Source organism: Ylistrum balloti, unplaced genomic scaffold (assembly GCF_031769215.1).
Source record: "Ylistrum balloti isolate Yb309-2 unplaced genomic scaffold, AGI_CSIRO_Ybal_v1 Utg369876, whole genome shotgun sequence".
Lineage (NCBI taxonomy): Eukaryota > Metazoa > Mollusca > Bivalvia > Pectinida > Pectinidae > Ylistrum > Ylistrum balloti.
This window is the reverse complement of record NW_026782016.1, coordinates 231,094-375,272: the sequence shown is the minus strand read 5'-3', so window position 1 is coordinate 375,272 and position 144,179 is coordinate 231,094. Positions and strand designations below refer to the sequence as shown.

The following is a 144,179-nucleotide window of genomic DNA, read 5'->3' as shown; positions in this document are numbered from 1 at the left end:
TATATATTAAACATCTATTTATATCACATGGTAACACATCAATTTACTGGTTAAGAAAACATAATGTGGGAAATTAAAAGAAAAACTAATATTCTGACTTTGATACGCTTTGTTTGTAATGAAAAGTTTCGGTACCTGTAGGTAAACAAGGAGTCCTCCGCTTACATCCGGACCTTGCCGGAAACGTTGCAGGGGGCCTGACTTTGGAGTCGCATAGTGAGCAAAAGTCTGCTGGAATTGATAGCCTTACTCTAGATGAAAAAGGGAAAATTCAGGAGAGGAATAAAAACTACCGTGACAAATTTAATTTCCCCTTTGTCATCTGTGCTCGGAAAAACAAAAAGGAAGCCATTTTGGAAGGATTGGAGCTTCGATTACAAAACAGTAATGAAGAAGAAGTAACAAATGGTATTGAGCAAGTAAAACTGATAGCGTTATTGCGAATGCTTAGTATTGTAGAAGAATGACATCTTTACTGATTAAACAATTCTGACACCCAGTTATTGTCTTACTATTTTCATCAAGCTTCATTAAAACGCTTGTCCTTCAGAATGAAATTAATAAGTATGACGTTGCAATTGTATATGTGTTTTATTCATGTCATTCAGTGTTTTTTGTATTGTTTATATAATTCTATTCAAAACAGTTTGTAGTCATCTGTTCTTAACTATGATGTTCCGGCATATTCTAACTATGGCGGAAATATTTTGAATACTAAAGCAAATCAGGAAACATACGAGAGAAGACAATATGATATGACGCTTGACTTTAACTAGATAATGAATGAAGAAACAAATGTGGAGTGAAATGCAACTTACGTAATGCTATTAAGACACCAATGATAGAATTTAATTGGTGACAGGGTTAAAACTGATGTAAAAAATTAAAAAAAAAAATGTTACTGACATCAACGATATTATGGTTAATTTAACGACAATATAATTAGTGACAGGACTACAACTGTCATTAAATTGTAAGTATTTTCAGTTGAACGACAATTTAATATTTAATTAGTTACAGGGTTTTAACTGGAACAAGTATTGTTAGTATCGTAAATTAAAAGACAATGTAATTAGTGACAAGTTTATATCTGACACCAACAATGTCAGTATAGTTAGTTAAACGATATCGTATTTAGTGATAGGTTTATATCTGACACCAATATAGTATGGTTAATTTACGACAATGTTATTAGATGCTATTTTATGATTAACTTCAACAAAGTGGAATTTACGACATCAAATTATTAGATATAAGTTCTTGATACAGATTATCTACCATTCAATGCACAGAAGGAACATTTGTTTGTTATCAATTGTTGTAGTGTGATGTAACGGTCAGTCTACATACAAATTAGCACTGTACTGCGTATGTTACGAATATCGTGTTATACAGCAACGTAAATATTTATTTTAAAGAAATGTATGTAAATAAAATTATGCATTTTAATCAGATCTGTGTTAAAGATCCCCAATGTCGTTCGTTTTAACTATGTCAGGTCTTGACCCATTATTAATTATGGAATGACGTTTCTTTTACAAAAAAAGCAAGGATAAATTTACTATTAGGCGATGATGACAATACAGCATAGACAAGGTAATCAAAAAGATAAATACGATATTTTTTCGCAATGCAAAAGGTGTAACATGATTAAACTGATTTTACTACTTAATTTCTTAGTGCTTTTATAAATAATTCTTGTATTGTTTGTACGTAGATGGGGGTAGATAAGTATGATAGGGTAACATATATATGTTTGATTATGTTATGAATTAAAACATAATCAAATATCAAATTCAATAAAACTAGGGCAAAATGTGGACAAAAAAGATTTATACGAAGAATCCTGGAAAAGTACAAGGATAATAAGGTCAAGTGTTCAAAAGGAATAAGAGTGTTCGTGCTTTGTAGATGATAAGAAAGTTGTCCCTTCACTACACTACTTATACATACCAAAACAAATTATTACTTCCGCAATGTATATAAAATCATACCCGTTCTCACTCCCTCTTTAGCACTTGTTATGGTGCGGTGTTCATCACGTCATCAATGAACAAACAACGTCACGATTCATGAATAATATCGTCCACAAAACATGTCGATAAAAGATATTTTGTCATTCTATTGATGACAATGATTGGTAGTATATGAGTTCCCATGGCGTTGTCCTAGGTTTTAAATGTTTAACAATAATTTGTTACGAGTCAGTCAGTAAACGACTTCCTGCACGAAAATCTTGATAATGGGAAATTCACAATAGGGAAATTGAAATCATCACGTTTTTCATACAGCTTGATGGAAATCTGTCCATGTTGATTCCGTTGCCAATGTAAAAGAGTCGGTCGTATCTTTGTTTTCCAGTTCTGGTAAAAATATAGGATGGACGTAGCCAATACATTTCATGTTATTTAAAGACAAGACGTCATCAAAATATCTGAAGGTAAAATTAAACGGCTTTGCAAGGATCAGACCCTTCAATAAATTCAACCTCGTATGCAAGTCAGTCAAAAGAGGGGCGCAGTTGTATATCAATAATTGAACTGTGATCAGGGGAACTTTACCTCGATTTTATCTATTGGTAATAGGTATGTATCATGTTTTAACATTATTCAACAAAGGTAGACAAATATAGTAAATATGACCCAGGTTAGTATCACAACTCGGTACGGTGACCCTATTGTTAATGACGGTGTCGTTGGATATGAGCAGCATTCCTTTTCCATAATTCATCAAAGTCACGATATGTCGAGGTGACCCGTTGCCCGAATTTTTGTGATTTTAGATTACAAAAAGCCTGTCTGGGTGAGTATAGCGCTTTTTTAGTATTTACTGAACAACACTTGTCATTGAGATCAGGACGGAAAGCGATGTGAATATTATGTTCAAAAGCCAATAAAGATAGCATATGTATGTCGTTAAAGCGCGTTAGTTATCTCGCTTGAAGGCGATACATAGGTCTAGCTTTAACGCATTAGTTATATCAAAATTACATCTAAATTAGAGGATTTGAATGTGACGTTTTGATTACTACAATAGTCACCAGAGCGAAGCATACTAGCATTGACGTATGTAGTTCACAACATGGTGAGAAATCGACCTTTTGTGCGACTGTACTATAATCCCATGTACACTATAATGGAAAATAGTCTGACGAGATGGTAAAATAATATATAAAGTACGAAAGATGATAAAAAGCTACTACAGGTGATTAGGCTACGCATTGCTTGCCCGCTTGGCGTATCCAGATGGCCTCCTTGAGCAGACATCTGAAAATGTTGATTTCCCTGTCGACTGCTTTTAGAATGTTCCCAGTCAATGATATGTTTTTGCTTTGTGAAATGATTTTTCAGCGCCAACTTTTTAGCCAGAGACTGAAAATGCTCTTTTTCTGATATAGTGATTTCCTTGCCTTCTTGAGTTCCTGTATCGTAAACGCATTCTGCGACGTTCTCTTTTGGTGTTTTCAATATCTTCTATTGTTTTGATTTGTTGTCTCAAGATGCCTATGTGCTTTCGTAAATCTATGAGAATGAACTAAATAGAAAAGTTAAAAAGTTTTGAGCATCCTGCAAAGTGATATTTCCTATTGACGATTGGATGGACATACGTCCCGGATTTTCGTATTAATATACTTTATGAGATATGGTGCACTTCACATGGACAAAATGCTTATCAGTGTGTGTCCTTCTGTAAATCGACATTGATCTATTATCCTCATAACAAAACTTGTTGATATATTTGTTGTCTCTATAACAATACTTGTCGTACATTTCGGTTTTTTTCGTTCCTATTAAACCTATATGGAGACTTTCTCCGTCTCCACACTTCCTTTCGTAACTTCATGCGTTGAGTTTATCGCTTGTTGAATATGTAGTGTTATATTGTAGGTGAAGTCTCATTGAAGTAGCTGGTAGCTACCTCACTACATAACATACATTCAAGTGCCATAAATGTGAAATTTATTGGCGATGGACAGAACTGCGTCACAAGTCCAGTCCAGTCCTCGATTTCCTGAAATGCAAAATCCACCATAGCTAGGAAATCATTCAGCTCACGGAGGCCGTTTATGTACTACTAATCGGCAATATGCAATATACTAAAAGTTTCTGATTTACATAACTATGTTGTATTTCGGGAGAGTTGTCTAAAAGTCCTGTGTATGTCAATCAAATAGCCATTATTCCTCATTGTTCAGTCTTACAGTATTGCTTTAGTGGGAAAATGTATATTGCGATGAACCACAAAACTAAATGGCAATACAGACACTAACAGGTGTGACACACAGCGTTGTGAACTTGATATTCAATTCTATAAAATAGCCATCACAGGAATGTGCTCTTTTACAAATTTTGTATGGTATGTTGGTTAATACGTATGAAATATTTTATACACTTGATACGAGACAATGAAAAAGCCGTTAAAGTGTCATTTCAGACGGTTTAGAGTTTCAAGGAGTAGGGGAAAAGGTACTACCAGTATTTCAGTTCAACAGGCTGTTAAAAGATACATATCTATATTGTTATGTCACTCGATGTGTTTTCTCGAATTTGGCAGTAACGACATTTTAAACTCGTAATGCTTGGGATAAAGGACGATTGCTGAAAGAAAACTCATTAGCGGTATTCATTCGCATGCGACGTCCTGGTTCTTACTTCTTGTTTTCTTTTATCTAATCCTTTCTCTGACAATTGAAATTTCACACATGTAAAAAAAAGTTAGTAATATTAAGTTAATGTTAATTTCATTTCAAAACATTTTATTAATACAAAGTATTAATAGGATTAGACAGCAGGCTAGTGCCTATATAAGTCTTCTCCTGGGACAACACAGGTGGTCAATTACAGTTACACTGATCAGATTCAAACACACATACATACTCCCTCTCTTTCACACTCACAAACCTACATACTTACATGTAGACGTATAGCATACAGTAACTTACAGTGGATACATACATACAAACACACATATAGACATACATATATACACACACCCTCACACGCACATACACACCCTCTCTCCCATACACACCCTCACACACACATACAGATAAATACACAGAGAAACCTTAGAAGGGAGATAACTCTTACTTAATTTGGTATATAATTCAAAATACAAAATAATCTGATCTGTAAAATTTAGAAATATTTTAACTGAATTAATACACTTACGGTACACTTGCTCCTCCATACTGACAGGAATATTGGGCCATGATTGTCCATAGTAATAAAGTTGACCCTCATCCTATCTAATGGAGAAGCAAGTATACCTGAACGTGCATTACTGTAGAATAGAATTATTTTTTCCAAAATATAGAGGATTTTCTGCTTTAACATTAGAGAGTTACATCCCTATTTTAGGAATAAATGATAACTAGAATATCAGAATTCTTCAATATCTAACCAAGTATACAAATTCATATTCATAATTTATAATTTTAAAAACTTTTATAATTTGCAAAATCTTTGTGTGCCAATGATATAGCTAATTACAGAGGCTAATATTGATTTATTAACATTAATATCACAATCTTGGCAGCCGTTAACAATAAAATCTAATTCATAATGAGGATGATCATGTTGATATAGAAAATGATACAAATCTTGACGGTAAGTTACATATCTTGGACATTTAAAGAAATAATGTTGTACAGTTTCAAGTGGTGCACCACAAGCACATGAGGGGTATTCTATCAAGTGATTATTATGTAAATCAAAGTTGAGAGAGCTAGCTGAGTTCCTTAGCTGACAGGGGATAATATTGTATTTTCTTTGTCCATATTCTTTAAAAACAACTTTAACATTAGCATTATTATTTACATATAGATTTCTATCAAGTAATTTCTTAAACTGGCCAATGGAGTGAATGTCAATCAAGGAGTCACCGATTTTATTGAATTCACAGATCATATCTGGGAAAAAACTATTGCAATAACTAACAGTGCGACAATATGGTTCATAAAAAATTCTATTATTTCTAAGTTGGTATCTTGATTCATTAGGATTGTTTAAATATGGTTGTATGATATTATATAAATAATCTGGTGATTCTTTGTTTAAAATCTTGTACATTAAAGTCATTTTATGTTTTTTCCTTCTGTCACCTAAAGAAACCCAGCCCAGTTCTGAATACAGTTTTTCACTGGATGTACCTCTGCGTAACCCAGTTATAATCCTTGCTGCCTCAAGATTAATTGATTCTAATAGGTTCTTAGCATATTCTGGACAGTTGTCCCACACGGTATCAGCATATTCAAGAATTGGTCTAATATGGGATATATAAAGTATGGAAAGAGATTTTCTGTCAATTTTATTTTTTTAAGAGTCTTAAAATATTCATTTTTTGGTTTGCCTTCTTGTATATGTAATCAATATGTTTATTCCACTTGCCATCACTACTAAAGAAGAGACCAAGATGTTTATGAGAAGTTGATGTTAAGACAAGCTCATTGTTAAAAAAGATGTCTGGATGATCTGGTTCTGATTTTCTAGAAAATATTACGGATTCTGTTTTAGCTGGATTAAAGTTTATATCCCATTGTTTAGACCAGTTATTGATATGATTAAGATCATTACTCAGTACTTCAGCTTCTTCTATGGGGTTAGTATTAATTATTCTAAAAAGTGATGTATCATCAGCAAATAATTTTATACAGCTTGTTACACAATTAGTTATATCATTTATGTATAGAAGAAAAAGAAAAGGCCCTAGGACTGATCCCTGAGGAACCCCTGCATGGACATATTTAAAAGTAGAAGCAAAACCATCAATTACCACCCTTTGTTTTCTATTAGAAAGATAATTTTTAAACCAGTTCAGGACATTTCCTTTTTATCCATATGATTCAAGTTTATGTAACAGACCCTCATGCCAGACCCTATCAAATGCCTTACTTATATCACAAAAAATAAATCTTAATTCTTTGTTATTATCTAAGTTACTTATTATTGTGTGATATATGGATAGCAGTTGATTAACAGTTGAGTCATTAGGCATAAAACCAGATTGGTGTTTTGATATAATTTCTGATTCATAAAGATGATTAAACAGATACTTAAAAATAATTTTTTCTATAATTTTACTAAAACATGAGGTTACAGAGATAGGTCTATAGTTAGAAACATTATTTTCAGTACCTTTTCCTTTGTAGATAGCACTAACATTAGCAGATTTCCAAAGAGAGGGGATAGTACCAGTCTCAAGAGTTTTGTTACATAGTATAGTAAATGTTAAAAGTTAAAAGTTAATGTTAATGCTGATGGAAAAATTATTTTCTGCGAAGTATTTTTTGAAACTACTGTAGTGAGTATTTTGGTCATTTCCGGGACAACAAAAATTCAGATGAAGGAATCGATCAGCTAAACCAATCACTATATGTGCAATGCTGCTTAGTGTGTTGGGAGAATCAGGAACAGGCTGCAAGTGATCAATGTTATTAGAAGGTACGGTTGACAAATGATCAACATGACATTCAGATTGATCATATGGATGAAAGAGAGTAGTGTTATTATAGTTTAAATTGTGGAACATTAGTTGATTGATTAACAGTTTTAAGACTTGATTTTGTAGTTATCAAACTTATGATGTTGCAAGGCTTGTTTAGTGTATAGAGACACCTGTTTTCCATTTCGTATTTTATTGTAGTTTTTCCTGTGATTAGAATGAAGAGCTTTTTATGGATTGCATCCCGTTGACATATCTTGAACTTGATCTCGTTTGATAGCCTTGGCTTATCATTTTGACGGATAAATGTTTTCGTTTCTCTCATACACCCATCTTCCTTAAGCAATGGTATCAAAAAGACGAGAATTAAAACCATTGACATCCTGCTGGTCGCTTATACGTAACTTGCTATCTAATAAAATTACCAAATTATCAGTTAATTGGTTTACTTTAATGGCGTCAGTATTATCATATCCTTGCATAAACATACTGTTTAGATATAGATTAAGAACACCGAAGTTGATGACAACATGATCACTTCATATTTGAAAAATGAAACTTGCGTTTTTCACATTGTTGTCATGGTTCGAGAAGATAATATTGAGCTATTTTGATTTTGCGCTGATTTGAAAAATAAATTCTTTGATAAGCAATTACATTGAATTTTCACAGATAAAAGTCATCAGAAAAAAAAGGAAAGAAGAAAAGGGTACGAAATGGAAGAATGAAGGGAAAAGAATAAATACATATCAAACCATGGTGAGCTCCATGGTTCTGGGATGTAATGTATATTGATTAACGTCCTTTTAACAACTATGGTCGTTTAAGGACAGCGACAAACATGAGAAACATGCTACGATCATGTGACTTAACAAGGAAGCCATAATCGGTGTCTTCCATGGACCAGGATCTAAAAATGGATAGGAAAACAACATTTATGCTGATATTTTATCTAAATCTAACGAGGAAAAAATCGCTATTCACATCTTGAAAGAGTCAGCCTTGTTCGATTTTTAACATTTATCAAACGCTAAGTGAGGAAAAACAGAGATCAAAGAACACAATTTCGTATAACACAACGACTTCTTCCCCTATCTTCCTGTTTGATATGCGTATTTACACTTAAAGACAGATTAAAAAAATCACGAAAGAAATTTTCATGTGGATAAAGCATCTCTTGATATACAAATAACAATATATACTGTCTATACATAAAATGAATTAAAACTACCTGATAAAATTGTACCTGCTTCTTTGAATCTAGGGTTAAAGCATTGACAGCAGACAGCATGAATAAAACATAAGATAAATATGGGGATGCTAAGACCTTTAAATATGATTACTGAACGAGCTGAAACAAAAAAGTCATTAACTTAGAAAACAAGGCTGGACTCTAAATGTTAATTTAAAGTTGTATATATGAGAGTTTCGCCTGCATTACTCTTGTTATCTGACGACGATAAACATTGCTTTGTATATAATTATACATTCTGTTAGTGTTGCCTCCCTTATATAACACAAACTTTGCTGTGATGAGAACTGTAACCCACTTTCAATGATACAAGAACGTTTGGACAAACTAAACTTTGCAAGGTGTTTGCTGATATGGATTTTAGTATGCTTGTTTGGCTTTGGTTTACAATTTACTTTTCTCACCTTCGGGAGATTAGCCAAAATATAAAGTTCTGTATCTTTTGTAACTTGCTGCCTTTCCTTATAACAAGATGCAATTGAAAACTAAGATTCTAATTTCAGATAGGTTTATACAAAACCTACGATTTGACGCGGTTTCTCCGCTTGTCTTATGATTATTTCTCTATGGAGAAACTGCTTCTGGTTTTCGAGCCATCAACAATAAATCAAACAAGAGTAATGGTAGTCGTGATTGACGTAATCCGCGATCTGAATAGTGTCAGAAACACCTAGCCTGTCACTTTCAGTAAGTTTTTGTTATAAGATGTTTGCTTATATCACTACGACGGTATGCATCCATAACACATAAATGATAAAGCCATGGAAGATGGCGGTATTATGTATAGCACAACTGCCGCTAGAGGCCGCGGTTATCTCGTTAGATAATTAGAACAAATCAGAAAGTTAATATTAGTAACAATAGGCTGAAATCTGTGTTGCGTTTAGCTTAAAAATAAAGGTAACACATATTGCAAGGGAGATAACTCTGCCAAGTCTCTGATCTTACTTCCTACTTTAGCCATGAAAACGCAACGCTCTTATAACACGAAGCAAACCGATAGAATTTTGCATTTTGTCTTTCCAACAAACATTGTCAAATATAATAATAGTCTTTGATATAATGGCCATAACAAGATCTACATGTACAATCCATCTGTGTGTACAAACAACAACCCATGAACAGGTTGTGTTAAATAAAAGATGTATATGATGCGCAAGGGATATTCGGGTGTAAATTTCTTAAACCTTAACCACCGTGAAACTAATTTCATATCCAGAAGACAATTTTTCTTCCAATTTTATTAAAACTATGATAACCAAGGTTAAATTCTAATTCAATCAGACATTTTATTTTTATTATAGTGTATTTCATTTGATAATAAAATGTAAATTAGATTTAAAATCTGTCTGCATCAAATGTTTTTTCAAGATAGTCAAACATTTACTTACACACTTCTGACCAGAGGAATGTAATGCTATTTCATCGGTTGCCAGTATTATATTCTTATCAATTAGAACGCTGTCATGTATGCTGTCCAGTGGGAGACATTGCAAGATGGCGGCGTGTTAACAACTGCAGCACATATATGTGTTGCATTTCATCGCATTTCTCTGATGTTTTTTCAAACAATCTTCACACACTTTTTCATAAGTTTTGATCGATATAAGTACATAGGTATAGGTAAGTATTCGAACTGAAAAGCGAATTATTATTCATCTGAAACAGATCTTAATGGAAAATATATCTACATAGCGGTGACTTTCCATAAATATTCAAATGTGTGTTTTATGAAGAAACTTGTGAAAGTTGCGTGCTTCGTGCTGTGCACATGATTTATGCTATAGTATCCATTAAATCCCTTTTTAATCAATATGTATATGATCACTTGTGAAAAGAAAATGTCATATCAGTGGAGGGAACATTAACACTGTCTCAACATTTGAAAGGTCCCTCCTTTAAATCTCGATTCTAGTTGTGAAACAATATTTCGAAAATTACTGTAAAAATGTGAAATAAAAAGAAATGTTTTATAATGTTAAAATGTAACCATCATTATTAATGTGTAACAAAGTTAGGAACAGAACTTTGTTTGGTAGTAATTGCTTCATCCAATGAAAACGTTTACATTGATTTACTCCTTAGGTCTCTCCATTTTGCCCCAAGAGAGTCGGTAAAACTATCTATACAAACGTTTCATTCACCCAATGGTTCTTCAGATCAAATTGAAACAGAATCTTGATATATCCACTAAAGAAGAAGGATTTCAATGAAATGTTTGGCCTTGCAATACCCACACAGTGGAAGACAGGATCAATCGCTTCCACGCAACTGATCCCCCTTTACCAAGGAACATTCAAGACCAACTTTGGGCAAAACCAAATCATTCCTGCAGCAAGAGGAGTATAGATCTCAAAAGAATTCGCTGTTTTTCACCTGTTGGGCCTCGCACCTCCCTCCTAGTGGGCCAAGACCCAAAAGTTGATTCCCCTTCCAAGTAAGTAATGTCATATTCTCAAATGGTAGCAAGATACAAACAGATCATTCGAACTCGAAGTTGTTACAAATGGTGATATTATTCAAGACGAGTTTATCATCTTATTCATTTTTCATCCAGAAAAAATATTAACTTCCTTAACTGCCAACTACACATTTCGGTGTTGGGAAAACCATCACCTCTCCCTTAAGTTTGGAGGTATTGATCTACTGATTATATCTCATGAAATTGTAATAGGAAGGAGTTATGAAAACCAACCTGCCACCGCTGGGTTTCGAACTAGCGACCATTCGAGGAATGGTCTCTAGCCGGACACTCTATTGCTCGACTAAAGGAAAATTCGTACTAGCCAATGCTAGTAAGGCGACCTATACTGTCAACTTCAAGAAACATAAAGGAAATGCTTAACAACTTTTGTTCTTGGTAAATTTTATTTTGAAAAATATTTCCTGCGTTTTTTATCGAGGTGAAAATAAAGTGGCATTTTTTTCAAACATTTTGGATTGATGACGTCGTGTACACAGTGTACGTAAATGTCTATTCGCGGGTCCAGTTGGTATTCAACATGTATCTTCATAAAGAACAAGAGATTTCACTCGAATTTCAATACATATATACTTGATGTCCAAAAGTTTATGCATGTTCCATCAGTTTCACATAATTCGCTGCAAATACTTTGATTTGACCAATAAAATGCATCTGATACTATTCAAACAGCCTCGTGTCAGCCTATACTACACGCCTTCGGCTGATTCGAATGATATTGCATAAAAAACACTCACTGAATTCTATTGTCACTTGAAGACAGGATGAAAATCCATCATTTTCCATTTAGAATATGCCAAACGGTCGTTGTACCAGAAATATATAATTTTATTCGCTTGAGATAGATAACGGTAATAAAAGAGATTATTAAAATTTCGATAGACGAAAAAAAAATAAAAAAAGAAACCTAATCAACGACGGTAAATGCTATTTATAGTCTTCGGGTATTTCCAAAGTGATCACTTCCGAGTTAGAGGAGCGAGCGTATGTTTCACAGGACCAAACTTATGTCTTTTGTCGAGATAATTCGTCACTACAGTAAGATATGCTACCAACTGTGTGAACATGAACTAAAGGTCAAAACTGCAACCTGTCAATATTTGCAAATGAGAAAGTGATTAGGTAAACTTGTCCATCGTACAGAAATTAAGTAGGCGTTCATCTTGCCAAACAAATCATAGCATAGGTAGGTATTCTATTAAAACCAAAATGTATTTATTTTATGCAATATATGATGATGTAGGTATTCATGTACATTGATCTTTAGATGTATGAGGCACATAAAGTTTATTTATACATGTATATACTGAACTACTGAATGGAATATATAAATCACAGAAAACAAATCTGTAAACTCAAGTACGCATGTGCAGGGTCAGTTTTTGGTGAGGGAGTGGTGGCTTGGGGGAAAATAACAATAGTAGGCATAATGTTTATATGTTAACATGTACTCCACACAATAACTGTTCATTTCGTCGATATTTCTAAACTACCAGCTTATTTGAGCACAATACAATACAAATTTTGAAATAAAAAGATGAATCTCAATTGTGTATATGTATTCCTTTCATCCTTTACATGATAAACTTTATTCCTGGTTTTCAAAGTGTCCAAAACAAGTTTATATCTGTAAAACTTTTTGTATTTATTTACAATATTTATCAACAATGCAGGCTGATATTGCGTTTACATAGTTCAGTTTTCCAGCTACAGAAAATAATATCTAATAGAACTTAATATGACAAACAAAACTGTGCCATGTAAAAATAATAAGAATTTCCATTTGATCAAGTTTCTTTGTTTATGATATCTCAATTGCTTGAAGCCCAGTGTTGGTACATGTAGCTATATACAAGCATATATATATCTGTGTTGTTTGAATCTAAAGACATGTGTCATAGATCCCTAACATTACATGTTGGACATATATTATATGGATAAGTTCTCTATTTTTTTTCTCTGAACTAGCCTCTTTTTCTCATTTTTTTTCGGCAAGGTACTCAATACGTTCTAAATAATTTATCAGCTACTGTAAGAGATATTGTTTCAAAGTTAGATAAGCATATGATGAATTCACAAAATACACATTATTGTATGGAAAGGACAAAATTACCGGGATCAGTTCCTACCGGCCTTTATAAGAAAAAGAGTAGGGGTGATATCATGATACCTTTACACAATAAAGGGAGTGGGGACATATGAATGCAAGGTGATCAGAGGTGTACAGTATAACCTAAACAAAATGACGTCTGTCTTATTCAGATCTCTGGTGATACTGTTCTTGGTGTTTGGTCCTTGAATTATGTTTTTACTTACATCCTTGCAAATCTTATCTACCAAATGTTTGTTTTAGTTGTCAATTCATTTATAAAATGATAGCTGAAATAGCCAAGATAGTTCATAAAATTTATGAATTCTGGTCAAGTTGAATTAGATTATGAGGAGCCATATAATTAATTAAGCTGTGATTTTAAACGTCAGCCTCTGATGGTCGAACGACATTTATTAGACCATAAATATGTCATTGTACACGTACTCATTCTGAACAGATTTTGTAACAATTAAAAAAAGAAAAGAAAAATCACACACGCAATAAAGAAAACATTTGAAGTAGCATGTGTATTGTGTTTGGGTGTTTTCACTGTTTGAGTTTTGAGTCTGTGAGACTTACATATTGTATTGTGAATGTTAAGATCCACCTAACCTTATAATCTGGAAACCTCTATCATTAGGAAAGTAGTTTGATAAATGTAGCCCTACAAAAATAGTGATAGTCTAAATCCTTACTTGCTTAAACTTGTGCAATATTTTGTTTTGTATAATGTCTACTTGTAAAATTTGAATTGTCTGAATTGCTATCCATATAGGAACTGACTTCATTTGCTCATATTATTTGATGACTTTGATATCTTTATTCCTAAATAAAATCTGTCAATAGATTTGTTAGTACATGTATTACTGATGTCAGCAGCTTGTGACATGGACATTACATTTTTATTTTTTTCAAACCTTCAGCTATTTTGTGGTGAAGTATTAAATGAAATGTTCATAAGAGTAAAAAAAAGATGCTTATATTAACAATGTTTTTCTAATTGCTAACGTCAGGTATCAATGTAGCATGGACAAAGTTTGGTGATACACCAAGTACGATATACCTATTGACGAACTTCTCTATTAGAGTTTCTGTTGGGATGTAGAACTGACTTCATGACAATCATACTGTCAATCAACGAACCAAACACACTACATTGATTGAAAAGGTGATGAATATGATAATGATATGTCAATTATGAACGTTATGTAAAACAGACGATATCTTAAAGTTCACCTCTTTATGCAATAAAGTTCGACAACTGGTAGAGACAGTACTGGTAAACCACCTGATTACGGTGTCAGTTTACTTCGAACAGATTGAAAAAGTGATACCAGGAAGTCTGTTACTTTCCCTGCCCTAGGTGGTTTGTAAGTCAATCCATCCCGGTTCATTTCGGATTTATACACAAGAGTGCATAAACCAGGACCTTGGGATCCAGAAAACATGTGTAGGTGAGTATAACGTTTTATTGGTAAATGTACACATTATCGAGATAAAACTGAAACCTACTGTTCCTTTCGCAAAAAAAACCCTCTGAATTTCAAAGTATTACGTATACATTGCTAGAGCAGAACATGTTACGTTTGAAAGAAGAATTACCAAACGTTAAATTGAACAGATTGTATACCAATATAACAGTTTTACTTTGATTCAGGTAACACGATATCATATTCGTTACCGAAAATGGAACACTTCTTTAAGAATTTGATGTATAATTTATGTTTTGCAACACAAGTGAATATTAACTAAACAAAAAGTAAGGTATTCATAAATTATTCTGACTTTTTATCTTCCCATGTCTTCTATGCTTCTTTTTAAAAAAACAAATCCCGAGGAATGATGCCAATTTGCGTAGCCTGACGTTATACATTAATGGTTTGAATTCAGATTGATCGGAATATTAGCTTATCTTAGTTGCATATTGATATACGAGATTAAACTGACACTGAACATGTTAAAAAAAACGCATTGAGTATTCCTGAGAGACTTATTTTATCCATAGATGATAATTGTACTCACCACTCCCGTTTTTCATGTTTAATGTCCTTCCGTTCGATATGCTGCATTCCATATAGATACTATCGAACGGAATGAGGTCAGCAGTGCTTGTTCTCCTGTAAACTGCATTCTATCTATTGTCCCCATAGCAACATTTGTTGTCTATATTTTAGTTTCTTTTTATCGTCGTTTCCTAACTAACCCAAAAAACCTATATAACGGATTTCCTCGATCGCTTTTTATTTGTTTGCTTAATGGATATATCTGCAATGAACAGTCAGTGTTAAACAACACACTCCTACCACATGACATTCAGAGCCATACACGTAAAATGGCTTTCTTAAAGGCACAACGACGTCAACAGTCCAGTCTGTTTCTTACCTTATTTCCTCAACCTTCTTTTATACAAAACGACAACATAAACTAGGTACAATAGAAAGAAGTTTATTTACACCAATTATTTCTTATAAAACTTATGAATTATGGCAATCTCAGGGGCTACTCTGAATGACTGCTTCTGGCAGTACATAGTTCAGCTTGCTACTTGAATGTCATAATGCATCCTGATCATGACATGAGCCTGTGGTCCAGGTTGAAGTTGGGGATGACCCGGCAACGACAACCCACTGCTAATAGTCTAACAGGATACAATCAACCAGCAGTGAAATATTTTAAGTGTTGTAATTAATAAGGTCCAGTGCTGCACTTGGGGAGTGTCCGGCAAGAACAGTCATATCCGTGTGTGAACACAGTGTACAGAGCATTATTAATTACTGTAAATGTAGTAAGAATCTGCACTGAGTGTAATTTGTGTAATAAGTAAAGGTATATCTGTATTGGATCCTGTAGATAGATATTAAATGTGTTTAGTCTACATGCCCAGGTTGAAATTGGGGAGGCCCTGGCAAAGACAACCGTGTGCCAGGTATCATGGATACACACATAATTAATTACCTTTAAACAAAAAACCTGTAAAATTATATACAGTGTCTGAATTGGGGGAAAATTCAGCATTGAATTTAAGGCCAAATCGAATGAAAACGTGAAGTTGTGACCGCAGATTACAAGTTATAGTTTGAGAGAGAGCCCCCAAGAACATTATACCCAATTACGTTATATTTCTGGACAGCGTCACAAAAAGACGTGGTATGTCAACCAATCATCTAAGCTATGACTTTATACTTGACAAATATACCTTGTTTCCGAGTACTGTTATCTTGTCATTCTAGATAAGTCGACCATGTCACGAGATTTGGCCACTCCCTTTTTTCAGCATCGATGGTTTTTCTTTTTTAATATCACAATACTTGTGATAATGGCTGCTGATAGAAAACGTACATTGCAGGATCATAAGAGAATCAGGTTAATACATCCCGTAGGGAAATCTTACACTTGGCATCAATATCTCATTGTATCCTACTTCTTCGATGTCCGTTCGCGAGTCTGGTGTTTTTGATTGTCATTAAAGCAGTTTTTAGTTTGAGAATGAGACATTGCTATATCATCCAGTCCAGTCTCTAGCTAAGGCTATTTATAGTTATTAGTGGCAACAGCAATCTGTTATCCTAAGCCTTCGGCTACAGCGTCTAGCCTATGGACACAATCAGGACCGCTCTTAGCTTTCAGTGGAACAAACTCCGGTCCAACCCCTGCCTAGAAATGTTCACTGAGGTTCTTTTCTCTAGTGTAAAATCGTAGCGTAAGTATCGGCCAATGGGAGTTTCCCATGTTCTATTCCGAACGTGAGAAGGACTTTTTGTTTTTTATATTTGTGTCTGCATACTAGACATTCTGTGATTTCTACCTTCAGAAAGACGTTATTAGCCATAGCAGATATCAACGAAATGACGTCCGAAGAATTCATTGATGTGTTTGGTAATGTTGTGGAGCAAAGTTCCTTTTTTGCCGCCGCTGTTTGGCACCACCGTCCGTTCCAAGATGTTCATCACATACACCAAGTTGTGTGTGAATTCCTCACCAATTTACCCTGTCACGGTAAGGCAGTGTATATATTTGGGAAAAACTGTTTTATATCAAAAAATGAATGCTTAATCGATTTTTCACAAAAAAAACAATGTAGGGACAGAATGTATGATAATGAGGTTTCGGTACTTCCAGGTAAACAAGGACTGCTCCGCTCTTTTCAGGACCTATCAGATTCGGTAGGCCTGTCCTCGGAGTCAAAGGGTGAGCGAAGAGCTGCCGGAATTGATAGTCTTTCTCACGATGAAACAGAGAAAATTCAGGAGAGGAATGAAATGTACCGTGACAAGTTTAACTTTCCTTTTGTCATCTGTGCCCGGAAAAACAAAAAAGAGGCAATTTTGGAAGGTTTGGAGATTCGATTGCGCAATAGTTTTGACGAAGAATTGACAAATGGTGTAGAAGAAGTAAAACAGATAGCGTTATTTCGACTGCTTGATATTGTGGAAAACTGACATCTTCACTGATATTTTATTCAACTTTTTCTCTGAAAAATCGAGGTTATCTTTTAAATGATTTCTGTCGCTCAACATTTCTGTCACACTGTCTTCGTACTTTTCCTAGGTCTTTAGCATCTAGCCTGTCCTTTAAAAGAAAATGAATATGCATGTGCTTTAAGGCATAATGTACGTTTAATGTGATACATATGTAAATAAATATTAACACTCTGGTTTTGATTTTGAAGATTCTTTTTTCTTTGTCAGCGAGTTCATAAAATAAACTTCATACAATGGATACTGGTGTCGTTTCATTTACGAACCAGTGACAGAATGAGGTTTTTTGTTATGTTGTTTAACGTCCTATCAACAGCTTTAGTAATTAAAGTAGGGAAACAATTAGCAATTCCTTCCTTCTATTTATATGTTCCTATTAAGCAAAAGAGTGATGGAAAGCTGATACCGTTATTTTCTTATTTTTTTTTGTCTGATAAAATCGCTATTTAGACGTTGAAAGGGTCGGTCTTGTATGATGTTCATAAGCGCATTCTGCTTAGTCGCATGGACAGATGAAAGAGACAAAAAAATCTATCACAGAGCGACTCTTTTCCTATCTTTATGTTTCATTTGAGACAAGAAATACAGGAGAATGTATTACAAAACTTCTCAGACATGTGGCTATCATATGTTAATATACAAATAGCAAACGATACAGTCTATTTGGCATTACGAATAGAACTTCATTGTAGATTGCATACTCATCCTTTTGTGAATCTTTCTCGGTGACACTCACGGAAACAGTAGAAACAGTTAAAAGAAAACGATGCGAGTATTTAGCATTTTGTTCGCTAAAATCACAGAATAACTCTTTCCAAAACTTTTTGCTTTCTGATTCTCTGTCAAATTTACAAACTAAGGACTGCTTTCTCCCTACAACTCAAAAAATATTATGTAAAAAATGTAGCGAATATTGGTAACGTGAACAAAAGTACATAATTATCGTAACAAAATTGGACAATGTTTATTTTCTCAGTTCCACCAAACCTATAATAATAAACGTTATGGAATCAGACAAGAGTGTGCTACTACCTGATAATATCATTCTGAACCGATTAGATTTAACAAACCTTAATTTTATTTCTTTCACTTTGGATTTTTCTCATTAACCTACTCGGCTTCAAAATGTATGTTTATAGCGAGTCACACAGAGACGAGGTTGGTCGGATGAAAGTGAACTGAAGTTATTGCAGATACTTTTCAATTTGAAGAAACAGTGACCTTGATCTTCGGAACTGAAAAACAAACTTCAGCAAGCACTTTTGGTAAGGAAGCACTGTAGGAAGTTTGACGTAGATCGGCCAAAGTATACTCAAGTTATCGTGAAACAAAATCACAGCATGCACTTTTGGTAAAGAAGCACAGGGTGAGTTTGAGGTCTGTCGGACAAAAGTTATTGCGAAAAAGATGGGGTTTTTTTATTTATAGTAACAGTGACCTTGACGTTCGAAACTGAAAAGCATTCCAAAGCAAGCCCTTGTGGTAAGGAAGCTCTGTGTGAAGTTTGAGGTTGATCGGCCAAAGTGTACTAAAGTTTTCGCGAAAAAACATTTGTGTGGACGACGGCGACGACATTGTAATACTATGTCGCCTTTGGCAGGCAGGCGACATTAAAGAGGTGCTACCTGCAACACCATCATTTTATATATCTAAGTTGGAAATACCTTATAATGGTGTTGTTATCACGTGTGTATTCTGTGATTGTAATTATAACTTGATATGAATAGTACATAAAGATCTTGACAGATCTACTGACGAACCTTTTCTCCAGTAAACATTCTGTTACAGTTTCTGTATGGACGTAGAACTGACTTCATGACAATCATACTGTCAGTCAACGAACCAGACACGCTACAGTGATGGAAACGGTGATGAGTATGATAATGCTATATTAATCATCAATGTAATGTAAAACAGACGATATTTTAGGAGACAACTTGATACACGGTAAAGTTCGACAACTGTTAAAGACAATACATGTAAACTTTTGCGAGATTACGATACCGTGAGGCGAGGCACTAAAGCTAACCTTTCTCGCTTCGTGGTATCGCAGTCTCGCTTCGTGGTATCGCAGTCTCGCTTCGCGGTATCGTGGTCACGCAGTATCATATTCCATTAAACAAAGCGATATTACGTTTTCTCACACCTCTGCCCATGTAGGATACATATGTCCAATGTGGAACACCCATGGAGGATTATAAGACTCTTTTCTATATGGGTATGTAGGATAGGGATATTCCACCCGAGGGGTCACAAAATGTGGTAAAACCCGAGGCTTGCCGAGGGTTTTTACCATAACACACGGCCATGTCCACCCCAAAATGTGGTAAAACCCGAGGCTTGCCGAGGGTTTTTACCATATTTTGTGATCCCGAGGGTGGAATATCCCTATCCTACACACCCATATAGAAAAGAGTTTTTTTCTCTCATTTCTAATCTCATATTATCAAATATTTGCACTCACCTCGCGGTAGCCATCACTGGACGCCGCCATTTTTCAGATTTCTATTTTTTTCCTTGGGCCATATACATAAAAAATATGCTGAAATAGATTCTCCATCCCCGAATTTTGCAAACTATGTTTGCGGTCGAAAACATAATTTGGACTTTGAATGTAAACATCCAACGTCAGTGTTTAACTGTTTTTTCTTCAAGCGGGCTGGGTCAAATACCCTGTCAAATACATCACCCAGAGACATGCGTACGCGTTCAAATATAGTGCCTTAAAACACGCAATAAAACAACACTTTTCTTTTTAATATTTACTATTGCTCAATGTATAATATATCATTACCACTTTTTACATCTTTGAACATGTTGGTCAAGTTATTAATACTACTTCACTGTCAATAGTAATCTTACAAATCTTACACATTTATGAATGGAATTCTTGGTTTGCTTGTGAGATGACGTCACTTACGTCACACATTTCGCGCCACACCGACAGGAGGAAAGTTAGTCATTGTCACTTTCAATCACACGTGGACGACGGCGGAAAGGCCGAGTCCAGGGTTGGTGATGTTGATATTTATAAAACAGTTTTGTTAATACGAGCCTGCAAACAATGACTCCAATCGACTATGCGTGTTTGTGGATGAAGCGGATGACGAGGACAACGATGAGTGCGCGGAAAAAACTATGAATTACTCCGCGCGCGAGGCTTTATTACACAGGCGCCTGTGTAATAAACGTCTATCATGACCATGTTTATTGCCATGGACAGGCCTATCTGACACAGGTGGAAATGAGAGAAAAATCTATCCCACATGACTGCACTCGGTGACCTCAGTCGGCTATCACAACTGACTCAAACCGACGAGTGGATGCTTTGTTTGCAGGCTCCGTAATGCGCGACTGTAACATCACAGTTAACATTAACTATAACAATCCTTGTCCAGTGAACACAAATATACGCCGGAGGATCATCTGTGACTCTGATTCTGAATGAACACACGCGTGACACTCACACCATTGCAATTTTTCGCGCGCATAAACAATTGACGTCATTATAAACTGGGAAATCCCCTTTTCGTCCATGACATCGCGGCAAGCCTACTCTAGTTTAATAAATGATACGGAGTTAAATGTTGTTCAATACAAGTGTTTCCATGTATCTATAAAAAAAATGAATATTTTTAATGGTTATTCATATTGCGTTTGTAGTCTGTCATTTTGCTCTCGCGGAAGAATGTAGAATTTTGGAAACGTGAATGGTGATATTCATGCGCCATTCAGGCACTTGTACCGTGGAATTTTTTTTTTTTTTTTTACGTCGTGGCGGAAATAATGGGGTGGGAGAAAAATAATCAACCCCTACCCTCAAAGGATGTGACAGAGAAATCTCTAACCCTCGGGGTGATTTTTTTTTGTAGTCTAACCCTCGGCAGAGCCTCGGGTTAGACAACAACAAAAAATCACCCCTCGGGTTGGAGATTTCTCTACCACACCCTCAGGGTAGGGGAAGATTCTATTAGTCCCAGATCAGCCAACGTACAGCTTAGTACTTTCACTGTCTCAGGTGGTTTAAAAATCAAGCCGTCAAAATTCCATACGTATTTGGGATTTACACACATAGTACATAAAGCTGAATTTTGGATACAGAAGATATGCTTGGATGAGTATAATTTGTATTATGTAGTAAGTATACATTTTATAGAGATCGTGTTGGATAATGTTTTTTTTGTAAGGAAAAATGTGGAATTACTACATATGTGTTGTTTGAAGGCAACACATTCAAGCATCCACAATTCATCAGAGGTAATACTTGCTATCGCTCTCTGCACCCCTGTCACCATCCTCGATACTCCAAGAGCTATGCTCACTATCGCTCTACACCCCTGTTACCATCCTCGATACTCCAGGATCTATGCTCACTATCGCTCTTTGCATCCCTGTCACCATCCTCGATACTCCAGGAGCTATGCTCACTATCGCTCTTTGCCAGCCTGTCGCCATCCTCGATACTCTAGGGGTAACGCTCACTATCAATCTCTGCATTCCTGTCACCATCCTCAATACGCCAGGGGTTACGCTCACTATCGCTCTCTGCATCCCTGTCACCATCCTCGATACTTCAGGAGCTATGCTCACTATCGCTCTTTACATCCCTGTCACCATGCTCGATACTCAAGGAGCTATGCTCACTATCGCTCTTTGCCAGCCTGTCACCATCCTCGATACTCTAGGGTCTACGCTCACTATTGCTCTCTGCATCCATTTCATCAACTTCCATACTCCAGCGCTCACTTTCACTCCCTGTACCCCTGTCACCATCCTCGATGATCCAGGAGCTATGCTCACTATCGCTCTTTGCATCCCTGTCACCATCCTCGATACTCTAGGATTTACGCTCACTATCGCTCTTTGCCAGCCTGTCACCATCCTCGATACTCCAGGGGTTACGCTCACTATCGCTCTCTGCACCCCTGAAACATTTCACAATTGAAGGTTTCTTATGCAACAACTTATGAATAAGATAAGAAGACTTCTTTGATCCTTTTATCTGCATCAAGCGAATTCGAAGGTCGGATAACGGTATATTGTAATGACTTTGAAGTTGTATGTCGTCCCTTTGTAAAGATCTCCTCAGAAATATGGTTAGTGGTAACATCTAATGCACTGCAATTTCCACAACCTTCTTAAATTATACCAAGGTATGTTATATTTCGGGACAGCATCGTAAGAATTTATGTGTGTGTCACTCAGTCATTTGTATGGAGATTGTACTAAAGACACACAAGTACAGAGTACAGCTTAACAATGAGTTAAACTGCATCATACGGCTTTTTTGTCATTCTAGGACTCGTCAGTGATGCAACATCCTACAGCTGTTTCGTCCTTCTAGGACTCGTCAGTGATGCTACATCATACATCTGTTTCGTCTTTATAGGACGCGTCAGTGATGCTACATCCTACAGTTGTTAAGTCTTTCTAGAACTAGTCAGTGATGCTACATCATACAGTTGTTTTGTCCCTCTGGGACTCGTCAGTGATGCTACATCATACACCTCTTTTGACCTAAATCTTAAAGCCTAGGAGGCGACTGAGGAAATGCACAATGACCGAGAGAAACGTCAATATCTACACGAGGAGACGTACTAGCCCCTCAATTCAATAAATTTTGTAAAGTTTATGCATTAGATAGTTTGAGAACAACACCAAGTATATGTGTAGATGTTTTCATACACAATCGCGTAAAACAGCCCAGTAAACTTGCATCACTGCCATATTGTGCCCTTTAACAAATTATATATGTTAATGGTCTATACATATTATACAAGTATGAATATGCATACACTAGATACGAGAATCATGTTATTTGGTAGACATAGAAATAATCAGTTAAGCTACAAAATCAAGACACGCTCCAATGGTTTAGTATTTCACTTTATTCAACACGCCGTTCAGGGCAAAGTGTATAATGTAAGATATCCTATCAGACATTGGCGCCGCCGGAAAATGGGAGTGCCAATAAATTTCCAATCAGACAATAGCGCTGACGAAATATGGGAAAGAGCAACTAAATCTCGAATAAGACATTGACGCCGAAGCAAAATGGGAGAGCCACTTAATCTCCAATTAGACATTGGCGCCGCAAAAATATGGCAAGGAGCCACTTAATCTCCAATCAGACATTGGCGCCGAAGCAAAATGGAGAGCCACTTAATCTCCAATCAGACATTGGCGCCGCAAAAATATGGCAAGGAGCCACTTAATCTCCAATCAGACATTGGCGCCGAAGATATATGGGACACAGCCACTTAATTGCAGGAGCCACTTAATCTCCAATCAGACATTGGCGCCGAAGATATATGGGACAGAGCCACTTAATCTCCAATCAGACATTGGCGCCGAAGGTATATGGGACAGAGCCACTTAATCTCCAATCAGACATTGGCGCCGAAGGTATATGGGACAGAGCCACTTAATCTCCAATCAGACATTGGCGCCGAAGATATATGGGACAGAGCCACTTAATTTCCAATCAGACATTGGCGCCGCAAAAATATGGCAAGGAGCCACTAAATCTCCAATCAGACATTGGCGCCGAAGATATATGGGACAGAGCCACTTAATCTCCAATCAGACATTGGCGCCGAAGATATATGGGACAGAGCCACTTAATCTCCAATCAGACATTGGCGCCGAAGGTATATGGGACAGAGCCACTTAATCTCCAATCAGACATTGACGCCGCAGCAAAAAGGGAAAGGGCATGGATTTTGAAAATTTTACCTTAATGAGTACACGGTTCTAAATATTTCTACTAATTGTCCCAAAGTTCACTCTACTTCATCATCACGGCCACACACTATTGATTATAGTTTCGCCAAGATGATTAAGCTTCACAATACAAACTTAAAATGGGACAGACACATTAACTCAATTTCATCCACAGTATGCCAGACTCTTGGCTGTATCGAACGAAATTTGAAATTAAAATCACAACGCGTAAAAGAGCATGTATACAAAACACTAGTCCGTCCAAAATTAGAGAACTGCTCTATTGTCTGGGATCATCACTCAAATCAACCAACCAGAGAAAGTCCAATGCCATGCTGCACATTTTGTCTATGACCGGTATTACAATACCAGTTCAGTCTCGGACATGCTTAATATGGCCACTCCTACAAATTCGCAGAATGCCATGCCGGCTTATTCTTTTCTACAAAATTATCAATAACCTTGTAGCTATCTACACTGAAATCATCCTCACCCTTGCCTATTCTGGAACTCGTTCCAGTCAGCACAACAGTCTCTCCTTCAGACAGATTCAAACAAAGAATGATCCTTACAAATTCTTGTTCTATTCCTACATAACCATTCCATTGAACTGTCTTCCACAAACTATAATTTCCTCAGAAACCAAGGACTCTTTCACAAATGTTATCCCACAAATATACATATCCAGTACCTTATTCGACAATTCAGCTTCCTAATTCATGTCTATAATTTTACTAAATATGTATTAAAGTACTAAAAATATTATACTAATATTTAATTTTACTAAAAATTATACATATTGAAATATATATACAAAAAAATAAACGGCACATAACTAAAATCATCAATTGTGATGGAAGTCAGTATCCCCAAAGAGAAACTGCTAATGGAAGCGATTTGTAAAGGACGGCGAGCATTGGCAAAGAAGTTGTTCAGTAAATCACGACAAAAACTTCTCACGAGGAAGGATTAGGGAACAAATTATCTTGCTCATAGTGAAATTTGAATGGGATTTCAGCAAGTAGAAAACGTTACAGACAGGAAGATAATTCAGAATTTGTTCCAGTGTGCTCTTCATACAGTAACGCAGAAATGGTTATATATAGAGACTAGAAGACTGCCGTTCATCGTCTTAGCATAGTTGAAACAATCTAACCTAAGAAAGCAATGTTGAAAGACAAACTGTAGGTTTTAAAAAGCTATCTTTTTTAAAGGTAACATTTCATTACACGAAACGACTTTCTAGAGGTACGGTTATAATATACATTGTACTAATATTTGATTTTCTGATACCCCAATATCAGAGTATGGGAATTGTTCTCCTAATAAATCGTTTTAAAGAACAGGTACTTTGACCAGTTATGAGAAAGGGATTAATTACTGTCACATTATTCATCCTGCTCAACGCAGTTCTAATTTTAGCATAGCTGTAGTACTTAAAGACTTCTAGTATTTTCGATTTTGTGTGAAGAGCTAATCAGTTGAGGTGATATTTTAATCCACCAACAGCAGACAGCTGTCGGTTTGTGATGTGAATGCCAATCTCCTAATGAGGGGCGCCAATTTGTGCCATCCTGCGTTCACCTTAAGCTATATTTTCGCAGAAAAGCACTCCCTCTTAACAGAGCTAGGGTGGGTTTTGAAAAAAAAATGGTCAAAATTAGGAAGGGGTGTTAAATGATAGTTTTACTTTTTTAGTTAAGAAGGTCAAAATCATAATTTATTTTTCACATCAAATACTTTTAAATGACAAAATTGTTAGTAACCAACTTTAGAATATCTTGACAACTATGATCACCATGATAAGGAAATAATTTATGCTGGGCAAATTGCTGACCCTATATGACCTGGTCAGGGGATCTAACACAGGTCACATTTTCAAATTTTAACAATCTTTGATGAAGATAATACGTTTGTATTTCACAAACTGTTACATTATAAAACTGAAACACCTGCAGAAATTACTCCTTTTAAGGACAGCAATTTTCTATCCTTTTCAAATTATCTCTGGAGATTCACAGAGTAATCTCCCTTATTTCCTATTTCACACTATCTTTTCCATTACATACACAAGTGAATTTTGATTTGCCAGCTCCGTAGGTTGAGTTAGAATTTAACATTCCATAGAGTTTACATCTAAACCCTACTAAAGAGGTGATTTCACGGATGTCATCTCACTGTGGAAATACAGTTGTAGTGCTGAGATAACTATAGAAATATCTTCGCTTGGTTCTGACATGTTGCCTTTGGAGTCATCTTTATCTTATCCATCTATGCAGACATTTTTGTATACATTGTTCCACAGTTGTCTCCCCTTTTTTGTAGTTCAGATGAAAGATTTTACCATTTTTTTTTTCAAATTCTAGACAATTCATCCAAAATTGTCATTTTGCTGTTGTCTTTTCTCCATCACACACGTAATTTTTGGTTTTACAAAACAACAGACACAAGGTTTATATTTTAGATCATATTTATTAAGTCAATATATAGAGTTTAGTAAGTGAATCAATGACGTATGATATCACTGTAATAGTAGCATACAATAACATGATACGAGGAATTATGTAGAGCTGACACTGAGGTACACACCAAAATTACATCTGGCAACAATATATATATATATATGTAATGAATGTAGATAACATCAATATCATTAACTAATATACTGGCAATATAACACATAAACAGTGTGTGTACCATACCCAACCTGCCCAGTGTCTATGTCAACACACTACTTTAATACCTATTCTTTGACCTCTTTTAGGCGAGATCAGGTGAGAGTTAGAAATGGTTATTTGGGTCAAAATTATGAATAAGTTATCTTAAACAAGTTTATGATTTCAATTAAGTGCACCATTTTCTTACATCAGAGTTGCAGGACAAAACAGACATCATTAAATAAATAAATAAAAAAAAAATATTTGTGTATTGTGTTAAATGGAACAGCAAATCTTCATGTACTAATTGCTTAAGCCCCCCCCTCCAAAAAAGAAAAAAAAAGGCTTAAAAAAAATGCAGATCAATAGCAGATATCAGATGTCTGTTGATACCAATTTTTTCTCTCTTTTTCTTTGCACTTTATAAATATATCAATAGTGTTAAATGTTAGATTGTAAGTGAAATTGAGGTAATTATTGAATGTTTTAGCCGTGGTGTGTAGACATAGGCACTAGTAGTGATGAATATGGTACATAGCTTTGGATTACAGTCTATAGTTGAAAACTTCTCCTTTACTTTGCACCTTTTGATATCAGTCTAAATCTATTATAATAATAAACATTATGGTCGCCTCAGGTCTTGTACATTACACTGAATATCACATGGTATATACTTACATCACTTTCATAAATTGTAGTGAATACAGAAAATAACATTAAACATTGACAGGAATAGTAAAGAATTTTGCCAATTTCTTTGAATTTAAATTTCGCTTGCGAAGAAAAAAGAAAAGGATCAAGAATATTGTCTTTTTATGTTGAAATAGGAAAAAAACACAAAACAATAATAAAGAAAAATAAAAAAATTTTTTCAGCATTTGGAAACATTTCGACAAAAAGAATTTATTTTTAGAGATGTGATTCCATATCAACTGCCAAAATAAGGGTAGTAATATGCAGCAGGCACTTGCCTGGAACCGGGGATTAACACCACAAGACAAGAACTGGGACTAAGAAATTTGCACAATGCTTAAACATCAATACCACAAAACACAGATACATTAACAAAACTGTGACTAGCACCAAAGTTCAAAGGAAAAACAAATCTCCACCAGGTGGAAATCTGTGCTGCTGAACTGAAAATAAAAATATCTAACTAGTAATGCTAAATTTACCTTGTCATCACTCAAACCCAGCACTATATTGCGCGAGTTCCTTAATGTTGTCTGTATATCTCTGATATACATAATACAGTGAATCCCTCAAAAAATCTGACTCCTTCCGAAATCATTTCTTGGTCCCCCATTAAGCATACAAAATAACAAACCTCTACACAATATCTTGAATAACCCTTTATTATGGTCCCAGCCCTATCCTGTGAATAAATTCCAACTATATCACTTATACTACTATCTTTGGCCAAATATATAATCTCTTGGCCAGAGTTATCTAACTTTACCAGAGTTATTCCCCTTGCTCTTTTTCTTTCATAATTACCTGTCTCTCATGATGCTATTGTAAATGTTTCTTTTCAGACAGAATGTCAAAGACAATTTTGTACAATGGCAGTGATCCATATTTGATTTAACAACATCCTAATTTCAAATAAATGTTTTAGTGAATTATGTTATTATTGGCAAGTAAAGGGACTCTAACATTAAAATCCAAGTATCTATCTGAAGATTCTGATACCTCTCTAAATGTCTAATATGAGAACGAACACAAAAGAAAATGGACAATCTTACCAAACATTTATAGGGATTCAGAATGGGAACCATTTTATGACGTACTTGCCATTTCTATTCAAACCTGAGTTTCATTACACTAAAAATAAATTAATGAAATACAAGTACTACGAAACGAAAAAAACATGGAATTTTTCTAAACAATTTATCTACATATCTGTGAGAGAAAAAAAAAGGGAAAATATCACTGTGCCTTTTGCAAACCACTTATCTCCCAATCCGTTCCAATATCTGATCCTGAGAAATTTTTGAGTATGTGTTAAAATTCACCCCTGATATTACCAATGGACTGTCCTATTTAGACAATACCAAATGAAACTTGTCAGGGGTGATAGGATGATAATGCCGACCGTTTCAGCTATTGAGTACGATCATAAGAATGCTATTCTGGTTATTTATTTATCTTTTACCCTAATAACTTCTAATTCAACTTCTTACAACATTAAATGCAAATTCTTCAGAGCTCCAAGTTTACACAATACATGACAGATAAAAGTACTGTTTTCAACAAGTAATGAGAAAAAAATTCCAATACACAATGACTGAAAAGTCTGTCCATGAAAAAAGACAAAAGTGGCACATTACAATACTTAAAAAAAATGGATCTCGCATAATGTTTGTAGATCTTCTATCCAGTTGTTTTGACTGTACGTTTAGATATCAAACCAAATATCATTTTCGGAACAGATTTTTATCAGTGTTGTAAACCACATATTATAAAACTGCTTTGTTTTGATAATCTGTGATACAGATGTTACACACTATCTTTTTGCCACTAAATCATATCAAATGATATCCTCCGTTAATCTTATTATCATACAAACAGTTGTTAATATGACTTGATTGTTCAATCGAATAAGTTTAAATGTACGGTAGCATACATGTATTTGTAGTCTGTAAGCAACATATATATATTCCAAACAACCACTTAGCTGTCAATTTTTGAAATTCAAAGTGAATACATGTGAAACAAAAGCAATCTTAGTCAATAGTCTTTGGTATGTTACTAAAAGTACAATGAAAACTGCTGTTTTGTAGATGTACAATAAGCATATAAAAAAGCATTATTCCAGGGAACACCATATAATGTACATGTTTCCTTTATATTGATTCCAGCACGGCTTCAGTTATACAAAATGTATATGAGAATTTCTTTATTTGAATAAGTTTCTTACTATTTTTTGGTTTCCATTTCATTACCTGATTACACTGCAAGTATTTGATTTAGAGGTAAAATCTTAACTAACAACTATATATATATATTTCCAAACAATATGTGTTCAATTTTTGAGTTTATATTTCCATAATACTCCAGAGTAAATGAGCTGTGGTCTTTTAAAACACCCCCTTGTTTAATCTGTTAACAACTTCAGATACAGGTAAATATATCTGACGATAACAACACAGATAATTCTGTCATCTAATATCATAAATGCAATGACTTAAAAATATCATAACAAAATGAGGTTTATCAGATTTTCATCTGCTTCCTGACCCACCCCAATCTACACTCATGGTCACTCACCATAACAACCACTCAAAGTGATTAAATTTAAATAGTACACTCTCTATAGTGAGGCGATTCTTTGGCCAGCACCTGCAATGTCAACAGACTTCAAATGTACACCCTCTATACAACTATAGAATTATTCAACAAGCTTAGTCTAAACCTCCTTCACAAAGAATTTGTATGTTTGTCTCTCTCTGTTATGACTCCAGATAAGCACTATTTGAATTTCCATTTGAGATTTACATTGTTTCACTGGAAGTTTGTCAACAATTGTCCTTCGTCCTGGAGGCAGGCTGTATTTAGCAGCATAACACTCCTCTGAAGATCTCCAACGAAATGAACTCAAGTGTGTTGGCATTTCTGTGGTAAAAATATCACTATGGCAATCACATTGTCTATCACCATTCAGTCAAATGTATCACAGGTAACAAGACACGTTGCCGTGGTAACCTTGCTACACGGTTGACTCCCGGTCAGGTCCTTCAAAGGTCTGTTTAAATGAGTCTTTGATTCTTTCTAACATTCCACAGGTGATGTATCCAAAAGATCTCTTGTACCACTCTGACGTTCGGCCTCTGTAAATATAATTAACACTTAAATAAAAAATAGCTTACAACCAAATTATGGTGACCCCAAGAATAATTCAAACACCTGACAATTAAAAAAAATTTTTTTTTGACCTATCATTTGCTGAATAAGAATGAGAATTTATTTATATAGAATTTGTAAAATTTTTATCAAATAAGAAGTCTTTATCTAAGCCACCAAGTAGAAGAGAACGCTCTTTGAAAGAGAGTATATCATGACTACTGGACAGTTAACTTGTGAATCAGTAACCAGACCTGAATCTTGAAAGCTAGTGATATTAATAACAATACTACAGGCTTTGGCAACAGAACTCCAGACTACATACCTGAGGTCTACCCTGGTGATGTGTGTTATACGTGACTTGCCGGTGCCACATGGTTCCATCAGAAAATGTGAAGCCAGCTCCACTGACCGAACACCTCCGAGCAGCTCTGCTTTTGGGTGCTCAACCGAAAATGACACCAGGCAACATGCACCTTTGGGAAGGTCTGTCCTCCAAGACCTTTAGAATCAAAACAGATGGAATTTATTCTCTTGTGAATGATCTTGTTTTAAACAAATAATTTGAAGTTTGAAAAGTATCTTACATTTAATTCTATTAGGGTAAAACCTGTCTAATACGACTCCTGAATATTGATATACAATAGAACAATATTTCTAACAAAAGTTATTAAAGAAGTCCTTTGTTGTAAAATCCTGCCTAACATAAGAAGATCTTCTCTTTTCTGAGTGCCTTGCCCCACTTGTATAAAACATCTTAACTTGAGATTTCCTCAAGTCGAGATTTTCCTCAGCTGACATCTCCTCAAAAACGGCTTGTATAAAATTTTCTCAAGGAACAGGAGGAAGGCATCAGCTAGGATGTCCTGAAATTCCTTGAGGAATTTTCATACAAGATATTTTCAAGGAGATATTAGCTGAGGAAAATCTCGACTTAAGGAAATCTCAAGTAGAGATGTTTTATACAAGTGGGGCCTGGTCGAGTATGCTTCACTATAGCAGTGACAAATATGTCAAACTGCGGCAGAATCATTATTTCTATAAGACATTTAATGGGAGGTAACTGACCTGAGGACAACAAAGTCTCGACTGGGGTGTGGTGGCATGGAATTACGAGAGTACTGGAACACATCAGTCTGTTGGTCAAGTTGCTCTATACATCTCCACTTCAGTAAATCCTCATCCCATTGTTGTCTTAACGACAAAAAAAATTCATAAATATCAACAGTTAAAATATATACTGGACTCAAACAATCACTGGTATTGTACCCAGTAATTCTCTCTATTCAAACAATAATTGGCAATATAGTTGTCCCTATTCAAATAAAAACTGCCATTATATTTGTACATTGGTTTTCGCCTGTTGGTTTTTTCCTTTTCAATACTTTTATTACCGTTTTAAAATCTCTGAATTTCTCAACAATTTATGATAATCTAAATTTGAAAAAAAAAATTGAATAGAAGGCTAAAACCTTATATCAGTAATACATACCTCTCATTCTTGAGCTTGTCCAAAACGACATCTGGAGGAGCTTCCACATCCACTTGAAACTTCCAAAGCCGCAATGGATGACCATCAGCAACTTTCTTGTAGGATACATCAATGCTATGACTACAGGATGTGGAAACCCAGCCACGAAATTTGTCATGAGATTCCTGTTTAGAAGAAATCGGTAAGTGATATCAAAACATTGTAGCAGACCAAACTGTGAATATAACTACATGTAGCAACAGCTTGATAAAATTCCTTAATATAAACTTTAAAATATAAACATAAATTTGGGTCCTGGTGATCAAATTTGGAGAAAATTAATGAGAAAACTTTACCTTTCATGAAAATGAAATTGACCACCACAGCTACAATATACACATTTAAATATTGATATTTTCACATTAACATCTCAATATAATTTCCTGTGAATCCTTACCTTCTGTAACCCCTGTATACACGTCTCCACATCAGACTGGTATCCGGGGGTATCCTCAGTCGACCTCATTGTATACTCCTCCATAGTAACAGGGTTACCCTGCTCTATGTAGGAGAACCGACACTTGTTCAACGTACTCGTAGATAACTGTAAATTCAGGACAAAGTTAATAACATTCTGATTTGTCTGGACATTTTCCGGTATTTAGAATCATATTCAAAATGTTTTTGAACTTTTTAGGTTCTAAAATTGATTACTAGTGCAAGTATTTCAGTCTTAATTCAATTCCATTCATCAAAATCATTAGATACATCTTATGGCAATTCTGTTTTCTTTGACACTGCATTGTTTCAATTAACATGTAACTTTCACTTTACTGATATCTAACACAGTATCCTGTATATGTATCCTTGCTTTCACTTTCCAAATACCTAACACAGTAACATTTTGATATATTTTTACTTTCATATTGCTAGCTAGCTGTACTTACTGTGAAGATCTTTTTACATTCCACGATCATTGTGGTGAGACACTCATGTGCAGCTTTCTGTTCCATTAGTTCACGGGTGTCAGGAACACCAAGATTTTTTCTAGGGCGTCGAGGACTGGGACTCTGACTTCCAATCTTGGAGCCTCCAACCATGAACAGTGAAGGTGCAAGACACACAGCCAAGTTACTCGCCGTCATCTATGTGAAAAAATAAAGATACATCTATCAGCTGTTATAGTAATTAGATAAATCTACCTGAAATGAATACTTCAAATTGTTACATATCTATGTGAAATTTGCTCTATCATACTTGATTAACACATGTAGTTGTGGCCCCTTACCTGGTGTTCTGATGCATGCTGGGAGATATCAGATAAGAAGAGGAGGAGGGATTCCAGTACCTCACGGTTCTCGTCAGGGAGGAGGAGAACAGATGACTGCAGAGCTTCAACCCTCTGGTCAGTAGGTAAGTCTGTGGACAGAAAACATTTTATTTTATATTTCATTCATATCTAATAAAAAAAACTACAAACGAAATTTCTTTATACCTGTTCCTTTTATCACATTGTTTTACACAAAAATAGAAAATAAAAAAATCAGCTGGTTCTGATTTTTTGGCATCAATACAAAGTGCAGCTTATGAAGAAAACACACCTTTACAAGGAATATTTAAAAGTTGAAGTATGAAAATAGCTATTGCTCTGCAACTCATTTACATTGCCATGTTTCTAAGAATAACTGTAACAAGTCTTAAGTGTGACTGAAACTGACAATATCAAACACAAGAAAATTTTGACTTACAGATGAAGATGTTTATAAAGATCTCAGAGAGCTTGTTGGTAAGAAGACACTCAGGGAGGTCTCGGAAATACTGTTTCAGGAGATCAGCAACATCATAGTCCTGCACATCTTCAAAACACACCATTTCTGTGGAGAAAAATAAAATTACTTTCAATGGGTATGACAAACAAAATTAAAGTTCATATTTTTTTTCACTCAAATAGGATGTGTGGCCTATTTTTAATATTTTTCCTTTATATAACACTTCTATAGTCATCTTTCAAACTTTTCGCCTTATTCATAATCTTTCTACCTCGTGTCATTATCATAATACATCTCAGACCTATAGCATATAAATAAGCATGTTCTTCATAAGAGTTGCTTCCCTTGGATAGTGCTTTTTAATAAATATATTTTAGACCTCAATAAATAAGTATGTATACTGCATCAGTGTCTATATCTGATATCCTACTTTTAAACAATCATTCACTCATCAACAATTTGGAGACATCACAAGAACACTGCTTACAAAATAGTTCCAGAATTAATTAAATTCTTTATAAAAAAAAAATACACAAAAAATGATACGAATATATATATATGCATAATATATATATCAACCCAAGTTTATACTATATATCTTGCAAAATCTGACTATATATGCCGGCTACAGCATTTGGGGCAACAGTACTGGTCACAGGTGTGTTTAACAGCTGGTGCCGTCCACACCCATGATAATATCATACATATTACCTACAGCCTATATATACTTATTGATTGGAGTGGCTATAAATGTTGCAAAAATCAATATCTTCCTGAACCAAAGAAAATAAACTGGATTCACCTTTGTGACAAACAAATACAGGTTTGAAATTACTTTCTAACTTGTAGATAAATAATCACCTAAAACAGTATCACTACCATCATAACTTCTAAGATTTTACACGAAATAAATAAAATATTAGTAAGATTAAAATCAGCTATGAGTAGATATACAAGAAAACTGAGTGGGGGAAAAAAAGAAAAAAAAAAAGACTGCATCTTTTAACTTTGGCCTTCAGACTTTCAAACTTCCCTTTTTATTTTCAAATTCACTTTACTGTATAATATTTTCTTTTTTTAAACATACCTGGATTTGCCTCAAGTTCGTTTTTCAGTTTCTGAATACGTGACCTAACACCAGGTTTTCGGAAGATGCCAACAGCTTCTGGAGAAGTTTTGCGGAGGTAGCGCATTGCGTGGAGTATACATTGGGGGAGGGGCTGCCCTGTTCTCTGTAGAGTCACTAACAGAGGCACGCCAAAAACCACCTTGTCCTTGTAGTCAGGCACTTTGTGCCTCTTCATGAAGCGAGGGACCGTCCAGTTCCAGCCAGGCCGGTTTGGAGAGTATTTTTCTATGAGTGCTGTGAGTTTGATGAGTGAAAGTTTCTGTAAGACCATCAGTTGACAGATGGATAGACAAGTTAACTGAATGTTTTCATTTCCATAACTGGGTCGATGTGACTTTTGAAAACTATGCCAGCGTATCCGATATCGTCTCCGGTCACTGTAAAGGAAATGATAATCAAATTTATTGAATAAGATGGTTTATTAACTATTCAAAACTAAAGAGGCATATAAAAATAACAAAATTCAAGAATATTCACTAATATATAACTAATTCTGAAATCTTATTACATCACATGGGGATTGAAAAATCTTGAGCTTACCTAGGCGTTCGTGTGAGGGAAGAGCCAACCCCAGAGTCCCGCCTCTCTCGGTAGATGACTTGTTCTGTGGAATCATCATGGGACATGTCTTCACATGGAATGTCATGATCACTGCTCTCTGGTGAGGACACTGTACCACTTGTGACATCATTGTCAGGGTCAAAGTCACTGGAATTGATGCCACTGTTGACCTGGCTATCCTCAAGGTCAAGGCTGGTGAGATTTAAACTAGTTTGGAGTGAAGGAGGGAGTTCTACATCAGCTGAAAATAAAAAGACCAAACGGTTACCAAGATAAATATACAGAGGGTGGAGGTCATAAGGTCATCAAATATATATATACTTGTCAGGTTACCATGCCTATGATTTTTTAATTCTGACGTTACATGAGAAAGTACATTTACAATGTCAGACAATAGACCATTTTATTCTCTGAAAATGTTGGGGTCATCTTGGTGCAAGCAGATTGCATGATAATAAAGCATGACAATCATACATTTTTTCCACACCAAGGAAATCTTTCAACACTTTCTTGAACTTTATCCTTGTAAACTGATCAGAGGACAGGTCAACTTAGTGCTGTAACCAATTATATCTTAACACCTGAAAGAGTTACATGTAACTACCAAAAACGGTCTCAACAGGACCTTACTGAGTAGATGTTTTACCAAATGTGACTTGATCATCATGGTAGACTGGATTTGGGGACAACGCCCAGTAACATGCTTAAGTACGGGATCACAAGGGGCTAAGACATGCAGAAGGGATGGGTCACATATCCTGTACATGTACACTATGGCTATTAGGTCCCATTATCATGTCAACATGGTGACCATATTTAACCTTTGTAAAATAACATGTCGAATAAAAGCCATAAAAAGGTACAGATTTATAATTCATTACCTACTACAAACTATTCAAAAGAAATTTTGAAAATTATGTTTCTAATTATTCTGGTTTTTAAGTTCATTGATAAATAAAACAAAATCCTATTTGCAAGTAGTTAAAATTACTGGATGTCGAAAATACAGAAACATTTCAATAATTTTAATGTGTGACAAGGGATAGTGATGAGTTGGAGTATGCACGATATCTGAATTAATGACATTACAATTTTATAAGTCCAGATATAGTTGTATTTGTTTGCCATGACAAAGAATTTTTCACACTCGAGTATAATAAACAGAGTCATAGTCAGTTATCAACTTATCCAATCATTTCCGATAACAATAATACTTGAAACAAGTGGCCACTTTCACCATTCAGGCATCAGACACATACTTCTTATGTGTCTTTTCGGAGAAGCCAGTTAAATATGTCGAGGAGTAAGAGAAAACACAGGAGGAATTGGAGTGCTCCTCACAATTAAATGTGAATGGGACAGATTGTGATTGTATGACACATTGAATTGTTATCCTTGCTATCTATGTTTTGTCTATGTTAACACAATGAACTGTTATCCTTGCTATCTATGTTTTATCTATGTTAAAATATGTATAGAAAGAAAATGATCACTGTGAATTCCTAAATTCTGAGAAAACCTAGTCATCTCTTTGAAAAAATGTAATCATATATTGAATTTGTGACATGTCATATGGGTTCTAGAGGACAGAAGGTGCCTATACTATTTAGAAAGGTCAATGAGGTCACCAAAACGAAGATTTACACCTGGTTTTATTGCCTTTCTTATCTACAAGTAGGTCACTTTCATGTGTGTCTTATCTAGCAAAACAATATGTGATCAAAGCTAAATTGAAGATTCAAGATAAATGCCATCAACAGGGTTGGGAAATAGGTCAACTTGAAAACTGTAGCGTTGAATCAGCAAATTATCCAAATATGCTAATTAACGTAATAAGGAGGTTAAAAATGTGACAAAAGTTGTTTAATCAACTAGAAAAGCCAAGTTGTTAGAAATCTAGGAGTCCTTTTTTTCGTGTTTTATAAAAATAACATTGAGTACGTGTATGTATGTAATTGCAGAATACAACACTGAAGTACAGCTAGCGTGACATACACAATACACTAAAATCCAACAGGTTCACACACTACAACAACTCTATAGTTATCAGCGACCGATATTTACTTAAACACCTAAACACCTCAGCTCATGCAAAATACAGATTAAAATTCTGCTGAATGGTTCACACCAGGACGATATCCTGAATGACTTTTCTGCCTACTTTTTTAGTGTCTAGCCTGTGAATGGCTGATAAATCACATTAGCTTACACACACATATAACTTGTCAGAGTGTTTTAATCAGAACTGTAGAAGACATGAACAAGTATTTACTGACTGTATAATCCAACTGTCCCATTTTTTTTTTTTTGCTAAATGTAATAGCTAAACTTTTTGAGCAAGCTTTTTTTTCAAAATTGAATCTAATGTGCATGAATTGAGAAATTGGCAGTTACAAAAGTTCTCCTAGATGTATAATATAATGAAAATAAATGGGTCTTTTGATATAAGAAGGGAGGTAACTCCATGAAAAATGAATGCCAAACAACATGTCTTTCTCAAATTTTTTCTTATCCACTTCAAGGTTATAAGAGTACAACTAATGACAGTTCTTATGATGTGCCGTCATATTTGTGAAAATTGATTTTACCTGAATTTTTATATCAACCAAGAAAGGTCATGATAATAAATAAAAATCAATTAACACATAGCACTTGGGTAACAGATAAGTGGAGCTACACTTAGTAATCTTATACATTACTGCAGCAAAAAAACAACATCAAAAATTATTTGGAGTTTATATTGTCAATGCATCACATCAATCTGCCAAATTTGGAATAGCCTTTCATGCTGTTCACAAGAAAAACTAAAAAAAAAAAAAACATTTATGTGTCACCAGCAAAATTATTTACTTAACCAAAAAACATGGTTTCATCTAAATGATGTCATTAACCTTGAAAGTATAACTCGTGATTCTGTGTGTGTTTACAAACTAAATCTTACTCCTTTGATATCTTGTACAGTAGAAAGATATTCAGAAATTAGCATTTCTATAGCCCCTCTGCAAGGTGAAGGGGGAGGTTATGGGGCTGTGTGAAACAACATCAGATAGACTGGATCTGTTAAATCCAAATACAGAACACAAAGGAGGCAGATGAAACAAAAATAATTTAAATCAAGACTTTGATTTCATCATCTACATCTTAACCTGGACACTGAAAACTAAGAGTTAAAAGTGTGTCATTTCTATTTGCTTATTCAATAATTTTGGAAGGGACACAAACATCTCAAACAAGGGTTAAATATCTACAGTAATAAAAAAAATGAAAATAAATCTATGAATAAAAAAATCAAAGATGGCAGCCATGCATCTTTTGGGCTCACGTTTACAAATGGGTCAGATTTGTGTCATATTAATTGCCTAGAAAATGAAAAAAGAGAAACAAAAGTGTATTCTACTTATAAAGAATGATAAAATAAAGATTTTTGAAATTAAATGAAAATTAAATCAATATTAACTCAAAACTATACATAAATGACTCTAAATCAAATGAAAATTTTAACTACCTAACTAAAAGAATGAGTTTGATAAAACAGTTCTTTAAAGACAAATCAAGGAAAACATTCTCAATCTAAAATGCTTGAAAATGTTATAACAAAACAAAATGCAATATTATACAATGATTCTCATCAGCAATTAGTTTCTCACAAGTTTGATTTTTATATCAACATTATCATTTCACTACCATGTAACACGCACACATACTTACATTACATTTAAATTTGTTACATTGTGAATAAATAAACTCATTGATTTAAACTCAAAGACAACAAACGTTTTATTAGGTATACCTACCAGCATCTTCTCCATAGATGGCTTTGTTCAAGCCATTAATATCTTGAAACAGTCGATGGAGAATCAGATCAAGTTCCTTCTGTGTTGACTGTAGGTCTTCTTCCTCTTTCACATTGTCATAGTAACTGGTTCGATGTCCAGCCAGTCTTGGGTCAGCTGAACCTCGCCGTCTGACCACTGGTGTACAAGAGTCCGAACTGCTTAACTTATCTCTACCCAAATTACAACTACCCGTCCGGTGCTTTACACCATGTCCACTATAGCTAGAACTCAGCTCTTTAGGAAATCGTCCTGGTCGATTTAGCGGCAATTCATAATTATTACCGTCTGTTAAATTGTTTTCGCTGTGGTTTCTCCGCACTGAGAAATGTTTTCTTGGTGAACTCCCAAGTAAAGGTTCATCACTATCCATACTTGAAGTCGAAAATGTTGATGTCGTCTGCAAAACGCTTTCAATATCTGAGAGCTCCTGCAGTGACAATGACCCTGATGGGGTCTTGACATTAGCATTTGGCACCTTGTAGTTGGTTGTTTCATCTGACCATGGCTCTGGAGATGTTGGAGTTACATCCCCTGAATTCATCATTGCTGTTTCCCGGTCTAATCCACTTTCTGGAGAACTTGGTCCATTTTCTGAAGAAGGACTCAAGTCTTTACAATTTAAATGCTTTATTTTTTCCTTCATATTTGCACTGTCCATGATCACAGGTTCACTAATTTCCACGGCGGTTCCATTCTTGTTTCCAATGCGTTTTGTTTTCCGATTATTTTTCAAGCTCTCGACTCGCTTGAGGAAGTTTTTAGCACCTTTGATTCTTTCACTGGCTGCTCGTCTCAAACTTGGACTTGTCACTGACGATGACATACTGTCCTTGTTATTTATAGGTGTTGACGTCTTCACCCCAAAGTAGTCATCATTGGTTTGACCTTTGGTATGATAGACCTTGGTGTCCAGAACAGGACTGTTATCTGTTTCACTGTTACTGTTCTGATCAGTCAAGAGACTGTCATTACTGGAGCTGGATTTTACCAGCGTGTTCTGGTCTTCAGAGGTTGGGCTGTTAAAGTCCTTCCTTGACCAACGTCGAATATTGTATTGGTACTTCCATTTATCACTCAAGGCGCATTGGTCCTCGTCGTCAGAATCTTCACCCTGAAATTAACAAATGAAAGAGGTCATGTCTTATGCCTACTTCAGAAAATAAGCTTCCCCTTGTAATTTTCAAATTATTTTCTTTTTAACATCAGGTGAAAAAAAAAGATTCAGACATACATGTAAACAGAACATCCCATTTCTGCTGACAAAATCTGCATCATACAAATTATTTTTTCCCTAACTTGATGATTCACACTTACAGAAAACAGGCCTTTAATCCTTCAAATTAAATTCACAACCTACATAGTGAAACAGTAAGACCTTATGTAAACTATACAGGTCTCCGAAGATTTTGGCAGGAATCTAGAAACGGAAGGTCAGCTTTATTTCCCAACAGGGGGTGCACCCCAAACCCATCTTATACTTCTAGCCGTTTCCTGTAGTACTTGTATCTTGTCCAGGGAATACCTCCAAACTGTACATCTTGTGTGTAAACAATCACATTAATTAACTTCAACAGGAGATCTGATGATATTCCAGAAGAGCGAGGTAAACTCCAATGAAAATTGTAGTATATAGTTTTTACAGGTGTCAGTCTACATCACGATACACTTAAGACAGGTCAAGAGGATTTTTTTTTATTTTGTAAATGATTTTATCTGTCGCCCCCTGGTCTACTAGTATCCTGCAAAGCTCCAAAAGGGGGAGATAAATGGTAGGTGCTGATCAAGGTCTAAAAAACTGATAATAAGCACTGTAGTAGCGGAAGCTTTGCCTACTGAGTGGCAGATAAGGCACCTCCCACATCCATAGCCTCCCATCACCATGTAGTCGTTGTTTATGGTTCACGACTGTGGTCCTAATACCCTTCAACTACCTGCTCATAGCTGTGGTTGACCGAGTAGCCAGAATCTACCACAATATTTCACCAATATTATAATCTCTTTCATGATGGCTCGAAGGTCCATCCATCACACAGTAGGTTTGTATCCTATGTGTCTGTGATTACAGACAGAAATCCATCTATATAGCTAAATGCATTGACATCCATAGCAGCAATAGGCACCATCAAAATTACCAATAATCCACAGCTGACCTTTAGATATTTTGTATATATTTGATAAACCATACTCCAGCTGTTTTGATAAATGTCACAATCGTTTAAATAACAATGGATAATTCCTGTACACAATATATATAAGCACCTCTAGTTAATGTGTATATAATGAGAGCTTGTTTATGATTAACTAGTACCGAAATATTCTAACAATTTTTCTCTGAAACCTAATACATTTTATATATACAACGTACAAGGACATTAAAAAAAAATTCCAGAGAGACCAAGAAATCAATTAAATAACTAAAACGATACCAATGTTGTCATGGAAATTGCTTCAGGAGATGCACAAACAAGATGGAGGACATTATATCTCACCTTTATGTGACTATAACATCGCTGATAAAGTGCAACATCTGTTGTGTCCTTAAATGAATCCTTAATTCTCTAACATCCTAACATTGAGAAAACGACAACATCCTTCACACATGATACCTATATACATGATAAGTTAAGACCGAGTTGATATTTTTCCAAAGGTAAGATCACAAACAGCAATACAGTGCCACGATTCATCACGATATATTGATCCTCCTTTACATCTGGCTGAGCTAATCCCTCAAAGTGATTCAACTGGATTAGATCCCAAAGAATATGCCAGTCGTTCACCTTTAGGTAACGTAATTATCATATCACACAAACTGATTCTCTAGTCATCTTTTGTAGAAATTGCTTCAAACCTCGAAAAACACCCACAATAATTCAGTGGATATTTAGTCGCTCTGTTACAAGGTAATTGTAATGGGGACAGAAGTCCTACAATCTAGGACAGTCGTAGCCCATAGAAAATATGTTATTTATGCCTACTGCCGAGGTAAACAGAAAATTCAATAATGTGACAGCGCGGGCTTAATACAACGTTCATATTAAATGTAAATCTAATTCTGCGACAATCACTGACTGTAGCAGAAATGGCTATATAGCCATGTGCAGGTAAGGTTACATGGTCATAGGACGTTTTCCAGTTATTACACAAGGAAAAGTGCCTCATTCCCAGTACTATAAATAGGATGAATACTTTACTTTGTAAACAGTGACAAATAAAACTGTCTGTAGACTTTTTTTCTCGATGGTATAACTAGAAGACAGACTTAGTTTTATGTAAACAGACATTCACCTCCTGCGGTATCATCAAGTCTTTAAAAATAAATATTAGCAATTGAAGTCTGAAGATGGTAGAAAAAGGCGCTTTTATGAACAGCAAGGTTCTTCAAATACATACATAATATGCCTTACTTTAATATGTTACAAGAGAGCATTTTTGAATGAGCACAAATATATTTTCAGTTTTCATATATAAAGTAGCAATGAATACAAGACTGTTGAATACTTCACAGACCTAATCCCATTATGCCCAACTCTCTACAACAATATGTTAAGGACTTATTCGACAATTATATTATGTTGAGAATATCTGAAAAACATCAATGAAAAAATGTACCTCGATTAAAAGATGATAAAAAAAAGTGCACTGAGTGTAATAGGCCTAGTCCTAAGAAACAACAATAAGGCTGGCCAGATCTGATTCAGAAACACAAATATCGCAAATCATGTTTACATCACACCAACACAGGTCAACTACCATCACAGGTCAAAAGATAATTAATTATTGTCACCCTACCAGTGAATCTTACAACCATTCACACCTAACAAACCCACACTGTGTCCCGGCCTTCTTGACAAGTTTGGATGGGTTTCAGAACCTCCTGACATTTTACTTTCCATACCTAATGAGGTCCTTCACCCTTTGTACTAAAAGCTTCCCAGCCTCAACAATGGTCAGATACCTGTCAAAGTTAACCTGTCCACAGAAGTCATACAACCACATCCATGTCAAAAGATTTCTAGGATGACACGACACACAAACCACACATCATGAATATACAATTCTTCCATGATAGCAAACAGGTTAATGGTCAATGTATGTATTATATTGAGAAATGACTTCTGAAACTTCTTACCTGTAGACACAAGTACAATATCAGGTGTACCATCCCTTCAGCTTTATAAACAATCCTTATAACAAAATTTCCTTTTCACACATATATGATGTGTAGTGATCTTCTGTGAAAATTCAAGTTAATGTCAAAAATCACTGATATCCATTAAAAACAGTGAAATCACCTTTCTTAACAGGTTTTGATCATAACAGTGTAATTTTTAGAGAGGTGACTGACTTCTCTGTCACAGTATTGCTTCTTGCCTTGTCTCCACCTTCTCTTTCGACAACAGTCTATATCACATATAGTCCATATACACCACAACACTAATCAAAATTTTAAACAATTTACAGTTAAATACTGAAATTCAAGAAAAAAACTAACTCTTCTTGCTATGCCTTAAGTCTTTATACGGTGAGCCCATGTGAGGTCTATGGGATCTGTCCTTATGAACCATCGTGGTCTATCAGAGACTTCAAAATAATAGGTCAGTAACTCCCCCACCCCCGTATAACTTTTCGGACGTTTTAACCGTGACCATAATTTGCTGCTGTCACACTCATACTTATAACAACTGCCTATTTACACGCGTGTCAAATCAGCCAATAGTATTTTTTCCTTTCACAGTCTGTGCTCTCAGTAGTAAACAAATAATAAGGAGGGTGGAGCGTAAGGTATGCTTTCCTCTATACAATTCAATATACCATTCAGGTCCATTTTTTTTTCAAGTGTGAAGGATGAACTTAGGTCAAGCAATAAGTGATATCTGATACAAATCACAAGCATTTCATTTTTTTTTCAATATCTGTGACCCATGACTGTGTTAAATTAAATTGTTAACCCTGTCCATTCACAACTATCTCTGTATTTGTGAATGAAACTGTGGACGTTAACAGAATTGAGGACAAACACATTAGAATGAAGCCCTCCAATTGGCCCAGTGGTTATTATGCTGTTCTCTCTTATCTATTACACAGATACTATGATCATTAAGCTATCTGTTACAGAGATCCAAACCAATTTACAATAGTTCTACAAAGTTCAATTGCTATGGTCATGCGAAGTAGGTATTTTGTGAAATGTAAGCTGGGTACATGGACTGATCGTGATACTTACCCCTTTTTTAGTAGTTGGGGTGCTCACTCGCATTATTGCACACTTGTTTAGGGTATTCAGCCTCCTGCAAAGACACACAAATAAAGTATTATTAAAGATATATACATACATTTAACTTAGAAAAGTCAAACCTCATTAACTCTCTGTGTAAGTGGATATCCAGTTGAGTTTGAGGCAACATTACGTACCAGAAGAAGACAACTGTAGTTGAACCAGACCATAACTTGTTCCTCCAGGGACCTCCAATCTTTGACATTTTTGTCAATGACGTACCTGAATACCAGTACATCACCCTAAAACCTTTCCTGCTATACATCTTCATCAAATTATCTGATTCTTAGGACTGCAAGAATCAAAGTCTGATTCAGGCATCAAGTCTTTACCATTGTGAAATAATTCAGGTAAAATGACCTCTAGATGGCTTTTTCAAGGTCACATTCAATGTTAAAATACATCATATCCACATAAATATTAAGAGACAATGTACGTAATTTACATAGTGCATCAAATTAACATACATATTGACATATATTTAGTATGTGTACTGAAGCGCCCCGACAATCACTTTTGTTTTAATGCGTCACCTTTGCATACAAAAACTGCAGGCTAAGAAACATAATCATCATTACAGAAATATGAATACCACATAACATTTCTTAAACAGTATAAACCTGATCTGCAGTGACATTAGCGATATATTTTTCTAAGCAGTTAAACTTTAAGAGACACAAGCCTTCCTAGCTGATACAAGTACACATGATTGCATCCTATGTTTTTCATGTACATTAAAGATGCTTGTTGTCCATAATCAAAAACGTTATCGCAATGACCAGCCTCAACTTACAAATTGGCTAGAGAGATTTTCCCACAAGATTAACTGAATGCAAGTGTAATAAGTTAGAGGTCCTGGGTTCAAATCCTAATGAAGGCATTTGAGTAAATAATAAATTCTTTTGTACAAGATGTTAGAAGACCTACAACATCCATTAAATAATCCACCTAACCTTAATATGAATTAATTAAAACAATACCATGTATAAATTTCAAGTTCTATATATATATTTTCTATATATTGTGAATGTCTTTCAGTCTTAAAAACAATTTTCTTCAAAGTGCTAATGCTACACAGAATTTTATTTATACATCCTTCGATCTCTAAAACTTGAACTGAACTAAGAGCCTTCATGTATAGCTTAGATGAGGTTGACAATAATTTAACACGTTATTACTCAAAATGCCAAGGCATCTATACTTTTAAATGGCAGGTAAATGCTGTAATTCATTCATCTGATAGCTTTAAAATGTCATCAAAACACAGGTACTGATATCATATCAAAACTAATTAAAATCCCATTAACCTAGGCTGTACATGAATAATAACTCCTTTATTTAAAGTCAACGACCTGTTGAGTCATTCTATAATTAGAAGTGTTTGGTGATACATTTAATTCATGACATGGTGCTTGATGTTGTTCCAGTAACACTTATGTGTGTTAAAAATAACAATTATCTATTAAAAGTGGAAATTTCTTATAAAGTGTTCTTACTAAATATACATAACTATGTAATAACTAAATATACACCTACAAGAATCATGAGTTTTTTTATTTTTACTTTTTTCATGATGTTCAACCTAATAAAGACTAAAACAAAATTGATTATAACCTGAACACTCATGTAATTAACTCACTTATCAAATAAACCTATTTGAAGACAAGGTCTGTATAATATAGAATTATAATTTAGAAATGAAATTTGTCTTTATTTCACATTCTGTACATGACAATCTATTAAAGATTAACATTTATGAAGGGTAAAAATCATTTGGCTAATATTGATAACAGAAAGAAAACCATGATTACAGCTTAGCAAATCAATCTTTGATCTTATGATAAAAAATGATTCAGAAAGTATCCTTTTACCAAACTTACAGGTTAGTAACACAGGAGAACAGTATATCCAACATGTTGATGTGTCTTTTTTCCATCACTGATAGCCTTTGTCGTACCTCACATTAGTTATATACAATTCCTCTAGACTGCCATCTGTTGAGTTTATATAAACCCAAGCTATTTGTAGAGATCAATGTTTCTGTAGTATGTTACAATAATAATTTCTCTAAGTTCAGGCTTGGCTCTAATATCCTCTATCACAGTACTATCAACACAGCTCCATCTGCCAGTGCTGTTGTAAATCTCAGGTATATATGTTCAAATAATTTCTGTGGTGATTTCCCCAGTCTGGACACTGGTCACTCTAATTGACCAAATAAATGGTCACCTACTATCATTTTTTACCTGAGCAAGGTGAAAACAAAACCTGTCTATCATCACACAATAGAGTGATGGGATACATCATTAGGCCTATTGTCTGAGGTGTGATAAGGCTTTGTGTGGCCCTGAAGGGTCTCAGTTGTAATCCCCACTGCCAGGTATAGAGATTAATGGATCCCTTTGACCCCTAAACAAAGGGGGGTTGAAACTGTACAGTTTTCCAGGTAAAATATGTAGTTTTACACCTGTGAATGGACAGTGGTCAAACAGGTAGCACCTACTAAATCTTTCATACACTGGACACTGGGGAAAAATTCACAGGACATCAAAAGAGTTGTATTATGATGACTGTCATGAAATCCAATATGTTTGTATACACTTACCTGATACCTGATGGGAAGGTCTTACTGACCTCACACCTGTTAAACCCATGATATCAAGCCAAACACCTATCTTCATCTATGTTTTGATATCAATATCACAATTAATCCACCATAACTCGAAATAGCTATAAACCACATAAAATAAGTGAAAAATATGGCTTTGATCAATTACAAACCAAACAAACTTAAGGTATACAGTCTTAATCATAATCCTTGCTTCACAGTGATTCCCTTGATGTCATTCAATGCCCAAATCCAAGTATCTATCATTTTTCATATCTTGATGCTTTTTAAATTTTTACACACAATTCATAATATTTTTAGCTGTACTAGATGAATCAATTTTGCTGTCTCTTTTTCTTTTGAACATACTTTAATTTTGATTATGGTTTTTTTTTGTTCACTCAATCTCAGCTAATTAGTTAAATAATGATTAAATTGTATCCTTGTTTTAAAAAGTACCTTAGTTATAAATTCAGTCACTTTGGTGTTCTTCACCAATACAATTTCAACCAAACCAGAAAAAAATCTTAAATTATCTACTATAGGTAAATATTTACAATCAAAATAACATACAACCAAATAAAATGTACCAGACCACCTATGAAGATATATTACATACCATGTCCATGGTGATCTAGTCAAGCCTTACAGTGACAATGATAATTCTGAACACAAGCACAAGAGCCATGTGGGGTGAGTGAATCACTGGTGACAATAACAGAATCCTCAATAGGCCTGTGTATAATGATATAGATACTCGTGATCATCACTTCCTATTTCTCGTTTCCTATTTCTCCCTTCTGTGATACTAGGTAACAGGTGCCCCTTCGTAGGGCAAAGAGCCACTACATAAGAACTTAAAAACAAATTGCGTGCAAGGAAAATACCAGAAATCATTCATCTGCACTTAATAACACATAATTGTACATATGTAGATTTGTTCTTTAACACTTCTCTTCAACTTAACCAAAATCTATGGCTGATTTGCATAATGACAAGGCAGTATTACATTGTAAGCGATACACACAGGAAATATTGTTCTTTTTAAAAATGTGATTGATGTGTGGTATTTCAGAGATTTACCAGTACAATTTTTCTGTGAACTATATCGATTCCTATTTCTTTTAAGCACAGAATGACTCATGCAGAAAATAGTGTAGGTTAATTATTCCATTAATGATTCATCAAAACATGAATTAAAAAAGAAAATTATCTAACATGTTATACTGTTGAATACCAATCAAATCCAATGAACTCTCTGTATAAAAAGTTGAATTCCTTTGTATGAATTTGATTAACAAGAATTATTAAGCATGAGAAATCAGCTTCAATAATACATTAAAAAATAATTTTAATAAATCTGGTCTCACAAGATGAGAATATTTGATGATTATACCGCTGTCATGGCAACAGGATTCTGGCACTTGCAGAAAATGTCAATCCCATTAATGAAACTATAGCTAGCGACCCATATCAGATTGAGTTACCATGGTGATCCATCATCCACACAACACCGGATATTATTTATGAAAATGAAAGGAAATATTGGTGTTTATACTCTCCTAGTACTGATTACCTGACAGAAGTATATCAACCTATTGGTACATTACATATGTGTTAAAAGTGTCTTCTAGCATCAAACCCAGAGAACTATATATCTTCCATCATATTCTGAAATTTGTAACAGAATTTTTTGTTTAAACTTGCAATCATTACAAATGAGGGCCTGGATTGATAAAGATAACCACCATATAGAGTCACATCTGTATCATCTGTACCTGAGAAACCACCTGTCTAGATTTAACTCCTTTCTTATCCTTACTGTTGTTTACCACCTGATTAAAGAGACCATTTGTCTACCACCTGTCTAAAGAGACCATTTGTCTACCACCTGTCTAAAGAGACCATTTGTCTACCACTTGTCTAAAAAGACCAGTTGTCTACCACTTGTCTAAAGAGACCATTTGTCTACCACCTGTCTAAAGAGACCATTTGTCTACCACCTGTCTAAAGAGACCATTTGTCTACCACTTGTCTAAAATGACCATTTGTCTACCACTTGTCTAAAAAGACCATTGGTCTATATCTAATTGATGCAAGTATAATTACCAGCTGTATAAAGAGATCACAAATATATGTTTGATACCTGTATCTATAGTTATAATCTGTCTAAATAGATACTTTGTGTATAATACATACTTGTCTACATCATAACTACCAACTGTCTAAAGAGACCATATGTCTACATTTCATACTTGTCTATAATTAAATGTATAAAGAGACCATCTGTCTAAAATTACCACCTGTGTAAAGAGACCATCAGTCTACATTTGAAACATGTTTCTATAAACACCAGTGTTTTACAGTGATACCTGTGTATAGTAACCACCTGTATATGAAGGAATTTTCCATTCACAGAGAAAACATGAGTCTAATGTTATACTTCTAACCATCCTTTCTCTGTAATATGGAAAAGTAATGTATATCTCCATCAGAATCACTCTGTGTGATTAGTTAAGAAACAAGAAATAAATCTTGTCATTGGCTAAAAACAGATGGAGAAACACTTATCTATTGGTTAGAGTATATTTTTCAAACAAATAACTTACCAATATCTTCTAATTGTTTCAATAAATAGCAATCAATAATTGAAATTTTAGAAGGAAATATATTCTGCTTCTCCAATACTTCACAGTGGTTCTTTCAAGTGTTTTACTGCTACTAAACTGAATGACACAGATAGCTATGAACTATTTACCTTTTTTATGCAAGTTCACTATGAGTAATGATGTCAAACACACAAGAGGGAAGATTTTTGAGTTTCACCACAAATATGTCTGATCCAGTAATTGAGGGTTATGTCACAATTTACAAAACCACAAAAGGGGGAGGTAACCCCTCACCACAAATAACAACAATTTCAAATGTATACAAATCTTAATGTACTTGTGCAACAAAACAGTTAGAGTGACTCAGGTAAAATCTAAACTTCTTTTGATGCAGTCAGGTAACACCAGAAAACCTTCAGCTGGCGTGGAACATTTGTCAACAATACCACTATGCACTGCACCATACTAACATACACAAGCCACAAAAATACACACCAGTTACCTGATCCAGAAAACCATTTAATGCTCAATTAAACAAGAAAAATATAAAATATCATTGTAAGAAAGAAATTTTAATTCATGTCTGTAGGATTTTTTAAAAGAAATTGTTGATAGCCAATCTGATGGGAGATAACATATGATATCATCACAGCCAATCAGAATATTGTACCAAAACCACTCCTGTTATACCTAGAGGGGACCTGATTTTGTCAACATGACAGTTGACACTCCTCCTAAGTAGGTCAATGTGGAGTTTGAAAAAAGTAAGACCAGCAAAAAGTAGAGACCAGACTGTAAAATAGTCGGACAAGTCTAATACATTTTGTTATTTTTTTTGGCAAATAAGAAATCCATCAAAAACCTGTAATCTTTGTAAGATTAGCAGGTTTTGTGAAATATTGCCATATAATCAGATACTTCTGTGCATATATACACATTAATTTACTTTTATATGATGAAATTTGAGAGACAACGAAAAAAAAAAAAATATGTTAAAAGATTTTTGTTTCGACCAAGCCAATCTTTATTTTAAATTTAACCCTGACTGTAATCTATATAACACTACTTCTTTTGTATTCACAGTAGTTTTTGCAAATGAGAACAATCAGTCATTGACAACAATCACCAGGAAAACTGCTTTCAGACCTTAAAGAGACTATTGTGAAAGTAAGACTCATGTTAACAAAGCTTCAAAGTTGTTAAGTGTCACATCACCAAATATGGGCATTTGCTCAATTAAACATAATTTCCTGTAATATTCTCAAATGTCTAGTAATCAATTTCATGTTAAAGGTGTGTCTCAGTTCAACTGATTTCCTGAACACAATGTCTTTTTATTTGATAACAGATTACTGTCTTTGTATTCATAGTTCATATAACTGTCAGATTTCTTTTTTTAACACCAAACCCCTCATGTGGTTTACACATTTTTAGTCTGAATTTACGAATGCTATATATATAATTTCAACCTGCATATGAGTTATAGACGTGTCCTGTTGATCTCAACTTTGATAATGAATGTGATGTTGTTTACTTTTGAATATTTCCCAAGTAATTTTGGAACATAAGGCCAACATTCTACCCAATATCAGAAAATATACCATATTTGTTTATATGAGAGCCCAATTATTCATAAGAACAGATCAAATCTTATCAAGTGAGGTCAATTATTAAAAACAAATACAGTATCTCTATATATTTGTAGAAATGTTTATTAATCTTCATCCTCATATCATTTCTTCCTCTTTCCTCTGATGTTTGTATAATATCTTTGTCAATATTTTTTAATTGTTTTTCCTTTTATAAACTTGTATTGATGTTGTTTCACAAGGTAGCTTCTTTTTGTGCCATGGAAGGTTGATGAGAAGACATTTTAACACTGGTACACTCCATATACTTTTATAATATACGATATAGTGAACAGAATAAAGCAATTTGACAATATCTTACTGTATTAAGGATTCTTAACTTACCTAACTAGAGGCTGCAGAGAGTCCTTCTCCAAGAAGTCATGTTCTTTTTCTACTGAAGCGATGTTCACAGGAAAATGACCATCTGTAAAAACAAATCAATGATAAATCACTAGCAACATCTTATCAAATCTATATATCCATATCACAAACACATTTTATAATTACTTATTCCATCATGTCAAAACAATCTGAGATATGGGAAATATAATACTTATTTCTTTGTAAAGGGATTGTTTATAAATGTGATTAAGAAAATGGCAGACAATTTGCACTCACTTGATTCATGTAGTGTATTTATCAACATTATCAACACGAACGTGTAAGACTTTGATGAATTCAATGCTATAGATTCACAACGTTTCTTCCAGAAATCTGTGAAATTCAATACAACACCTCACACACTTATCTTCTGATTTATTGAAATCATATGCAGTAAAAGAAAACGCCTATTTATAATTAGATGAATTGGACAAGCAAACCTTGAAACTACCAATAACCTTCCAGCTTTAATGTTCTGCTCATCCCTAGTAAAAAAAAGCCATGAAAGTTGTGGGCATGTTGTTCTGTAATATCATCCTACGTAGGCCACAATCCTTCCGTGGCCACACTCTCATATATGGGTTCCATTTCAGTAATTTTCTATGCTCTTTCATTCCTCATATTTATGAATCAAACAAAATGTTTAATTCTTATCACATACATGTTGGTTGATATTGTGACTCAGTTTTACATTTTCATCTCTGTTTGTTATTGAATTACTTAATCAGATATAATGATTATATATTCCAATGCAACATATGAAATATTTTTAAGCATCTGTTCAGAGTTCCAAGAAGTGAACAAGTTGATTGTTGTAAGGTCAATAATTGAAGACCTTTAAAAACTTTCACGGTTCAAAATCTTGTCACCATGTTTATAAAGGTTCCTTGTTTGAATTTATAGCCAGAAACTGTAATTCAGTACTGGATACTGAATCTGATAACTGTAAGCCAGCCGAGGTTGGTCAACTCTTCACTATTTCACATCTTATGACTTCAAACTAGCTCACTGTTTGTATAATTCAAAATATTGAGTTCTGAATTTTGAGTATATGAGTTAGTTCAAAATCACAAGATAAATCCACCAAAGTAGTAAAGAGCTCACCAACCTCAGATGATAATTGTTGGGTGTTCAAATGTCCTTAAAACAATATGTACAGTGTATTAGTATAAGTCTATAAATAAATTGCTGTACTGATACTAAGGGTGTTGACATGACCTGGGTGGAGTGCTGGTTAATCCCAATGTAAAGACAGTAATCCCTGGTTCATTTACTGATACCTGTACGTCTCTATCAACTCTGTCCACCAGAAAGTGCTTAGAAACAAGTGGATAATCAATTCAAATACTGGTATAATCCTGCGAATAACCTTAGACTTTTGTGTAATGATTTAACTCCCTTTAATGGATATTCTTATTTTCTTCACTACGTACATATCAACCAACACTGGTATCTGAATCACCTAGTATGAAATACATCCTAATTACAAACATCAATAACATCCTTAGACTTTTGTGTAATGATTTAACATAACCTTAGACTTTTGTGTAATGATTTAACTCCCTTTAATGGATATTCTTATTTTCTTCACTATGTACATATCAACCAACACTGGTATCTGAATCACCTAGTATGAAATACATCCTAATTACAAACATCAATAACATCCTCTTACCTTACTATCTTAATCAGCATTGAGTGAAAAGAATAAACAATTTCGTATCAGACATCACCAAACAAAACAATAATAATGTCTAAAATTATACTATTTAATTCAATTTAATTATTGAATTATCTAGTTGCTTTTCTTGTCCTTTCTCTATAAATACACAGTTACCTCCCTTCCATATAAAACTGACAGCACTCTGTACCCTTGCCCTAGGTTTATACCTTTTGAACTCAATGCCATTTATGCCATCTTTTTTTTAATCTTTATTGTGAAAGTTTTTCCATTACACATCTTATTATTTAAAAACTGATAATGTCTATATATTATTCCACTGGTATCATATGTTATAAGCCACCCAGCCTGAAGTACCCTTAAATTATGCCTAGGATATGTTTAAGTTTACCCGAGCTTTTAGCAATATAATACTTATCTTATATGTGCATCCTCACACTATTCATCATATACACATCATATCAAAAATATGATTGTGACAAAATATACATTTTGACAGCATTTGTGATATACAATAACATATAGCCAGATGTCACAATTACCACTGTATGTGATACAACAAATCATTTGTAATGAGGCCATGACACTTGTAGATAATACAGGGTCCTTTATACAGCCATCCTTACAGAAATATATGCTGATAATGTATTTTCATATCTATATTTGTCACAAAATACACAGTTATCTTTGTTATGCAAATACAAATTTGTAATCTGTTTTGAAAACACAGTTCTAACCCAAGCTTTTCAATTCATTATTACTATATACATTTGCAAGGAGCAAAACTAAACTGCTTTTAAATTCAGTTTGAATTTATACCATTCAATTCTATGATTAATTGCAGCTTAACATAAAGTCTTTGAAATTTAAAGTAAAAATATTTCTGTATTATATTTAAGAATCTTAAAAATTTCCCAGCTGATGATTTTGTCAAATATCTGAACTACCTAGCAACTTAATTACTTTTTTTTCGTATGTTATAACTTCCGCACACCTATTTTTTTAATCCTTATTTCTAGACAGACATCTGTTGATCTCGGAGTGGTCCTTATTTCTAACAAACCTAAAAATCTCTTTAAACATGAAATTAAAAAACTATAGGTTATAACTTTTACAAGTTGTCGGAATATTAAGTTACAGGTGTGAGATCTCCTAGTACAGTTTATACAACCTCAGTATGACAACAATGGTCAAACCACAATTACCAACAGGTATCACTTTTTGTCGTTTACAAACTAAAAACTTTTCCATGAAAGTTAATAGGTGTTGTATTCAATCTTTTTTCTTGTTAGCGCCAATGCCTAGACATTGAAATCTGATTTTAACTTTATAACGACAATGTTACATGTAAGGTGACAGTAATATCCTCTCACTTCACACTGTATCAGAGTCTCCAGTTTGACATGAAAGGGAATAAAACGTAACCAGATCAGAAGCTATTCCACTTTATAAAATTCCCATAAAAGCACAAACTTCTTTCTAACATGAAATGATAAAATTACCAATTTCACAGTATCATATATTTATGGAAGATATCTTATCTGATAATTTGTTTGAATCACATAACTACAGCAGGTGATTTTGGTTTAATGTCATTTGGAGACTGCCTTATCAGTTGTTGAAACAGGCCACCCCAAAGAATGCATATAAATGCAAAACTGTTACAGACCTAAAGACGGATATTTGTGATGAAAAATTATATTCAGCTATTCTACTTAGTGCCAGTGTGACTGTAATGGACCCAATACAAACAGTTTTGAAAAGTTCAAAAACAGTCCATTTGTACAATTGAAAAAATACACAGGATGGTAATTATCACAGTACTTTTATTTTACTGCGCATTTAAAATTTTTTTTCTTCACCCCAAAGTGATTTTTACATTTAAAAAAGTCAACAAACTTAAAATTTAGTGAGTAGTTAAGCAAAATATATAATAATTGTGAAAAATGAGACACACGGAAATACCTACTCTGTTGAGCTTACTAGCAATAAATAAAATCACTTAAAAAGGGAGAGTTGGCCACTTACCATCATACATTTGGGCGTATTGTGGAAAACCAGCCTCCTTCAGCCATCTGCATGCTTGGACAGCTTCAATTTCTGTAAAATACAGAAAAAAAACCTTTTGAAATGATACTTCCCAGAAGAACATGTACAATCCCAGGGGACTTTAACCTCTAAACAACATGGCAAAAATGCATCTAATTACATTAGTAATGTTACAGATATAAAGAGATGAGATGATGGGCACTGTATGTCTCATAATTTTTACATCCTCCGGCAACGAAAACAGTCTGTTGCTGCTGTCAACACATAGAAAAAACATGGTCATCACACAATGCATAATTAATAAAATTTATTATAAAATAGTACAGATTGCATGCATGTTTGTAAAAACTAAAAATCAAACTTTTCTTCTCTCCAAAAACGAATCCATGAGATGTAGTGCTTCATTTAAACAATACCATGAAAATGAATCACACACCACTCATCAGAACGTCAATGAATCTGTGTAACTTTAATATGTTATCCCTTTCATTAGTTCACTGCAACTACATGGTATACAGTACTGTTTTAGTGATCAACTAGACTGAACTTAAAATGAGCTGGCACATGTAATTTTTCATGAAGCATATTTACCAGGTCATGAAATATTTCCTAACAGAAGTCCTATGTATCGAGAATAAATAAAAACTTTTCTTCATATTCAAACTGTTCGCAAAGACATGTATTTGATAAATTCCATGTAAGGTGCTAATGCATTTCAGTAAGATTACATTTTATGTATCAGATTTATTCAGAAATATTTTAAAATTTACGTGTAAAAATTTTGGTCGGTAAATCAAACACTACTCCTTAAGTTGTACAAATATTCAAGCCTTGTAATGCTCTTTAAAAACCTCAGAATATATTGAACGAGTCGTACCTAGGAAAGTGATTTGATAGCTGAATACAGAACCATCACTATACGTTATATAGGCTAAGCCAACACCACATTCCTCAAGAGTGACAACCCTGTTAGCGACAAAACATCTCATTTTTACGCGCAATCTTAGCGTGGGATCAAGATTCGACGTTTAATTTGCCTCACTGACAGAATTTTAAAATAGAGGTGATATTAATGGACAATCACTGCAAGTAATTTCCCTTATATGTCCTCCTTATCACATATTTAAAATACAGGTACATTGATGAAATAAAAATTGCACCAATATCTTTTTTTTTTCTTCTAAGATCAGGATCTTTCACCTGAAGTATAGATAACACCTGTCTGAAAAATTTTAATTTGAAATATGAATTGTTAAAATTTGACCACTCACTGGAACATATCTGCATGCAGAAAGACAGATATCTTCCTATTTTATTTGATTTGTAATGTAAATGTGACCAATATTGTTCACGATTAATTTTCACTTCATTCTTGCAAGATGCCAATGTATTGTTTAACTTATTTTTTCTTGAAAAAACCTGCATGTAAATCAATTTCAAATGTATGAAGTCACTTAAAGTTATCATAAATACAAAAATTTTCTAGTCGAAAGAAATATATTGAAATTGCTTTCAACTTTATAGATTTTATGTGGACTGCTTTTAACTACAAAGCTACCATTGTCTTACCTTGAGTGCGAACTTCACGACATGACCCTAAGCAGCCAACTTTGGCAAACATATTCCTGTTACACCTATGGCAAGTGGTGCCATTAGCTTTTTCATGGGAATTCTTACCGAAGGAAAACTTCAGATGAAGGCAGTCTGAGATTAATTTGACTGATGTCATTCTAGTAAACTCCATTTAGATAGGTGAGAGAAGGGTAAAAGTGAAACTTGGCTTTAGTGCGGTATGTATTATACTTTGTCGATCCTTGCTATGTAATTTATCCTTTATTCATCTGTAGCATTTTGTGAAGACACCTGTGATGTCAAGAGTTTCTGTGAAAAACATTTTCCACCTAGTGAAACACATGTCGTCAGATGAACACAGATCCAACCCTCATCAATGTCAACCTACGATGGTCTCTAGGTTGTTGAGAGTAAAGACTATCACACACAGATCTTACTATGAAATAGGTTCTCACTGTGTAAATCCCAAATGGCTAGAGCAAATATGCTTGGCCCTATTTAACTTCTCACCCTATAGTTCAATAACATGGACCAAAGTCTCGGAGGGTTGTTCTTTGGCTGATGGCTCTTCCTTCGAGCTAAAGTATTTCTGGAAGACTTCAGGAGTTAAAGAAAGCAATCACAAGCAAACATGAAAAATGTAGACCAAGTTCGATATCCTCATTTCTAGAAATATGTCTGATTTTGTTGAAAGAGTCAGCTCCGCCTTTAAATCCACATTTCCTGTCTGTGTATGCATGGTGACTATAACAAACAAAGCGGTTTATAACCATTCTAAGCTTGTACACCAACAATAGTCATCTAGAACTAAGACAATATTTGCTGAGGATAAAATTCACAAAAATGTTCCAATATTTAAATCCCCTAACAAAGGTAGGACAGGCGATTCTTCAACAAATTCAGAGGACTGGTCACTGTTCATTTGTGGACCAGAGCAGCTAATGCGTTAGGTCAACCCTCTAGATGACTTTGTCGTGACCGTGTTCAATTGACCAGCTGAATACTATCGTTGCCCACCACCAGACACTGCGATACATTTGTTATGGTGTAATCTGGAGCCCGATAAATGCAAACAATGACGCATTCCCCGTCCAGTTTTAAAACTGTCTTCATTGATTTTGACCAACAGCCAACTATTTCCTGTAGTGTCCATTGCTCTATAACTATCGACATCAACTGCTTGAAACTCACAATTTAAACTTTCCAATTTTGAAATGAGGGCTATCAAAGCCAACATCAAACGACGACTGAATTGCGAGACGTTATGACATGGTTCGGGTCGGTGTGAAGGGAACGCTATCACTGTTTATCAACACTGTCCACGAAATAATCACTAGGTTGTCCTTCCCCACCCACTATCTCCTAGTCGACTCTCCATACAATCTACCTGTCCTCCTTGAGTCCAAACTGTCCCTCTCCAGCACACATATACAACAAGCTGCATGTCATAATCACTAGAAATTCACAGGTATACATACATGTGTAAATGAAATTCAATTTCTTATTTTTGTAAAACCTGGGAGACTAGCAGCTGAAAAGAGGAATTATGCAAATGCATTGCGTCACAACACTTGAAAGGAATACTGAGCTCTCAGGCAAGATCATTCACTCATAGTTAGAGACAGTCACATCTAAAGTGTGGGATGAGACTATTGAGGATTTATAGGGTGACCAGGATGTTAAATTGTCATATTTACCTATAATGTATTACCTTAAAACACACCTGTGTGTATAGTCATCAGCTATTAGGAGAAATGATTTTTATCTGTGATCTCTCACTTTAATACACACCTGTAAACAAATGTTGATATATATTCTCTTCCTATGGTAGATGAAGTGATTTTTTACCTATTATTTCCTTACACACCTATGTCTTACATATTCAATAGGAGAAACCTATGACAAATAGGTGGAAATTGTATACCTGTACCTCAGACTACAGAGAGGCCTACCACAACATTGCCTTCCTTTCTCATCGTCAAAACATGATGACATTCCTGTACAAAATCTCAATATAGGAAACAAGAAATGATGGGACAATGATAGGGTATACTCGGTCATCAGTACCCTAAATGCTTCGTATTTTCTGGCATTTTAGCAAAAACAAAATTCAAAGACTAAATTTATCAATAATCATCATTCTTATGCAAATTCTAGATAAGTAAGGTATTTCATGTAAAAGGTATATAAAAAAAAATATTACAGAAATAGAGAATGCAGTCACTTTCTATATTGAATACCTATCTGATTTAACTGATGATAAATCATGGAATTTAACAGATTTTCCATCACTAGAAAAAGGCATCATTACATAGCATTCCTGCTTTTTGGGGACTGAAAAAGGTATAATAAAAAATCACTATGTATACATAAGGTTACATTTTTCACATCATTACATATCAGCCTGGCTATAAAAAAATGACCTAGCAGTGTAGATATATGATCCAAGTTTGAAAATATGGTCTTAATTGACAGCCATGATGGTACATACGCAGAGCATCATGAGCCTCAAGTGATAATGAGAAAGGCAGCATTTATCCTCAGGGGAAAGAACTCCAACATAATCAACTACCAAATAATCATGCAAGGGAGATAATTGTCTAGCAGGAATCTGAGTTAATATGTGAAATGTTATTTATTTCAAAGTGGAGATGACTCCATCACAAACCAATGGCATAGGATTATGAAAGAAATGGTACTTTTTTCACTAACTGGCACATTTCCAAGAATCAAATATATTAGCAATTTCATGCGAGAAACAAAACCCGAAATATTAATACCTTGATTTGAAATAGCGGTTGAAGTCAAGAATATATATTTATGTATATAGGTAAGTTGTATAGATATAGTTATTTATCCCATATGTTATTTGTTTTTGCTAAAGCTTCCTCCATGATCAAACACCGGTTTTATATGGGAATTGTATGAAGAGATCATTAATACAAGGTTACCTGTACTGTTATGTTTCACATTTAATCCCTTCAGTCTGATTTTCATTGAATCACTATTTCAAGTAAATTAGTTAAAGCTGTTGTAAAGATAATATTATGATGGATTTGATATTAAATAATAAAGTCTTACATGATAAAAAATTATTTCAAGATAGAAATGGAAAAAGTAAATGTACAGCTCAAAACCTGTTGAATGAATTCCACACTCAGGGAAATGAACAGTCCAAAACGAAGGCAAAAATGGTGAGTGCTATAATATCATCTGAAAAAATATGATACAAAAGTGTCTTTACAAAACAGAATGGATTCTTACTTGTTTTCCTGGAGTGAATATTTCCGACAATCAGTTGTAGGATGAAAACACTATCCATATGGACAGATTCTGTATCCCATTAGTCTATAACACTAAATATCTAGTACTACGCACTCTCTATCTATATATATATGTATCTTTGACTAAATTAACTATAATTAAATTTGTAGTCTTCTATATTCTGAATGAATTGCTATGTTAATCATGTGCATTACAATTGATTTGAATGGTGACGGATCACTTGTTATAAAATTTAACCTGTCCTCTTCTATAATTCCAGAATGGACTTATCCCTTACGTTTTTAACAAACCTGTCAAATCAGTCACTTGTTCTACCTAAGGGGGATGGCAGGGTCAGGATATTTTACTAATTAGGAATAGTGGACCAGAAATATCAGGTAATCAACCACCGTTGGTTGAGCACATGACACGTGTATCATACTAAACCCCTTATCTCATTTAAATATTCTTTTGACAGATAAGTATCAATACACAAGTCCCTGTTTATGTACAAGTCCTATCTGATCAAGGGTAATACGTTATCCAAGCTTTTCGAGCTTCCATCAAATATGACCCACAATTCACAAGGTATGTCAAATGTTACCCAACACTGGTCTCAGTCTTTGATCCTATGACTTTAGAACCATTATGGTATCTGCATGCCTGGCAGTCGTCCACCCGGACAGAGACAACCTGATATAGTGTGAATCAGCAACAGGGGAATTGTTTTTAGATATAATCATTATCATTTGATATGGTATATTGTGTTGTTTGCATGATTTCCTCATTATTATTCTAACATTTATGATCGTCCTATATACCTTATCTGTATGTTATTAAATAATATGCTAGGTATACAATTGATAATCTACAGATCAAAATATTATCCACACCTTTCTGTTAGGTTGGTATATCTACATAAGATTTATAGTCTGATACAGGTAAGACAATTGTCCACATGTTTTAGTGTATGATATCACCTGCCTAACTTGCAATCAATCACAGGTAAAAAAGACAGGTTGCCATTTTCATGCCCCAAATTTATTGGTTTTTCGACCATCAGTTCAATCTTTTCAAATTCGGTCCACAATTTTTCCTAAACATGTTTATCAGGAAAAAGAGAAACGTGTCTTGTGGGGATTGAATCAGGGGTTTAAAGTAGAGCTTTACATGAACGAAGGAGGAGGTAAACAACTTTTGATTATATACAGAAATCTCGAGAAGAGTTGATTTCAGAAGTCTGCGTTCAGTATAGAACAACACATGTGGCATTAAACTACAAGATAATCCGCTCAAAAGAACTAGTCAAGGTTTATGTGAAGTTTTCACATTAAATTTAAACAGCATTTCCTTATTCTGATATTGTAGACACATCTAAACATTTCCTTAAGGGAAAAAGCAATAAAATGTGTAGATGAATCTCTTTTTTAGCGTAAATTGTCATTGTGCCAGCTAAACTGGGACTGCTAAAAGCAAGGTTAGATCCACATTCTGAGTGATCCTAGAGAATGTGCACCATGATGTAATGGTCACAAGACATTATATACAAGTAGGTAAAATGCAAATGTTACCTCAGCATGCTGATTATTCACAAAAGAAAGAAAAAAATTAAAATATACATACATATTCAGTAATCATATCATTATCTGATTGAAAAATATGTCAAGAAAAATAAAAATCAAGAAATTGTTGAGATCTAGTAAGTTTAGTTTTTTCAGCGATGAAAGGTTCCAATGTATAGGTGAAAATCTTGTTCTTTAAATGAATATCTTCATACAGGCTGGGTATCAAACTTTTGAATGATTTTTGTTTTTACTACAGGTGTTGTTAACTTAAAGGAATATAAGGGCATATTGTTGAGTAGTCTGAGATGTATATGTCAGGTGTTGGAGAGTACATATACAGGAACTTAGGGTCAATGTCTCATTGTTTACTATCTAAACAGGTGTTGGGAAGTTCAGGAGCAGAGCTGAAATGTGGATATAAATTAATACATATGGGTGCTAAAGATAGTAATTTAACTTTGAAAAGACATATAAAATTAGGAGCTTACATGTTGGCATTTTGACGCTCAAATAAATCATCATTATGAAAAAACCTTCCCTAATCCATATCAGTTACTGCCATCCAATCAAATTACACGCTGTCTATCTAATATTGCTCTCCTGTCAGTAAGAGTAAATGTATGATGATCTCCTGACAATCAAAATCAGCTCCTTACACACCTGTCCGGACAGGTAAGGATACAGGTTATAGCTCAATACATCAGTATAAAGGTGGAAATTGCTGATCAGTATCGTTTCTAACTCCCATGAAATAAAGTGACCATAAAGTATCAGGTGTAGGTGTTGATGTGTGTTTGTTACACCTGTATGGCAGGTATATCGACTCTTTATGCCTCAGACAGGTAAGCATTTAAGTATGACGCGCAAAAACACTAGATGTCATTGTCATCATTGTCTGTACCCTCAAGTCAGTGACCCATACATGGTTGTCCACCAATCGCATCCTTACAAACCTCTTCTTGGACATGACCAGAAATGACCTCAGATCAAACTTTATAGAATATTGTTTACTGACTGATTGAAATCAATAAACATTTTAATCATGATGATCTCATTAAAGAAAGGTGAACAATTTAAAGTTTTCAAACACGACACTAATTGGTACAAGTGATGACCTTTGACCCTCAAGAATCATACATCCCTCTGTTCACAAACATGTCAAGGCATTTGTTTATCACTGTTTACCAGGAAGGGCCAGGGCTGGATCAGACCTCCACATGTACATATCTCGTAAATCACAGTACTGCTGTCCTACAATAATGTAAATAATACTGGCCATTCATTATAATGGTCAGCCCTGCTCTTTCCGAAAGACATACTTGAATTTCTTTACAGAACACAATATAAAATCCATGTTCTCTAGAACCTGTAAATTAAAATGATCTGATAAGAATTAGAGACCCAAGATAAACACTTGTTGGAGCACCTGTATCAAACTGCCCCAGAACATCTCTGCCCCCAAACACCTGCCCTTCTCCACCACCACCTCTACCTTTGTGTCCTACAATATTCAGAGTGAATGATTTGTAAAACTTTTTCCTTCTCTACATTTAATGTTCAACAAAACTTTATATGATTACATGATACTGACACATCCTGTTACAAATAAACAAGGTCATACACAACATATGTATAAAAAAGGTATACTTGGAGACAGTTAATGACCACGAACTATATCTCTACAGACGGTGATAAGGTATATTGTGGTTGATGGTCAGAGACTGTAGAGTCAGATATTATAAGAATTAGACTGAGAATGTTTGGTCTATGTTACAAACTAAGGCCACATGTTGACCAATAACTCACCATTATCCTTTGTTAATAGGACCATCTGACTTTGTTCTAGTCTACATATTTACTTTGATGTATATACACTATCTATTACAGTATAAAAAGAATCTGGGTCCATCTGCCATGTTGGGTTAGTGTGAGCATGACCTTGAAAGTCTTCTTCGGAGTATTGGCCAGAAGGACTTGAAACCAGTCTGAAGTTGAGTGGTTTTAGTACATCAAATACATCCCCAGCTTGTTAAAATGAAGTTTTTAGGCTAAAGCCACTGACTACATTAACATCTAGTTAAGCTATTGTAAAATGACAAGTTACCACATAACCTCTAGTTAAGCTATTGTAAAATGACCAGTAGCCACATAAACTCTAGTTAAGCTATTGTAAAATGACAAGTTACCACATAACCTCTAGTTAAGCTATTGTAAAATGACCAGTAGCCACATAAACTCTAGTTAAGCTATTGTAAAATGACCAGTAGCCACATAAACTCTAGTTAAGCTATTGTAAAATGACAAGTTACCACATAACCTCTAGTTAAGCTATTGTAAAATGACCAGTAGCCACATAAACTCGAGTTAAACTAAAATTTCCACTTGCAATATTAATCTGTAATTGAGCTAGGTTGAAATGACTAGTAGTCACATTAAACCCTAATGAGCTAGTAGAAAATGACCACTGACCATAATTTACTGATTCCTACACACATTTGACCAGTGAACTGTCACTGTACATCCAAGTGACCATCTTACCTGACAAGTGTCACCAATTGCTTTTACATGTTAAGACTCTTCAAGGACAAAATAAATGACCGTTTCACCACTAATGAGAATGTGTTTCTAGGCCAACTAATGACCATTAATTCTCAGTTAATGCCTGTACAGTTCTACACTTACTGGTATAAATTACCTGACTCCTGTATTCCAATGTTATCAATATGTCCAAGACAGTCAAGATCATCAGACACTGGTCACTCCAAATGACCAGTCTAAATGACCAGTAGACTTAACACACATCTAATACACTGACAAATTATACCTCTTCTATTTCATAACAGTCCATTACATCAACAAATCTGAAGGACCAATACATATCTACCTCTAGACATTTAAAACTAGCTGGCTAATAGCTGAGGTTGACCTATGACCTAATATTGGCCAATCTGACCATCATAACATATTAGGTATACAATGTTTGACATAGTAATCATTACTGGGTATCCTTTGTATGCTGGCACTAATACCCGGTTGACCTTTGACTCCTGTTAACACCTGCATGTGGTCACTACAGGTAGTAACATAGTTCCAGTAATAGCCAGTGGTCAGTATATAAGGGTTACGTATGAATGGTACTTAGTGTTACCAGGCTGGTTACATCAATCCTTGATCCAATCTAAGTGTTGAGCATTGAACTTTCCACTTCAGTCATTGTACAGAACCACTTATCAGAAAACTCCAAAACTTGATCTTCTGTCCAAACCAGCTCATTAATTGTAACACCTTCTAGTAATGTCTTAACTGTTGTAGAAACAGAGTAACAAAATTATACTTTTATCTTCCCAATCAATAAAGATTGTATCAAAGTTTTCATAGAATCTAAAATTTCTCCTCTTAGAATTCAGGTACATTATCAATATTTTAGCTCTTTAAGAAACACTACTGGAACATCAAAAGCAGAATTCGCTGTTTGTGTAAACATTTATCCAAGTTTAATCATATCACACACTTCAAATACCTTATGGAGTCATAACCATTATGTCATGTAGTGGTAGACCTCTAGGACATCAAATTAAGCTGTAGTAACGTCAGATTTAACATCTACTACACTACCTCGGTTTGTAAATATTTTTATAACTGAAGTAAGTTGTAGTTTGAAACAGCTATTTACACTTAATCTGATGTTTCTACATTGAAAACAGGCCAGAAACGTATGTAAATATTTCTAATTCATTAAATTGTAAGAACATCTTAACAATATAACAACATGAAAATTGAATTAAGCCACAGGTCACGTTGCTCCATATCAACCACAATGTCAGAATCTACAGGTTTATCTTACCTTTACAGGTAATGATTCAGGAAAGTACAACATGGAGTATTCTGACTTTATTTGGAGCGATTCTAGTGGTGTAACAAAGAGAGAATCATCAGTAGGGTTGTAGATTCCAGGTTCTTTTTGTAAATTTTCATCTTTCAAGATGGGTACAGTCATATCTGAAGTTCATTTCACTAACATATTCATCAATAAGTCTCCTTGATAACACACAAGTGGTTTGTATCTATAAATTTTGTTTTATGTTCTACACCAGTTCTTGTATCATTATTTTTGAAATAATTTTTGAAAAATTTTGAAGTGGTTTTAAAATTTGATATTTGGGTTAAACAGTTTTTAAATGTATGGTAGTAATTTGTGAGATTATCGTAATATTTTGGACTGCGGAGGATGATGGATGGTGATACAACATTCTATAAAACAAACCTAATCTAGTTGATGATACCCAGACTTCCAAAAAACTTGATTTATTAGAGATCCCACCTCTGAAGCAAGTTCACGTCCTTGGTAGCACTGACCATCAGGCGTGTCCAAACCAGAACATTCACACTGCTCCAATTGATAAAAATGTCATACATTTATTAATTGTTGACTCCTAAATGATTAGAAAAACACATAGAGTAGGAAAACTCAACCTATCTAAGCATTTAAACTGATCTGCCACTTTATCTTTTAGCGATATAGATATGTATATTTATACCGTGGACTATGGATAATATTAGCTTTATCATTGTAACCACACCTATTATATCTCAACAGATATGGACTGTAGTGATAAATACATGCCTTATAACATACATTACCTATCAGAATTTATCATACTGAATACCTCAAGATCAGATTTGTTTTTCACTTATGAATGAATGAATGGATAAAATCACTACTAATATCATATATTTTATATAGATATATATATACATCAGTTATTTAATAACCTTTGACCTGTATCAGTTGTGCCCAATCATAGGCCATCTTGCACTTAGAGTTCCTGTTCACATCTAAATAGATTCAGACTTAGTGCACATATAATGTATATGTAAAAGAAGTGAATGTATATCACATCCACATATGTGTATATGGATACCTGTAGTAAATAAATATATATACCTGTTGACATTTACCTGACATGGTACTGTTATAACTGCAAATCATTTTTATATCCACCACAGTATATATTTATACTGACCAATGGTCACACAGGATTACATACAAGACAAGGTGCATCCAAAATCCAGCAAAAAACTGTTATCTGTGGGTTGTGTAAGAGTTTTCTCCCTTGCTTCTTTTTTAATTGAATTATCTATTAATGCAAGTTATTTCTATGTACGCTATAGATAATCATTTTGTCCTTTCTGATATTGGAAATATTTTTAACTTATGAATCTTTTCAAACCTTTGAAATTCAAATAAAATGAGAAAAAAAAGAGAGAAAAAGAGATTGTACAGATTAAACCAGCATAAGGTAATATAAATTTTTAGTTAAAATACCTGTTTCATCAGTCAGGGTAGAGTTCCGTTGGTGACCAGTGTGACACAGAATTAAATGTAATAGGAGCCAATCTGGACCACTGTGATATATTATATTGTATAAGTCAGTCCATCATCATTAAATATTTATGTCCCTAATGGACACCTTACATAGGTCAGGCACACTTCCTCTCATGATATGAGATTACCGTATAGGATGTCAACATATCTAATTGTAATTATACTATAGTGACATCTGGTCTCACGACAACCTGACATAAAAATTATGACAGTTTAGGGCCTCATATGAAATACTTACTAGGTCAATTAGCTTATCTGTAATAGATATTTACATATGTTTATAGAAATATCTGCATAAACAGCGATTCCACTGTTAAAAGTACATTATGATAACATAATTACTGGAAAATAAATGAAACCTAATGGAGAGAGATAGCAAGGGTGAAATGGAAAAAAAAGGAGAAAAGAATGAAAATTTCAACAAAGAAAAAGAGATTTAGGAATTTTGTAAGGTTGAAAGCAGAGCATGGATAGATTAAGTTTGGAAAAGGGTGAAAAATATATGCTTATCTGTATAGAAGGGTGAGGGTAATGGTGAAATTGAAAAATATAATGTCATTGGGAGTAAGGGAACTACTTACTGTAGAGGAAAGGAAATAGACAGTTGAAAGTTTTGAAAGGGAAGACACAAATAAAAGGAACTGGAAGACACAATAAGGCTTGTGCTGAATTGGAGGTGGGTGAAGGAGTCAAATTTCTGGAAGTGTAGGAAGCAGATTGATAGATTAAGGAGCAACAAGGGACTAGTTGTTTTGAATGGGAAAGAAGAAGGCGGTGGGGAGGTGGAAGGTTAGTTTTGCTGTGGGGGGGATTGAGATTGAGTTCTGAGACTAGAACAAGTACACTCTAGTGGAGATAGTGGAATTAGCTGAAGATTAAATCAATTTGTATATCTGATCTTTAAGTAGGATGTGTGTCCTCTCTCTAAAGGAAGGAGTGGGTGTAAGACTGGCCTGACAGCTATCATTTTGACTAGAGATTAACTCAGGTCAGCTCTCTGTTTCATAGAGATCCTTTCACAGTTTTCTTCAATAAAGTCAACAAAAGTAATGATATTAAATGTTTACTGTGTTTAAATCAAAGAACAATAAAGAGCTAATGATGGCTTCAAACTGCCTAGGTATAATTTTTATAATAACATTAAACAGGCTGCCAGAAATTTCTGTATAATAAATTTTAGTTATATTATCCCTCACGAAACCTTTTTTTTTTGAAGGGTAAAGGTTACAAAGATGGGTACAGGTACTGTATTTGCATGCTAAAGTTATGGGGAAAAAAAATCTCTCAACTACAAGTGGTCATTCTGGTCAAAGTACCGGTGAATCTTATATCTTCCATTATCAATGCTGTCCATCTCCTGTTTTTTAAGACCTCTTGTTACACACATGTGGTGCGAGTGAATGAATAAAATCTTGGCAGCTGCCTGGGTCATACACCACCAGACTTAGTGACCCCTCTTGACCAATGGTCAACATTAACTACAAAACTAGCAGTAAAGTGCCATTATGTAGGTGTTAGATGGGATGACTAATGTCACTATTATCTACATTCTCACAGTGTCCTGACTACATCTGTCCTATGTTCGAGTCAGATAGTTTTATCAGGCTCATTAATTAAGCAGCTAAAGGACAAGACTCCTATACAGAGTCAACTTAGTACAGGTATCCCTTATGTTAGTTAGACTGACCTACTTGTCAACGTTTTGAAATTTCTGTGAAAACAAAATATTTAAAGCTATCATTTATCTTGAACTGGCTTGAGTCTCATGAAATTATGTATAATTAAAAAGATTAATTGATAAATTTGAACAAGAAAATAACCTTCAACATACCAAGTCATGTCACAAAGGGAGGTAATTCAAAATTATCTGTCAAAAATTATTCTTCTTTTCTAACGATCTTTACAAAAATGAAAGCGGAAATGTTTTTAAAGACATAATTATTGTGAATATGTTTATGTTGATAGAAAAACGTAAAGTATTCTTTCTTTACTGTAATCAGTTTGAATCTATGGTAATGCGATTTCTGTAGAAACAAATTCTCTACTACAATCTGCATTAGTAGCCTAACAAGCTATTGGGAACAGGATGTCTACTGTTGAGCCTAATGGGTCTGATGTTATCGCTGATCAATCAATGACCCACAGGTTACATGTAGTGTATTGATTTATATCTATAAATCAATATCTGCCCCTAAGGTTTCAACTGTTACTTCATCTTTCTTTTAAAGGCTTGACACGGAGATTTTCCCCGCCAAAATTCCCCAAGCTCTCTGACATTTAATCTCTAATGAATTACATAGCATCCCATTTACTAAGATGATTTAGTGAAAAACACCTGCTTGACTGTCAACAAATCCACTGAAAATAAGGACAATTGGGGATTAGATCGTGTTGTAGTTAACACTCTACAGATCATGGCTGGGTAAAGAGATGATACTCTGAGAGTAGGACAGATGGTGGAGCCATTTACAATAACTGGAAACATTCTATTTATAACATCCACTAAATGGTTCAGGAATATGTTAACATATAAGGTACGTGCTCTACCAACAGGAGTACAAATGATGTGCCAGGGACAATCAATTACTCCACTTACTAGGACCAGAAAACAACAGTTTCCTTAAATGATCAACCAGCATATGAAAACTTCTATCATTTCATCATCTTTCACAGATCCTGAGATCACACTAATTATATATGCGAACCTTTATCAAAACAAATCATTATCGCTTAAAATAGACACAGAATAAAAATTGATGAAGTGTAAATAAAACTGCCATGTAAACATGAAACAAGATTACACCATGACTACAGATAAAAAACTCAGAAATTCACATTAACATATTTTTAGCTTCAAAATAGTGTTTACGACATGCTACCTAAATGTATAGAAATTCACACCTCTTAAGTGTATCTACAAAAAGGCAAGTTTGCATACCTGGCTGTCGACCCATGACAACAGAGATAATCTGAAGAGCAGTGTTATCCACCATACTGCCAATAAAATGCACACACATGCTCACAGATCTTTGTGTAGTATCATAGAATGCACAGAGTCCTTCACAATCTAACAACAAATTTAATCTTCTTTGTAGCTGAAAGCACCTGCATAGAAAATAACCCCAATCATCCTTTTTAGTGTCCTGTAACAAAAACGCCTCAGCTTTGAAAACACTGCTTTAGGAATTTTGCAATGTGTTTAACATTTGATATAAGATACGCTTTCATTGAGATACAACGAGTGGGAAGTCTAGTTGTAAACAAGCACCTGCTCCCGTGAAAATAGCTCCCATCACCATAAACAGCAACAATTGAAATATCCTTTCTAAATTTTGATTTGATGCACGTAAAAGTAAATAAAGGAAATTGTGCTGATGAACCAAGCAAAAAACACCTTTACAGAGATACAAAAGACGGCCTAAATGTATTGAATGTTGGTGGGTGACAACCATTTGATGTCTTAAGGGTTAGTTCAGGAGATGATGGCCTTTAAGGGCTATAATAAACTGTCCCTGATTGTGCACACTGAAACATGCACACAAAACCTATTTTACACACACAGGAACGATAAAGGTGAGTCAAATTGTAACATCAAGGTCGTAAATGAGAGAGTCGAGAATTCAATACAGGGATAAAATATCTCTAGCTTAACAATAAATGGTACAATATTGTACATCTGCTATCTTTAAGTTCTTATATTCCTGATCTACATATTTTATCTACATGCCATGAATTCAAAATTTCTTTACATTTGACATTTCCCTTGGTGTAGAAACTATAAAGAAACAAAGAGATGGCCAGCTGCAGGTATAATGAATCAACATAACCTCAGTGAATTTGATTATTTTTTTTCTTCTCATACTAACCATAAAAGGTGCTTCAAGGCAATCAATTATCAATTGATTATCAATCATGATAGATACTAGCACTGTCAAAAGTTTTCACCAAATATTATCAATCTTCCACGTCAAATCGCATGTCAAATATATCCTATGTAAACACATGTAAAAACAATGATATAGTTCGACCTGAATATCCTTACCTCCTCTCTTTTACGTTATAACTGAATCAGCTGCTCTGAAAACTCTACATTCATACTCGTGTTTCTTCAGCATCCAACACAAATGAAGCAGATCCAGCGGAAGTCCGCTTAATGATAATCTATACACAGATTCCAGGACTTCAAAAAGACCATTAAAATAAAGCATCACAAACAACAGCATTCAATGAGAATTTATCAAATTAACACAAATCGGATGAAATTTTGAATTATGATCTGTATGTACTATGAGACACCAAGATAACTGTGTTGTAACTAACCTTGTAGTCTGAGTATTATGAAGTCCAGGTATAGAGTCTTCACTTCAATGCTACTGAATTAAAACCTCATTACATCCAGGCAAGTCTCATTGTTTATAGATGTAGGTGGTGGTCGGAGTTAGATTTTATGACCACTTGCTGGCTGTGAACTCATCAAATCGACCTTATGGCCAATCAGTGAGATAGTTAGTCATTGATGTTTAAACTTAACACAGAAACTTGTCTTCTGATAGATTATCGTGAAGTAATGCTTACTTTCCTTTCTTGTTTCAGAAACATTACATCCTCTGTTCTACACCAGTTTACTCCCCTATGTTATTTAGAACAAGGTAACACTGGTGTTTTGGAATTCCACAGGAAAATACGTCATCACAGTGATTTTAAAATACTTGAAAGGATATGCTACCTCCAATCAAAATGCTATCACACCTTATTTTCCCAGCAAGATTCCATCAGTTAAGGTCAATGACCCGGCTTGTTGCCTGCACAGATAACCATCCATTCATAAGAACAATATCACACTTTCACTTCTCCACATTAGATCGTCCATCAGATCTTCATAGCAGCAATATATGCATTATATCTAAGTAAATACAATTTTAAGGATTTTATCAGGTCACAGTGACGATGTATTACACTTCATAAGTTCCTTCTTGAAAACTACCTACACAGTCTATATAAAGATATGTTCTTAATATCAGCATTTTAAGGTCTTTGAAACAAGACATCTGTGGTTTCAAGTTCAAATTGAACTACAAGTAGCGGCAGAAGTTGTCAATACTGCAGTGTCTACGACAAAATGCAGGACTGCCAACCCCATGGTTACCCATGGTTACACATAAAATCGCAATCCCCACAGGTCAGTGCCATCAGTAGAGCACCAACTTTTGAAAGACAGATAAACCACTCTAGATAAGGACTGGCAAAAGATAACCTTCCCCATGTGTTTGACCTCTACAACATATACCTTCACATTCTTATTGATGGCTCAGCCTCATATTGTTTGAAGTGGGCAGTAGAGCCTGTACCCTTGACTGATATATCTTACACTTTATAAATCTACACAGCCAAATTAATTTAAACAGGAAATTCAAATACCATTATTCTTAATTTTCCTATCATTCTTTCTACAGGAAGTTTATGCTCGCATTTTTTTTTTTCAAAATGGAAGCAGCCTCTAATTGCCTTGTTGTGTAAACTCCATTTTTTGTTAAAATTTGTAGTAATGCCTCTGTCATAAGTTATTATTATACAGGAGAACACCTGTAGCTGTGGGGCACGGATGTCACAAGGTTCTTTTCTTCAACGGAAGCAACAGTAAAATTATCTGATAGTGTAAATACTTACTTTTTGCACAAATTACAAAAAAAAGTATGAATGAATGTAAAACTACTTAATTGAAGTTTAATTTATATCAGCAAAGAGCACCTGTTGCTGATACAGAAGCCAGAGGGCTAGTCACAGATCAATGCTACAACATTACGCAATTATAGGAAGCAGATACTTATACACATGTATAACCACTTAAGAAGCATTTAAAATTTCAGATTCCAATCATAGATAATGAACAAGAAAAAAAAAATTGCTCCAAGGAAATATGATATAGAATTCTCATTAAGATGCTGGGAGGAGGATTTGAAACTGGCGCACTTATAACATAAAAAGTGCCTTGTGCTTTTGCTGGACATCATCCACCTTCATGCTACTGTAACTGTTTAATCGTACAGAAATCTCCACAAAGGTGGACAAGGACAAATTTGTTTCTTTTTCCAACAAAGGACGCAGTGTGTGGTGCCACTGTACTAGTTTTTCACGCTGTGTAAATTAACTTTCATCTGAACAGGCTTCTAGTGTAATACATATTACACAAGGTCAGCTAAAGTCACGGGATAAAAGCTTAGTTAAAGCCAAAAGACAGAATTCTGGAGATCAACAAATTTATCTTATAATTCATTTTTGTAAATGAGTAAATGAAAAATAATAATGGTTGAAATAAATCATTTGTGAGATTGTTTAAGTAAAATTGAATGACTGGGTATCATTTATATGTTTGATTCTTCAACTTTAGAAGTATTAATGTCTATAAGTTCTCGCCCGGCTTAGATCTTATCATAACTAAGGGGAAAAAATTAAGAAAATTTTAAAGGGTAAGTACTACTGGGGTAAAAGGAAAGTTAGGGTCATGATTCTTTAATGCAACTTAAGGCACTATTGTATCAATAATTATGATTGTGTTTCAGCCTGAACATTCACACCATTTCTAATAATACGAAATATGATGTCAAGGTTTGTGCACCTAAATACATGAATCATGCCCAAGTAATTAAATATCATCAAATTGGGTGATTAAATTTAACCTTCTCATATCAAAATAGGACTCTCAACAATTTGTTTTTGTTAGATATAAAGGTGACATTATGACAGCTATACACAGATGTCCACCCAAATCTCATTATCTTTTACCCAATGGAAAGTGAATCTTGTATTTAGAATTAAATTCAGATTTTTATATCATTCTAAGCGATTGAAAGGCATCCCCATATTGTCCTTATTACACCATAAGGATATTTTTAAAATTGGTATAAAATAATGACATGGTTTGAATTTTTCCCTTGTTCTATGTTAAAGTTTGTTTAATATCATCCAAAAACAACTACACTTTTCCAAGGTCACAAACGACAGGACTTTACATTTTTAAGTGAACCAAACTGCTGACAAAAAAAGTCTGAAAAATCATTCTTTAATGTGTCACCCATTGACCTTGAAACATTCCAGAGACCTGACAGGGTTTGGTTGAATGCCTAAATCAGAGATATTAGTGGGACACCTCTTGTAATCTAAAATGATAGTGTTATTACATAGCAGATTACCATCATTGGTGGTCCACCCACTAGTTATCACAGAGATCTACCGAGGGCATGCTCTAAAACCTGACTTAGTTCTTATGTTTTTGTTTTGTATCCAATTTTTCAAACTCGTAACGAAATTCAATTAATTGATTAAATTAACTACACATCCTGAATCACAATACTTTTTAATCATAACCACTGATGGAAGAGAAAAGATTCTGTATAGTATAGACTTGTGCCGTATCATTGTGTTATCTCAAAATTGTTTTCAGTGCTTTCCTTGAAATCTTTCCTAAAAGAGTTCCATATAGCAATTGTTGCAACATATTTGGAAGAAAATTCTAAATAACTTGGTAGTGTATATTTTGAATTTTCGTCAGTAATGCTTTCAAAAATCAATTTTGAAAGGCATGAATAATTCCAAAAATTAGATCAATAATCGAACAATGACATGATTGATAGATTGATTGTATTTATACTTAATCTTATATCCAGAGGTAGAAATTTGGAATACTATAGAGAAAAGTAGTGGAGTGATTTATCGTGCCAGTCCAAAGCACACTGACATTATAAGCCATATATGTATCACGGACAGGCCTTAATTTTCCACTGGTATTTGGTAATAATGTCTATCATTTACATGTAACATCATTCTAATACAACATTATCACATGCTTGGAATATTTTCCCTAACACCAACCATTTGATGTCCCCAAGCACCACTACTTCAAACCATGTACTAACATTATCATATTAATCATACAAGGATATAGGATTTTATCCGATGTATAAGTCCGAAACAAGGGAAAAGCCCAAGAACAGAAGTATCATAAATAGTGGAGAATTATGACAAACGACAGGATGTGGAGTGCTGTATCACACAATTGTAAGCTTGATGTAGAACACATCACAAGCATGACTTACATCCTGTCCCAACTTTAATAAGGATGTGAGTTGGCCTGGATCTACTGTGATAAATCTAACACTGAAAATTTTTATATTTTTAATCCTGTTGATCCACTTATCAAAAAGAATCATTTCTTACACAACGAAAGTTTTCTAAGAATTTCATTCATCTGATCCACTTTTACTACTTGATATATATGTATTTAGCTATAATTTCTCTCCAGTTTTATATGTAATTTCAATTATACAACAGAATTCATTATCAATACAGTTTGAATAAAGAAATAAATCTGTCGATTGTTGAACAATTTTTGAACAATTTCTAACAGAAAAGAATTTCTCCTCTTCTGTCTGAAGGACACAGATATATCTTGCTGATATAACAGTATGATAGGGTGTCAGTTGGTAACAGTTATAAGGATGGTTTCCACTTGTTAAACGTTATATCACTGGTAAAAGCTGTCCTGCCTCAGGTCCTACACAAAAATTTGAAATATTTCATGCTATTCTATACCTGGTGTCTGGTGTTTATATCATCCATTATCTACATTTCAAATCTAAACGATGTAAACAAGGTTTGTATTTTGGTGTTTATTTCTAATACCTACATTTTACTTATATATTTCGTAAAAAAAGAAAACCATCTACTTAGATGCAATTGAGTGTGATTCATGCACTTGGTTTTTTATTTCTTACTAAACAAGATGTTGATTTCATGTTGTGGGTCATGTTGAAGTAACTTACATAAAAAAAATGTAAGCGACAGGTAGAAACAGGTGGAAACAGGTGGAAATTTACCCTGTACATAGCCTGTCCAATGTCACATTCAGCGGTGTCAGTAACAGGGAGGTCTAACCACTAGTATTACACCATACAACTCACAATGGTCTCACCTTATTCTTTTTTATATATTATTTTTCTAAAATCATGAATAATTATGTCAAGAATGAAGAAAATGAGCTCTATTAGGGATTAACAATGATCTCGCTATGCTAAAGTTGTTAACGATCTTTCCCCGAGGCCAAGGTATTAGTAAGGCTTATATTTCAACCCATCCCCATGGTTCTCTGGTATCTCTGGACAGTCACCCTGACCTGGGATAGTGCTTAGGTGGGTTGATCAATTATCTGTGGAGGAATTCACTCCATCCAAACTGAAAAAAAGTTTTAAACAATATTGCTTTCTGTAACCTGATGATGGTGTATCATGTTTCTTCTCTAGGTGAGGTGTGTTTCTACACGACAGAAACACAGACATCTAGACTAGACACATACATTTTCTACAAAATATCAAACACCCTCTGGCCCAAATTCGTCACATCTATATTTTTTTATCTTCCCTGCAAAGCAGCTTGACAGTCTTGACATTAAATCTGGTTTGGATTATAGAAAACCTGATGGACCATAAAAAGTATTTTTGTTATTTTTGTCACCAAAATGTAAACATGAGATACAATTCTTTGTTTGGGAGTAACTCTGGAGCCTCAATATCATACACACGATTCATATATATATATACACTGACAAATCTTCAATAAGGTGTCTTCAAAGAGACCATTAGCATAATAAACTAACTTGAATTTCTACCTTCAAATTTAAACAGGTGTGATATGGAATTGATGTCCATGACAAAAGTACATAGATTTTGCATTCATGTTAATAGACAAAACATTGTGAATATGGGATACATTCCCAAACCATTACATCAGATCGGCACGATCTACCAATATCAACAGGTGTATGAAGATAAACATGTATACAACCACTGCAGAACAATCAATGAACTAGGACTACAATCTGTTTTTAACAGCATGGTGTACAAAATTTTTTTCTTGTCAAATTCTTGATACAGTGTTTTAGGTTTCATCCCTTTCTTAAAAGAAACATAGTAACCACAACAATCAGTTTTGACTTCTTAGTGGAGAACATCATAATACATGTGTTCCAATGAACTGAAAGTCAAAACTGGATAATAGTACATGTGACATTTTTAGTGAATTTTAATTACATGTGTGTATAATAATAAGTGACACCCCCCACCCCAACCACCTGCCCCAATTCTTACAAAACTATCTAATCTAGGACATATCTTTGTCTAACTCACAAATCTTATTAACAAAATTGTGTATACTTAAACTGATGCTATGGTTGGCTCACATCCTGTTTCATCTCATACTGGACCAAACTTTCTACCAACATACTGGTCAGTGGCCACACACAATCTTATACTTACCACACAGTGTTCCGAGGGCTGTTTCTACCGCATAATGAATATCAGACATGACAAAGAAACAGTGGTCAAGTGTAAAAACATTTACAACAGCCTTGTAAATAATCCCATATTGTTACAATGAAATAAATCCACAGAATCCAGTGGTGGTCAGTGGGAGCACATGAGTTTATCTGTGGAGGATGATAGGACAGTATCTGACCAAGTGTGACTACACACTATCATCTGTGTATCCTATTTCACCCTGTCCCACTAGGTCATGTGGCCCATGGATGTAGCATACTTCCCTATGCTTTGTGTAGTAGTATATACAGACAACGTTGAATAAAACTGGTAGTATTTTGATAAAGTGCCAGACCAATGTTTTGAGTCCGAGTGTTAAACGACACACTTCTGTCACTTATTTGTTGAATAGGATATATTCCACTGTTTCTCACACTGATAAAAAATTTACAATCCTCCGGACTCGGTCATAAATTTCTACTCCTGTTTAAAAACGGAACATTTCTGCAACAGAAGCCCTGTGAATACTACACATAATGTTGACGTGCGATGAAAAAATATTCAGTTCTCAGTATAAAGTAAGATAGCGTCATGCACCAGTGATTTTCATTCATAACCACAAAATCAGCACACCTTCCATGGTGAGATATATCTATTTATTATCCCATAGACTAGAATGTCAGTCATCACAAGCAATACCTTGGTCATTATGCTAATATAAAATTTCCGTATATATACTATGTAAGGTTCATTCATTATTTTACGACAAAAACTGAACGTTGCCACACGTAAGTGAAGGTTTCTGGGTAATGACACGGTAACCCTCTTACAATAGCTGCCATTGTCACCTGTCGATTAGATTACCACTGAATTTTGTCCATGAATTGTCATTCTGAACAGGACAGATTCTACAAATTAACTGTGCCTTTAACAAAGTTGCTAGCTACTGAGAATATCTTTCTGTGGTGCAACACAAGTTGTATCTGGAAATCTTTGAATATTTTTTTTTTTTTTTTGTGTGACTGTCATTCATAACCTATTCCTTCAAGAAATAAGTGTTAAAAGATTTTCAAAAAATATAATTTTTTGTAATCTCACAAAGGAAGTTTCAATGATTTTGCTATAAAGTGTTTCAGTTAGCTAGTCTCCAAAGGACCAGCTGCACCAAACCGCCATCTGCCTCAGTCCTAACATCATCTCTTTTGTTGATTTATCAGTTCTACCCCTATGATGGCTCCACTTAGACCATTGATCTGAGCAATGGAGATGATGTACTTGTGTTTCTATATCTAACATAAAAATATCTTCAGTATATGGAAGAAATCCATCCACAACTCAATTTATGAAGATAGTTCAAATTATAACAGAAAGAAAACAGATTTTAAGTCTAAGCTTGTACTGTCTAGATTTCAACAAGAAGAATATATACAATCTTTATCCTGCAAAAATACCTGGGGACCAACACATTGCTTTATGCTCAAAGTCATGGGGTAAGCTTATTGCAGGACCCATGGAGGTTAACATATCACTTTTTACTCAAAGTTTGGGGCTGGGTTTATGGCAGAACCCTTGGCAGCAAACATGTTACCTTTGACTCATAGTCAAGTGGTAAGACCTTTTAGAGGAACAATTGAGTAAGCAAAACCTTCTGGTCTCCCTAAGAAGTAATTTTCCACCTTTATCAGGCATGGACACTTTGCTGGAAATGGCATCGTCATAGGAGCATAACTCTTTCACAGCTGTTTTAAGTAGTGAAGAGCTTTATAACAGGATTTAACAAAAAGGGGAATGAATTCCCAGAAGATTAATGAAATGAATATCAATTGGTTTCATTTTGTGTCACGAATAAGTGGAAATTCTTAACCTCAATTCTATAAACGAGATATTGACAATAGCTAAATCCACATACTGTAAATACTCTAACATATTTTTTCGTAATGGATTTAAAACAACAACAGAATGACAATAATGGCAAATATTAACGATCCAACACAGATACGTCTTATGAATTTCCATTATGTTATACCTACCTTGCAATAACCTTGCTTTGTGTTTGAGTCCGATACCAAACTGTCTGTCCAAAAGAATATCACAACAGTACAGAGTCGGCATGGTGAGTTTGGTTTGACTTTCACTTCTGCATGTGTATATCTTGATATCTGATTACCTTAAGTTAAGCCATATATATGCCAATAACCGGTAGTTCATCATCTAGATGGATTTTTAGAGTTGTATATGTAATGAAAATTTGTCATTACATAAAATTAACACTCTCATTCCAATGAATGCAGAATCAAATCATAAGATGTCTATAGAACCAACAATTTATGGACAATCAGCATATGCATGCCACACTCTAGAAAACATGTCAGTGGTCTGGCAGTGCGTAGGTATATATAATCCATGTACAATATGCCACAACTCAGGTGGTTGTGTTTCTCATCAAGTCGGCGGTCTTCATGAAAACCTTGTTTCAGCACCAATGGTAAAAGGGAAGCCGTTTTAGTGAATGTTGAAGCAGAATATTGTACACATTCACTCAGTACCACTTAATACCACATGTCAGAATCTTTCTACAAACACAGCCCTGGACTTGTTATCATTGTTGGAGCCCTGTTTATGCAATTGCCAGTGAGAAGATTTCCTGTTGAAGTGTATATTGATGTACTAATGTACCTACAAAATTAGCTAGATTGCTCAAAAAACCACCTGCCAATATAAGTATAGAGCACAAACTTAGTATGCCTTCAAAAATGTTTACCCTTTACATAATTTTTCGAGGATGATTTAATGGGAAAATATAATTGTAACTACAAACAGATTTTTATGGAAGAATGCCGAGAAAATTGCTTCTTTTTGACATTAGTTCAGGTACTTCATTGAATATTGATACACTGCTTTGTTCAGGGGAAAGCAAATTACTCCAACTATAGTGTTTGATGTCAGTCAAAGGCTCCGCAATAAAGAACATACTGATATTGAGGTCTTCAATAGATCTTCAGAGCAAGAAGATAAGAGATGACACCTATATATGGACGCTATGTATTCAGATTTACACACATATATCTCAGATGGAATTTGATGATTTTCTTCCTGTCCTGAGTTCTGCCGTGGCAATTATGCTTGGCAATCTCGCGTGTAACTATAACTACTACAAAAAGATCACTAGAGCATCACAGCCGAACTACACTAAATAGTGGCAAAGTGTATCGTATCTTATCACAGGAAGATTTTTATGACAATGATGAGGGTGCATATTTCTAAGTTGTAAGTGATTATAAAACAGGAATACACATATCACTGAAATAGTTATCATTAATGTTATGAAATTTATTAATTTCTGTTCATAATTAACATTCTGAAATACAACCCCCACCATTTCTGTCCAGATCATGAGTTTTCCTGACTTAATTGGCCACATGATGGTCTGAGGTCCACAATAGTGTATCAAGATAATTCATAGATGCAAATGTTGGGCATTTCTTAAGTAACAATTGAATTATTTTTGAAGATATTGGACCAGCTTCAAGCTCATTTAATATGGAATGAACTTTTTTCCTATCTCAGAAAATTAAAAGATTTGTCTCAATAAAACTGTACCCACATCTTTGTCAACATATTGTCAAGTACTTTTTCTTATCAAACAACTATTCAATATTCTGTTTGAATCTGTCTCATGCCTAGAAGCATGTGGACAAAATCATTAGTTCACCTAAAAATAAGATCATAAACCTGAACACTGACAATGAACTGAAGTGGCCCTTCCCTTGAAAGCTTCAATGAACACATGGATACTTAATGATATTAAATAGGTTGAATTCATCCATCATAAAATGTCAACTGAGGTAGTTATGTAGGGACTATCACAGCCTGGTCATCTAATCTTGTCTAGTAGGGATCAGTGACACATGGTCACTTCTCACCATGCCCAAGGACAAACAGGACATTAAGTAGATGTCTAGTTCACTGACCAATCAACATTGTAATAGGCGTTTCATTCAAAAGTTGTCTTGTCATGTCTCAATAACAAAAATGAAATCCTGGTGGTGGTGTAGATTGAAAGATTTCTGTAAATGTTAATTTTACAAAACAACAGCCTAAAGAAAAAAGACATCATGTTAGATTAGTGATAAAATGAGCAAATTGAAAATTTTGTTGACACTTACTATCTGATAAAGCTCTGGAGATCAAAATCATGGAGACATTAAAAAAAACAAACTTTGAAATAAAGTGTAGAAATATTCTGAGTAATTTCCCTTCAAATTTTTTCAAGCAAGGGTTTTTAAGAGTAAGCATGTAAGTTAGCCAATAAGACAAAATATTTATTCAGAAAATGGCGACATTTCTATTAATATTATTCCTCTAGGAAATTGACATTCCAAATGTATCTATGGAAACCCAAGTCTCCCCTCCATATCTTCAATGAGTTGGAAAGGTGTGTTTATTTATCAAGTGCATTAAGTTGGATTTACATGTTAATCCCCCGACTATGGTTTGTGACCAGATGTCCACTACAGGAGGTCAGTTGTACCTCATAGTTATCTAATCACATGATCTCTACTTCATCCAGTAATAGAATAAATAATTAAGGACACATACAATGTCAAAATTCTTTGCATTTTTCCTTAACAATGCTTTCCACAAATACCAAGTGGTATGTGGTTGTTGTGGACAACAGAAAACATTCATTATTTGAACTGATTTTGGAACCAAGTTTGATACACATATTTATCTCCCCTGTTTTCTTTTTGCTACAACAATAGAGCAATACTGTATTCAACACAGATACGTACAACACATGGAGTTCATTATCTGAAAAATTTCTCTTTCTCCGAGAGTAAATGCAGTTGATTAAAGTACAAAGCTTTCTGCTGGTAATGAAATTCTACATATAGAATTTATTTCAATGAATGCTGAAGAGGAATAAGATTTTCGTGATAACAGAATACAAAATATCAACTACTTTGATCAAAAGGTTTTTCAATTTAACATAATATTCGAATCAATGTTTATTTTGCAGGATGAGCTAACTCATGACATCGGTAAGAAGATTGGGGATTGGGGAGGTGGACGAGTTGCTGGGCAATAATAGCATTGTAAGAAATTAAACAAATAGTAGCTGCTGACTTTAACTTACAGCACCAAAAATGAAGCCGATATTTCTTACCAATTAAGTTCCCATTCTGATACTGACAATAATTTTCCCCTATATTTACATATTAACAAAATTCACCTAGTTTTCATTCCAAAGAAATTAACTTGAGAAAGGTCCCTGTCCATAAATTATGATGACAAATGATGTGAATCCTAATACCAGAGCTAGCAGGGAACCCTATAGATCCCATTTCTCCATCTCCCTACTCTAATTATGTAACACTCAAGGCCTCACTTACCTCCCACTTACACCATGCTTGTGCACATTTTCTCAAAAACATCTGCCCAATTTTCAGATATTTATTCATGAAACTTTCTTCCTGCTACAGATTTCATCCCAATTTGCATGTTTTGATAAAGAGTTAGTGCTTCTGAATATCTCCTCAATTTTTTTTCTTAAACATTTGAGAAAATAGAGTATCTAATAATGTACTTAAGGAGAATTTCAGCATGGAAAATTGAATGAAGTAAAATACAAAGAGAAAGTCAGTCTATGGTCATTGGTACCAGCAGACTTAATAATTGGTAAAGGACGTACTAAAATTCTCCAAAATAAGTCCTTTACTGTTACAATAAACACTGATCTTTCCACACATTTTGAAATTGTAATAAAAAATTTACAGCGAAGTATTTTGGGGAAACCTTGTGAGAAAGCACTCTTAACTTTCATCAAAACCTGCATTCACTAAAAATTTCTTCTTTAAATGGGAACCTCATGGAAAAGTACAAAACCATCCAAATTTAGCTTGCATTCACAAAACTACGAATAAAAGTTTCTTTTTTACCTTGTACAAACAGATTGGATACTTGAAACATTTTAAATTACCCAAAAAAAGCCAATGGGACTACGATGTGGGCTGTTTTTGTATTGTGTAACTATTTAAGTGTAACTTGACTCTATATTGGATAGGCAATAATCAGCACGCTTTGTACTCCTTCAGAGTATCTGCTCAAGGGTTAAATCCTAAAAAACTCATTAATCTAAATTTGCAAATGATGTCAAAAGTGCTGAATAATTATAACAAGACCTGTCAGTTCTGGCAATCTGACACAGCACACTCTTTTCACAGCCCCAAATGAAATAATCTTTAGTTGTTACTTGTCCTGATTTCGTTGAATGAAACATTGAATGATCAACAACTTTCTGTCATCAATCTTCTGTTTGTTTCACAGCACATTAGAAAACACTATTGTTGAATCATCAACATTGTGAACTAGAAAGAAATAAAACCATGACGTTTCACCATTGAATACGTTTTACTCACTTATATCCTCATGTTGAATTGTGATGAAATCATAACCTTGACCTCCAAGTGAGAGGTCATACACATTTAAGTGTGCATGCCTATACCTTGTTGATGTAAAAGCACACCTGACAGAACCAGGTGAAGCCTGAGGTATTTTCATGAGTTTGCAAACAGATTGTTTCCTGTTTACAGGAAGAGAAATGGATTCTGGTATTTTTTCTGTATCTTTTTGAAGTTCACACGTGAAGTAAAAGCCTCCTGGATTTAGCTGTTTCGATATGTCAGCTTCACATTCAATTTTTTAAAAGCTTCATTTTTTCCCTTCTCTCGTCATCTCTCAAATACAAACACTTTCTGCAGAACCTTGGATACATAGATTCATATTGAATTTACAGTATTTGAGATTAAATTCCTGTCCATATAATTAACATTTTCTAGTCATCAAACTGACCAGGATTATGAAAATATCCTCAAGGAGAATATGTGTTGTTTGATAATAAACCAAACCCTGTGTCAAGGTCACTCTAGTTTTTAGAATATTCACTTAAAGCTTTGAAGGTGTATCATGTATACTGTAAACATAATTAAGAACTACATCAAAATGTTTTTGTCCAAAGAGTGTTCTACTTGCAGAAACAAAATTAAGACAGAAAAAAAGTTAGAATGCTTTGCTGGCGCATAAACAGGTTAGATAATTATTGTTAAAAAATGGTTATTTTTTACCAATGTGATACCAAGAAGACAAACAATTGTGAACTATTGACTGACCTGTCTTAATAAGAAATTACCCAAACAAAGTCTTTACTTGGCACAAAGTCTTCAAGAAATGTAATTACAAAATGATTCTATCTGTAATGTGAAAGGAGAATGACCTTGACCTTTCCCTCAGTCTGATGGTTGCAGGCATCCAGATTTACGTTCCAACAATACAACACCTTCAATAAAGGGACATTGTCTCATGTACATTTTCTGTTGTGGGTCATTTACTGTCATTTAAAACAGGACTATATACCTCATCCTTCCAGTATTAGGTTTCAAGTGAACTTTGTCTGACATTGTTGTATATAGAATGGACCTTGACATGTATGACGGCCACTTTCCAGAGAGACCAATCATTTCCCTTTGCAAATAAACTGCTTTTTCCCAAGGGTAGTGGTGTGTGGTGAGACAATGATAAAATGCCTAAAATGGCGTTGGTTGTGTTCAGGAAATTGTGCACATTTCAAAAGTTCTGAATTCAGAAAGGCACAATTACGACTCAAAATTGCAATATTCTAGAACATGGTTTCAACAGATGCTCATTCTGGCAAACAAAAGCCGTTTAAGTAGAAAATATTTTTTTTTCATTAAGTTCAAACACATAATTCATGTATATATCAGAAGATTTCTTCCAAAATTAGGAGAGTCGGCAAATGGTTTCATGATTCATTGTAGAGAATTTCACACAATATACTTTTGTGTTTGCTAGCTGGGTTTATCATTCCCTCAACAGCCAGGTTCATTTTGAGGCAGGGTACCCTCTTAGCAGCTGATGGTTATCATACAGAACAGTAAGCAGGAGGCCCACCACATGATCTCTAAATGTAAAGTGTCCAGCCCAAGGCCACAACTATAACAGCACAGGGTATTTGTATACCTGAGAAACAAAACCTGCTCCCAATACCCTGAGAAATATAGCCTGCTCCTGGTAGGGATTGAAGTATACATTTCAGGTTTCACCTGAGAGTGAAATGTCAAATGCTCTGATCTAAATGACATATTGCAGTTTTGCTACAGATATACCTTATGATGGTCAGCTACTTTTTTGTTTTTCAACTCTTTCTTGTAAATTTAATAAGTAAAATAATTCTGTGAAAAGGTCAAAAGTCAAGTTTAAATATCATGTTGCTTAGAACAAATCATCATTAAGTACACTTCACCTGTCCTGGTCAGTTTTAGGACAAGTCATATATCAGGTGTGCCATTTAGAAAATCTTTCTGTATAATTGATACCTTTATCTTTAACCCACTTTCCCATATGACATTCAGGGCATGGCCAATCCATCTCATCTGTAAACATCTGCCACCACAACCACCATCACTCATTACAGCTTTGATGTCAAGTCGAGCTGGTCATCAAGTAAAATTTAATTTACAAGCGAAAAATAACAAAGCATTTGACAGTCTCCTTTGTTTAGGTTAAAAAAATGACATCAGTTATAAAATGGACACTGATCAAATGTTGTTTATTGTTGTATTTCATTATTCGTTATAGAAATGTTGTTTACAAAATGTATGACAACAATGATGATATATGATGAATAATGAACTCAGATGGAGGTTTATGACTGAAAATGCGTTTTCTGAAAAGATAACAGGCTTTGAAATACTGCAATATGTGCCTAAGGAGAGCACAACAAACATGCCCGAGGTTATAAAGACAATCATTTATACAAACAGAAAAAAAAAATTAAACTAATATTTAGGTCACTGAATCGGATTATTCATCCCAATTTGAATGAACTTTCATACTTAAATTTCGTGAAAAAATCCTACAAATACAATAGATTTGCACATGTTCTGTATTTGAACAAATAAGACACTTTCCCATTCAATCATCATTCAAGCATAGTGCTTCGTTATCAATATTGAAATTTAAGTAATATTCATTGTTGTTTGGAGCAAGATTTTTTGTTTATAAGATAAGAATATACATGAAATATGAGCAATTAACACTTGCCTCCCTTGCCTCAGTTTGATCACAAGGGGCATTCTCGCATTACCCATTGTTTGGGTGGTGGTCTTGTGTAAAGTGCATGGAAACTATTGTAAAGGATATACAGTCATTGGAAAGTTACGTCAACAGACTTCTTAAGCCCAATTGAAGGTACCTTATACTGGATATGTGAGACAGTCAAGTACTAATGAAATATAATATTATATCATCTTAATGGCCATAGAAGACCTAAGCACTCCAAGATGAGCCAATGGTACAGCTGTTTACATGGACAGTAAAAGTACAGCAGAAATTTATATCAGTAACCAGGAGACAGCAAAGCACACAAGTACAGTGCAGGTCTTAGTATGGGACATTCAAGTACACAAGAAACACTATGGTATTTACTCTAAGTCCTATCTAGTGTCACCCAGCCTTGTAATTAACTGTTGCCCCTCCATACTGGTATCAGGGCTAATAGTAGTGCACCAACATTATCAGGTTATTAAGTCCTGGTCTATTTGTGTCCACATTGTTATGTAACACCCTGTAGCCAAGACCTCTCTTTTATCACAACTATGCCCAAATCCTTGCATACTTCTAACATTCCCCAGGCCCACTCGTTCTGATAACAACTAAATAGGGGCTTAATAAATTAGATAAAAAGCTTGTACACAAATTAGAAATGAGATTATAGATAGCAAGTGTAAAATGTAATGAAAACTACACTGTCTATAATTTTGGTAAACATTGGGAACCCATTTTTGTCAGCTGTCATGCCGAAATCACACCTTCAGTTTTCCCACACACAACATGTCTATGCAAACCATCAAGTCATTCTGTGACATTATCTTAATGTTTTAAGTATCAAATTCCTGAATAAAGAAAGCAAAATTCAACCACACATTAATCACACAAAAGTTTTATCAAATTTAATATTTAGATTTCAGAACCAAGATGCACTGATTTCTAGATAATGGAAGAAAAGTGATGAAAATTTCCCCCATAAAACTCTTTCATTACCTGCTATTTTCCTCTGTCTTTGACGCCCGAGTACTTCTTCCAGTCCCGTACATCTCAGCCCTCGTACACGATCACTAAAGCTTCGAGTCCACTTATGACTTCCAAATGCCATACTTATTGTCCCAAAAGACTGGAGTTTAGCTCCACAAAGCATCTCAGAATAATTTCAAGAAAATCTAATATTCCATAAACCATGAAATGTATATGAATATCCGTCCACTATTTTCTTCTTCATTTCAAACATTTTCCATAGAATAATGCAATAAGTGATCAAAAATGAAATACATTCCACACAAGCAACATATTCATCTACGGTGCATTCCTTCCATTTTGAAACAAAGTAAATCTGTGATTTAATCCAAGAACATTCTATGCAATTTCAAATTTTAAGTGTGATTACTTACAAAAAAATTGTGAAAAAAAAAAAAAAAACTGTCTCCACCATTAAGAAAAATCCTCAAGTCCATTGCAATGAAAAATTTAGGTTGTAATAATCAATGTAATGTTGTGTTACACAGACTGTATCAAGTTATACTGGTCATACTGCTCTCCTCTTATAGATGTAATGAATAAGGAATAGTCTACAACCCATTTCATCTGTCAAGATTATCCTCAGGTGTCACAAACTCTTGTTTCAGATTTCAGATGACTATCATGTTGAACACAGACACAATATGAAATGCCACACACATAACAAACTGTTAAAATATCCTCCGATCAGAAAATAAAAACAAACTTTTTTTGTTCTTGATCGCTAGTAAGGATCCAGACTGTGTTCCAATTATTGCATGATTGAAAGAGTAGCTGGTGTTTATGGTCGTGGCCATTGAGCGTGCCTACTCACTAATGACCACAAGCCTGACACTAGGAGCAAGCCATACCCATCTCATGCTTGGTTTGCTCTATCAGGTGAATGAAGTAGGAAGATAGTCTGATCTCTGCTGAGCCTAAACAATAGTTCAGGTCAAGCCTTATGAGGCCTGTCTTAATGATAACTTATCCAGATACTGAGTTGCTACAAACAAACACCTGTCTGAAATTGTTGGATGGTTAACTATGAAATTTAACTAGAAATATTCCTTGGCTTCTACGATCACTGTTTCATTGGTGATATCAATACGTAACTAATGATTAAAAAAAAGGACACTTTGATAGTTGACCAAAGAACATCTGCTAAAAGTTTGTCATAAAACGAAATATTGTGTCTAGTAGTTCAACACCAATCCACTTCATAAACAAACAGCTATTGAAAGCTTCTCCTGGTGCCAAAAAAGGTAACACACCAACTAAGAACAGTCTATTTGAAGCAGATGAAATAATTGCAGGTGCTTTCCAAACTTCCAAGATATCAATGAAATGCTTCAATAGAAGCAGAACTATAAATAGACAGTTTAGAGACTTAGGTCAATTGACCTTTACTGTAAGTTCTATAAAATCTACATCTGTCCAAAGTTTTATGACTCCTTGAGGTTGGGATTCAGCCAAATGCTTGTCCCTATTTCTGTGGACTGAACTAACACTTGTGGAGAATTTTACAGCCAGACATGGTAGGTCAATCCAGAGCAGTGTAAATTGTGACCTGTACCTTATGAATGTCTCATTATATATCCAAGTCATCTGTACATTGGGAGGAGGCCAACCATTAACCAATCTTCCATTCAATTGCACACTTGTCGAAAATGCACTTATCTTGCCCCAAGCTTTACAGGAAAAGTAAACTCAAATTGTGTTGGTTATGTTTAAAGTATAGTAGTATCTGTGTTAAACACTGATCCTATCTTGGTCAGAACTGGGGTTCTACACTCATACAGACTATCACCACTCCATATCACTTTATAAACATTTCTCTATGATACTTGTACTCCAAGACATATGAAAATCTACCAACACTATCCCCGTCATGGCCAGTGCTTCTCTCGTATAGACACACCCAAGAATTTACCTGCGTATGAACCCATATACATCAAAGGTTCCTAATATATCTGGTTTTTGATTCGGTGAGAATCTTCCTGAGAAAATGTATATGTTCCAAATCCCAATACACAAATGATGGTTTTCATAATTATGATACACAAATGTTCTGCCGTACTACCTTGCCTCACTTTTCACTAATACTGTCAGGAACTTCACAAGAAACACCAATTCAATGTGAGGAAGTATGTTACCATAGCGTAAATTTTATGATGGTTTTAATAAGAATCCCTGAACATCACGACAATAAAATTTGGTTCTGAATAGCGAGGCCATGTAGACTCAAAACAATAAATATATCATGATTCTAACACAAGGATTTCTAGATCAGCACTTGGTAGGGAAACTCCAGACCAGCAGAGTCAGGGAACTCCAGACCAACACAGTAACCAGGAACTCCACACCAACACTCCAGACCAGAATATAAACAGGGAATAATTCCAGATCAGCACTTGGATAGGGAATAACTCCAGTTAATAAGGAACTCCAGATGAACACAATTAGTTAAGAGAAATCCAGACCAAATGCTTGGATATAGGAAAGTCCAAACCAACAATAGGTAAGGAAACTTCAAACCAACACTAAACACGCACACCGTTCAGGCTTCCAACAAACATCTCTTCTAATATCTGTGATTCTAATAAGACATTGGAGAGATGGTAAATACATTTAAGCTGCCTGTAACAAGTTATTTCCTTTTAATTAAGATGTATATCTGTCATACACTGTGTATGATATCCGTATATAAATACACAGAGCTTGTATATTGAGCAATATTTAAGTTTCCTTTGCATTCAAAGGGAGTGATGATTTATTTTCATGAAAACATAATTAAGTTCAAACAATATTCCCAATAATACACCAGAGTTGAACTTCTAATCCTGCGTGTGTACAGACATGTGTTTTGATTCAAGTCATACGTAATATTGCTGAAATGTTGCCAAATTACCTCATCATGAATTCGGTTACTGTAACCAAGTAAAACCAATTTCTGATTACAGAAATTACTTACTAAATCGTGATTTCTGTAACATAAAACAGACTACTAATGAACAAGCTGAACATTAAAATTTGGTAAAAATGTTTGCTGGCTAATGATTTCAAGGTTTCTGGATCGTTGTTGGCATCCATTCTTTATTTACAATTAGCCAACTTCCGATATCAAAGATGGTTACATGACCCGATGAAAGACCTACTTATGTTGGGATAATAAAAAATGTATCTAGGTGTCTGTAGTACATGCCTCATACCACGTAGGTATATAGATATATCTAAGACTACAGTCATCTTGATAAACTATCAGTTTGGGTATTGCTGGGGCCCTGTAAGGTCAGCCTGCAATCCTACTACTGATCTCAACTAGATAGACACCTGTATCGTATACTTCAGAATTACAGGTGCAATTCAATATCTTTATTCTATATTTCTGTTCATAAAATCTTGTGCACACACATCTGTCTTACCTTGGCAGAATAAATAATTTACAGTGAAGAAACCAGACATTCAACAAGCAGCAAGTGGGTGTTTGTTTTTGTAATTTTATAAATCACTCTAAAACAGTGAACAATAATCACAAACAGGTGTTTTACAGTCATTACCAGTACATCTTAACATCTCCTACATCTGATTTAAATCAAATGTTCCTCGTTAGTGTTCTGTCAAATATCATAAGGACGATAATGACAAAATAGTTTATCAATGATTTGATCATGAGGTTCTTCTATTCTAATATAAGGGGGGGGGGGTGTAAAAAAAACTATGTTGTGTTTGATGCATAATATGTACTGAGACCTTAAAATAGACTGATAAAAACTTGATGTGTTTGATACACAACTAGGGATAAGAATGAAAGAATGATCCTAACTTCCTGTTAATACGGAAACACTGGGTGGACTACTATCTGTTGTACATATACTTATGTCCATAGCAAAATGACATCGACAAAACATTAACATTGGTGATATTAATAGAAAAATATCAGCTTTTTGATGTACATTTTGGCCTTAAAAATGTATTTCCTCTTTTCTATTCATATAAAAAGAATTCAATTTTATTTCAATGGTAGAAACTTTTGTTGCAAACATGTATTTTGTGTTAAGTAGTATATTTAGTCTACATGACCAGCTTTAGAAATGAGTCAGATGTAAAAGAAAAAAAAGCAAATAATTTCCTTTTGGAAAATTTCAAATAATTTCAAAATGCATATGTCATTACGACACTTCTATAAATGATAGATAATAAAAAAAATTCCCAATTCTGTGATGCACTTAGTAATCTAGCTGTTTCAGTGCAACGGTTAAGTTGAGGTCCAGCTGGTGAAAAGGGAGATAGCTCTCGCATGTAATGTAGTCTGTGTAGATTTCCTTTGTAAAGGTAGGGTATTAACCTATTTTCTCTAGCATACATCCTCACAGATAATGTCATTCCTAGGCCAGTGGACCAAAAGGAGTTTTTTTCTGACAAGTTTGATACTTCAATAAATATGTTTTAATCCCAAACTCATGAAATGTATGCTCGTATAGATACTGAGCAATGTTACTGTGTTAAAATAAACTTTCAAATGGCCAAAACTGACCAGAGGTGTGGCACATGTGTGTAGTAGGACAATCCATATTGACCTTTATCAGATGTTGGGTTACACTTTATTTGCCTAACCATGAATCATGCCAGGAGATTGGCCTGTAATTTCTCGGCCAAGGTTTAGTGTTTGTAAACAACCACATCAACTCTGTGTTTAGAAATTTCTAATCAAATATAGATGGTGTTTAAATTTTCTACTTCAAATACACAGGGCCTATCTTACTGAAGTTTCTAAGTCTCACAGGTAAAAGTGAGATTTCTATATAGTTTCAATGAAAAAGGTTGTGTCAAGAAGCTGCAAAAATGATAAGGCTTGTTATGATTCAGTCCAGATCAGATGATATATTGAAAAAGGTAGCAAAACCTGAAATGTTTACTCATCAAACACGAACACATTTATAAAAGCTTCTTTTTCCATTTAATATAAAAACTCTAAAGATCAGTGTTTCCAAGTCTGGTAATAAAATAGATTATACATTTTCTCTTCAAAATAATAATACATCCTATTTTCTGTCTTGTTATAACCGTGTATATAGTGGAATACAAGACATAAGTAGATACAACACTGCAATTGACCAGCTCTAAACGGATTTGCATTTATAGTTAAGTGGGTATTTGAGATAAAAATACCTTATGGAAAATTTATGCATCATAGAAAAAGGTCAACAACTCTGTATAAAATCCATTTGGATGTGTAAGTATCTAAAATTTCACTATCCCGTAGTCAGCATCATCCATATTCCTTATATGGCAATTCAAATTAGCATCATCCACATTCCTCATATTGCAATTAAATTCAGCCACCTGTATTATATATAAATAGAATCCAGCATCATCTGTACCCCTTATATGGCAGTCTGCATCATCTCATCTCTTTTGAAAACCATGAATTACTTACCTGCATCTGGCAGTTGGGAACAGCAGCCTGTTAAATCATTTGTATCCATATTGCTAGCAGTTAATGTTATTTATAGAATTATTCAGAATAATGGAAAGCAAGTCATGCAAAGACAACGCAATATTCATCTGCAGCAATGTTGTTGTATTGCTAATATGATATGTAATATTAGAAGTAATTATACTTTTGATTGATTTATAAAGTATAAAAAATGAAAACACATTATTTACCTGCATCACCTTTCCCAGGCTGTAATTTCTGAAAAATATAAAAAAAATATATATAATTAGAAAGAGGCAAATTTTACTTAATGAATTCCTTGTATGTTTTATGTTTGGTTTTAATGAACATTTTCCCTATGTATTACTTCTAACCATACCACTAACAAAGTTAAAACAAAAAGTTTTCAAATAAAAACTGATTTCCAAAGACTATTAAATTTGATTTAAAATGTGTATTAGTCAGAAGCTATTTCCTATAATGTACTTTTTCAACATTTTTGATTTATTTTGAATTAAATTAAAAGCCATTATAATCATGGTTAAGCCTAATTGTATTGCTTCAACATTCTCTTTAGTTGAGAACGGTTTTTACTTTTAAATGTTTCTTTCATCATTTTGGCATTCAAAACCGAATGTGAACCTGACCGAGGGGTGAGAAAGGACAGTACTTCTCCACAGGTAAAAATTAGATGTTTCTCTTAGTTTTCCATTGTATACAAATCCTTGACACAGTTTTCTAAAAACTCTTTTGTTAATACTGTATATGTCCTTATAAGCAGTTTGGTTTACAGGTATTTGGGATGTAATGTTGTCGCTTAATTCATCAGCATTTATTCAACTTCAGCTTGTCAGTCGGTGGCAGTGATAGAGCGTTTTTAGGGAGAATTATGTTAGTGTATGGTTCCCATGACACATCAGAACAGATTTGGATGTTGCTCTATCATCCACAGGGTCTGACATTCATGTTTGAATCAGTATTTGACAAACTCCAGAAACATTTATGGGTGGAAAAAAATATTAAGACAAACAATGACATTAGTAGAGTGAAGATCTTAAAGAAACATTTCCATACCAGTGGGCTTATTACATGGTAAATACGCAGAATATTGGTTTACCTGGGCAATATTATCTTGTGGAAGAGTAGATAGGTAGATAGTTCTTATGACACCACAACAACTAGAAGATTAGAGTGTGACATTCATCTTCATCAGACAACTTACCAGTGTGGGGACTAGCAGCGACAGAAATAGAGTATGAGATGTTCCAAAATAGTTAGGTAGAGAAACGGGAATTAGAACATAATATATCTGTACTAACGATAAAAAAAACAATTTACCTCCATGCTGTTAGTAAGTACACAAGACCTCTACTCACACTGGTACAATGAAATATCTGCATGGAAATTGTTTATAAAAGGGAAATAAAATCAAAATTTACACAGCTGAGGAAAGCATGATGTTAGTACAATAAAGAATTGACAATGATTGAAACCATTATCAAATTTAAGTAGTCTTGCACAAAAGTGAAGATCTACTGCATTCAAACCATTATATTGTAATATCTCATTCATAAATGTAAATAACACATTCCTGTCCAACATAAAGTATGTCTACCAATTCATGGAGTGTTCCTTTACGAGGATACAAGAATTTAAACTTCATTTATCACCAACTTGGACTTTTAGTATACAAACAATATCATCTTATTAAACAGGTATAAAGGACATATTTCAGTTCAAACATATAAACATGTTTTTCTTCCTGATAATATACTGCTACAATAAAGAATTTGAAATACACAGGGCCTGAATTGTGGCACAATTAAAATTCATAGATTAGCTAAGTTTATTTACCTAGCAGCTCATAGTAAACACATTGAGAATGCTTTGTCAATATCCCGCAGGGGCAAAAATTGGACCTAGAGTACAAAAATTCTTTCATCAGTAAAATATATTTCATAGGTTTGCAAACATTCTGAACAAACTTATAGAGTTTTTTAGTATACATTCATTGGTATTTCTCAGTACAGAAGTACCCTGAGCATTATAAGGCCTCAGCAGTTTCATGTAATTAGGTGTAAACTCTTCTGACATAAATATCAGAAAGAAAAACTTTCAAAAGCATATTATTAATGATCTTTTGTAAAAGTTGAAGTTCATACACATGTAACCAAAGATAGCAAATTTTGTAAAAGGCCTACAGAAATTATCTTTTTAAATGAAAAAAAGCTATTTAATACAATAACATATTTTTCAAATTTGAAATACTGAATATCGTAATAACGCATTTCCTTTTGAGAAATCAGTCTTACAACCTTGTAAACTTTTACTGCACATTCTCAGAAGATAAAATTTACAGCTGACATCGTTAAACTCAATTTGACAAGTAAAACCAAAGTTACTTCGTGTGTAGAGCTGCCCTATCTAGGCGGGCTGGATTAAAATTCCTACAGAAAACCCCTTCAGCATTCTTTGAGGAGTGCTTTAGCTTTCTCCCAATCAAACACGTTGTAAAATCTATCTTTAAGACGATTGTGGTGGTGACATTTTTTTTTTAAGTCTCTCTTGTCCTACATTTGAATCCGCTCCAATATCTGGAGTGGTTTACACATTTTTACTGAAGACAAACATTAAACTTATAAAATATTTCAAACGGACTGTTATTATAAAAGAAATGTTTCAGTTCCCCTTTAACAAACTGATCTGAGGATTCGCACTACCTCAGCAATACAATTATTATTATACCAACTGGACAATCAATTTCAATGTTTGTAACTAATCCTACTCTGTTTCCACATCAACAAGGATGTTGAGAAAATATCTAGGTCAGTTTATAGCTAGCAAGTGTGTAATTTCTATCGAATGTCAAAAATATTCTAAAACTAAATTTTAATCAATTCTTTTTATCCCCCTCATGAATGTCAGGAGCTGATTTCCCATCAAATGCAAGCAAAAATATTGTGACAATAAAAAGGGTGTTTCTTGATTTGAAAAATGATTCCTTAGTTGACTCATTGGCTATCATGTATAGAGCCATGTGGGCCATTTATATAGATGACCGATGTAATGTGTATGTTTACCGTAATTCATCACAGATAAAACCCTGTATCAAAACTAATATCTAACTTACAATGCAATCTGTAACAAAGTATTCTACTTAAACATAAAAATTTACACATGGAGACAAAAGGCCAATTTCTTATAAAATTAGTGAAATGAAAATAAAAAGAGTATAAGCCCCAATTGAAACAACCCAGACAGATTCTTTCTAATTAGACAGATAAGGCCTGATTCCTGTAAATCAACTATATTTGATGTAGCCTGATGATGATGAAAGTTTTCCGTCTCTGGCGACGTCTGATGTAGCCTCAGACAGGGACACTTTTATATGTAACAAAGGTCATCTCCATGAACTTATTACAAATAAATACATGTTACGTAAGATCAAGCTAGACCTTCTCGGTCTATTACAAGAAAAAATACGGTAAATTCTTAATGTTAATGTTATCTAGTTGACATAAGCCATATGTAACCTATCAAAATAAAGAATACCAAAAGAAGCCACAAACATGGCGTGCAATCTGTATCGTCTGATGTCAAATTTGCCACCAATACCAAACGACTGTGGGAAAAAGGTATTGCACTCTCAGGTCTTAACCTGGAAATTTTGTCTTAGAATTTCAATAGAAACTTAATTTAATTCACAGAATAAGGATTGGTTTCATGTATTTTTTATGTCCTTATTCCGTAATTTTCAAGTCCAAATACTTTGTGAAAAAGCATTGAAATATGATAGTTTGGGACACCTGTTCCTTATAATGTGTTAGGCACCTGGATTTATACATTTGTTGCCCCATCCAAGGTTTCTAATGTCACATTACCCCCCACATTTTACAAGTTATTGCAGTATATCCTTTTCCTTTATCAACAGAATAGAAGTATAAGGCTAGTAAAATGTACAAGATAACCTCCAATCTCATTCTTTATAGGAATTCATGTGCTGATAATTAAAAAAAAAAATAAATAAATTGAAAAATTTTCACTTGGAAGAAAAAGTTGAAGAAGTACATATCTCTAATTACATAGAATATGAATTATATACAATATATACATTCAATCGGTTTAATAATTCCAAGTTGATGATCACAATAAATATTTCCCAAATTTGAACTTCTGAAGGATAAAGTTAATTACATCTCATTTTCTCAGGTGTGATTAAGCTGTGTGATTTATAACCTAACTCTATTGGGGTAATTATAGTTCAGGGTCAGTGATTCATTGAATTGACATAGAATATTAAGTATTATTTGATGGAAATTTAAGACTGTCAATGACCAATGACCACTCTATACCAGAATGTGTCAATGGCTACAATTACTGCTGTCCAACCTGGATACTTGCACATTAGCACACCTGGACAAGTTCTGGAATGACATAAACATCCTTCAGAGGGGAAAGATCAAAGGTTACCAGGTAAGGAAGTGACCAGATGTGTAATTAATTATACCCACATCAGGTGTGAAGATGACCACTCTAATCAGGTGTGAACCAAGGTCAGCCAGGAAAAAATGACAGGCCAATGGTACTGGTGTCAAAGTATTACCTGTAGTTAACACATAATAGCCACCCATCAAAGGGACTGGACATGTGGTGGTGACTGCTTTGCCAGGTGTGAAGTCATCAAGGGTAACATTAAGAAACTGTTACAGACAGTATTAAAGGTGCTTCCTTAATTTCCATATAATGTTCAATAATTCTGTCAGCACTTGATCTGACAAGAATATAAAAACTTTTAACGAAGCTAGTCAATCAGGTTCAAAAGAAGAAGTCATGTTTTAAATCTGACTTTTAATGTGGAAATGTATGAAGACTATAAAAGTTAAGTGTCATTTGTTTTTGTAGAAACTTTACAATCACTCAATCAGGTTATGACTGAAATTCATATTTTACAATTTCACACAGCATTCATATCCCTTACAGAGTTTTATCTCCTTTTCCAAATACACTTATATAGATTCAAATATTATTAAGTCATAACAACAGACCATCTGACTACACTACTTTTGATTTAGAATTAGCAGATTCAGACAACATTCCATAGACAGTGTTTAAAACCAAAACAAAATGCATTTATAAGTTCTAATTAATGTCCCCGACAAATACAAGTGTAATTCTGGCAGTCTACAGTATTAAATATCTTAATCTTCTCTTATATCTGACCTCGAATTATTCTAATCTTTTTAATTTGTCTACACGTGTTACAGCAAAACATTTTTCTTTTGGCAGTGTCAGTAAGAATTGAAGGTCAATATAATACAATTCCTATGCATTACAACACTTAATAAATCAGTAACTAGACGTCAGAATTCTTCAGAAGATGAAATCTTACACTGGTATAGAATAAAGATAGCTCTGATGTCATCAGAATACTTGTGGATGTTGTGTGAAGGACAGAACTGTATGACAGTCTATCAGAGTTCATCTTTATTATAAGGTTTCAAGAAAGGGCATTTGAATGTGAACATGTCACCTTCATTTGTACAATAAAGAAATGTTAGAATAAACTATCTGTCCTTAAACAAGATAAAGGCTTCAGCAACTACTTTTCATCCCCAAAGATTGTACAAAAGGAACTCAAGGGAATAGCACCCTTTAATACAAATTTAGAATTACTATTAAGATACAAAGGAGTGAAATTATCAAATAAACTGTATCATATTTTCCTCGACAAATTCTTTTCATGTTTATTTTCTTGTCATTTGGAACTGGATATCTGAGCAATTTTGCATTAAAGGTATTTGAAAAGCCTTACCTTCAAAATGAAATGACCTCCTGTCAGAAACCCCGATTTCCATTTTATAGGTATTGTACAATTGCCCGAATATACTGACTTGATGCATTTACATTTAAACTTCACAAGTTTTCAGAAAACACATTTAACACATGTTCATCTTAGAGAGCTTAAGAGGCTACTACAGAATTCCAAACTTCTGTTTATAAAGATGTCACGAAATCATTCTCTACAATGGTATAAATCTAACAGCTGAATGTTACCACTGTCCAGTTTAAAGGCCGTAACAGATACCATTCCTTATCACCAAACCTTCACTGACCACAAGTGACCATCCTTTCCAGAAAGGAGAGGTCAAGAATCCAACCATGTATGAGAAAGCGCCTCTATAATATTTCGCCTATCCTTTTAATATGTGGGTGAAAGGAACATAAAGGTCAATGTCATGACATTTAAAAGCAGACAATTGATAGCTTAAATAATGATTTAAGGTATTACAGAATGTTTCCTTTAATTCATAGCTTAAATGGTATGTTGAATGAAGCAAAATGTTCAATATTGAAGGCTTTATTCTTGAAATAATCTTTAAATAAATATTTTTTCATTGTAATATAAGAAATATTTTACAAGTTACACAATGTATTTTTCTAATAAATACTTACTAAAAATTATCAGAAAGATTTTTTGGAAGTGATATAACATATTTGTTCTTGTTGGGTAAAGGGATTAAAGACTCTCAATACAAGTTCACATAAATAATATGTTCAAGTGGTACCTAAGGACCTTCACAGAAAAGCCATGAATAATGACAGCCCTTCAGTCTACCTTAACAGGTTTGGTGGAGCCAATGTTACAGAGTTGTAGAAACTTAATGTTACAGCGTGTTATAGACTATAATGTTCTCAGTTTGTTTGGAAACATTGTATAAAATATATATTGACATAGCCTCCTGCCAATAACACAAGGAGACACATTCAGGTCACCCTAAGGTAATATTTTAGGAGAAATATGCTGACCTCCCATTTATTTAAACGTAAATAAATAGCTCTTGGGTTTAAAGTGGGTAAGATGGTATATACATGTAGTTTTTATCATTACTGGTATAATCCTTTGATAAAATCTACAGGGGGTACAACACTTTATCCCGGATAAAATCAGAGTTGGTATCAACATTTCTATGATGTTACTTGTGGAAACAAAGGTGTTTTTGTTTGGACCACTAAGAATGTTTAGGAACAAGAGTTGTGGGGTGGGTGTATGGCTGGATGACAACTATCAGGTACAAGGATTAGGATATGTCAATTCTGGAACACGCCAAACTTCAAGGTGTTCCAGTCTGTTCAGGTATCAATACATGGTACTATACTATACAAGTATGCTGCAATTTCTAAACGACCTAGTAAAATATGCACCAGGAAAGGTAATGGTCTGCATTATTTCTTTTCTTGTTGCTTTTAGTAAAAAGATTAAAATTTGGGGTATGTTAAGTAACCTCTTTCTATACGATAAATATCATGAGGCTCTACATGACTGGTCCTTAGCTGACAAATATGCTGAAACTGTAAAGTCATCTGCTGTGACAATACCACTAAGCCACCCATGACACCCCCCTCCTCCTCATCATCCCCTTCCCCCCACCCCTTCCCCATCACATTAACTTATTAGAAGGTTCATTCTTAACTGTAAAATGGCACCATGATAGTCATCTTTTGATCCCTGCAATATTCAGAAAACATGGTGAAGTATATCATGGTTGCCTTGGACAACACTAACAGAAAACTTGAAGGCTGCCCTGGACTATATAATACGACATCATAGTACCTAGGATTGCCTTGGACAACACTAACAGAAAACTTGATGGCTGCCCTGGACAATATAATGGGACATCATTGTACCTAGAATTGCCTTGGACAACACTAACAGAAAACTTGATGGCTGCCCTGGACTATATAATGGGACATCATAGTACCTAGAATTGCCTTGGACAACATCATGAAGCAACATGAAAAAAATCATGGGGAAGCATCAGTGGCATAGACATCCTTATTGATAATATTCACAAGCTGTCTCAGAAAAATATATCACGTAATGTACAATGCATGGTGGCTTGAAGTCACCACTTTACGGGGAACCATATTACATATATAGTTGCCTGGAAACAATTAAAAATATACCTGTATTTACTTTTTATTTTAAACAACATTATGGGGAACCAACTACACATGTACCTGTATTTGCTTTGAACAACATTAAAGGGAACCATTATATAGTTGTCATGGACAACAATGTGATGTGCATATGTAAGTTTCACACAACATTACAGGTAATCACAATTATATTGGATAAATCAATATTTAAAAGATTCAAGTCAATAATGGGCAACTTAACTGTAGACATTTGCCTGAAATATTCTTAAAGCGTTTTTGCTGCAGGGCTCTATTTACATATATGACACAAAAAAGAACATTAGTGAGAGACATTTATAAATACTGTAACCAACAGTGATGATAGAATATTTTCATTTCTGAAGGCTACTGTAGCCATAGTGATGAAGACATCCCTACATTCCTGTAGGGTTAACCTATTACTAATCATACTAACTGATTTATGGAGGTAATTAGCATTGTCACATTATAGTGATAATAAATGTCTAATAGTTGTGGCTCCAGGTCAGGTCAGTTATAGCCAGCCGAGGTCATACCTGTCCAACACCTTGTAGATCCTTGTTACCAATGATTAATTAACATCAGATTTAATCAACTACATCATCCCTTTACTTAACACATAATTGATTGATTTTTAATCAATTTATTATGTTTTTTTAAATAATTATTTTCAACAATTAAAAAAAAAACCATTTTTTATAATAGAGGGAAATTATTTAATTTCATTCTTTTACCGCATTGGACTTTAAATATTGAAAAATAATACACTTCAGTGCATTTATGCATCGAATTTGGAGAAAATATCATCCATAATCTATTTAATAACCAAACTAAAAAAAACATTATTTGATAATGACTTTTATTTCTTAATGAATTAAAAAAAACTACAAACGAACAAAAATTGAAAAAAGAAAAGTCACAAGTAAGTCTTTTGTAAATTATAATATTAAAATAACCTTTAAAAATTATGTCTGCTGCAGTGTTATTCTCTACACCAAGACTTGGTTGATTTCAACAGTTAAAGAAATTTATTACAAACAAGTTTTATTGATCAATTCAAAATGAGGTATACATTGAGTGTTATCTCATAAATAACGACCCAACACTGTAGTCAATTAGAACACAATTTTCTTCCTACTTGCTACACATACACCTGTCAAATAGCAATTTAGTGGAATGATTGTCGTGTGACATTTATTTCACTAAATTACAGGTAAGATAACAATAAGAATGATCTTACCTGGACTTTTTTACGAGTTGGTCTAAACAGCAAAGAAAGCGATTTGAAAACGTCACATAAATCTGCCATTTTAGTGAAGTAATAACAATGTATCCAAGACAGTTTCCTTACGAGGACTGTCCTGCACAAAATGTCAACAAACTGAACTCAAACATCCACACATAATTTGTAATCACAACCTGAGGTATAAGGTGCTACATGTTATTCTGCATGTACCCACAACACCTGATTACCCAATGATGAAACCAGCACACAATCAAGTCCATGCTTCCTCTAGATATAGTGTTGTTTGACCACGTTTTTTCCCTCCTCGTCTGATAGGGTTAGGCATACAGGTAAAGGGTTACCAGTAATCAGGCATGGGATCTGATCCACTAATCTATCCCTGGACCCCAGGTACCGACCAGACCATTTACCTGGAGCATGACACTAACTTACATTTCACAGGAAAAGGAGCAGTCCATTACAGCCCTTGGGGGTGCATGGTCAGGTGATGGATCAATAAACATTAACAGAGATTTAAAGATTAAATATCGAACTTGCACTGTCGTAACAAATTGAGAACCGACTGTTGACCTGCTTGATCTTTAACTAAGAAGTTTGACGTAAAATAGACATGTAGATGTTAAAAGGTATGCGATATTTACTGGCCTCAAGAAAAAACATAACTACTCAGACTGGCATGTAAAAATTTCAATCACAAAATACAGGTAACCAGTGCATGGAAGTATTCATATCGATTTCTATATAAATTAATATTTGTGTGACAACTAATGGACATTCCTGTGCTTAATAAGGCAGATTATCAATAAAGAACCAGATTTTAAAATCAAAACCATTATACTTTCTACAGTAATCCTATTGTTATATCCTGACACATGTAAAGTCAGTCTGGTGTTAAAGCTATCACACACCTGGAATCTGTATAGAAGATAATGCCTAAATACAACCTAACTAGGCTGGATTGTATCCCATCTCAGTATCAATAATGTGTTAAATGTTTATAAGCTTTAAGGACTTGTACAAAAAGGTCTCTAGCTGATTTAGTTCTGTTTACAAACTTATTTGATCTGATTGTAAGACTGGGATTATAGAACGTAAAAGAAAACACCCTTGGCAAGCTTTACAAAGTGGGGAGCTTACTCTCTCTCTCTTCCATGACTATTTATATTGTATTTTCAGTTGAGTGTTTAATTTAAACATATGCAAGCAAATGCCATCATGATCACTTAATGCCTTAAATCAGCAAGACATTTTGTCCAGGATAATCCAGTTCTGGTTCTACACACTGCAAAGGAATTAAAATCCAAGATGGCCTCTTGCGACCAGATCATGAAATCCAAGATGGTTACAGGTAACCTGCAACCGCAGCTTAGTTGCTCAAAAATTAATCAGCAGTTAGTGAAAAATTGAAATTGCTGCCACTGAACAGACAGGAGAGTTAAAGGCAAAATAACACTAAAAATATATCATCTGATCTGCCACAACAAACATACAGAGCTGTGAAATGGTAAAGAAAGTCCTTAGGTTTGTTTAACCAGCGTATGAACAATCGTGAAATTCTGATTCAGTTTACCTCAAACTAGAGAAGCAGTTGCTGTTGAAGCCATAGAGCAATGATTGATACTGTTAGCATGAAAGTTCATATTCGGAAAAAGTGAGGATCAAAGTTTTTTGTGGAAAATGGTGGTTTATAACATTCAAACTTAATTAAATGTATAAATTAATTATTTATTCAATAATTAAATGTGTGTTATCTTCTACAAGAAGGAATGCCAATCATTAATACAACATTTCATCACTCACTTTAATAACAATAATTTGACTGTAACACCTTCTAATTTCTAAAATCCAGCAAATAAACTAGCAATATTAAATATTTCTAAATGTACCTTTCCACATCATAATTTTTCAAAATATTTTTAATCCCTCAGTGAAGTTCTAATGAGTGCACATTTCTTCAGTAATTCAAAATCAATTTAAAGAATCAGATCAATTTGGTTTATCTTCAGGTTCTATTTAATGTTAGATTTGAAGGTGCATTGTTTGGTTCAAATCATACATATTAATTTCCTGTAAAACCTTGTTCTGACCTATGTTTAATATCATTGATGAAAACCTAGGAAAAGCCATACATCGGCACAATCAAAATTTTGACAAAAACTGTTTAATGAAACTTATGTTTCCACAGTTATTTATCCATAGAACATGTTTTATACAATATTTAACATTTAATAAAATTATGTATATGCATATTCATCAGATTAAAAAAAAGAAGCAAAGACAATGTATTCTAAAACACATTGTTGAGATTTTCTTTTTTCTTTTTTTTTTTCTTTAAAGAATTTGATCAGCAAAATTATAAATTGTGTGCAATGGAAATGTTTTTCATGAAATGGAAAAATTATATACCTCCGACCTACCAATCCTTGAGCAAATGGCCATGCTGAATCTAGCAGACAAAGGGAGATTAATCTTAACACAAACTATAACTTACCAGGTCGCCATCAGATTCTGGAGTGGTTGGAGAAAGCTGAGCAGTAGGAGTTGTGTCCCTTGAGCTGTCTGTGGAATATGTTTGGTGGTCATCAGATTTCTGTCTCTTCAGTGTCCCATCTCTTGAAGGAGGCAGGGTAGGTGAACCTGGAACTGAACCACTTTTTGTTGAATCTGTCTTTGGGCTAGTTGTGGAGTTGACCTTGGAACTACCTGACGTGTCAGGCAAAGTGATTGCGTAGTTTTTGAGTAGCCATGATCTTGACCTCATCCTGTCTGGAGGAGGGGGGCTAGGTTTAAGTGTAAGTGTTTGGGGAACCAGACAGGGGATATCCAGCCCTTTTTCATATTGATATGCACAATACTTCTTGTGCATTTGATCTAAAAGAGTTTTTTGTTGGAGGCTTTGCGACCCGAATTTCACATTGCAATTTTCATCAGTAGTAGCGTCATTTTGAAGCATGGACTGCATTATCGGGGCATAGTACTGTTTCCACTTTTTTCGTGACACTCCATCCCATGTTTTAGACATGTCTTTATCCATGAATTTTGATTTTTTGTTTACTTCTGAATATTCAGTGTCGTTGGCATACATCTCCAATTCTTTCCTGGCTATATCACGTTGCTTGTTTCTGCTGCTGGAAGGTTTACGTCTTAACAACACAGGGCTGGTAGCATTAACAACAACTTGCATTTCAGGAGATTCGTCATGAATCATATATCCTAGCTGTGATTTTGGTTGGAAATTTTCGGGAAAGTTGGATGGCTTAGGGACAGGTGACTTGACAGGGGAGATAACTGATAATGAAGTAGCAGGTTCCATTGTTGGTAATTTTGGTTTTGGTGTAAAATGGCTGACATGTTTGGTTTTATCGTGAACTGAAGTTTGGTTGACAGTTGCATGACTTGAGGGAATAACAGGAACATGATTTGAAGAAGAAACTTTTGTCACATGAGTGAATGGTGTGACAGTCACATGATTTATCGACATACCAGTCACATGATTTGTTGGTGTTACGTTATCATCAGCAACATGACTGGCTGGGACACTAGTCACATGACTTTGTGAAATTGTGGTCATGTTTTTCACTGGCATATGCTTAGGAACAGCAGCGATATGATTAGCTGGTAGAGCGCTCACATTACATGCTGGTGCAACTTGTACCTTACTGGAATCAAAGAAGATTTCTGTCGTGGCAGTATTGGACACCTCCTTCTGCTGGAGTCTCTCAAGTCGTTTTGCTCGAGTCTTTGGCCTTTCTAGTGAATCAGTAGTATTGGTGCCTATGCTGATTTGTTGACTCTGTGACAGATTTCCTGCATGCTTAGGACTCGAAGGGTTGCTACCATCATCAAATGACGTCTGCACAGCTGTTGTTGATAGCGTTTGCTTCTGGACTTTGAACACTGGTGTTGGGTCATCTATATCAGTGACTAATAGACCCCCAGGAGAGGAACTTGTAGATCCGTGCAAGTAACTGTCCCTGAACACATAATTCCCTCCTTTGTATGAGGTATTCTGATGGTCATCTACTGCTACAGAACTATTCAACTTCTGTTTTTTTGACGGTGAAAAGTTTGGCAGTGTTTTCGATCGTCTGAGTATTCGGTGTTGATTCAAAGTGAGGCTAATAATTTGCTCTGTACGATCAACCGAAGGAAAGGAAGTTGGGGTGCTACATCTACCGATATCCCCTTCAGTCTGGTCTGAAGAAGAAGTATGAGACGGTGATTGGCTCACTTCTTCGACATGAATTTCATCGTAAATTTTTCTGTCAATATGACTGTCACTCTTACAAAAGTCCCGACCATCTGATGGTATGATGTTGGTGTAATCAGCGAGATGAGAGGTGTCATTCACATTTTTTCCAGAAGCATCAACATCAGGAGAACACAATTCAGGAATACTAGAATCCTCCTCGACAGGCGACAATACGCTGTCCGCAATAAATCCTGGTCGTGTCTTACTGTAGTCTACTAACGCAGTGTTTGGTATTTGTCTAATGTCTTGAATGGTTACGCTATCCTTTACTTCATCTCGGTGTCTTACAACGGGTAAATCTACCGATTCGACTCGGAATTCATCACCAACCGGAATATTCATAAGGGTTTTATCCAACAGAGAATCATCTAAATCCTCATCAGGGTTGTTATTTTCCAGACCTAGTGGACACACGGGGTCCACAGTAGAACACACAGGGTCCAGAGTAGAACACACAGGGTCCAAAGACGAGCTAGTATTCTGCTGACTAAGTGAATATACACGATCTACAGTAGAACTGTTCTGTATATTGAGCGAACACGAAACATCAGTAGTAGGGTCACTAATCTGTTGTTCAGGTAAACATACAGAATCCACAATTGAGTTGCTATTCTGAAGACGAGGTAAACACTCAGAATCCTCTGTGGAATTTCTATTCTCTAGAGCAGACAAGCATACAGAGTCCAGAGTAGAATTGTTATTTTCTGGACCAGAAGAACACATAGAATTTATATTAGAATTGTTATATTCTGGACCAGTAAAACACCCTGAATCTACAATAGAATTGTTATTCTCTAAACAAGGAGAATGCACAGAATCTCCAGTAGAGTTGTTACACTGAAGACTAGGCGAATACACAGGGTCCACAGTAGAATGTTCTACTGATGCTTTACAATCTGGTGGTTTGGAATCATTACCAATAGAATCCTCTATTGCAGTACATGGTTGTGATATCAAACAAACTGATTCTTCAAGAGGTTTCACTATATTTGAAGTTAAATCATTTTTTATTTTAGAAAAGTCACTGAATTCTTCTTTGCTTGTTTCTGTAATACATGAAGTTGACTTTGAGGAAGTTTCTGTTGATTTCTTGTTTGGAATATTTTCATCTATTACAGTAATTTCACTTTCACATTTCTGAGTAAATTTCTCTTCTGAAAGAACATTGACATCTTCAGAGAGATTTTGATCTTCTTGAGAATTTGCAGTTGATTTTTTATTGTGTAAGTCGACTCCAGTTTGACATTCATTTGCACTTTGTGACCTCAGCCGTTCAACACATGGCGACTTTTCATCAAATTCAGAGGTCTCTAAGGAAACTGCATCAGAACTGACATCACTTAGTAATGACACTGAATCTTCCAAGTTACACTTTGCTACAGGCTCAGAATCTTCTTCTAACGATGAAGAATCATTTGAAGCATCATTCCATTCCCCGAGAATGACCTTTAACTTTTCTGAGTCGGTTTTTGTATCCCCATTTTGTTGTTTCCTGTCAGCCTCTGGGACCCGTATTTCCTCGGCAATGGCTGCAGTTAATTCCTGAAAAGAAAAAATAAAGTTTTAATGTAATCCCACTGATACCTTTCCGTATTGTGTAATCTCTTATCATGCTAAACATGATCGCTCTAATGATAGTAAAAAGAAACAAGACCCTGAACCCTTAAAACATTCACAATCTTTTAATTTGATCAGTGAGTTTGAGTGTTACAATCATTTAAAAAAAATCTATAGCAACTAAGCTGAAATATACACACATTGTCTGAAGATTGGTTTCAATTTTTTGGGTACTGTTCAAGATTTTACACTGAAGTTTGGTACATAAACCATTTGAAGAGGTATTACTGCCTAAATCTAGAATCAACATAATTTACTTTTTTTTTACTGTGGGGTTTTGCATAATAAAAGATACAATGATTATAGATAATTTAATTAATAGGTTGAATATTCTGGTGAAAAAATTACCAAGTCAATTTACGATTTCTATGTTATTCAGTGACTAGGCTGGTGTCCAACTATTGTGCATAAAAAGTGTGATCTATTGCATCATTACATGATGATAAAATAACATCACATAAATACTGAATCGTTAAGATTTTAACTCTGTTAAAAATATGTATGTCTTGACCAGCTAAAGTGGTCAGTCCAGCTAACTAGTCTTAACCACACTTTAGCTATAGCTCTCAGTGCAAAGTTAGCCAGTCTTAACCTGACCTATCTAAACTTTTTACCAAATCTATCCAGTCTTAACCAGACACTTGCTTTATATTCCATCCAAGCTAACCAGTCTTAACCAGACCCTAGCTACAGCTCTAACCCAAGCTAATCTGTCTTCATATGACCCTACATGTAACAAAGCTCACATCGGAGTTAACCAGTATTTAACAAGATCCTATTTTAGTTCATAGCCAGGTTAACCAGTCTTTAAACTAGATCCTAGTTATAGCTCCCATCTAAGCTAACCAGTATCGATCAGATCTAAACTATGCTATCATTCAAGCTGAACAATTTGATCCACATTCTATAGTGTCTCACAGTAAGACTAACCTGTCTTTCATGCTAACTAGACTTTACCTATAGTTCTCACTCAGGTTTCATACCAGTCTACTAAATGGGTTCTAAAGTAGACTAGACTGAATACAATTTCACTCCAATTAACCAACACAATCATACTGGCAACCTTGTTAATTACGAGTGCCAATTAGGTCTTAATGCACAGACATACAGAGATTGACAAAAATGTGGACTTTCCAAGGCTAAGTCAGCTGTTTTCAAACACTAAATTCTTGCAAAGTTGCAGGTATAAGTTGCTAGAAAAAATTCTAATGATTTTCTGTAATTAATATCCACATAAATCACATTTTAAGACAATATCAAGTAAATTTTTGTACTTTCCAGAGTAAAACTATTTCCCAATATACATTTCAAACACTAATTATGACTTAGACAGGTTGGTGGCTTTTATGTGCCATGTACAATATGAAACTGATATTGATCTGATCTCATATCAGAATATTCAACCTACAGCAAATCACATAAATGTTTCCTTTACAACGGATTAGTGATTTTAATAACCTGATACTGTCCAAATTGAAAAAAAAAAACTTTTAGAAAGTAATCAGTACATCAAAAGAATCTGAACAGCAAGACTCAGAAATAACAAATGATCGATAACAGAATTATTCCTGTCTAAGTAGCCATTATCATATTATCTAAACAAAAAAACCTCTGTCCTTCCATAGTTCTTTTCTTTCATTTTTACAGGGTTTAACATCCTTGCAACAACCATGATCATAATGAGGATGGATGTTAAGATGATCACCAAGGGTCGAAAACCAAGCACAGAAAGAAAGATCAGACAGTAAAGAAAAGAAAAAATCTGAGTTGCGATGGGACAGATCTATTTTGTCTGTTAGATGTCTTCTCTTTAGAAGTCCATGACAAAAACCCCTAATTCTGTAAGGGCCTTACTTTCAGTCACCTTCTATGATCATGCAGTAGAATACAACAGACAGTTATCTTGGGCTCTCAAAGTCTCCTTTACAGAATACAGAGAATCCAACCCTGACCTGCAGGAGGTGTCCTACAATCATCTGCCTCTTACAACATGAAGTGAGATACAGTTAAGACATTCGTTTCCAGTGATTTCCTGCATGAGTTAATTTCTAAAATTCTTGAAGAGCATACCTAAAGAGATTACTTCCCTTTACCTATATTTTAAAGCACAAGAAACTATTTTCATTACATTTTTTTTCTTTTCATAATCATGAATTTCATTTCAACATATTTCGGGAGTGCTGTTCAATTACACACATATTCATAAAATGTCAAATCTGACTCTGAGATAGCTAGGTAGTCATGTTGGACAAATAGAGCCTCCATTCCAAAGCAAATTATTGTTAAACAATTTCTATAAATTGTCACAGTGACCTAAAGCTTAAGACAACAGAATTGAAGCCTGGAACACCCAGTATGTATGCTTGATCTCTCTGTACATATGATCTGGATCATCTTTGATTGAAATCCCAAAAGAACTGATGTTATAATCAAGTGATGACAGAACAGGATGAGAAAAAAATGAAAACATCAAAACGACAGTGTTATAAAATTTGTACTGATCAGTTCCTATTTATGCTTATGAGGTGTGGAGAAGGTTAAAATAAACTTTTATAGGTCAACTCCAGCATACAATTCAGTGAATTTTCAAATGTGGAACAGCAGTTTGATTTAAATATCAAAATGAAATAAGATATTCCAGAAACTTATCATAAATGGCATATGTTGAATATCTTTATAACAGAATAATGTTTATTTTGTTAAATAGCTTTTCGGCATTACATATACTGATGCAGTATTAAATGCACATTACTGACATTAAATAGACAACTCAATACAATAAATCAGGTGACAGCTGTTCCTGAAATATGTATTGTCTAATGATTTTATAGCATTAATTGAAACATGAAGTTCTCATATACACACATTATATTTGTATGTATATCTAATAATATGCAGAATATCTGGTATTAGACGAGAAGTTCCATGCAGCTGTCAACCAAGTGCACCTTCTGCATATTATGTACAACTGGCAAGTGTCAACCAAGTGCGCCCTCTGTCTGAAAGTGTACATTACCTGGACAACAGCCAAGTGGAACAGATCATATAAATAAATGTTGGAAGTTTAATTGCACATGCAACATATCTATCATCTGATTGTACTTGTAAAATACTAATGTACACTGCATTCTGGAAATGGAATGTATTTTCTTTCAGCACCTTTTCAACTCTAATAGGATTTTGATCAGAATATATCCGCATTTATCATATCACCACATGCACTTAAGGGAATCAAGTCAAATCTATCATGTTTTCTATACGAAGAATCTAGAAGCTTTTAGACTATAACATTACTTGTATGAACTGAGAACAAAAATGAACTGATATCTTGTTGATATGTTCTGTGCATACATAAAAAATACTAGAAAGTATAGACGATATGAAATCATAATTATCTTATCTTCAAATTTCTTTAAAAAAATTTAAGAAATAAATAAAAAACTTTAATGACTCCAGAAGTGTTCTTAATGATTTCTTCAAATTATTTAATACTTAGAAGTTTATTTCTTACAACTATATTAATCAGAATAACTTTGTTTTAAGAAAATTGCATTTTTTTTTAACATCCAATGATATTAGAAACATGCACTTATTGCATATATTCATGATAACACAAAAGCATAAGATCTAAACATTAATATTGAATAAAAAAATGTGTAGGAAATTTAAGGCTCACACTCCGTCAAGTCATTTATACTTCACATGCTTTTACTACTGAATTGTGTTGCTGGGATTCATATTTTTTATCAATCAGTCCTGGATATACTTTCACATGTGTCGTGTATGCGTGTTCATACCTCTTAAAATTAATTCTTTAAATCCGCAACTGATGTGCCGCAAACATAAAAAACCTTGAACACCTGTATAATCATATTTCATGTTATACAATTGTTCTTACTATGATCTTATATATTTGGAGTTGTTATGATGTACTGGTAAAATTCAATTTCACTAACTCACAATAATTCGATATGGATTTTCCCCTTATCTGGTTTTATCCAAACAGGTTTATTTGCTGAAGTTTCTTATAACGATATATAGTGTTAAGTTAAAGAAGAATATTTCACTTTCAATAAAGAGTATCACGATAAAGATTGATCATATGAGAAGAATGTGCCTTCTACACCACTGTTTACATATTCGACACCGTCAGTCAAATAACACTCTGACGTCACATGTACCTTGTGACCGGTCATTTCAATAAATTTCTCACTCAAACATATTTGAACAGTGCCATATCGGTGGTAGTGCTATTTGGACTATGATGTAACAGCTTCAAGGGAAACACAAATTGTGGCCAAAAGCTATTAATGAGCACCAGTCTTGTGCCACAAGTAATTAACTGACTGTATAAACACGACAGACAGGCTACAAATTAACCTATACACAAGAGTACACTAAACACAAAAATGAGGAAATTCTCTCATTGGAAGTATCATAAATGTTAATTAACTGTTCAGACTTGAATACAGAAATTCATAACACCCATCCCCAAACAAAAACAGAGAGAAAAACATTTCCAACACAATTTTGATCAACTGCAATTTGAAAAAGAGTATATCTACTCATCAGTTTCCACACATTATCAACATTCTTCAGGCAGAACTGTTCTATTAAATTCAAAACAATTCCAAAAATGTTTCATGCTTTTAAATGGATCAGCTGCCAGACAAAATAATATCCACATTCAGACTGAGATTCTGTGGCTGTTTAGAACCTGTGTACATACCAGAAAATATGCACATACTGCACAGGAACCACTCCTTCCTATAGTCTCATTCATAGACCAAGAAGGTGCAGTACTTTCCAAGTTGGCTCCAGAATAATTTTCTGCAGATGATCAAACTCACATTTCCTGGTTAAACTATATACAAGACTGTCCCCAGAACTTACAAAACAATTTCGGATTTCTTTTCAAGTAAAATTCACTTCAATTTAGGTTTCGTTTCCAGACAAATGACAATTAAACAAATCCTGAAGTTCAAGTCATAACTGAAATCAAGCAGCGATGATTTTTTTTTTATCCTTTTGTACATAATTCCCTAGAGAAAAATTCTAATTTTTGTTTCTACTCAGATAAAACGGGCTATACAAAATGTACATTTCCATGTATTCAGTTCTTATTGTGGAAAAATGAAATTATTTGTCATTTTATTAACCTGCATCCCATGAAAACAAATTAACACCACAGCTAGGTTCTCATCAAATTGTGGCAAAATGTTGTCTAAAGAAACATGTACCACTATCATCTAACATATCTATGTATCAATTTTAGGCTTGGTCTCTTTGTAAATCTGTTGATTACCTCAATGAACATGATACTGGAGGTGCACCTCATGCTATCCAGAGAAACTGTAGTAAAGCATCTTGTCCAAGCTAGGAAAACCAGAACAACAAAGGATTGACCTGTGATATTAGATTCTCAAGAAACACAAAACACTCATGGGAGGGATTGAATATATATCCCAGATCTTAATCTGAGGGTGCCTTAGACTAAAACTCTACTGAATGAGGTATCAAATCCCTAGCTCAAAAGGTAAACACAAGAAATAAGAAGATTTCAGAATTCAAAAGATTTGAACATATATGGTGCTATCTATAATGGAACACGAGATATGGTAAGACAAGGTTTATACAGAAGAGCTACAGAACACCTGTAACAGCAGAAAACATTTGAGTCCAGTGAAATCAGATTTTTTCTTATTCATTTCTAATTGCTTTTCTGATGCTCCAAGGAGCAGCACAATTTAATGAATGTTCATATCCTATTGCCTTGGTGATATTCATAACAAGTATTGTGACAATTTATGCATGCAATTGTGACCAAGAGTTAAGGCTGTTGAGGATTGACAGCATTTAACTGTGAAACAGTTTGAAAGGATCATTAATTAAACCTTCCTCCATACAATTTTGATTCCCTTGTACACTAATATTAATAACCAAAGTGATATTTCACTAAACCAGGAGAAATTGCAGCTTTTTAGAGGCTAAGATTCATCAACACGACAAAAGCACAAGCAAAGGGTATTCTAAATGTATTATCAAAATTTGTTTCTGAAATCTGATAAGATTAGTGCATCCAAGTACATAAAACAGTTAGAGTGGTTGCTCAGTGTGGTAGTGAACTGTCTTCAATGTTCTTAAAATTTCTACTTCCTAATTTTACACATAATTATGCATCAGCTATTTATACAGAAGAAATATACACTATAGGATGAAAAACTCATCCAATTTCTGTATATCATCAATATTGTATTGTAGCCATGGAAACTGACCCATGGATGGTATCAAGGGAATAAATTGATAGTCTGGTGGTAAGGTAACTGAACAAGACAGATTTGCTGTAGACATTTTCACTGACACAATGACGTTTGATTTCCATTTACCATATATATATGACTTCTGAAAGAGCAAAATCCAGACAAAACCGCAAACATTCTATCACATTTACCTTATATGGCAATAAACAGAAGCTACCATGGCAACTCCGAATTTATTGCGCAATGTGTCTACTAGTAATAAGAAGGTGCCCTCAAGTGAATGGGCATCTTAATTACAGTGCTAAAGTTACAGCACTGGCCTTTACATCTTCAGCCTTACCAATACCAGTATACTGTATCACATTGACAAACCCAAGTCTATAAAGAATCAAGCTGAGTATGAGGGCACCATCATCTATTTTTACTCTTGGTGTCCACCTTCTTAGCGCTAATTAAGGTTTATGACAAGGAAACGTAATTTTTTACCACATTTTAAAAGATTCAATCGCTATATTTAGGCCTTCAAGACCAAATGTATTGTTCATTTTAAAGTATTTGTTTGCTTGAGGAACATTGGGATTGGCATGTTGTTGCATTAACTACCAAATTAATTCATTAGTAGAAATGTAAGGAAATCCACTGATAATGGAGGCAATAAGGTACTGCTGTCATACTGAGAATGTTACTGTGAGTAACAAATGTTTCTTTATACATGTTTTGTACATGAAATCATTAAACTACTTTCTCCATACTTTTGTTTGTTGGTTAACGAACACCCTCTCCTCCAAACACATTCATTGAAATTATAGTGATTGTCAATTAACTTAATATTCAATACATGTCACATAATTAATAATATCAGCCCAATGAAGCAAATTAAATGTAAAAAGCTGAGTCTACATTTTTTTTTTAATTCATCAATAAGGATTAAACAGTCCCTTCAATGCAATTCAAACAAATACCCTGAAACAATGTTATTTATGTGTGTGAATGATATTGTCAATGTTTTGTCTGTATTTTCCCATGTATAAAGCATTCGTAAAGCATATTTTTTCTGTATCGTCCATTACTCTAATTGACATTAATGAGCGTGCTCATCAGTTCTGAACTTCCTGTCAGGAAACTGCCTCACCATGCTTTTCAGTGACAATGAGAGTGATATCCAATGGGATCATATTGTATTGATTTGGTGTCTAGCTCTCAACACCTCAAATATGATCATGTAATATATTTCATTTTGTAAATGGATAAAAACTTGTGTGTGACTTTGGGGAGTTTGAACAGTCTGGTAAAACAGTATTTTATCTTTTATGTGAAAAGCTCATATGTTATAAAGCCCAATGCTTTGAATAAAACTGATTTCCCTCCATGTTGGACCATACAGTTAGGAACAAAAAATCTGCTTATGGAGAGAATTTATATATTCCCTTTAGAAGATCCCATCAACATTCATTCTATCTGTCTAAAATATTTGATACTAAAGAACATTCAATATTGATTATCTGAATTATATATCTAACTCTGCCTGATAACACATTTCATCCTTCTAGTTCTTACAGCTCAATATGACAGCATATTGAAATCAGCAACCACATTAACTGTGAATAATGAAACAAACTAATATCAAGCGCTATGATTACATCACCATTAATATTTTAACAGCAGTCTCCAGTATTTATTAATTGAAAATATCTCATTACAATTTTTCCATTTTGACCCGCTTTTTTTTCCATCAGTTTTTCTTTTTTTTTATATGGTCTTCATCTGACCTTTTCCTTTCTTAAATTTTCAACTTTTATGCACAATTCTGGTCACTTTTGAAGTATTTTTTAAAATCATAATTCTTATAGACTTCATTGACTTATTTTTCCATCAAAACTGCTTTCCAAAAAAATGTGTAAATCAAAGGTCTTTATGATTGGCACCTTAACTGTCAGAGTATATATAGTTACAGAACTGACTGAACAAGATTGATAGTAAAAAGGATATACATAGGACAAGATTTTAAGCTTGTTCCAGTCCAGGGGAGGTAAAATCTGACAGAAATTCGAATGATTTCAAACAGTGATTTACAGCTGATTTGTTTGTACAGATGGGAGATACCATCTAAGACAGGAAACCTGGAGATATAGAGTTATGTATACGTCAGAATCTAGTCATTTTGACGTCCATTCTATGGCAATCTCCACAAGGGTTTGTTGGATAAAGGATATAAAGAGATCAAAATTTGAATTCTGTATTTGAAAAGGACGAGGAAAGGTGTAAATTTGAGACTGGTATTTAACTGATGGTGATCCCAGACAAGAGTATAATCAATACTCAAATGAAAAGTATCAACCCTCTGGATTATAGCCCTTTGATTTTGAATCTACAGGTAGAGGGCACCCTCTACAAGTCATTGAGGGAAGAGATAGCAGTTCAAATGCAGAGGTCAAGGGCAACAATGCAGAGCTTTTGATTACGCTGAGAACTGATTACATAGCCTTTACTACCCTTTGATTACAAACAACTTGGAGAGCATGACTCAGCAGGAGACAACAAACTTTAAATATCCCCCAGTTCCATGAAATTTTAATTATAAGATAATTTCAGGGTTGACAATAAAACACTTACAATAGCCAATTACAGTATTTATCCTGTAAATAAAACCATTTCTATATAAAGACATAGATGCTCCTTGCTCCTCTGCAAACCAGAATCTGACCAGTTGTGGAATTAGTTACATACGATACATTGGGGGTAAATATGAAAAAAAATCAATTCATAGAAAGGGGAAGTAAAGAAAGTATGCCAAGAAGACTATCTGTCTACAATTGTTTCCTTGAACACAAAAGTCAGGGAGAGACTAAAATAAGGCTATTTACAGATAATTTTACTGAACAGTGATCAACATAGGTGCTTTTTACAACCTGGCATGGGCTTGTTGCAGGATTAATATGGTACAGGGTTGACAGTTTGTGGCAGAATAATTTTCATGGTAGAATTAAAAGATTTAATCATGATGAAAGTGGTTTCGCCCTATCATACATATGTTGTTTAGATTTACTATGTGATAATTCCTCATAAAAGCATTGAAGTGTATGCATGAATTTAAAGCTCAATTGCTGAACAGTTCCAGAGGAAAGTCACACAACCACCATTACAATATCTAAAGAAGTACTACAGACGTATACAGAATCATGAACACTCCTAAAGCATACAGTAAATCTTTCTCAACAAAAACTTGTTATATAATATGTACAGCAATGCACAGAAAATCCCCCCACTCCTTTTTATATGTTCAATAATTTTTCAAATAAATGGTAGTTTATATTCAGAGTAAAATATCAGGAGGAAAAAACGAACATACAATATAACCATACCCGAAGGTTGTTGTAAATACCAGAAAGCACGCCAGTCACGCTGGAGTAAATCACGTTTTCTGATGCCATTCCTGCAACAGTGACACTTAAGGTGCTGTATTGGATTCAAGGGTTGACAGGATCAATACATATATAGAGTGATCCTTCAGGAGCTTGAGACTTTATCTTGTGTAACGTACTGCTGAACAGTTTCCAACATTACGCCTAGCCCGCAATTGATCTCCTTCAAATCATTTAGGATATGTATCCTCGAAGTTGCCAACTTTAATCCGTCTCCAACGGCGTTTCCTTGTAGATTACGTCACATATTATCCCACGTTATAGGGAGATGCCGCCGATACTAATCCAAAAAGCAGAATCTTATTTGTTCTCAAGGAAATCTCCTCATACCGATCAGATCATGACCATAAATCCTTCATGGACAAGGAAAACGTTCCAATTTCACTTCATTGCAATTATGAAACAGAAAATTGGACAAAAAGCTCTCAAAAAACTTCCTACCCATTTTCTAACACTGCCAGCGAAATAACTGAATGCATAGTTTCCGACTTTCGAGTATCAACCCATAATCTGATATTCATAATTTTACATCTGTATGAAAACGAACATGATACTACAAATTCTTTAATTCACTATACAGCCAAATTTGAATTTCCCAAGGTCATTTTGACCTTTATATTGTTGATAAGCAGTGAAGGATATCAAGCAGCGTACAATGTAGGTAGAGGTTATATAGAACAGAGTATTGGGTTGTTTTTTTTTTTAAACAGACCTGACAAACTATTAAGAATTTAGAAAATTCAATTAAAAAAATTAATGAATTTATTAAAAACAAAAACAGTTGACTGCTTGATAAAAATCCCCTTCTACTGTAGATTTTCTTCTTTTATCTAATATACAAAATGCAGTGTAATATATGGTGACAAATCCAAATGACACCTCTGACACAGTATAATTTATTACTGGAGAACAGGCAGCATTAAATATCTGATATCTTTCCCATAGAAAAGTACTATAAAGGTTTTTTTTTCTATCATTTACAACCTTACCTAAAGCTTGATTCAAATCAGTGTTATTTTTATGAAACTTTCCTTTTGGACCCCTCCCCTCTTAAAAAAAAAAAAAAAAGTGAAAAAAACCCAACATGCCCTAAACAATATCTAAGATATAAAAAGAACCTAGAAATAGATTTCATCCTTAATAAAACTGGGTGGGGGCACACAAGGAAAAATTTTTGTTGTTTCTTTAAAAAACAAAATTCATGAAATGGACTACTGCTTTCTTTATCAATTCTTTTTTTAATTCAATGTTTCCAGTTTTGAGGTTTTCTTCCATTCTTTACAAGAAAGAAAGCTAGAACCCCTCCCAAATCACAGCTTGTGTAGACATTCATGCAACCTTACAACCGCACATCCTGAATATGTCTCTCAACTTCAGTGACATGTGATATGGTTCTACATATCTAAGTGGAGAAATCAGATAGATGTTAGTTTTTACAATAGAGACCAGAAGGAATATAGTATTTACTTTTCAGCTGATAGGCTCTAATGAACAGGTACTGATATTTCAGGTAAAATAACAATTTTTTTTTTAAAACTGTCATCCATGGAATGTCAAGACCTGTATACACTAGATGACCTTCAGACAAATGTTGTGGGCGTGTTCAAATAAATCTGAAATTGACATTTATCAAATAGTTCCTTTTACACATTAGGTTTATGAATGGTGGTATAATGGGATGCTAGTTACGATGACCTGACCTGTTAGGTGTGATCTTTATTACCACAGTATTGAGTATATATACACAGGATCTGTTCAACTATACTAAACATTCCTGACAGATCCCAGCAGAGAAAATAGTACAAAAACTTTTACCCAAATATAGGTTTCCCTAACCACAATACACATACAGATCTAAAAATGGTACACTGTATAATATTAGTGGTGTACTATCTTACACCAAAGATAGCTAAACTAAATTATATTATACTAGACAATATTAATTACAAATTACTGTCTTAATTCCTTTACTGGCAGTAAATCTTATACCCCTCTTGGCATTCAATAAAGATTATGATAAAAAGAAAATAGATTTCTGTTGGGATTAAAAAGTGTTTAGTGGTTGAAGTGACTTGGCCATTAATATTCTGGTCTTTTTAGCAATATTAATGGCTACCAGCAGGCTCCTTTCTCAAAATCAAGTTATAAGAATTGGATCAAAGATTTTATTTTAAAGGGCAGATTTAAGATTAAAGTCAACTTTTCCTTAAAGGCTTCATATCCTTTCTAAGGACAATATCAGCTTTAGTACCATAAACAGTTTTAGCCTGGATCAATCTGTACAAAATGGAACCCTCATTCTAAAACAGATAAATTCAGATTGTGTAGAGGTCCCAAAGAGTAATATGGTAGGTATTTTTATTTTACCACAAGGGCAACTAGCTAGATAAAAGGGAGACAATCCAAAAGGAATGAATGGTTAAGTCAATTAAGGGGCAAGCTTATCTCCAACAGTCCAGGTAGACTATGCTGCTTATCACTTTAATGACTGTTTATCCAGACCCTTCATCCTCCAACACACCACTAGATAGATGATAACCAGTCATTTAGCTTTCAAGACTGGCCATAAAAAACTGGTTGTGAAGAAATCTAACACTGTTATATTATCTAAAGTAAGAACCGGGGATCAATCATCACATTAGGGGTACAATTACCATGACCTTCCGAGAAAATGACAGCACATTTCAGTCCTGTATTCCAAAACATTTCACATTTTTGTCTTCTCTGCATATCCTATACTTTTAAAATCACCTGAGCTTAACAACACATCCCCATAAGTAGACATTCAAATAGTCAGGTTAATGTCATGACCTCGACATATTTCTCATCTCAAAGTTTTTTGTGTTGAAGGTAAATGGGTTATTCGATAACTGGAGCATTTTGTAATTCATTTTTAAATGACTTCTAACAAATACTGGAGAGAGGTAATATTCATGTTGTACATGGAAGGAAGGAATATACTAGAATATCTTTTATGCATAACATATTTGTTTCTTAATGCAAAATTTCCTTGCCCCAAATACAAGTTTCATACCTCTGCACACAAAACATTAGGTTGGTGTTTGTGAAAAGTCACAACTGTTTTAATGAGCTCGGTCATCCCCGTTGATGGTTGACATCACACTTTGATGTTATGTATGATAAATAACGGACTTGTCCCTGGAGGGATTTCGCTATTACTGTATTCCTTTAAAGTTGTGAATTCTAACACTTTATCACAGCATTAATGTTTTTAGGTTACACTTACTCAACAGAGATAAAATCATCTGTCTCGGTGATCTAATGTGAGGCTTTGGTGAGGGCTCTGTATTTCCTATCAATATTTAAAATATTTTAAGTTTCTGAAACCTTATCAACTAGTATACTTGAAACCCAAAATGTAACATATATGCTTATAGAAATGTTTATATCTAATGAAGGTTTTAAAATTTCAGATCAAATTATTTTATTAATATCCTTTATTTGTTCATGACATTTAGATATTTCTACTTGATGAAAGTTATTAAATTACCGCTGCCTCAAGGGTTTTTTTTATCATACAAGATAAAAATCATATTGCAATTCTTTTTATATGAAACTGAAATAGTTGCCTGGATTTATCTTAATAACGATCAAAATTGAGAATCAACCTTCATGGATATTTCTGCCTTTAAACCAGGATACAGTATACAGAGTTTACTAGATTGTACTCAAATGCTTCAAGACATTTGGCCCATACATGCACTTCAATATAACATACACAGTTACACTTTCAAACTCAATTCCCATGCTTATTATGCTGCATGCTCGTCAGCTGCATCAGCTTAAAGAGATTTCAATTAGAAGTAGAGATATAATACATTTTACTTCATTGCATATGAGAAAATAATAATAAAAAAAGAAACATGAATGCCTCACTTCTACACAAACCAGAGTATGATATGGTGTGATCTTCTTAATATATATGTACCAGTCTTATTTACATGATCAAGATCAAAGGTTCAAGAAAATGATTCATTTTAAAACGCAACACAATACCATCCCAAGGCAGAATGATGCAACATTCAAAGTGGTATTAGGTCAGATGCGAAAGGAAATATGGCCTTTACAAGTTACTTTCATGATAGATGTCAAAGGTCAAAATCAAGGTCACTCTTACAGTGATCAAAGTTTACTATGGGGCCCACAGCCTGAAGGTGCAAGTCAAGGTCAAAGGTTACAGGCAATTTGGTCCAAGACAGGCCTAAAACCTGTATGTTATCCCCTGGCATTGAGGACTTATAAATACAAAGCTAACTTGGCAAGGCTGGAGAATGAACCTTTTTTCTTCCTCTAAAAACTTTAGGAACTTTAGATTTAATGATATGCAAATTACACTTGAATCTGTGATGATAAGCTGATATTACCTAGAAAAAAAACATCAGAGCAAATTGAAAGATTGCAAAAAACGATCTTATCATTTACATCTCAAATCATCATGCACTTTTAGAATTTTAGTGAGCACAAAAACAAAGTGTTGAATCTATTCCTCAGCTGCAGACAATTTTTATATGGCTATAGATTTGATAATAGAGACTGTCAATGAACAAATTGAGAATGGTAAAAACATCAGAGAAATGCTGAAGTAAACCTATAGAATGGTATAGTATGGACAACAATATATAGGGCATGTTGTCTGTGTATATCCCTGGATATGAAAATCAGAAAGAAGGTGGCACTTCATCATACTGAAGGATACTTTATCCACTAACAGAACAGCTTGTTACAACTTTTAACAAATCAGATGGGCTTATCACTGAGTGTCACCCTGGACTTACTCTCATAATTGAAAAATGGAGTAAGGCATTTGTCTTGGTATAAATGGCACAAATTTTTCAATCTACTGGACATAGTGTTTCGCATCTCTTCACAGGTGTTAGGCTCGGCATCTTATAAATGATGTCAGTATCTCCATCACATCTGTACAGGAAGCACATCTAATACCATCACTTTCAATCTGTGATGTTTTCACTTGTACATACCCAGGTCACCCCCTTTCTTTCCCACTGACTCAGCTACCCAGCAACATGATGATGCTTTGATGAAACTTCTGTTGACTTGTGGTAAACATTGGTCTTATATAGGCACTAAAACATGATACCTCTCATAATAAAATGTGACAAGTTCATGTGTTAATGAAATTATTTACGCATGAACTCCAGATGTAACACATTTATCAACCCAGCAACGATACATAGAAAAGAGAACCCGATGACCAAGGGGATTAATCCTCTTTTGAATTCATAATCTATTTTTATCTCGACTTACTTCATACAAATATATTGCCTTTCAAGACTTAATGCATATATCAATAAAAGTAACCATTAGATGGTTTATCATTTGTTACTTATATGTTCACTTTCCTAACATTTAGCTGAAACAACAGGTACATCATCACAGTAACAACAGGTACATCATCCTAGTAACAACAGGTACATCATCACAGTAACAACAGGTACATCATCCTAGTAACAACAGGTACATCATCACAGTAACAACAGGTACATCATCCTAGTAAAAACAGGTACATCACCACAGTAACAATAGGAACATCCTCCTAGTAACAACAGGTACATCATCATACAATTAACAAGTAAATTACTCTAGTAACAACAGGTACATCATCCTAGTAACAACAGGTAAATCATCCTAGTAACAACAGGTACATCATCATAGTAATAACAGGTACATCATCCTAGTAACAACAGGTACATCATCACAGTAACAACAGGTAAATCATCCTAGTAACAACAGGTACATCATCATAGTAATAACAGGTACATCATCCTAGTAACAACAGGTACATCATCACAGTAACAACAGGTACATCATCCTAGTAACAACAGGAATATCATCCTAATAACAACAGGTACATAATCACAGTAACAATAGGAACATCATCCTAGTAACAACAGGTACATCATCACAGTAACAATAGGAACATCATCATAGAAACAGGTAGATCATCCTAGTAACAACAGGTAAATTACTCTAGTAACAACAGGCACATCATTCTAGTAGCTATAGGTACATCATTCTAGTAACAACAGGGACATCATCCCAGTAACTACAGGTAAATTACCCTAGTAACAACAGGTACATCATCATACAAACAACAGGTAGATCATCCTAGTAACAACAGGTAAATTACTCTAGTAACAACAGGCACATCATTCTAGTAGCTATAGGTACATCATTCTAGTAACAACAGGGACATCATCCCAGTAACTACAGGTAAATTACCCTAGTAACAACAGGTACATCATCATACAAACAACAGGTAGATCATCATAGAAACAACAGATACTTCACTCTAGAAACAACAGGTTCATCACTGTAGAGACAACGGGTGAATCACCTTATATGCAAACAACAGGTAAAATACAAAGAAAGCACTGAAGTTTAACAAAAGTACAACTAGTGGCATATAGGTACTGAACTGAGGGACAGAGATGAGCCCACAATGTGTTTTACATGTACAGCATACCTGACAAACACAGACCGTGAAATTATACCTGTCTACACCTTACACACTAACTGAGCAAAACCTCAGAAGATAATATACAGCACATACATATGGCATTACCAGCTGTAAAACCTAGTATTTAGAGCACTGTTACACAACCACCATGTTTACAATTAAACTCATGTCAGACATGATATTAACTAACATACATATTATCTATCTAAAAAAAGATAACACGCTAGGAATTTAGTAAATGAGGTCACATCCACTCCTTATGTCAGCTATTGGAGGGTAGAGTATGTCACTGTGAAAATATACATATTCTACGGCCAAGAAATTAACTTTCTCAGGTGTCGGAGTCCATGAATAACTTACCAGGTGTATGTTTCAGATAGCCACATGACCGATGTATAAGGTGATGGGAAGTGTCCTGAGATATTAGTAAAAGTCACATACACATCACCTTGGTTAATTAGAGTTTCTTACCTGTAGCACAGAACTAAGTAGAGTTGAGGTTGTCCTAATACATCATCTGTCCCGATTATGTATTCTGGATGTATATGTATCACACGCACATCTCTCATTTAATCAAGTCAAGATCCACTAGTAATATGTAAAATATGGTTTTTTTTTGTTTTCATCCTATGATTTCAATTTGGTTTGTATTATCACATTACTGCTGTCTGTCTATCCAGATATGTTGCGTCTGATCACCTTACTTTCTCCATAAGCATGGTATACACTTTGACATGTAAGTCAAACTTCTTCAATTTTAAATCCAGGTCAATCATTAACTTTATTAACAGGCTTGGATGCCACCAGAAGAGAACAGGAGTAAGATGAAACTTCAAAGAACAGGTAAACTCCGAGTACAGGTGATTTCTGTGTGACCTACTGAATTCTATATTGCTTGGTCACTATACCGCTACTGGTACTTAGAGTGACACACCACATTTACCTGTAATTGTGCTTACAGCCCCCCTGCCTTACCCTTTACGTAAGAAGACACTAACTATCTCTGTATTCTATCTTGTAATCCCTATTCACCCACGGTCCCTTCAATAAAGATTTTCCAAAATAGTACAGGTAATATCTAACGTGGACAGATCTTGTTGACAAATATTATATCAAATACACAGAGTAGTGTTACTACAAAAGAAAAAGAGCTTTAAATACTGTTATTGTGATGGCATTACCAGGTAAATTAGAACTAGTAAGGTCAATTGCCTACACGATATCTAGATGCCTTCTCAGGCAGATAAAGGTTTAATGCTGTGGATTGCTTCACAGAGCTCTATTGGTTGGGCCATGAACTCAGGAATTAAAGCAAACTCTAGTCCTTGTGCCAAACTCTACAATATCAAGTAATACTTGTGATAAGTCACCTGGCCAGGAAATGGAATACCTGTGGTCAGGTAAATACAATCTCATCAAGCCCAGTGAACTTTTACGATAGGATGACCGACTGTCAGGTTGTAAAATATGTTGGGTGGATACCTGGGGGTTCATCCTCCATACACAAGTGTTGTCAACCGTGTAGACTACAAAGGCACTGGTGTCTTAGCAGGTACACACACAGAAAAAAAAGCAACACTGTATTTTAATTCATGAAAGACTTGAATATCAATAGAAGTCACTTTCAATGAAATCTTCTGTATTGTGTGTCAGTCAATTAAGCCAAGGAGGTCACGATTTCTTCAGAAAAAATTTAACTTGATTTTGAAGTTGTTTTCTAAAAATAGTTGTCACAAAAACTATATTTTGTTGAATATCACATTTCAAATTGCACTAAAAGAAACCAAGCACAACTGAAATTTCCTCAAGGTGTATGTGATTCGATTTCAATACATAGTATACCAAACAAATTTTCTATAGCTCATAACTATGCACATGATTCTGCTTGCGATGACGTTCTTTCATATTCTACAAGTATTACTTTGTCTGAAAACAGATAATTTAATGAAAAATACACTTTATTTGATATGGTGCATTTAAACTATGAACATAGTAGTAACTTAACACATATATATATGATTAAGGAAAAAAATCACTCCTTGTAAGGCTCAGACATAAGTTGACTAACGCAATAACTCATTGTAACCAGGTAATAGATAATTACATCAAAACATATTCTGGCTATCTGGAAAAGGCAATGACACTGATGCCCAAGAGACGAGATGTTCAAAGTAGAACTTCCGCCAAAACCTGTTAAACCAGATTTTATATTCAAGTTTTTGCCAGACAGCCATTTCCTAATACAGTCATAATCATTACCATAACTCCACAACAACTTTGCCTGATTTTTTGTTCCAGACATTTTGATGTTGCGAATATTTCAGCATTTCTAAAAATTTGTAACAATATGATTCTATATAAAGGATGATATATAGACTGATGGCAGATCAAGGTTTTAACCAAGTTGTATTCTAATTTTTGAGATTTAATTGGCTTACATTCAACTTTGCTATCTTTGAACATCCGATTTTATTTTTCACAGTCCGATATTGATACAAGATCTAACTATAATTATATCTGATCAATAATACATCAGGAAAGTCCTCCAAGATTTGATTTCCCGAGTGGTCATGAAAAGGTGTTATTTCACCAGCTCGACCAAAGCAGGTTTTCCCTGGGTACAACCATTTCCTTCCACAAAGACCATTTGCAAGTTTTCATCTGGGCCATCAACAATGATTTATATAAGTTGGAAACCTGTTTCGCAACTGTTGTAAAATAAACAAAGTTTAATTTTTAATAATTTGATTACAGAGTCAAGTAACTCAGGTTGATATAACCTGGGTTAGTAAACTGAATATTTAGTATTTTACTAAGTATACTTGAGCTGGTGTGTTGTGTTTATGTACCTTTACTGGGTGTATGTGGAGAAGGAAAAAAATCCTACTTGTGCATACATTGTAGACATTAATCTATAGGTGACCCTGAACATATCAGAATCAATGAAACATAAAATGACTCCAATGATATTAGCTAGCAACATATGGCTCTCGTCTAGTGGGATACAGAAATTTTAGAATACATTTTTACCTGAGCAAGTTCACTCACATAAACACAATTCATAGCCTGTAAATATCCATAATATACAGCACATGATAAACGATCGACAGAAAATACAAAATAGTCCTCTAAACTTTGTTGAACTGAATTTTTATCACTGTACATAAGTGGAGGCAATTTCAACAGGTCAACACTGTTATGTATCATATATCATAATAAGGTACTCCAAGGTTGACTTCCATGTCATGTCATACACCGTATTTAATGTAATAGGGAATGTCAGGTGGAAGCACACGATAATGTTTACTTTCATTAGATATGCTTTACCTACATACATACTTAATATCTTGCATTACAAGCCACTAGAACAACAAAAATATCCTTGACTTTTAAAGTATATTAGGGGGTAGGATAAATTGGCTAGACAATGAATTAGAACTCATCAGCATTTTTAATTAAATACAACAGGCATTGGGCTAAGCTTATTATCTGCAGACATTCGCTTCTTTCAGGTAAAATGGTGCCAACTTTTTTTCACTTGTTTCTCATTGTAGCATATACACTACCAGCAGGCAGCTTTGTATGTGTTCAAATTCAGGATAAACTATGGACGTTGTCCAAGCTATGAAATGGAACAACTCCAAAATGGAAAAAAAAAAACACTTGAAGATTACAAAAAATTTGAATTTAATTTTTGAAAAATTCCAAGGAACCTTTATCATGTCAAATATGCTATACCCTTAAATCCTAATGTAGTGTAGTCTCTTCAGGGTTTTCAAGCAGGACACGATATGATCAAAAACACAATATTGGCTTGGCACCAACATACACCATTCAATTACAAATATATTCATGAATGAATAAACTCTAAAAAAGGTACGAAAAAATTTGACATATGTGTGCAGGTGTATCTGCTTTTAACGTTGAGAGAGGTTTAGTCAAAAGTCGAACACTATTGTTTAAATAACTAGGCCCCAGGAAATTTCAGCCAGAGACACAGTGTATGAACAAGCTAATGTTAAAGATATCTCAATAATAAGCAGTTTTAACCACCAAATATCCTGGTTCTGATCTAACATCTTTAAAGTAATCATGTTTATTTGTATTGTCATCACACCCTACATTGTTACCTGTACCTGTACTGTCATCACACCCTACAATGTTACCTGTACCTGTACTGTCATCACACCCTACAATGTTACCTGTACTTGTACTGTCATCACACCCTAAAACGTTACCTGTACTTGTACTGTCATCACACCCTATAACGTTACCTGTACTTGTACTGTCATCACACCCTAAAACGTTACCTGTACTTGTACTGTCATCACACCCTACAATGTTACCTGTACTTGTACTGTCATCACACCCTAAAATGTTACCTGTACTTGTACTGTCATCACACCCTATAATGTTACCTGTACTTGTACTGTCATCACACCCTATAATGTTACCTGTACTTGTACTGTCATCACACCCTATAATGTTACCTGTACTTGTACTGTCATCACACCCTACAACGCTACCTGTACTTGTACTGTCATCACACCCTACAATGTTACCTGTACTTGTACTGTCATCACACCCTACAATGTTACCTGTACTTGTACTGTCATCACACCCTATAATGTTACCTGTACTTGTACTGTCATCACACCCTATAAAGTTGCCTGTACTTGTACTGTCATCACACCTTATAATGTTACCTGTACTTGTACTGTCATCACACCTTATACTGTTGCCTGTACTTGTACTGTCATCACACCCTATAATGTTGCCTGTACTTGTACTGTCATCACCCCTTATAATGTTACCTGTACTTGTACTGTCATCACCCCTTATAATGTTACCTGTACTTGTACTGTCATCACCCCTTATAATGTTACCTGTACTTGTACTGTCATCACACCTTATAATGTTACCTGTACTTGTACTGTCATCACACCTTATAATGTTACCTGTACTTGTACTGTCATCACACCTTATAATGTTACCTGTACTTGTACTGTCATCACACCCTATAATGTTATCTGTACTTGTACTGTTAGAAATAATTAAGTCAATGGCATGCACATACAATCCTTACCAAAATAGGAAAAAAAATGAAGTTATGAACACAAATAAATTGAAACCAGAACTCCAACCCAGTACTAACTAAATTGTAACCAGAACTCCAACCCAGTACTAACTAAATTGTAACCAGAACTCCAACCCAGTACTAACTAAATTGTAACCAGAACTCCAACCCAGTACTAACTAAATTGTAACCAGAACTCCAACCCAGTACTAACTAAATTGTAACCAGAACTCCAACCCAGTACTAACTAAATTGTAACCAGAACTCCAACCCAGTACTAACTAAATTGTAACCAACTAACTAAATTGTAACCAGTACTAACTACTAACTAAATTGTAAATTGTAACCAGAACTCCAACCCAGTACTAACTAAATTGTAACCAGAACTCCAACCCAGTACTAACTAAATTGTAACCAGAACCAACCCAGTACTAACCAAATTGTAACCAGAACTCCAACCCAGTACTAACTAAATTGTAACCAGAACTCCAACCCAGTACTAACTAAATTGTAACCAGAACTCCAACCCAGTACTTACCAAATTGAGTGATATACACTGATTTTATTTTTAAGGTCATTTAAGTACATGTTTTAATTGGTTAACAAAGCACCTGTTTTGGCTAAACTTGTCACCGAAAACCAACAACAAATAAATCCATTTCAGATCAAATAAGCATTAACATACTAACTTTTTATGTTATATCATACTTGTAATTTACATTATCTCGTACTGATTGTTTCTATGAGACTGGAAACAGTATCGCAAATAAGTAAACACGAATCTATCTAGTTTCTTTAGAAGTAACACAAAGTTTTATGATAAATTTTAATCAGTGGATGGAATCATTACACCAATTTGTAGTGTCCTTATATCACCTATCTCACAACCAGACAAAACAATGGAATCATTCATTACACAAACCACCCTCAACACCTAATCCAAAGCATTATAATACAGGTCTAGACTCTGCACCCTTGAATCAACTATGACAGTCGATAATTACTCATGCATGTAATTATATTACATAAAAGTATACTTCGTGTGCATACATACAAGTCTTTACATATATATAGAATGATTAATGGGTGTGGCATTCATCAGGCCGTGATTATGCAGTCAACTTTTAGCTGTATATCAAGTGTGTTGAGCCTATTAACTCAGGCTTGTATAGGACACCTTTTTAGAATTAATTCTTAAATACTTTAACATACCAAGATTAAAATCATGTTTGTACAGAGAACATCTATCGTTTCAAAGAACTTAAATGTACAGCTGTTATTCTAAGGGGTATTGAAATACTCTTTTCATGTTTTCAAAATAAAAAAAAACTGAAATAAAAAAAAGGGGAGAAGTATTTAAGCTATAATTTATTACCCCAACCTCTTTCAAAAATTTCTTATAAAGGTAAGAAATCTAATATAATATTGCATACCAGTTGTTTAGGGAAGTTGATATCCTTTCTCCGCTGAAGCTCCAGAAAAATTTGGTATGAGGTATCCTTATACCTATATCCAGGTTCCTTATAACGTAGATTGTATGCCATGATGAGAGAATCAAGAAAAACACATTACCGTAAATCCCATTTTTATAACTGACCATAACACATTGTGTATATCACCAATCCAGAAGTTGCCGACCATCTATGACTGCAATAAATCCGTATAGTATATTTCCTCATTAGCACATGGTCACACCGTATAAGTACACATGGTTATGAATACTAAGCTAACAGTAAACTCCTGGCAATTGAGGTCAAGTTGATAGTGGACAGATCCTGAGAAACATTGACTAACATACAGTCAATAACTGACCACAGATTGTAGTTTATTGTGTAGTAAAATCCACTCCTGCCTTGGTTTATGTAAATCTGGATGCCACACTTTACTCCCCTATGGTATCATAGTCCAATAAGTCATTATTAGGACAAGGCCATTTTTGACTATCACTTCAATATCAGGAGTAGTACTTTCTTGGCTTGTTCCGTCTTTATCAGAGATTAGCTGGAGCACTATAGTATGTGACAGCTAGATTGTGACCGATATTGTCCCTGTCAGAGATAATGCATTCCTCCAGAGCTTCATCACTACATTTTTTGCTGCCAAATGAAATTATCCATTCATCACTATAGGGTTTAATTTACTGCTGTTAAACCATGTAGATTTAATTCATCATCGAAATACACACTGTAGTTGTACCGAGCTCACACATACAATGGAACAGTCAATATATCTCGTCAAAACTCACAGGCTGATTCCCTCCGTGACAATTATATACCTGACGTTTTCCTAATTGTTCCCGTGTAGCCACGGCAGAGTCCTCGAGCACATGTTGTTGGTATCTTCTTTAAATCCTTGTAATTCAGTCAGGTATAGGCTTAAGGCCGTCACTGCAGGTCCGTATGACAGGCCTGATCCCCCATCCTGAACTACGGTAGGCTACAGCAAAAATCACTCTACCATATGATGAACTTTAATACTTGCTCAACTGAGTTGACAAAATAAAAAAAAATATTGCACTGGCATTCGGAAATGGGTTTTTTTTTTTTTTAAATTCTTTTATTACATGACACTACAAGTAAGTACTTGAACGTTGCAATTTGACTGTATAATTTTTAATTGTCAAATGACACACTGACTTTACAGTTGAAATTAAATTACTATGGAAAGGTGATCCATGAAAGATCTATAATATTAGTAGATATCTGAGAATGAACATTGAAGTTATGAGGTGTGTCATATACCAAACCAAGGATATGATGCAATGTGGGAGAAAAAGGTGATGGGATTATCAAAATTATCAGGAATTGGTATCTGACAAGATTGTCTGATGTGGGAATTAAGAGCTGTTGAGATTGTCTGATGTGGGAATTAAGAGCTGTTGAGATTGTCTGATGTGGGAATTAAGAGCTGTTGAGATTGTCTGATGTGGGAATTAAGAGCTGTTGAGATTGTCTGATGTGGGAATTAAGAGCTGTTGAGATTGTCTGATGTGGGAATTAAGAGCTGTTGAGATTGTCTGATGTGGGAATTAAGAGCTGTTGAGATTGTCTGATGTGGGAATTAAGAGCTGTAGAGATTATCTGGTGTGGGAGTTCATAGTCAAGGAGATGTCTGATGTGGGAAATGAGAGGTGGGAATTGACAGCTGAGGAGATTATCTGATATGGGGTTGATAGTTGAGGAGATTATCTGGTGTGGGAATTTATAGTCAAGGAGATTATCTGGTGTGGGAGTTCAAATTCAAGGAGATGTCTGATGTGGGAACTGAGAGGTGGGAATTGACAGCTGAGGAGATTATCTGATTTGGGAGTTGATAGTTGAGGAGATTATCTGGTGTGGGAATTGGTAGTTGAGGAGATTATCTGGTGTGGGAATTTATATTCAAGGAGATTATCTGATGTGGGATTATATAGTCAAGGAGATTATCTGATGTGGGAGTGGATAGTTGAAGAGATTATCTGATGTGGGAACTTGTAGTCATGGAGATTATTCGATGCAGGACCGGATAGCCCAGGATAAGATCTGATGCAGGACTGGATAGCCCAGGATAAGATCTGATACAGGACTGGATAGCCAAGGATAAGATCTGATACAGGACTGGATAGCCAAGGATAAGATCTGATACAGGAATTGATCTATGTGATTATATTGGGTGTGAAATAGATAGCTAAGGATATTATTATTATTCGCTGAAGAAGGAAGTAGTTGGTACTTGTAAATAATGTGAGGGTTCATCATTAGCTAGAGTGTGGTTGTGTTGAAATTGACAGCTGAGAAAGAGATAATCTAAGGCCCAGACTTTTGATTTTAGAATCGACAGTTGTAATAAACAAAGTATAAATGACAACATGAAGTTGGTACCTGGAGTAAGGTGTCAAATGAGATTGATTTTACATTGAAGTATATTGAAAAGTCGGATATTGTATTACACCTCAGACAAATGGTAAAACAGATTGAATTTATTGATTTGATAATTGATTTTTCACCTCTATAATTATGCTATATATAAAAACTATTGTGATCTATGACCTGTAATATGTAACATATGTCTGTTTTAACACAGATCCTTCTCAATAAGTAACAACGCACATCAACAACTCAATATCTGTAAACATCTTCATTTCCTAACCTAGTTCATGACATATTTTGAATTGTGTTTACAGTATTACACTACACATACCTTGGCTGGGCACAGACACCTTACCTGTCTACCACGTGTTACAGGTACACATCCATATAACACATCTTGCACCTCTCTGTGATAGGAACTATGCCATTACCACGTTTCTTACTCATCCCAACAATTCTCATATTCCATCCGGAATTTTTTTGTCATGAAACATAGTTACCACACATGGAGGTATGACAGACATTTCTTAAAGGTAAAACTATCCTTCTGTACACTTAAGGTGGTAACATATCAGGGCAGCTATCTGTTATTAAAGTTGTTCTGCTCCGTCGAATGTACCTTTAAATTCACTTTCATTAGACTCTGGTGTTTGTCTGTCATTTTACACCATCTGATATGAATCCTTGAAATACACCTTCCATCCTTATACTCAGGTTTACAATCTCTAATGGTCACTTTCAACTGACCGATGGTTGTGATCACATGTGTGCTGTTATCAGGTGAATGATCTGTAATTACACATATGACCTGGTCTTCCTCTCCCATTATACTGTTTATAGAATCTACATTAGTAATGCTCTACTCAACTTGACCTTCATCATTACATAGCTATATATATTGTCCTATCTTTCTATCTTGATCAGCTGTCCACTTCCTTTCTGTCATTCTAATGTCTTAATTCGTATGAATTTTAATGAATTCAATTTTTTTTTTAAAAAAAAAGGGATAGAGTATATTTTTTTCAATAAGTGTATGAATATAAAATTAAAAGAAATGATATAATTAGCCAGTTAACCTAAATATCAAGCTAACAGCTGAATTGGGCAATTTATTCAGAATTTATAAACAAAGAATTCAAAAAGAGAAGAAGAAAAAGTTAGATTTGTAATCTCAGGCTGTCCAGACGGTTTAATAGTCATTTGAACTTATCACCAGCTGTTAATCTGTAAATGTACTTTCGAGGTACATAAAAATGTCAGAATTTATAGGACACTTTCGTTTTAGTGTCCTGTGATATCCCTGCTAATGTATGCATGTCTTTATCACACTCTTTCATCCAAACTAAGAAATATTATCAGAAACCTAACCCTAGTTTTGTCTGGTAGCTCCTGCCATTTTATGTCTGTAAATCACAACTTAATTTCCTATCAGTAAAAAACATAACAGTTCTGTTAGACCATTAAAATTTTCATTTCAATTTGTTAACAAATTTTAGGTCTTAGCTTTTACACCTATATGTGACCTGTACAAGGCTGAACAAGGGCACAAATAAATATCGTTTTTGTATTTGACAAACATTTTGCATCATATAATCACTGCATCAGAGAGCAGCTTACAAAGCTATAATAATATGTAGAATTCTTCAAATGTCCACTGTCTCAATGGTTAGGCTTTGTTTTGTTCATCACATTACTGAACAAATCCCAAAACATTCATCAAACTACCACACAGTTGGAACATTTACCACACTACACCATAGTTGGAACATTTACCACACCACATCATAGTTGGAATATTTACCACACTACATCATAGTTGGAACATTTACCACACTACATCACAGTTGGAACATTTACCACACTACATCAGCGCTAGAACATTTACCAAACTACATCCCAGTTGGAACATTTACCACACTACATCATAGTTGGAACATTTACCACACTACATCATAGCTGGAACATTTACCACACTACATCATAGCTGGAACATTTACCACACTACATCACAGTTGGAACATTTACCACACTACATCAGCGCTAGAACAATTACCAACTACATCAGAACTAAAACATTTACCACACTACATCATAGTTGGAACATTTACCACACTACATCATAGCTGGAACATTTACCACGCTACATCATAGTTGGAACATTTACCACACTACATCACAGTTGGAACATTTACCACACTACATCAGGGCTAGAACAATTACCAACTACATCAGAACTAAAACATTTACCACACTATATCAGCGCTAGTACATTTACCGTACTATATCAGAACTTAAAATATATACCATTCTACATCAAAGTTGGAAGTCATATATTGAACTATTTTCAATGATTTCTTGCGGGGGATTCATTTTCATTAAATTCATGCGTATTCTAAATCCATACATTTATATGTCCATGAAATGATAAAAAAAGAGCTGAAATGGATTTAGTATTGGTGATTTCTGTCCATTATATGCACATCTTTGGAAAACCACGAAATTTGAGTCCCACAAAAATAAATGATTTAACGGTATATCAGAGCTAGAAAACTTGCCACACATTTTAAGAATAACATTTGCTATACCAGAACTTGCATGGTTACCTTATTTCAGCATTAAAACATTTACTATACTTTGGTATCGGAGTAAAATCTAGTGGAGCACCTGCTGGCTTGCTTCTTCTTAATGAAGTCACAACTATGAGCTCCTCATGAATAATTCATCCTGATACATATACAATTGTGTATGTTAATACAGCCAAAGTGTGTTTTCACCTGTATGCTCTTGTTCAGACTGCTAATTAACAACACTATGAAATACACTTTACTTTGTCAATGTAAAACCAAAATAAACCAGAAAGATATTTTCTGTACACTTTCATTAATCAGCTATTGGATTAGTTTCCAACAATTTAGTCCACCACATTTTCAAAAATCTTCATTTATCCATTAAACACGAACAGTATTCTCAGTTTGGATTCTAAGTAAGATATACCCAGTCAATATACAGTTAACGTTAAATCCCTTGCTTGTCTTCTGCATTTTTACATTAATTCCCAGAAAATTTGTAGAATTTTATCCTTTATTGAAACTGTTCCAAAAACAAATCAATTTTGTCTACTGCACATGGACAGATTCATTACTAATACATCAATACACATATATCTTACATCATACACATTCAATATCTTAAACATCGTTTGTGATTTGTCATTAATTTTTTCTGGTGTGATGTCGCAAGCATGTGTTTTTTTTATCCTTTCATTAAAGATCATGACATGTGTCGAGACATTTTTGTTTTACATGTAGTTTATATACCTCAAGTTGGAATGAGTTTCAGTTTCCAGACTTACAGAGCAGGCCGCTAAGAGTCTTATAACTGATCAGAAGCAGTGATGGGAACATGGAAATAATTTCATTTCACATGCAATGTACTTCTGTAAATGATTTTTGATCTGTAGAAAGGATTCATACATATCTAAAGAAATATTGAATCAAGGATATTTGGATATGCTAACCCCCCACCCCTTTACCTTTACATTAAGATTTCTTTAATATTCCCTTGCCTCTAATTATTTTACAAATACTATATACTCAGTATTATGTGAAATGTAGAGCACAGAATTAAAATCGAAGTTTTAAAAAGTCACAGAAGAACAATAGCTTAATCATAAAGTTTTTGTCAAATTTCTCTTTTGACACCAGTATTACATTACCTGGTTTTATTTATTTTCTGTAAATATCCTTGAAAGGTGAAACAGTATAGGACTTCAATAAACACAAACACGTTTTGTCTAAACCAGAATCAATCATTGAAGTTGAGCGGAAGAATTTCTTTTTCAACAGGAAATAGACTTATTGTCTCTAACTCTGAAATATTTCCTGAATACCACCAAACTTATTGTTTCCTTACCTGGTAAACCTACAGGTATTAGTGATAAATCCTAAACAACAGGAATTCTTCTGTCATCCAGTGTAGATACCCTCTTCAAGCCAATTTGCCAGCTTAATGACGCATAAACTCAAAAATACAATTCTTTTTCACAATCTTACAAACAAAACTGAGTACTGCAAAACTAAAAATCCCTACTATTTGCAATTTCGGGTATCACCTTGCATAAACCTCTAAATTTGCGGAGGTATATCACTGAGTTCAGTACAACCTATTTGGCAATCAATGATGAAAATGACAACAGCGTAAAAAGAGGTTTGTAAATATGGTACCATTAATAGATATAATTATCACAATAAACAAGATTTTCTTTGTAGCTTTAAATAAATTTTCTAAAACATTTTTTTTTGTTTGATAAGGTTACAGGCATATAAACTTAAAAAATGCTATCAGAACTTATTATACCAAAGAATTTTAAGAACATTTTCAAATGTAGTAACACAAAACTATGAAGTAGAGTTTATTCTGTAAAAGTCTTTAAATCTTGGCATGAGGTAGATTCAATTGTTTGTAGCCATCTTTCCATTGACCTCTACTGGTATATTACCTGGCTGATATATACATTTAAGTTATTCATCAGTAATTGTAACCTTACTGAGCTATTTGATTCTTTATAGTCTACAGACATATATTTCTTGTCCAACTCCCAAACTGAAAAGTAAATTTGGAAAATTCCATATATGGAAAACACAATAAAAAACTCCCATGTTGATGTGAAATTAAGTCAAAGCTGAACAGGTTTTATAACAGGCAATGACAAACATCATGACCCTGGAACCGCATCATGAATGTGTCAGAGGTATTAAAACTAGTTTCATTCATAGCAATTGTATAATATCTGACTAAAGACAGAATGGACTTGTCTACCCTATCTTCGAACTTTTAAAAACTTCAAGGACAACAAACAAATTAGAACATTCAATTATCTAGGAGAGGAAATTAGTTTCATCAATGATGGTAAACAAAATTTGTTCTCAATTACTTCAAATAAGCAAGAAACTGGTCATATATGTTGAGCAAACGTTCAACATTCTCGATCGATTTGAAATGTAATTTTACAGCGTTAAAACATTTCCACACAAATTGTTGAGCTATGGGTGCAGCAATTGTTATCTCATCTATTCCTTCTAGTAATGGAATGGCATAACATATAAGCCTTATCTTTTTCATGCAATACTCTTTCACTTCTGCTACCACATTATGCTTAGATGATCACTTCAGTAAGACAACACTTTAATAATAGCTTTTCTTATACTGTTGTTCAAAGCAGGAATAGCATTTGCGATTTATCTAAAGAAGGAAATAATTTCATTTAAAGCAGAATATCAGACAGCCATCATATTACAATATTTGTAAAAAAAAAAATACACAAGGAGATTAAAATGATAAAGAAAAAATACACAAAAGTTGTGTGAATGAAGTCAATTATTTTCATATTCAAACCATTGATAACTTCTTAGGATTATTTATCAGTCTCCAAATTAACAATGAACAACATCAGAATTGTCTATACTTTGACAAAAGATTTTACAGTCATATAAGTGGTACCTCTCCCCTGTGCTTAAACAGAATCTCCAAACACAACAGTTTTCACAATAATACACTTATTTTTTTCACAAATTTCTAGGTCTGGAAAGCTTCACTTCTATATACATCTTGTTCTATAATATTCAAATATGGTGAAGATGTTTTGTAAACCTTCATTACCTATAAATTTAATCAACTTTATCTTCAAATTTTTGTTATTTGAGTGCAATGTATCATTCATTGAAAACTTTTCAAACAGAACTGCCATATTGTTAAAGTTTCAGGCTCGATGACAGCACCGATAAGCAATGATTTTGACAAATCACAGTAAGATTTTTAATGAAGATACCTGGTGAAGACCTCTTATTTTAATCAAATTCTAAGAAACCATAGTAATGTAACTTACAGATCTGAAACAACTTCCACAATGATATATGTGTCATGATAAAAGTCACAAAATGTCTTGATGTGTTGAAACTGTCAAGGGGTTTCCTATCAGCAAGATTACCCAGCAGGTGAACAAAGTCTGAACAGGTTTCCGAGGAGTCAAATTTCTAATACCCAAGAATCATCAAATCCTTTTTGATTAACAAGTCCAAGCTGGACCCATCTTTTGGTTTAAGTGTAGATATGAAAGCTGTATGTAAACCCTGTCTACAAATCCTTTTATCACAACAAATTATCTAAACAGATTATAATATAATCCCAAATAATCTTCCACTTGAATATGACATTCCTTTTCAAGGAAAAAATCAGTTACATCTCTGTATATAGATATCAAAATGATAAGAATAATCTTACATTTTCAAAAGGTTTTCAGCAAAAGCAAACATAAAATTATTATGGAAATTTAAAAATGACAATGCCATCAATTTTCATTTACATCAAATCTTTCTACAGAAATAATTCAGGTACATACCTCTAGATTACTCCTCTCACTATTCATCGTGACTTACATTGTCATATAAAATTTTGAGCCAAATGACAATAATAAGAACCTATATTACCTTGTCTACCCTGAATTAATGCTGTATTATGATAATAGTGCTACCAACCTTGAGATTCCAGTTGTTATCATGTAAGGACCCGCCACGCCTACTTGGCGTTCCAAAATCTTGGTTATCACCAAACTCCACGCTGCTGCACACCAGGTCTTTGTCACCGAAACAGTAGTTGTCTACATCGCTTATCTCAGGTATGTAGTGATAACCATCCAGCGACGTCTTGTTTGTGTGATAATCGCCAGCTCGTGTTTTGTTTCTATGTTTATCAACAGAACGCGCCTGTTCAGCCAGACCACTGAGTGGACTTGAGTCCACTGCCAACTCTGTCAGGTCATGTTTACTGTCTAAGGTTATCTCCCCTTGATACTGATAACCGATAGGAGAAGTAGTATTAGTGATGTTGAGGTCATTTTCAAGATCATTGCTATGCTGGCTTGAATATCCAGAATCTACAGTTTGCCCAGGTAAATCAAGCTTATTGACATCAGTTATCTCCCCTTTGTTCGGATAGCTGATGGATGTACTGTTTGACTCAATGTCAAGGTGGCTGTCATGCGAACTAGAGGATCCTGTAAGGTCACTGTTACACACATCATTGTTGTTGTTTCCATGGGGATCCTCAGGTGACTGTAAACTGAAGTCCTGTGGGCTGAATGTACCAGAGAGAGTCAAACCTATTTCCTCCTGAAACAAAATAAACATGATCACCTTACAAATGGACAAACATAATGACCTTTTTAACTTTCAGATATCATTTTTTTACCTGAATATATGGTAAGTCTTCACACATACCATAAATTATGTTTGGAATTCTACAACAAAGGCTGTCTGTTTTATCATTATGGTAAAGAAACTTGACAAATGTACAATGTTACTTGTAATAAGTTTGTCTGTGTAATATATCTGTATAGGATAATGCTCTCTGACCTTGAATTTGACAGGGACTCAGTCAGGTGATAGTAATGATGTGTTCTATGTGAACTCTCCAGTCCACAATCACAATATAGCAGTGTTAGAACATACAACAAGTAACATTGTGGTCTGTAATCTGACCAGGGCTGCAGGACAAGACATTCTTTAATCATGGAATGGGTGGACAGGCATTGTATGGCTCAGTGCTTTCGGGTTCAACTCAAAATTTTTCACAATTTGAATTAAATCTAACCAATATTTTTTCAATATTCATTTAGATATAAGACTAAGGCAGTAAGTAATTCTTTCTTCAGCCTGCATATGGTTTGGAGACCGTATTTTCTTGCCATGTAATAAGCCCACCCCCTGACTCTAAGTCAGTGGTGATTTTGGATTAAAAGGGGTCATGATTACACTTACCTCAGCCTGTATAAAATACAGCTGGAAGACAGTATTTTCTTTTCTTGTAATAAGCCCACCCCTGACTCTAAGTCAATGGTGATTTTGGATTAGAAGGGGGTCACATTGACTAGTACACTTACCTCAGCCTGTATAAGGTACAGCTTAAAGACCGTCTTTTCTTGTCATGTAATAAGCCCAACCCCGGACTTTAAGTCAGTGGTGATTTTGGATTAAAAGGGGGTCACATTGACTAGCACATTTACCTCAGCCTTTATAAGGTACAGCTTGAAGAGTCTTTTCTTGTCTTGTAATAAGCCCACCCCCTGACTCTAAGTCAGAAGTGATTTTGGATTAGAAGGGGTCACATTGACTAGTACACTTACCTCAGCCTGTATAAGGTACAGCTCCAAGGCTCTGTAGTCCTCTTCAGCCTGTTTACTCATCTCATCCTAACACTCGACACAGTGAGTACTACCCTCATCTACAAGGAAGAAATTTTCCAATTTAGTTCACAACCAGACAAAACTTCAACCATCAAAATTTCTCTGTCTGTGTAATGGTTTTGAACCATCCATTATACAGCTAAATAACACATCAGCATGACAGGTTTTCTGCAGTAAACAGTACATGTAGCAAAGCAGGGAAATCAGGCTTTGTTCCTTGGAAATCCAATCAATGCCAGTAACCAGTATCATATCAATACAACTTTCAATAGCTTAGTATGTGGTTCTCAGTAAATTCAATTTACAGATCCATACCTACATACCAGTGATGCTATAGCTGATTAGTGTTTATTGGAACCAATATATTTTGTTTTAGTAGTTGATTGCTGTTCTACCTGGCACCAACACCTGACAGGTGAGCCAATGACTGCAGAGAACAGGTAACATGACAACAACTACTTCATACTTAGCACTTGTCTATACTCATAAATCCCCAGTGTAATACTCACACTCTTGCCACTGAGTCTCTAAACAGACAGACACCTGCCTGGAAAAATTCATTAGCTTGGTCTACCTGTTCAGAATACCTGTAATTGATCAAAACTTGCCAGCATCATCACAGCGATAGTATTGGCAGTCCTCTATAGCATTTGTAACTGTACACAACGGAATATCAACCCATTTCTAATTTGTGCGTATAATGTTTCGCCGGGCGCCAGACTTACCCATAGATCTTCAGAGCTGACGTAATACTGATATTACATTGTGTTTAAACCAAACAATGTTTTATGTAATTATGATATAGCATGTGTTTAGGGATATTTTGCAAGCAGCATTCTAAATGGTAGAGATCAAAGAAAACACCTGGCCACCTTATTTAAGGACATTAAAGGTATATCAAAACACAAAATGATCACCCGAAACTCCAATCAACAAATCTAAACTTCAAACTAAATACCTTATCAGGTAGACATCTACCTGTGTGAGTTAATTAACACCTTAGTTTGGTCACCAATATCAAGATACCAATATTTCTAATCACTGTGTCCTAATCTATAAGGTCTGTGGTATTTTACTCCAGATTACATCTCGTCATGCGATGTCTAAATCAATTTTCACCAATTTTCTTTTTATGCAATGTTCTGAAGTAAATGAAGAACGGACAAATCACAGTGAAATCAGTACCATAAGATTGTTATGAACACATTACAACCAATTACCTTCTGTATCATTGTGATGTTTGAACATTTATCACAAAACAAATCTTGCTTTGACTTTAAAACAGAGAAAACCAAATAAGAGCTAATTGAAAAATTTCCTACCTTACATGTACTTGATTGTGCCAATCACTTACCACACAAACGATATAGATTAGATGTTTACGCTTATCCTCACAATCAAAATAGGAAAATCTAAAAATATATTTGTCATTCTGTTCAAAATTCCAATTTTTAGTCTTCACTGAGTGAAATGTTGAAAAATTGACCAAATCTAGATACATGTTAGTGACAGTGATGGACCTGAATATTTCAAATCACTGATTTTGTAAAAAACAACAGACAAATTACATAGGGGGAAAAAAACTGGTTTTGTATGAATGGATGGACTTGTCTGGTTTCATTTCACTGATGAAGTACACAACCATTATAAAAACAAAGGAAATGCTTGCAAATCTCTTGCATGAGAGAAGACATGATTGATAGTGTTTCATTCAAAGTGACCATGAACTTGGACGCAACAAGATACAAAAGATTATTTACATTATACAAGTTAGATATTTCCAATAAATCAGCTGAACTAGGAAGTTGAAATGTGATGAGAATGCAAACATACGTAACAGTAATACCCAACACTATGGCCTTTTTCATTATGTGTCTCTTGATCAATTCTATGTTCTTTACTCATCTAGGTTTCAGTTTTAGTTAAACTTATCTGGCAAGTTTCTGTTTATAACTGCAAGCTGCAATGCAATTTTTAAGTGGCCCAATTAGCGATGACTTAGACCCCAAATTCTTCAATCTCCATCTTACTGGTTGTAATCAAATCCCGATGAGAGCAGCTTTATCATTGCAATACAGATGTTTGTAGGTGACAGTCCCCAAGGTTTCCCTAAGGATGGTAAGGGTTT

General features: G+C 34.4%; 3 protein-coding genes across 3 annotated transcripts in view; 2 read left to right on the top strand and 1 right to left on the bottom strand.

Annotated features, from left to right (window-relative positions):
* Positions 1-467, top strand: part of LOC132546196 (2-oxo-4-hydroxy-4-carboxy-5-ureidoimidazoline decarboxylase-like) — a 1,913-nt gene extending 1,446 nt beyond the window's left edge. Inside the window, exon 3 of the mRNA XM_060209907.1 lies at positions 142-467. Coding sequence (XP_060065890.1) covers positions 142-467 — 326 coding nt within the window. The remainder of the gene's footprint in view (positions 1-141) is intronic.
* Positions 468-16,585: 16,118 nt separating this feature from the next.
* On the top strand, positions 16,586-17,708 carry LOC132546195 (2-oxo-4-hydroxy-4-carboxy-5-ureidoimidazoline decarboxylase-like). The gene is made up of 3 exons (XM_060209906.1): positions 16,586-16,632; positions 17,081-17,265; positions 17,389-17,708. Exons 1-3 carry the CDS (start codon positions 16,586-16,588, stop codon positions 17,706-17,708), a joined length of 552 nt encoding a protein of 183 aa, XP_060065889.1.
* A 9,214-nt stretch (positions 17,709-26,922) lies between these two features.
* Positions 26,923-142,051, bottom strand: LOC132546194 (uncharacterized). The gene is made up of 18 exons (XM_060209905.1): positions 141,992-142,051; positions 140,346-140,978; positions 105,329-108,631; positions 93,866-93,893; positions 55,953-56,024; positions 52,205-52,286; positions 44,964-45,027; positions 39,695-40,847; positions 35,880-36,141; positions 35,298-35,716; positions 34,190-34,315; positions 33,730-33,860; positions 33,389-33,586; positions 32,899-33,045; positions 32,463-32,626; positions 32,039-32,164; positions 31,296-31,472; positions 26,923-30,957 (listed from the first exon to the last, which is right to left on the bottom strand). The coding sequence occupies exons 1-18, from the start codon at positions 142,049-142,051 to the stop codon at positions 30,837-30,839; spliced, it is 7,266 nt and encodes a 2,421-aa protein (XP_060065888.1). The 3' UTR covers positions 26,923-30,836.
* Positions 142,052-144,179: the final 2,128 nt, after the last annotated feature.

Coding starts and splice junctions, on each gene's coding strand:
- LOC132546195 (XM_060209906.1), top strand. CDS start 16,586: ATGGCTGCTGATAGAAAACGTACATTGCAGGATCATAAGAGAATCAG. Junction 16,633..17,080: donor CAGGATCATAAGAGAATCAG/GTTAATACATCC, acceptor TTCTACCTTCAG/AAAGACGTTATTAGCCATAG. Junction 17,266..17,388: donor CACCAATTTACCCTGTCACG/GTAAGGCAGTGT, acceptor CGGTACTTCCAG/GTAAACAAGGACTGCTCCGC.
- LOC132546194 (XM_060209905.1), bottom strand. CDS start 142,051: ATGAGTAAACAGGCTGAAGAGGACTACAGAGCCTTGGAGCTGTACCTT. Junction 35,717..35,879: donor TCCCTCACACGAACGCCTAG/GTAAGCTCAAGA, acceptor TTTCCTTTACAG/TGACCGGAGACGATATCGGA. Junction 30,958..31,295: donor ATCACCAGGGTAGACCTCAG/GTATGTAGTCTG, acceptor TTATATTTACAG/AGGCCGAACGTCAGAGTGGT.